The sequence below is a fragment of the Hirundo rustica genome, chromosome 2 (genome assembly GCF_015227805.2).
Source record: "Hirundo rustica isolate bHirRus1 chromosome 2, bHirRus1.pri.v3, whole genome shotgun sequence".
NCBI classification, from domain to species: domain Eukaryota; kingdom Metazoa; phylum Chordata; class Aves; order Passeriformes; family Hirundinidae; genus Hirundo; species Hirundo rustica.
In genome coordinates, this window is record NC_053451.1 from 3,539,643 (window position 1) to 3,683,821 (window position 144,179).

Below are 144,179 nucleotides of genomic sequence, written 5' to 3' on the forward strand. Positions count from 1 at the left end.
CATCATTACACCCCCATTTTTTGTGCAGTCTGAAATGGCAACATTAACTAAGCTTTCCCTCCTCTCCTACTCACTTTATAAACACAGCCCATTGATGACTTCGCTTTAGCTTGTTTTCACAGCACCAAATCAAGATCAGTCTAGATTTATTTTTTTTAAAACTCAGCTAATTATCACCTATGCAGTACTTAGCTCCAGACAGTTTTAAATCCCTGAGTTTCCCATGCCTCAAAAAAAAAAAAAAAAAAGGCTTATTACATCCACTTTTCAGATTCCTTTACAAAGGTTTGTGTTTATTAAACTCAGGCAGCTTTAAATCCCTTTTCCAAGCTTCCTTCATAAAAAGACTCTCAAGCCTTTCTTGCTACAGTTGACTAATGGCTATAATCACCTGAGGCAAAGTTCCCAGATCCTTTTAAAAATAAATAAATAAAGCATAGCCTCTATATTTTCTGTTTTGAGTTAAAAAAAAAAAATTCTAACAACAACAGAAAGTTTAAGGTACACTGAATGTACAACTACACATCTCATGACCCAGAACTGTCCAGAAGCAAGAAAACCCTTCCCCACACAGGATTTTTTGACACAAACCTTACCCCAGAACATGCAGAGCTTGCAGAGAGGTTGTGCCTGCAGGAGACATCGATGACCCCGTGCCAGGTAAAGATAATTTTGGCTGCATCACGTTTATCACTTCAGTTAGAAGAAGAGATGAGCTGTAAGTGTGAAGCAAAGCAGTGAAACAAAAATTGGCCTGAGCCATCCCTTGGAAAGCATCCATTTCCTGCTGCTTTCTCCTGCCCTGGGCCAGAAGTAGCCAGCAACCATTTGAGCCCTGGGAAAACTTTACCAGAAGCAAAGCATAGCCTGGAATATGGTATTGATAAAGATACTAGCATGGGTTTGGTTTAAAGTCACCTGGAATTGTGAGCAGCCATGTAAAACTCACATGGAAAGCAGGCTGCCGGCAGATTTAATCCAAAATGGCAGTATTTTCCATAAACTAAAAATAATTTCTGGCAGCCACTCTCTTGGGACATCATTGTATCTTGATTCTGCTTTTTGTTAGGCCAAGTATTTTCTACACTCCTGGCATGATATAGATATTTACCAAATGCCTTCATTACATCAAAAGTAACATTGCACTGGGTGCTTTTTCTAATCTTTTTTGTGGTTTTTTTTTTTTTTTTTTTTTAACTGATGAAACCCACTTCTAAAGCTGCTTTTTTCCCCTTCTTCATCTGTGGAAAATCTCAAGACACCATTAAAGGAGTTCACTAGAAATTAAGGATTTTAAATGAAAAAAAAAAAAAAAAAAAAAAAAAAAAAAAAAAAAAAAGGCAAAACAACAACAACAAAAAAAAACACCGCAAGGAGGAAAAAAAAATTTGGAAAGGAAAGAATAATAAGACCCACATTCTAGAGAAAACAGGTGCTGCCAGATAGAACAAAAACAGGTACAAACACCTCAGAAAAGAGCATGGATTAGAAATATATCTTGGTTAGAAACAGGGGGTCTTCAATAACTGTATCAGAACACTTGTATCAAAAGTACATTGAAAAGCTGCAAATATGTTTCTCTTTCAAAAGTTCGAGGCGCATTGATTTCTGAACCTCTGATACCTGCAGGGGGTATTAAAAGAACCCCAAAACCACCCAGCCTCCCCCAATAGATCTTAACATAGAGATAACTTCTGTAGAAACACGAGTCAGAGATGCACAGAGTTAGATAATAAACCTTGGGATCCATAGCCTTTCCTAGATAGGATAGATATTTCCTGTGCTGAAATACTCACTCAAACACTGCCCTTCAAAAAGTCTCTCACTGACACTAAAAACGGGCAGAAGTTGTTCCTCAGGATGTTTATATCCTACAAGAGAGAAAGTAATTAATGCAGATATTTTATTCTTTGGAGTAGAAATAAAACCTTTGCATTTTCAAGAATGTTTATTTTCAGTTGCCTTCACATCAAACACAGTCGCGACACCTTTTTCCTAAAGCAGCTATTCCCGCCCAGCTCTCTCCCTCTGAGCACCCCCAGAACCCACCAGTACAAGTACAAAGCACACACACCATCCACCCTCCTAGCAGTGGGTGAGGAAAGGCTGCAGGGCTCTCCAAAAAGGAGATATGAAGGAGAAAGTGCAGCACACAGATGGCTCTAGGCTTAAAATGAGACCACATTCCCTCAAGACTCAGGCTGTTCCGATGTTATCAGCTTGTCTATCCAAGGCCATCAAGTCCCTCTTTCTCTACCTTTATGAATCTTCACAGCTTTTTGGGGTTCTTCTCAGAAAGAGTTAAGAAAATTAATGGAAAGAAGTTTGTGGTTAAGATATTTATTTCCATCCAAGAAGTGGAACTGAGGAAATGGTGTCTGCGTAAAACCAAAATTCGTAGACTACATATGTCTTTCCTTCTAAGCATGTATCTCTCCTCCCGAGAGGACAGGAATATGTAAAGTGTCTTCACTAACAACACTGATATTATAAAATTCCAGTGCATAAAGAACAAATAGGGTTTTAATCTTTCCATACTAAAGAAGGCAAGCAAACTTATGAAAGCTTCCTGGACAAATCGGTGACACAGCTCTGTGGGGATGCTTGTTTGTTACACAAAAGACAAGGAACATTAATAAATTCCCTCCTGAAATTTCCTCTCTGTCTCTAAGGATGACTCATGGAAATGTACATGCTGACTTCCCCAAATCCTTTCCTCTAACTTCATGAATTCCACATGACTCCAAAAAACCAAAGATGCCATGCAATTTTTTCTGCCAATCACCCCCAAACTCTGTCAGCAGACTCATATGAATAGATACAGTGAATTACTGAATTTCCTGACCGTGTACATGAAATTACCTGCAATACAATTTCCTTAGACACCCCAATAAAGGTTCAAATGACTGCATTTTGGAAATGAACCCACAAATTTTTAGAACAGTGACAACAAAAAAGATTTTTGCTTTAAACATTAACTGTGACTGCAAGGTAATCTATTAACCCAAGGTATCACAAAACACGGCACTGCACTAGACTAGGGAAACACATGCCTAGACAAATACTTGCAAGAAAGATGGAATAAACTATAGCTTGAATTTGACAAACCAAACTCTATTTTGATGGAAGGTAAGCCTCTCGGGTGATACAGGTAATATTTAGTAACCTAAAAATGTAACAGACATTGTTACAAAAGAAAAAAAAAAAAAAAAAAAAAGATAATTGCTGATGATTAGCACCTTAAAGAGATGCACAGGACCTAGACTGTAATATTTCCACAGGTCAGGTGCATCACACAGGAGTTTAGACTCTCCATTTCACTTCTGAGTAGCACAAAAAGGCCTTTAACCTCCTGTTTGCCACTAGAGTGCTGAAAAAGCAACCCCCTGCCCTCCAAACTGATATTTATGAGAGGCCCAAAGAAAAAGCAGATGCAGAAGACAGATAAGTAACAAAGGGCTTCTCAGTGGAACTGCCTAGTACCTGCACCAAAGAGAAACAGATTAAAGGCAAAACTCAAGCAGGCAGCAAGAAAAAGGACTGGGAAAAGTGTTTCCCCCTCTTCCCCTCCTCCCATGACTTCCCTGAGGGAGAGCTTTGAACAAAAGTACTGAGGAGAAGAGAGTTTGGATTCCCATTTGATGGGGGCAGTGTTCAGGGGTGCTGTGAGAATTTTCTGCACATTCTCCACTGCTAAGGCTTTGTCCTTCCAAAGGATTTGCACTTCATGCATCCACGACAGAAAATGCCATGATGGCAACATTATGTTCTCCTAGCAAACAATTATTGGTGCCTGGTATTTCAAAATGCAGGCGGGGTTAATGCTGCAAGAGATCTTCACCGCTGGTCAAAATAGAAAAGCCACTCCACAAAGCACAGCATTTGAAAGCTGTGGTCTCCAAAATGGCACATCAGAGAATTTTGTATCCTTTTTACCCACTTAATTCCTTTTAAGAGTAATAGGAGCCAAGCGTGGCCCAAAGGATAACAAGATTCAAGATTTAACACAGATTTGCCACTACGGATACAGATACTACAGGAAGCAACAGTCAGCTCCCAGATTTGTTCCAGACTATAAATCTTTTCTGTTAGTATGCATAAGGCATAGCTAAATGTGTCTGCTCAAACAGAAAAGAACAGGCTTAATGAGAGAGAGTGAGGCTGTGTCTCATAAAATGCAGGGGAGCCTTTGTTTGGATTTTGCCAGCTATCTCAGACTCAAGATTTTTCTAAAACAGTCAGGATATAAGAATATTGTTGACAACACATGCAACCGTTATCACGTTATCTTTTCATTGATTTAAAATTAAATAATAGTCTTTGCTTTTATACTCACAGTACTTCTAAAAGATGATAACAGTCAGGACAGAAAACCAAATAAAAGTATCTTCTAACTAGTTTTGTTACACAGAAAAAGAATGTGGCAATATCCTCTCAAACACTAGAAAGGGTCAGGGATCATGGATGTGTTTTCAAAACTATTTTCAAAGCATCACAGTGATTCTGAAACCCTCAATAACCCAACACCTGTTTATTTCCCACATCCTTAATCCTTTGCTTTGGAGAATGAGTCTAAGTATGAGCAAAGGAAAGTGAGGCACAGCTTTGCTCCTCACAGGTCACACACATGTTGCTGTGCCCTCTCTTTGCCTGTGCTCATCTCCAGAGGTAAGCCCAGCCTATGGCTCTTGCTGGCTGAGACATTTTGGGAATTTTTGTTCAGCAGTTCAGGTTATACAAGATAAAACTTTTTCCTCACAGGGAGGTAATTCTTTACCTCTGAGAGGTCTATTACCTTGCCTGCACTCTGTTCATTAGTTCTGCTGTCTTATTTAGACATGGATTTATATCGTCATGCCTTAAAAGTATTTGGGTTTCATTTCCTTCTGTTGCTGGAGCCTCTTCCTCAATCTTACCTATGGCTCTGTGACTCTTCCAGATCCACTCAGGAAGTTTTTCTTTTAATCAAGTGCTGAGATCTAAATTTCACATAATTTCTTTGAGAGTAAATTATTTTTTTTCTTTGTGTGTAGCCTCTTTAGTAGCAATTGATTGCTAGATGCAGCAGTTTTAATCATCTAAAGACTTCAGTCTAAGTGGTCTCAAATTGCACCATACGAGTTAAGGAGATGGGCTCAAAGCCTCTAAAAGCAAGTTGGTGAATAAATGAAGAAATAGCTGGATTTTATTTCGAAGGAAATGTTTCTATCAAGGAAAGCTTTTAAAAATGCAAAAACATATTATAGAGGATGAGTAGAGATGGTGAACTGGGAACCAATGCCTACTATTTCTCACAATACAGTTTCAGGGAACATTTTATGAACGTTAAAAAGTTAAACCAGAGACTTTGATTTTCTCCTTTGCTCCTACCTGATGTAGCACATGTCCAACAATTGCTTGCTGATTGTATTATAATTAACCCATTAAAAACTTTCAGTAATCCATGTGGAAAAATAAAATTTCTTTAAATAGAAACTCATTACAAACTCAGACCAGCCTGAGTTACAAACATCAATCAGCCAGTGACCAAGCAGATTCATTTGGAAATTTAACTGAGTGCTCAGAAATGAGTGAAAGAAAAAAAACTAGTGTGAGGCTGATTCTCAAACCAATCTTTGTAAGAAATAATTAAAATACGAGCTAACAAGAGAACAGGTCTCAAAACATTCTCTAAGAAAACGAAGGGACAACACCACCATGACTTTACCAGGTGAGGAGCAACTCTGGATTCCCATCTGTACTGTCATTCAGTAAGAACTTGAAACATCAGACAATTAAAACAGGAGTTTGTTTTGGAGTCTTGATTTTATTCCAAACTGAAATAAAATCTGTGCATGGTAAGGATTTATTTGTGGCACAGCACTTACCTGCTAATTAACAAAGGCAACTAAGTTACAGGAAAGCCTTTTTGCCCTGTTATGAAGATTTGCCCATTTCAGTTAAACCTAAAATTGCCGTATTTTGCTATGCCATGTAATGACTGGAAAGCATCTGGAAGTCAGAACTGAGGGCAGGAATGGGGGCTCAGGGAAGGGAAAGACAATGGATCAGAAATATCACATCAGCATGTTGAACAACTTCAAGTAATGATCTTCATCACAGAGCTTGACCCACAAGGCATCTAACAGAGACAGTGAGCACATGACATGTACCCATCTATTTTTATTCCTTTTCCATCACCCTTCTATTTCACTGCCATTTTCAGGCAGAACTGTGGAATCCTTTTGTTCTCACGCTCCACTTTTCAGGACACCACCCATTAAAAAGTTTCTTTTCCATTTAATCCAAAGTTATTACTTTCTTGGCCACCTGAAAACACATACTAATAAGATTAAGGAACCTCAGAACAGCATCCAGTCGCTTGCAGGCTGTAAAACTTCCTCCCCAAGACATCTGCTTTGTGTACAGCAGTATGGCAGAGCTCAGTGGCCTGAGCGTCTCCAGGTGGATAGCGTGCCAGGAACCAAAGTTAAGAGCTGATGGAGAAGAAAGCTTGCTCCACAGAATTCCTAAGAGTCTGAAAAGCCAAAGTGCAGATGAAGGTTATCACAGAGGAGCAGTGTGCTGCAAGGACTAACAGCTATAAATAACGCACAAAAGAAACTGTTTTACATTTGTTTGGTTTTGAGAACACATAAGAGAGATGGATTAGAGCTTTTTTCTTGTGCAAAACATCAGATTAATTCAACAACCTCTTCGCCAAAGAATGCTCTTATGGGACTACGTGTTCCTCTCCTTCCAGGACTCTTGTTCCTTTTGTTTAAAATAAGACTATTTAACAAAAGTTTGACTTCTGAGATCACACCTTTTGCTTCTGACCCTTGCTAAGTCTCTAGATGCTCTCTGAATCTTTGTTCTCTCTCAAAATCAACCCAAACCTCTTTACTCTTTCTTCCTTCCCACCCCCTGTAGGGCTTCACTCAACAAGCCATTCCCTCTGGAGCACAACACACAGCAGCTTCTCTCCCCTTTACTTTTCTGTGCCCTTCCCTTGACATTTTTTTCAGCAGCTCTCTCCCCATGCTGTCCTCCAGAAAGAACAAGCAACCCTAAACCATCCCCGGAATTTTAGCTGCACAACACCAAGTGTAACAATTTCGAGTGCAAAGCCACAACTTCCATAGGAAAGCAAACCATTTAAAAGCAACCCACTAAAATTGAAGCCCTGGCTGAAGTGCAAAGAGATGGGGACCAAATCAGTGCCATTTTTCAGGGGGAGCAACAGCAGCAGCCTCCTTGCTGACTGTGCTGGACCTGCACCAGCCACGACTTCAACAAAACGTGTGACCACCAGAAACCTGGGACACTAAAACCCTGAAGTTTTCTCTCAAAACGACTCCATCCTCACACAAGCCAGCTCCATGTGCTCCTGCCTACTCAAACTGTTTAAAACAAGCAATATGCAAACAGCTTTCCTCTTCCTTGCATATTATTAGTTTAACATTTTAATAGTCTCTGACCAGCGAGGCCAGAAATTGATTCTGTTTCAGTTCCCCAGCAACCCCTACCTGTCTTGTGGCAACGTCCCGTTTTTAGTACAAACCTGGTGCTCTTATTTTCCAAGTAATAAAGCTCATCCATGGCAAAAAACTTCCCAGAGAAAAAGAACATCTATGAGTGAAATCTAATGGCAATGGATGCAGAATCCTGGCAGCGGGAACCAGCCATTTCTGCCAGTAATAGCAAAAGATCAGTCTGCATACTCTTGGCTGGAGCAGCTACAACCAAAATTTGTGCACAAGACGTACTGTGGGGGTTGTTATAAACTTCTGCTGAAAACACTACCAGGCTAAGCTCAAAACCATGTTAAAAAGTACCCACAATTTGTCCTTGTTTTTGAGATAACAGCTCTTACACTTGCAAATGTTAAGCTAGAATATGTTCCATCTCACAAACCAACAGCCTTATGACTGTTTGTCTTCTGTTAAAGGGGGGGAGGGGGGGAAAATCCCAACGTTTCCATATGCACGTTATTTTATCTGGCTATCTCGTTACCCCAGCTGCCTGCGAGAGGAGTGGCAATCCTGAGAGCCCCTCACCAGCACGTGTGGGTATCAGACATCCCTGATCAGAAATCTGCTGGGGTGCCAGCAGTAGCCAAGGGGCCTGTGTGATCTGCCCATATGCTCCCTCTTTACACAACAGATTGATGCCAAAGCAAAGCAGCTCAAATGTTTTCGGTGCTCCTTCATCACGGCCGGCAATCTGCAAACAATCTGAAACTGCTTCATTTAGTCACACTCTGCAAGTGCAGGTTTTAGCTCGAAACATAAGCTCCACATTCAGACATGAAATGGCTCCACAGAGCTGAAAATCTTCCCTGCTTTGAGGAAACCTGGATGGGAAACTGGGATGGAACTTTTCTACAACAGTTCAGCATTAAGGCTACAAAACAGGCAGAAGGAAAGTCATCTAAAAACAAATAAAACTGCTGATTAGTTCTTATTTAGAGAAGATATTAATTAAATATTGTGTTTGTAATGATGGCAGGAAAGGACTGAACGTGCTCTTGGGACTATAACTAGATTCTGGTACCAGTAAAACCCAGTAACATATGACATCTTGAGACTCCAGTTTTTGGTGTATATGCTGCAATGAAACACCAGGCACTAAGAAAATTTAAAAAGAATTCAGAAATCAAAGCCCATCTCTGAGTATAAAACTCTGGATAGAAATGCATACAATACTCAACAGCAGTAAAATGAAAAAAAATTGTAGCTGGAGAAGAAGAACAGCTCAACAAAGACTTCAAACTTCACAGCCTGACCTAACTTTCTTTGTCAGAGAACTATTCAAAACATTTCTCAGGCTAAGTAAAACTTCCTTAGTTCAAGATACAGCCTCCTTGCATTCAAATTCACTTTCAAAAGTTTCATCACATCAAATACATCTCATTTGGCTCTTTACCTCCAGCAGGCTGGATCTCAAACTTGCTCATGTTTGTAAAATCAGTTTTTTCTTCCAAACTGCAGGCAGGTAAGTGAAGATGGCCGGACTGCTTTGAAAATTGGAAAATCCACTCACTTACAATCAATCAATCATCAAACAATCAGTTTATGGCCTTTACCCCTACACTTTGACATCATTTATGAATGGGATCCTAATCTTATTCCAGTGTATGATAACAGTATTTTGGTGTCAGAAGTGAGAACATAACATAGCAATATAAGGAAATTTTAAATCACTGAAACATCCCCAATAGGAAAAATATTGCTGCCAGAAATAAGTGTGGTGATAGAAAGGACAATCTAATCACACTCAGTTATGAAGACTTTATACGTCCTTATGCCCTGTTTTGGCAATTTTCTGCTCAGCATGGAAGAAACCACTGATCTTTACCTACTTTTGGTTTTAAAAAAAATAGTTAAGAAATACTGTGCTCCTCACTTGTGGTTTCTGCAGTAACATTTTACTGTAGCTACATTTTGGGAATGACATTTTACATAACAGAGTTGTTTTTCTGGTTTAAAAACTTATTTATTATTGATAATTGACAATTGCTTCAGACTTCCCTAGGGCTGTATCACTTAGTGGGCACTCACAGAAAATGAAAGAAAAACCTAACAAAATTAAAGAAGCTGAGCTTAAAGCAAGAAAACTTCCACAGATTACAGAAATTGTCGATCCACATTGGAGGGACCATTTCTGTGAGAAATACTGACTGAGAAGTCCTTTTTAGTTTGATTTACAATAAGCTAGATGGCCTTACTTACATTTCTGTGGGTTACAGTATAAACAAAAATTATTCAAAACTACCAAAGCCGCAGTGATTTTATTTGCCCCCCAAATACAATAAAGAACTACGTTACAGAACATTTTTCCACAGCTGTTCTGGCAGCAACACTAATAAATCACAACCAGCAAATATAACTGATTGCAGAGATGAATGTATCAACTTCTATGGGATTTTTTCCATACAAGCCTTTCTAAAAACTTTTTGCTCCAAGAGACACGCTGTAATTAAAAAATCAGCAATGAAATCCCAAACAATATAAAGAATTATAGTAGCAATTAATTACGGTGCTTTCAAGCTGAAAAAAAGCAATTTGCTAATGAAAACCACGATTGCTTAACAGCAGCGTTAACAGCAAAAAAAAATTGTTGCAATAAATCACTCTTCATAAACATGGGCTTATATTGGAATTCTTCCTAATCCAAACGTGTTACTCTCAGCATATTAGCCAAGATGTTCACTCCTCCAGGATCCACTATCCATATATATATTAATAAAAAAAAAAAAAGGGTGACAAAAGCACAACAAATTGTCAAGGGTGGGAGATGCTCTGCAACAAAACCACGGCTGAGAGGGGACAGCGAGTACCTGAGGGCTCCCACTGGAGAGGAAAGGCCTGGGAGCACTGGTTAAACTGAGGATAATGGGATTACTGCAGAAAGTCACACCACAGGTCTTGGAGAGCAGAAGGAACAGCAGGTTTTCCAGAGGGGATGTGAAGCCTCCATTCCTGAAGATATTCGAGAACCACCTGGATTCACTCCTGAGTAGTGCCCTTGACAGGACCTGGCTCGGGCAGGAAGGTTCCAGTGGTTCTTTCCAACCTCACCTGTTCTGTGATTCCATGATCTATATTTGGGGATAAATGGATGAACAGACAAAGCCTTGAAACAGCAAAAGAACCCTTATCACATTTCACACATTAAAACAGCAACACAAGAAAAAGCAGTTTACTTCTCAGCAACTCTGTATAATGCAGACAGTGGTGGCAAAATATAGAGATATTCAGTTCCAGAAAATGCCAGACAAGTCACTGGAAGCATCAACGTTTGTACTTCATCATATGTATCTTCTGGACATTGGCTAAAGATGATATCCTAACTGGTCTAATATCCCATGGAGCAAAAAAACACACAAAGCAAATGAAATGTTATAAACAACACAAAGGAGCTGCAAGGAAAGAGATAAATCAATCACGTGATTTTGCTTAGTGGGAAATTATACAGCTGTGTTTTCCAAAATCTCACGGAAAAAGAAGATGTGTCTAGATGCCAAAGATTTATTTAAATAAATAAGTAAATAAAGTATAACACTTTTTTAACTGAAAGCTGCCTTGAAAGAGCCCTGAGGCACAAATTCAGTTTCCCTCACACAGAGGAGTTTCTGGGTTTGGCTTCAGTGAAGGGTTGAGGCAGTGTGTGTTCTGTGGAAAGAAATATGCATTTAACAAAATGTTCCGCTCCAGCTGCAGAACACTTCTGCAGTTCAGTCCTGATCTTGACCCTCTTTATTCAAGCATAAGCATACACTGCTTTTATTACTCGCATTTATCCCTTGTGCATTTATTTAAACTTGCCCCTTTTTTTGTCTTCTATTTCCAAAGCAAACTTAAAAATTTCTGGAGCAAAACCTGTTATTGTTCAGCCAGACACATTTTGCATACCTGCCTTCACGGAGTATTTTTCTATTCAAAGTTTCAGAAAATGGCTGAAGTTCCTGTTTCTTCAGCTTCATGAGGCTTTACTCAATTAAAAGTCAAAATCACTGCTGGCAAGTGTCACAGTGGTTTCACCAGCCATGGATTTTTCCTGCATTAAAAAATTAATCTGGTTGTCTTAAATGTTTATAATTCAAAAACACATGTTACAGGTCCCTGAGACAGGAATCATGATGCAGATTAGAACATATTGTTTACAGCCCATAAACACTTTTTATTACAGTTCCATCATAAGGTAATTCCATTCTGTGGGGTAAATTAACATATTTTCTGGGGCTCGTTAATCCTCATTTAATCACTCAGTGAACATGAACCAAACCCATTAAAAGGAAAATCAAGACATGAACTCTAATTTAAGCCACTATTTTACTAATTGCATTTATCTTTAGGAAAACCTTATATATAATTCTAAAACGAGTTTCCCCTTCTTTATATCTAGTGTACAAAAAGGCCTTGGGATATAAAACTTCCTCTAAAAGCCTTGTCCTCCCTGATCCTTGATTGCCACCGGTACCAGTGGATTTGTAGGAGTCAAAGCAGGATTGCTCTGTGTCCAGTTGTAAATTTACTCTCTTATGAAACATCCACAGGGCATGTGAAAAAGGATCTTTTTATGCATTCAAAATATCCAGGCTATAAACAGGGCTCCATTGTGTGGCTTTCTTGTGCTATTACAGACAAATCCCACTGAGAACTTCCAGGAGATCGAACGGACATCGAGCACGTGCAGAGGGATGCATGGGAAGCACCAGAAATGGACTCAGAGGTGGAGTCACCAGAGCAGCACAAACATGTCGCAGCCACTGACAAAACTTTGGGGCATCAAAAGAAAGGAGGTTTAAGAGGAGCAGAGACTGAGGGAGAGAAGGAGAAGGAATGGGAAGATGAACTGAAAAGTGACCAGCCCCTGAAGAGCTGAATTCCCTGACACTTTCCTCACTCTTGCTTTTTATATGGTCATTGGGACAAATTTGCAGCCATTTTGAGGCCATCTGCCCCCAAAAGCCGAACAAATACAATCCCCTCTGTAATTTAAAGAGAAAACAGAGCTGCTTGAGCATACCAGCTTGCCAGAGGCTCACACAACACCTTTCACAAGCTCTGCCCAATCTGCTTCTCTCACAATTCCACTTTAAAACTTTCTCCAGGCTTAAAGATGAAATCTTACAAGAAGCAATAAAGCAGTGAACAAGAATTACCTTAAAACCTGTACTGAGTAATACAAAAGAAATAGCAAATATACTGGGACAGAGGACCAAATTATTTCCAGGGTTTCCCAAGGTAAATAAACTGTTCCACTTTAGACCAGCAGGAGGAGAGCACAAGCGACCCAAGATTTTAATTTATTTCAGCTGTAAACACTTACTTACATCTAGAAAACCCAGGATGGAAATCAAAGATGTCCAACCAGATCCCTCTGACTCTTTCAGCTGTCCCACCCACTTCAAAAAAAACATCAGTTTAAAGTCTACGGATGACACTATCAACATTAAAAAAAAAAAAAAAAAAAAAAAAAAAAAAAGTGTATAAAGAAACACAAAGTGTTTCTTGCAGAAGGCTGCTTATTCTGATAATTCTGCAACACCTCAAACACACCAAAGTTGCATGGGTAAGTGGCTGGTTTCATTGTAGAACAAAAAGGAATCATTAGCATCCAGAAATTGGGGATGGCAGCTATCAGTTAAATATCTGCACCTCTGAAGTATTTCTACAGCTGCTAATTATAAATTAAAAAGAAAAAAAAAAATAAATAGAAGGAAAAGCCACAAGTTGCTTCTGGACAACTAAAAAGAAAGTAAATTAATTAGTTTTTCACACGCACTTAAAAAAAATTTCTAGTATTTAAGGTTTCTGTGCTATTAAGAGGCCAGTACACAATGCAGAATAAGAGAATTGATTCACTCTGTTCTAGCCAAAGGCAAATATAAATAACTACCAAATAATAAATTAAATGAGGTCTAAAACGGGATCTATAATTAATGACATTTCTGCTGACCGTTTCAGTGACAGTATTATTTTAATGGCTACTTTCACAGAATGTCGGCCTCTGAGATAAGATACATTAAGTATGAAGTTAATTGCATGAGTATATAAATCCACCAGCATTTCTTACCCACAGAAAAGAAGCACTGCCAGACAAAAAATACTGAAATGCCTTTGTTTTGTCAGTGTTGTTATTTCCCATGGGCGTAAGGAACCAATTGCAAGCACTGTTATACAAACCCAGCAGATTTTTAGTTTAGAGTTAGACCGCTCCCTGACAGCATTTTCAAGCAACATTTGTCTGCTATCTGTGGGAATTAAAGATCTCAAGGTGCTGACTGCCCTCAGCAAAAATGCATTTCCCCACCCAGAGAAATGAGTGTAAAATGTAACACTGAATATAACAGGCTACTAAACTCAAATCTGAAACGTGAATCATTCAACACTTCCACTGAAACAGTAATTGGTAAGTTCTTTGGGGAAGAGATCAGCTCGTGGTTCAATGTTTATATAACTTTCAATACACTGAACTTCTGGTCCAGAGCACTCTAATTTAAACAATACCAACCCCTTTAAAAAGGGGAAAAGTGCGGACTCAGTTTATTTATGATCTAAAAAGAATATATAGAAAAATGTCCACCTGAGGCTCATGTAAAACATTCTCTTCTGGTCTTTGGACTTGACACAAGCTATAATTTTTTTATATTTGGGTTGAATATCAGGTATCTCAAAAAGAAGATACAAAGTAAGCAAGAGCAATGGGGGTCAAGAAGGAATTTCTATTTTTACCATGCTGCTTTATTCAACTTAGAACAAATCTATAAGATAGCTGGATGACCTGATATTGCCTTTTGTTTTAATGAAGATCATTTTGGCCAAACAGTTCTGATTCACTTTGCTGTCAATGCATTTTCTGGACACACTGAAAATACCATTAACCTATGGTTTGAGAAAGTTTGGTTTTGTCTTATACAGTTCTCAATTTGGACAAAACAACACTCTTTTTCTAAAATGGGAATCTTATCCTTGGTACATCAAATATATCACCATGATGGATCAAGTACATAACCAGAAATGCCTGATGAGCACATGACAGAAAGGTTTTCACAAATTTACATCAACACCTTTCCATACCACTGGAATTCTGGCTGGGAAAGGGAGGTGCTGCCTTTTTTTCAGGATTCAAACCTTATTCTGTCAACAGCATGGAAATCAAGTAGAGGAAATTATCGGCCAGATGACCCTGCAAAAGAATGTTTTGGGTGAGTTTATTTTCTGCATGTTGCTTTGCTGAATTAGCACTCAGAGAACTCTTTTTCCTTTAGCAAAAGTGATCATCACAAAATAATTACTGGGGTAAAGATGTTAAAAAACATGAAATATTTTAGCTACAGAGGCAATGAAATGATAGCAACATAAATGTGGGTTTAGAGTGATCAAAACACATCTTTGACATGTAATGTGGTGCATTAACAGAGAAAAGGGGTAGCTGTCATCCTAAAGAGCAAAGGCAAGGCAAAAGCTGTTGGACACAGGGATTGTGTGCCCTGCTGTTTAAATGTGACCAGCTCCACATCAGGAGTTTATCTGTTATTCATTCATTACAGCTGCCTTTGAGAGAAACATTAAAGCTGTTAGGACACCCTCATCCGTCACTGTTCCCCCCAAAGTCTTCCCAGGAACACAAATCCAGCATCCACCGGGAAGTGTGAGGTGGAGCAGGAAGAATGAAAATCTGTGGATGATGTATTGATGACTAACAATGCCACGTCCTTGGAGCATAAAAGCCAAAATTAATACTTAATGTCGTGAATTATGGATGCTGCTGAAAAGCTGTGCTGGAAGAGAGGCTGGGAAACCACTGTGGGGTTCCATGTGCAGGAGGCAGTGACAAAGCCTTGGAGGACAGGGTTTTCTATCTATTTGGCCATTATATTAGTCATTATCGTGCCTATTTATTTTTAAATAAATAATTTCTCAAAGAAGCTGAACCAGTAAGAAACCTACGGATTTGGCAGTGAACGAACTTCTAAAACATCATGAATAAAAATAAATATTCAGCATTCTTATGCTTCACTGACAATAAGCAATACACTATTATTCCTTTTTTTTTTTTTTTTAGTTCACCTTGAGTACCTATTTTCATTTATCTTTTTTTTCCCAGATGTTTAGAGCCCCCTTCTATAATTCTGTGCTGCTAAATAGAGCTAGAAATGGATAACTCTGCCAGATTACTGTGAAGAGTTCCAGAAAACAAAACAGAATAAAAATACTGGCTTGGGATTCTGATGGAAATGCTGAAGGCTGAGATTGCTGCATCTTGGGTCTCTGACTTCTGATTAATGCAGCTCAAACTAGAACAAACCTTGAAAGAGAGAAAACCTGCAGATAAGAAACATTGCTTTCTGGACAGTGCGGTTGTTAAGTCGGCCATGTCTTTAAAAACTTTCCTGTGAGTTTATAAAGTTATAAGCTAAAAACACATGAAGAAGATAGAAAAAAGTCCAATCTGCAGATTTTGATGAACAGGCTCTCACTAATCCTTGAAGAATTAAACAATTCTGTTTTTTCAAAAACATCAGTATAACTTCTCATCCAACATATTTAGCAAAATTGTTATTATTATTGCTATTTTTTAACTTTACCTTACTCTACCAATTTTTCTTTGATTAAAAGATGAATTCACTATTTATGAAAAGTAAAATAATAGCAACATAAACTTCACACCTGAAAAGTCAATTATACCATGTTATTTCAACTTTCTTTTCTTCAATTCAGCAAAAATTAAATCAGAAAGGAGGGTTTTGTGGTTTTTTTATTGTCCAAATTTCAGAGTCTTTGAAGTATAAATTAATCAAGTTTAAACATTTATATCTTTTCTAAACATACACTCACATGTTGGATATGGATTTCCAAAGTACAAAACACTTTAAAAAACTGAATTTGTCTGTGTGATAGATGTCAGAAGTTATGATAGTGCTGAATAACTGGGCAGCAAAAGGAGGATGAAATCTAAAACAAAACAAAACAAAACAAAACAAAACAAAAAAAAAAAACACAAAAAAAAAAAAAAAACCAAACCAAACAAAACAAAAAAAAACCATCACAGAAATAAACACACTTCAGGAAAAAAAATAATCCTAATTTCACATGGAAAGTAATGGGCTGTACTGGACCATGCAGGTGGTAGAACTGTATATTTATGATATATGATTACATCCACAAAATATCACCTCAGTGCCCAGCAGTGACCAAAAAAATCACATGTAGGAAATAACTAGAAATGAAGCAGAGAGCCAAACAATTATTAACAGGTCAAGTGAATACCAAACTGGATTCAAGAGAGCCTGCACAAATACCTTTTGGAATTATATAAATATACATGTGCAGATTACAAGTGCCCATTGCAAGTGCACAAAAACCCTAAAATCTCAGCTGTTATTTACTAAAATACATTCAAAGTTTACTATGAGCAAAAAAAATTAAATATTTTGAAGACAAAATGGTTCCAAATATTTTCCCCACATCCCTGGCACAAAGGCCACCACCGCGCCTAGACCCACCTGCGCTGTCCAAGAATGTTACGGAACTTGTTAAAAAAATTGACAAGTTAATCCTTTGACATCCCAACAAAGCTGAAGTTTTCTTTTGCTTTGCTGAAAAGGAAAAAATACACAGAGAGCCAGGAATGAATCTAAATTTCTCACCCAAGCTTAAAGCTTCAGTTCATTGGTTAAAGCGCAGTAAAGGAAAAAGGCTCAAAAAGGATAAATGCACATCTTATACTGAGAAATACAACATGACTTTACTGATAGGAGCCAGTACCATAAATGCAGGCATGGTGTAAGAAAATTGAGCCAAAGAGCAACAGGTAAAACTTAAAAAGTGAATTTCATCTAATTAAAAATCTATTTGCATGCTCATTATGTCAGTCTTGTTCTGAAGGTGTTTTTCCTCAGACTGTTCCCCAGATCTCCAGCGCCGCACTGCACACATTGCCAGACCCAGATATCACAGCACGGCTTCACAGCACACCCCCAGACAGGCACACAAACACTTTCCTCCTAAAACATTCAGCCACCAGCACTGCTGTCTGTCTGTCCCACGCTGCAGTGTGCGTGGAAACAAAAGAATCCAGCCCTTCAGAAATTCCTGCCAACAGCACTATATGCTCCTTTTGCTCTGTGCCTGTAACTTCTGTTAGGGGCTAGATGAAAACTACAAACTCTGCATGACTCTGCTGGTTCAACCGCTGCTGTCACGTTCTTTTCATGCTCTCCAAAGTAATTATTTTATTTCAAAAAGCAGAACGCTACTGCTTATGATGAGAAAAACAGTTATTACTTAACTAAAAGCGAGCGTAGACAGTTCCTTGCAAATTTAAATTAAGAAATTACTTCACCATCTGCAAAGGACTTTGCCTATTTATATCGGTTGAAACCCTCTGCCTGGAAACTCTGAATTGGAAATAAATTAAAAGGAAAGGGAAAAAAAAAAAAAGAAAAATGCATTGGCAAAATGAGAACAATGAAGGACACCACCAAAACAGATAAAATTACTTAAAATAAATGAACCTCATTGTTTTCTGTCAACATTCAGCATTTTGAAATCATTTCGTCCCTATTCTGAAAGTACAAAAACCGAGCCATAATGATTCCTTTTCACTGCAGTGTAAAGAACACAATACCTCTATAATTGTCACAATTTAATTTTTTTGTTCTGTTTTAAATTACACATTGTAGAACAACTTCCAGAGTGAGAGATCAGTGCCACTTATATTTGAACCTTGTTAGAATATTGTTTCAAAAACAATGAGGCTGGAAAAGATTTCTAAAAGCAGAATCTCTCACCAGAGTCCCAATTCATCACTTGAATATTTGGCAAGCCACAACAGATTTAGGTTATTAACAGGATTTTTTTTATTGCTCCTACCTTGCCCACTCTTCATATTAGCTGCCACTTTGTGCTAAAAATGGGCTGTACACTTCTCCCACTACATTTAGGATAATTCCTGTCTATGCATTTCTCCATCTGCCCTAAACACCAGACAGTCTCTTCACCTTCTTTCAATAACACCAATTACATGTGTGCTCAAAGCATTTTCTGTATGACACAAAATTCACGTTTCACAGACACAGGCACAACATTTGAGAACAATAATTCTGCTTTAGTTACAAAGTATTTAATATGGGGTTGAGGAAAAAAAAAAACCATCAACAGCTTGGGTAAGGGAAATTTGTACTGATCAGAGATCTTGTAAAATTCACCTCACTGGTGTTTTGATAGGATATTTCTGTGGAACAATTTGACACTTTTGAATTATTATGGGCTCAGGCAGAACACCTCATTACTTTCTCCCTGTAGCTCATAAGTAAATGCTTTCAAATTTCATCTGCTTCTTCAGTTCACTGATCCTGCACCATCTTATCCTAATTTAGAACAGCAAATAAGTACAAACACGAGACCTGGGAGCCCAAATCCTGATTCACTGATGCTTTACTAGACTGAACTAAACTTAGGTGTGCGTGGAAAGGGAATTTGTGAATCAGAGCTTTAGACAGAAATTTCAGGCAGCTCTTGGGTCGCTCTGACATCAACCTGAACACAACCCTTGTGAATAACAGGTTTTCCAGGTTTTTTTAGCGCAATTCCCAGTGCTGTATCTGTGCTCTGGCCATTGCTAGACCTTCTTCAAGCAGGGACCACAAATCTAATCACACACTGCTCAGGCACCACTTTTCTGCTCCGCCTCTTTTCTATGTCCAGTCAGGACCCCAGAGAGTAAAGGCCCATAGAACAGCTAAAAATCAATTAAAGGTATTAAGAAAAGAATCTCCTTGAAGTTTTCCAGCAAGATACCACAAAGACATACTCAAAACACTTCACCCACATCCCCTGTGCCCTCCTGCACTGCCTATGCCCTCCTTTACCACTTAGGTACCGTGGAAACAGGCATTCACCAAAAATTAAATACCTGTATGCAGAAGAGCAGAATGCCTTCAGTACCAGACAAAAAAATTTAATGAATAATAGATGGAAATGTTCAAGTATTGAAAAAAACCACCAAAATTATTTAATAGCAACATATTCAGCCACGAGGATCTACTCTTCTTACATTTTAAAACAATAAAATATTGACAATTTCTACACAAAGGAAAAATAGAGGTGCACATCTGATGGTCTGAAACACACAACCCCCCACACACACTTTTTGGACTTTTTTTAATTCTAGTTCTAAACCTACCATGAAAATTTCTTTGTTTGATGACATACATATGCCGGTAGAGGATTGATTTACTGCTACACAGCAGGAGCTGTGATGCTAACTTCCAATTTTAAAATTTCCCTTAAACCTTCACTTCCAGTGGTGTGTCTGAAAGGTCGTGCATTTACTGCTGGCTCCCAAAAAGCAAAACATCCTTCTCCAGAGGCTCCCATGAAAGCCCACAGAAAGCACAGGCGCACTTCCAGGGGCCATTGGAAGTTCCTTGTACATCCACTGAAATATTTTGCACATCCAAAGCATGATGATGCAACCCAAAGTCAGTGGGGAAAAGGAGGATGGAAAGTGAGCAACTGAGACACTGCGCAGTGTCCTGTGCCTGAGCTCATGCCTGGGCTGGAGTTCTTGTTCTCTCATGTCCCCACATTACACCCCAAGGTCGGGTTCATGGAAAATGAGCATCTTAAACTTTAAGATGAACATATGCTGTCATTGACAAATATTTCCTCTTTGCATGGTTCCTTTAGTGGCTCCTGTGCCAACCCCAGGGAAATACACAAAACACTGCTCTTGGAAGTGCCTCTCCATAGCCACTTCTGCCAGCCTAGGGAGAGCTATTTTTAAATTTAAGTCAGATTTCACTGTCTTATTCTCTGTAATATGACTGCTCAATACATTTCCATTTATTATTTGATTTGGGACGCATCTGCAACAAAGAACTTCTATGATCTGAATAATATTTTGTACATTACTCTGGTGCAGAATAGTTTTTCTTGTAATCTGATTTCATTCTTTCCAACTTGTAAATTGAAAAAGAAAAATTGTCAGGGTAGATCAGAGCTGGCATGTCACTTTCGAAATATCATTTACATTTTTCTTTTTACATACATCTTTAATAGTCAATTTCCTTTTTTCTATACATATTTTAGTGTGAAAATGTTTGCCATCAATATTAAAATATGAATTATCTGCGTAGCCATGTACATAGCTTACAGAATTACCTCAAATCCCATCTATTACTTTCATATTTAATAGTCAATATCTCTTTTTGCTATCATATTTTAATATTAAGTGGCTTCCTAAGCTGTACACAGAAAGAAATCTTTCTCAGTGTCTTCATATATATATATCCTTCTAAAGAAGAAATTAAAAGAAATCTTTGTAATTTTTGGGATGTTTGAGTATTGACAAACCAAGACTCAAACCCACAGTCTAAATCATGAATAGGTAAATTTAGCTTTATTCTAAAATTGAATACCTTGTAAGGTATTTTAGAAATTCCCTTTAATGCTAAAAAAGGCACGCTTGGAAGTGGCCACCAAATACCTGTAATTCACTCCGTGCACATTTACAACTTCTCAGCTTGGCACTGCAGCAGAAAACCCATACAAAAGATCGTGTGTTGATCCAAGCTGCTGGTTGTGATTCCATATTCTCATGGATGAATTTGAGATGACACAGAACTACCACAGGTAAAAGAATTCAGCTTTACTGTCACCGAGACACACAAAGCAATCACACACAGACAAGAGATTTTCGCAGAGGTTCCTCTGATCCAGCTCCCAGCTGAAAGAGCGGAGAGAAGCGACCCTTTTGTTTATTCTTTTACTTTTATACATTTGTGGGTCTAGCAGAAGATTGGCTTTTTGGGGTTTCCACCCCTCAGCCTCAGTGGCCAGACAAATTGTCAGTTACGATTGTTTTCAGGTTAGAAATATGCAAACAAAGGACAAAGAATGAAAAACAAAGGATTTGTTTATATTACTTCTGTGGGAAAGGTAGAAAAACTGCTCTAATATTCTACAGTAACTAAAAGATCTGACTCCATTTATGAAAATGAAAAGGCTAATAAAGAAACTCAGAAAAACCAGGGTAACACTTTACCATCATGACCAAGCTGTGAGACATTGCCTTAATGAATTAATAAATGAATGACATCTGTTTGCCCTTAGTATCCTACCAGGCCATACACCAAAGAGTGTAACAAATCAGAAGACAAAAGCAATGAAATTATACTAAATTTTACATGCTAGGGACTAATGACACTTCATTTGTGTCTTCTCCCACACAGCCCAAAGTCAGAGTCAACATCTATAGCCTGGTTTGTAGACATGTGCCAGTCCCAGCAATTACTGTTCATGCAGAGACCCAGATCTAAAAAGAAATGTGAAAGACAGAGCACTGCTTCACTGTCTGACATTTTAAGCTAAAAGCGCTGTGCTGGTGGGTTCTACCAAATTCACAGATAAAGCCAGGCACCCAAAATGGGAGTGAGAGAGGTCACTACACCTGGCAGGTGGCTGCCTCAGCCAGCTTGAAGCCAAATGCTAAAAAATGTCTCTGTACACAATTACACCTTAAATTACTAACCTTTGAAGAACATCTTCCATTTAAGACACCCAAGCTGGAGCTTGTCCTAAAGATGGACAACACATCCTTTAAAAAGTAACTCAATGAAATGGTGCTGGTTGCATTTTCAAGCAGAGGTAGTGACAGTGCTGTTACTGCTTCTATCCTTGTTTGTTTTCGCTCAGCAGCTCACTGCTCAGATCAGGCTTAGGTCCCTTTCAAACCCCAAAGCAACCCCAGCCCACTGACTACAACTATTGCTGCATTCCACCCCTCAGATCAAAATTAAGAAGCCTTCTGGGATTCAGACTCTTGTTCCTTGCATGACATAGCGGATTTTTTAAAAGTGGGTGGTGTCTCCAGGAAGAGAGACAGTGAGAATTTCAACTTTCTGCACAGGGTAGTTAATTGGTGGATTTCAGTGTCTGGGTTAGAGGGAGGAAGAGCATCATGAGCATCCATCACCTGGGAAGAAACCCAAAGCACCAGACTGCAGGAAAAAGCAAAATGCACCCATGCTGCTCCTTCAGTCAGACAAGAATCGCTCTCATTGCTACGTCTGCCCTTCCCTGGGGACCTCCGAGTGGTGGGAAAGATGCAAATGTGGAGCCTTTGTCAGTGCTCTGGTTCCCTGGGTTCACAACAAACCCCAAAGTTTCAGTACTCAAGGAGCCTACAGTTCAGATGCTGACCCCTCACCCTGAAGCCTGCAAGGCTGTGAAAGAGTTTGTGAAGATTTCACATCTGGAAAAACCTACCTACATCTTCACTGTTTGGGAATTTTTGGAACATGGCAAGGTAATACAGGACAGAGTCACTTAAGGTCATCAATTCCAACCTCTAAAAATCCAAAATTGCACATAACAGATGCCAAGACCAATAAACTCAGCAGGAATAATCACTGCTGTCTGCAGGATTAAACATTTTCTCCCAAATTTTGAAGGAAATTTAACATCAGTAAAAGAGACCAAACCCCTCCGTACGAGTTAAATAGAGCCCTGGGAGAGAGCAGGACGAAACCAAAAGTACAAGTGTTCATTGTGATAAAAGTGCTAAAACAGTGAGCCACTTTTCACATTACTAAGTGATTCTCACTACATTTCTTACTTTTGAGAAACTTTCTTCCACTGGTGACATTTCCTCCAGGTCAGGTGCTTGCTTCAGGCAATTTTAGCTCAAACCTTTGCCCACTTCAGGACATGGAAGGCATCTGGTCCTAGGTTTTTTATGTGCTTGTTCATCCAAGGTATATTTTTCAGGTACAGGAATTCATCCAAGTAAAGAAGGAAGGGTCAAGAGTTTAAGGAACCAATGCTTATTATGAAGCCACATTTCAGTAGTTTTGCTGTGCACAAAGACCATTGTTAAGCATGGCTCTTGATAAAGATTTTAAGGGGATGCTTTCAAAACCCACAAAAGAGCCAGGATCTTAAAAAGGAGACTTGCAATCTTAATTCTGTTCAAAAGCTTTTGAAAAGCCTAATTATCCACAAACCAATCTGAGTATCAATACATGATTTAAAGGCCCAAAGTAAGACAATACAGAAAACATGTTAAAAAGTACATTATAAAGACTGAAGAAGTTGCAAATAGACAAAAAAACAAGAAAAAACACACAAGATGCAGCAAGGAGAGGAGGATGACACTGACCAAAAAAAATGTCAGGGGAGATATATATTCTTCATCCTTTATGCCTTTTCAGTGTTTAAACACACGGCTGAAAATGACTTACTAGGCTGGAACAGCTCCAGCTTCTCTGGTGGCATGGCACTCAAAACAGCAGGTGGTTTATGGTCCATCGAGCAGAGTGAGGGGCAATGCCCTCCTCCATTTCCCTGTATTCAGACTCTGCTTCCTGATTATGTGCACGTTCCGTCTTGGAGTAAAATTCCACACGCTCCATAAATCTTGAATTAGCTGTTGTACTGGAGGGGCTTTTTTATTACTGTTAGAAAGCTCCCAACAAAGCTGTCAACAATAGCAGGCCACCAAAATATTTCCTGTTATAAAAAAGGCAGGAGAAATCCAGAGGCATGACTGTCTGGTAATAATTTTGAGCTGTGGCTGTAAATTGCTCCATTCATTACACTGAGTTGAAAATTGCACCGGCTAGATGAGACCTCAAGAAGACTCCCATAGAACTTGCAGAGAAAAATGGCCCAAGGGAGTCTCATCAGTGACTACCCAGTAACTTCCACTGCAGGAGGAGTGGAGAGTTATGTTTGCATAGATATATACAGGAAAAAAAAAGAGAAAAAAAGTATAAACTCAGGCATATATGTGCATATTTTATAATCTTAAACTGCTGGGCTTTCACAAGGATCTTATTACAGCATAGATGGCTCTGCTGGACACATTCAGATGTCAGATTCACAGCTTACAACCTAAATTAATTCAACACAATTCACACCCTGTCATTCTGTATTTATTAATTAACCCAGAACAGTAAGAAAGAGTCTACTGAAATGTGGGAGAATAGTAATCTGTTCTGTGAAATATGAATGGTCATTTCCTATGAAATTTGCTTGTAAGCTTTTCCAATGAACTGCACACAGGCACACACAGATCCTCTTGATGCACAACTGAGAACTGACAAACCCAGGGCAAAGGATTCTGCAGCACCAAACACAGGAAAAAAAGCCCAGAAGCAGCAGAAACCAAAGCATTTAATCCACAAAGAGAGCAATAAAGTCAAAGACGGTGTCATGTTTATGCGGAAACAGAAAAGTCTGTTTCAAATTGGAAAAAATCCAAAATAAGACAGTTAACCTCATCTGATAGATTCAAGCAAAGGCAGAGAAAATTTCATTCCCTACTGGGTTTTGGGTGATTTACCAGTAGCACCTTCAAAAGCTGTGCACTGTCATTAAAAAAATAAAATCTTCACGGTTCATGTGCACTGTGCAAGGGTTCTGCTATAAAACAGCCTGCTATCCAAAAGGGAATGTCACTGGGAAAGCAGGGAAGAGGCAGTGCTACAATATTTAGCTTAAATGGCTGTGAACAAGCACTGAAGAGTCATGGGGAAGCACCAAGGACCCCAATAGTAGTCAGGGTTCAGAGAGTAGGTGCCAAATTCAGAGCCACGAAACCCCAAGGAAATGAAGTGCACTAAGTTGCTCTGACCAGCAGAAAGCTGAGCATGACACAGAGGCACGGAGGAATATCAGTGGTGGGGAACAGGACATGATCAGAGGTGAGCACACACTGTCAGTGGGCCAAAGGGAGAGCAGTGAACCCACCAGTTTTACCTGGGACATCCCTGCAATCCTGAAAGCAGCATGGGAAGATACAAGGAGCAGTCTGGGAAGCTTTTGTCACCAAAAGCTGTTCAACAGAGAAAAGGGAAGCAAAGCAATTTGCTGTGTTGAACTTGGAAGTGAATGCCGGAGGATGAGGGGCTGCAGAACACTGCATCTGCGTTCATTTTTCAAACATCCATGACACCCAGATTCTGGGGAGTTTACACGTAAAACTTCCCTTTATACAACGTTTAAAGCCATGCAAGGAGTTAAATAATTTATAAATTTTAAGTCACAAAACAGAGAAAGTAGGACAACGCTCTCCTTTGGTATTTTTTCCCTTGACTTTACTTTGTTCCCAATGGCACAACTCACTCACAAAAGGTGGGACACAGAGAAATTAATTTTCTGCTGAAATTCGCTTTTCCCCACATTCTGACTACAGAAAAAATATTTAAACTCAAATGTAAACAAGATTATTTACCAGTAAAGTCGCATTACCCATCATCACATACGGAATGCTAATCAGCCTTGGCTGCATCCTAGGGATTGCTTAAAAAGAGAAATCAAGACTTGAAACATTTTTAAGAATTTGCTGTGCATGCCATAAATACAAAAAATGTGATGAACAGTAGTCAGGCACAAAAGATGACACCTTGTTCCCTCATATTCCAGTAGTGACAAGTCACGAGGATCAGTGACAGTCTCAACTTTGTGGCCAGCTGAGTCCCTGCCCTAAAAGGCTTTGCATCTCAAAGGGCAAGACAAAGTGCAGCTGCTGAAAAGGAGATGATTCTGCCTTCATAGGTGATCAGCTGGGAGTGAGCTGTAGCATTTCAGACTAAAAGGGTTCACTGGGATTTCATTATCCAGTCTGCTGAGTAGTGTCTCAAAAATCCAGTAAGTTTTTCACACTCCATTTTACAAATAATTATGACCCTCACAAAGGGAAGGCAATGATCCTCTTAGTTTTACTTGGGGGATACCTGCAAATCTTGAAGTAGATTTAAGACACGCCATGATACCTCTAATAACAAATTTCTTTTAGCCAACTCAAAGCATGGCAACCTGAATACAGGAAACTATTAAAAATCCAAACCTCTAGGAAGGGGAAGACTTTGTCTTTTATACATGATCCCTAATTTAAGTTACTTGTCTTGGTTCACTAAGCCTGGATCACCATCAGGAAAAAAAAAAAAAAAAAACAAAAAAACCAATCTGGAACTCTTTAAACCATCACAGTTCAAAAGTTCTCTTCATAAAATCCAAGGCTTCAACATGGTTGGTCTGTGCCACCACAGAAATCTGACCCTACCATTTGCTTTCCAGCGCTGAAAAGTTCTTCAGGCAGCTTTGCCCAGGTTTATAAAGCAGTAGAAAAATTTTAATGAGTTGGTTTACCATCTACCATGTAGAAAATTCAGTGGAAAGCTTTACCAAAATCATTAAAATGTTCAAACATACAGGATTATGGTATAGGCCTTGTCCATTTTATAAAAAAGTCATTTTAAGGTGGTAGCTATACATTTATAAAAACCTTAAACACTTGAATTTTGACTCCATTGTCTGAGCATGAGCTCTCTAAAATCAAGACCAGCTCTCAAGATGAGAATCTTAGTTCTCCATGTTGTGCACAGCAATGGATTTAAAAAGAATAACAATTGGGACTTAATTTACTGCAGCCCAATTTTCTCCAGTTGTGCACTGTTCAGAGGCAAGTTTGGGCACTTCCTTCTTTCCATTTCCCGAATTACAGAGAATTACACCTTACGTAACTAACATTTCTCATCGCATGACTATAAACTCCTCATTAATCCTTCTTTATTTATTCTTTCCTTTTTTAAACACTCCATTTGCTTACACAGGAGTAAAAATTAGGATAAGGAGAACCTGGCAGCAGTTCAGGATGGAGACAGGAGGGGAAATGGAGAGGTGGACTGCTCGCACAGGAAATCGTCTGCCACCTGTATGAACTCAAATTCACAGGTTTAATTCCTGTGCTCAGCACAGGTACCATCACTGTGGGAGCAGAGAGGTAAAACTCTCTATATAAGGAGTCATTTGAGCTACTCTTCTCCAATTTTAGGTAGAGTGGAACTGCAAACACAATTAAAATCATATAAGCAATGGCAGTAAGGTCAGTTAATTTATGCAGTGTCCAAAAGCCTAGAATTTTCTTAGAACAGGAGAGAGGCCATAGGATCTGTAGTCACATCATCCTATTCCACAAACCAAGCTTTTGTTTTGGGAGTGACACATTCCTGTTGCACATGCTGCCAGTTTGCAAGTCTGGAAAATCAAAAAAGCAGATTTTTTTTTTTTAATTATTATTCTCTGCTATGCTTTTAATATAAAAAGAATTAAAATAAAAGATCCCTAACAAATGGAGTTTCCTTCCTCTGGAAATCACTGCTTCAAATTGAATCATTAAAAAGACTTTAACAGAAACCATTATCAGTCTCACTGTGGCAGAAATGTGCTTACCACTGGTTTTAGTTATGCAGATAAATGATGGGCACTGGCTCTGGAATTGAAAAGCTCATGACAAAATGGCCTTGGCTATAACAATATATAGGATGGTCATAAAAGTCTTAGAATAACCAGTGTTCCATCTAAATAAACGTGATGGATTGTTGCATTGCCCATGACAGTGTGGAAACAAGAAGAGTACACAACACAAGGCAGCTGCTACATCCTCAAACTCTTCAAGGTATCAGCAAATGCTTCCAACCCATCTTTGACGTAAAACTGTTCCGTTTTGGATACACACATACGCTATAATGAACCCCACCAGAATTTTCACAGTTAAATAGTTCTCTTTCCCCTTTATCAGACAGGTGCAGATTCATTCAAATGAAAAGGATGTGTGTTTAGTTCATTGACATTTCAACAATAAACTAAATCCCAAAGGGCTTCTGTGCATTTCCTCATAAACATGCGACCGAGAGGGGGTTTCAACCCAGTGACACCAGCTCAAAGGTCAGTAACGTTCTTGCAGAAATTAAGTGAAAGAATCCATATCCTCTACAAAATTGCTCCTACAAATGCTACCCCTACCACACCTTAAGAGTATATTTTTCTCCAAACCCTTGTTTTTCATGAAAAACCTCTATGAACGGGCACATACAAGAGACCCTACTGCTTAAGCCTGATGTTCTTGACATCCTTAGCTGGAAATGCATCATTTCTTCTGCCAGGGAAACCTCCCCATCTGCCTGGGAGTGATTTGCTTATGGAAATAAGTGTTCTCTTTTTATTGAGCTCCTTGTTCTTAGGCCCATGAATTCAAATCGTTAACAAGTCTGAGATGCTAATAATGAAGTGACACGAGATAAGAAAGTACAACACTGGAAAATCATCTCCTGCAGGAATCGGAGGCTTTAAACAAATATTGCTATTCATCTGGGCAATGGAGACAGCACCAACCACATTTTAATCATTGCTCACCAGCCTTCTTGTTCTCCATTACAATTACTTGTTAACCTAATATGAAATGGTGGGAGCTTAGTTATATTTGAGAAGGAAACTGCCTAAAAATACCTAGAAGCAAAGTAACAAGTGCTTGCACGATTTTCTCCTGCATTATTCAATTTTCCATTGCGCCAAAAGCAGGATGTAATATTTTTTCCTTCTGTAAACCTCACAGAATAAAATGTTGATATCTCCGAAGATCCACTGGCATTTCTTTTAATATCTTGGTATTCTACTATAAAATAACAGGACAGATTTATTTCTGAACTAGGGAACACTTTAGAGCTTCCTTCTTTGGTATGATACCACTCTTCTTTTTTCCCCTTCTGTGCCAGAGGTACCCAGAGTGAGCAGGACCAGGACACTGCAGAGCATCCCTTGGATCCAGGACAGGCGTCCCTGTAAATACATTGTGCCCAGCCCTGGATCATGACAGAAACCTGAACACACTCCAGAATATTTCCTATTACCTCCACACTTGTTTCTCCCTTCTAAAATAGAAGGGAAAAAAGCCAACCAACCAACCCTAAACAAAAACCCAAAACGCACAAACACACACCAAAAAACCACATATCTGATAAACAGAAAGGATACAAACAAATAGTCAGCAAAAATAAGTGTTTCACAGAGAGAGTCCTGTCAGGAAGCTTCAAATACAAGTCAAGAGCTGAGAAGTCAATTGACTGAAAATTCTTAATTATGATATTTATCCTCTTTGAGTAACAACATACTAATTCTTCGAGGTAAGAAAGGCAGAGGGAGGCACTCTCCCAACTCAAGTTTTCTGCAGCTGTAACTCTGCATTCCAATTAGATCAATGGAGACTCTTAATCAAGACACAGAGTAGAAAATTTTAATTACATACAGAAAACTCTAAAGAACATGGCTGTTTAAGCTATTATGTGGTACATTAAGAACATGAATATGTGAGTTGATCTATCAGGTGCCAAGATATGAACTCAATGAACCAAAGCAGTCTATACCGCATGCACACAATGCCATTTTCTGCTTGTCTCACACAAACACTTTCAGCTATTTTATATCAAATGTGCAGAGAGCAACACTTCTGCTGAAAGCAATATGCCAGTTTGAAGTTCAAAACTGTGGCATCCCCTGAGCACTGGACCTAAAGTAACAGAGCTGACACCCAGAAAGGTATTTTTACTAAGTGCTAATTTCACATACATGTATTCAGTTAACAGCATTACATTCCTGAATATATGTCACCCCCAATGCAAAAATCTACTTCTAAAACCAGAATATCCTTAAACTTAGCAGCACAAATGGTCCAGCTGAAGAGGAAAAGCCTCAGTGCAGTTCTCAGGTTTGTAACATGGTTGTTTGCAGAACCCTGAAATTCAAACTAGCAGGGTGAGCATTAGCAGCAGAAGGTCTGTCTACAATTTCACCTTTATTTTGTTTTGCAGATGTGCCAACTGACTGTAACAGGAAAACAGTAAAGTGAACGCTGGATATTTCCAACAAAAAACCCTGTCTGTCCTTGATTGCCAGCACCCCTTGCAGTGAGCTGATTAATGAACATAAAATTGTAAAACACAAAACACCAAATTATTCTCAAAATTGAAAACAACAACAAATTACAAGTAAAGAAAAATACATATAGCCCCTTGCATCTGTGATCAGCTAAGTAATAATTTAATCACAAAACCAAGATACCATTGTGAAAATTTACAGCAGCCCTACTTTAAGTCCAGATTTGCAGAACATATTCCAAGTCCAAATAAGTCCCCACGTTTTCTTAAGCCTGGTGACTCCCTGGAAAATTTCTTCTCAATTACTTTCATTAGACCCATTAATTGCATATCTGCAACATGGCAACAGGTTGCAGAGATAAAGTGTCATATGTTGTGTGATGTTAACAGGTGCTCATTGGCACAAAGCAACAGAAAAATAATAGGAAGTTAATTTTTCCAAGCTGAAGATAGTACTGTGTTACAAATAGTAATACCTACACAGATATCAAACTCTTGCCTTCTTAGGAGAGGTTATTTTTATTTTAGACTCAGAGTACCTGGTCCTTGATGTCAATCTGTTGAAGAGCTACAAATGCAAAATTATAATTTTACCTCAGGGGGAAAAAAAAAAACCTGCAAATGAAACAAGAAAGGAGGCTAAATATTCACACAGATCAGTCCCATAAGATGCTTTGAGAAAGCAAAATTTATGATAAAAAATAGTAACAACACAACAGTTGTTTTCTATTGAATGAGAGGAGAATGTCACCATGGACAATCCACAGCAGGGCATGCAGGAAGTCCAGGCAGTAAATTAATTATCTCAGGTTTAAGGGTTCCTAAAAGATTCTACTAGGAAACATTGCTGGAGGACAGATATTATTACTTAACAGAGCTGGAATAAAATTAGTAAGTGCAAATATTCCTTACTCAGCATTTAGGATAGATATAGCTATATACCTAAATATAAATTTATGTATGTCTATTCTCTTAAATAAGTACATCCAAATTTTGGAGTGGGGGAAAAGAAAACAAAACAAAAACTGAAACAAACAAAAAACCAAAACAAAAAACCACCCGAAACAAAACCCATAAAAGGACAAGGTCTCTTTCTTTCTTCTCTTAAACAACACTAATATGAGGTTGGCAGTCACAATGTGCAGAGAAGAACCCAGCAGATTTATAACCCATTCAAGTCTGGCTTTTCAGACAAACACTGAAGTAGAACTGGTATTTATTAAAACAAATGGACTATAAATACATTTACAAATGCTATCCTTAAGAAGAAATATCTGCAATTAATGTAATAGAACACAGGATGCTCGCTAATTTACAGCCCGCAAAGACATTTGATACCCACAACATACAGCAGCAATTTCTTGAGAATGCTAGAACAACAGTTTTTCATCAGAATCCCTGCATGGGAGGACTTGAGCATTGTCATTTACATTCTGCACCACTCAGAGAAGTTGCTACCATATTTCCATGGCAGGAAAACTTTAGCATGATGAAAGAAATGGGTGGTTAACTCAAATACTTTTCCATTTCAGCTCCATTTTGTCAAGACATAGAGTGGATTGCAAAAACACAACAGGCAGATGAGTAAGTATTGTGTTTAAAAACAGCTTTAAAATTATAAAAATTGTAAAATATTTGGGTTCTCTTTTAAGAGTTTTGATATAAAACTGCCATTGGGTTTTTTGTTTATGTTTGCTTTGCAAAAAAAAAAAAAAAACAAAAAAACACAAACCCAAATATTGCATATTAGTAAAACTTGGATTGTCTATCTCGTTTATGCAGCTGACCTAAAAATCTCAAGCTCTAGATGCAACTAAAAAACAAAATCAAAACCAGGCATCCATTTAAAGAGCACTCAAGCAGTTCCCCATCTGCTCTCCTCTCACAAGAACAAAATCCACACAGTTGATGAAAATACTATCATTACATTCATCTACAGTATTCTAATTTATTGATTATGCAAAGAAACTCATCATATCAATTCACTGAAATGCTTTATGGATGCCTTTTACTGCAACTGGAGGAAACACCAACACTTTCAAGAGTTCAGATTCTATTTTCACCCTGAAACACTGGCCAAATATTTAACACATTTAGCACAACTTAAACACTCCAAAGCACACCTCCTGAAATTCGGTGATAGGAACCATTCCCAAATAAACGAGAGTCCTTTGGTTCTCTGGAAAACCAAAAATTAAGCAGACCCAAAAACATCCTTACAAAAGAAAGGCACATTACTCTGTATTTTTTGGTAAAAGTCTCTGGCAGATCTGGATGTTTCTGCTGTGCTCCATACTAAAGATATTTTTGGGTCTGGCTGCAATAGGAAGTCCTTGCCTTGTTGGTGTTGGTCTTCTTAATTTTCAAGTTTACAGCATTAAAAGTATTTAAAAACTCTGGAGTGTGCGAAATATAATTATATATATAATTTTTTTTATATATATATATGAAGAATAAAACATATGATATATCCTGTAATATAAATCCAAATGCAGTTTAACACTCAGTCCTACAAGCTCACAGGTGCTTGATGGCTACAAAGCCAACAGATTAGTGACAGCAGTGAAAGACAACGTGAAAAATTCACAAGTGTACACTGGAACAAATGCAAGGATACACACACACACACACACACACTCTCCATTTTATTTCTTCAGGCATGCTTCTTTAGTTCTATGATCACACCCTTTATTCTTGGAGAATGCATTCAGCCCACCACTTGAATGTCAGGTAGCGGAAAAAATACAGGTAATTATAATTTTCATCATCACTCTTCAAGTGATTAACTTTTATTTGATGAAAGTATTTCTGAAAATCTCTTCCATGCTTTTAACTCAGTGCCTAATTTCAGCCAAAACCAAGGCAATCTCCTTGCAGAAAACATTCTGGTGATTTGTCTTTATCCCAACTTCATTTGCTTTAGGAAAAATACTGCTTTAAAATAAATTACTGGGAATGGAACAGAATGTACTTAAAGATCAATATAGAGGATGAATCCGTCTGTATTAGAGGAAAGCACCACCAGATAACAGTGTTCTGAATTTTCTTTGGGATCCCAGACATTGATAGGAGCCCCAGTCACTTCTGCCATTAATTTTGCTAAGCCCCAATAGCAGCCTGAAGCAGGAAGGGTGACCCAGGATGTTTTCCCCCGACTTAATTTTTACCATCTACCAATGGCTGCTCTGTGTAATTCTCCAAAATCAAAATAAGTCACCTACAACAACCACTACTCCTGAGATCACTTTTTTGTTTGTTTGTTTCGGGTCTATCTACCATTCTACCTTTCAGAAAAGAACCTTCAGTGTAGCTGTCCAAATAATGTGAGTAACTAGTGCTCATTTTCCATTATGCACAGAATTCCCACAGAGATGATTTAATATGAAAGAAATAGTTAATAAAAAGTCTTCAGTCCAAATTCAGTCAAATTAATACTTCAGTAACCCACACTCTCTCATCAAGTTACAACAGGACAACAACAACTTTTAAGTTCAAAGCAATTAATTGTATTAACCTGATAATTTCTTGTGTAGAGATGGAAAAATACACTGTGTTCTACTGGTCCCTAAGCAATATTTCACAATTAAATTAAACTCTGTATTGGCATGTTTTGGCAGATTGATTATTTCAACTGATTCTGACCTGGGCATGCTGACATTTAATCTAACTTATACAAATATATTACACAGTCAGAAAATATTAATTTGTAAAACCTGGCTAAACACACTTTCAAAGAAGCAGCACGAAGGTGAAGTTAGCACCTTTATGTCTCTACAGTCATGAAAATAATCCAAAAAATCAAATTTCTCTAGGCAGGAGACAACTCTTTGGGGTTTTTTTGACTGGTTTATTTCTCATCTAGCAGGCATCCATCCTTGAGACCCTTGAACAGCACATCACTTACTGCACCCCCCTGAATGCTGCCTGCTCCCAGGATTTGACCCAATGTCTGACAGGAAAGCAGCAGCTGCAGCAGGAAAGCTTCACTTCCACAGGAAAGGTGCCAGGGGCAGCTCCTCCAGAGCCTACAGGCACAAGGAAGATCTCTCAAGTTATTTCTGAATGAATTCTCTGCTTAAGACCTGTATTTGGAGCCTCGTGGACCTGATTCTGTTTTCACTTCAACTCCAGGAAGCTTCTGCCACTGTTTGGGGGCAGAGGAAATGACAAAGTAAATTAAACTGCTCCAAGCTAACACACAGCCCACATAAAAATGTCAGATGATTGCATTTAGTTTCACATATAATCTGCTGATTACTTCAAGGGTTTTAATGTGATTTGCTGTGATAACAGATTTTTCATAACATCTGAGCAGCATTGAGAGCACCTAAATACCAGGTTTACATAAAAAATTAAGTTTAGCCTATTCACCCACTCCAGTGCCCATGGTGAAATTGTGTGCTGCTACACAGCTCTACAGTGCATACCTACAGGGTGGTGTATCTATCTTGATTTTAATTGCTATCAGACTTTTACTCTGATTACTTATCTCAAACTCACCCAAAACCAAGGTTATTCAGTTGCACTTTAAATTAAGTGATTGAGATAAAGGATTAATTGCAATATAATTAGATACTTACAGTCAGTTAAATACTAATTGAAGGCCTTACTTGAGACTAAATGCTACTGATTTTTTTTCCTAATGAAAAGGCAAACAAAAGTTAAAAAAAAATGTATCGGGCTAGTCATTTTTTTCAAAGCAGCTACTCAGTACATTTCTCTGTGATCTTCTTTCTAAAAAGAACCTTTACTCGTATTTTCTCACCGAAAATTTCTAGTAAATGAGAACTGCTGATTTAAATAACAGGTATCTTCAACTTACAAAATGTGCCTCTAAGGAAAGTACTCACCCTGAAGAACTTTTAGCAAATTAGACAGTATTATGAGAATGAACTGGAAGAAGAAAAAAGTGCAGTCAAGGTCTTCCAAGAAATAACCATACACTACGTAATTTTTCTCAGTGAAGGGTAACTGCTTAACTTTCTTAACAAAGCAGATGCAAAGAAACAGGTGAATGACTTCAAACTGAAGGAATGAAGCTTTAGATTAGATATTACAAAGAAATTCTTCCTTGTGGGGTGGGGAGGCCCAGGCAGAGGGCGTCCAGAGGAGCTGTGGCTGCCCCTGGATCCCTGGAAACATCCAAGGCCAGGTTGGATGGAGCTCTGAGCAGTCTGGGAGAGTGGAAGGCATCCCTGCCCATGGCAGGTGGTGGGACTGGATGAGCCTTAAGGTCCCTTCCCACCAAGGCCATTCCACAATTCTGTGAAAGAAAGGCAAAATATATTTACTGTACTAAAGACTGAAGATTATTTCCCTTGGAATCCCTCATGAATTTACTCAAAACAATGAAGTTATGTACCAAGTGTACCTCTGGCAGCATTTGTCTTTTTCACGAGTCAAGAATAATATAAACCATGCCATTCTCTTTGGGTTTTATGCCTGTGTAGCAATAAATCATAAAGTTATTATACATGATCCATAAAAGACTTGTTTCAAACAGATATATCAATGTATTTTAAAACTACCTACAAAGATATTGCTACCATTTTTTTTTTACAGGGAAAATGAGAATTGAAGCAACTTAAATGTTATTCAATAGACTAAAGATACATTCATTGAGAACGAAATGATTCTGAGAATTAATCTAGCATATTATTCACTAATTTACTTAATCACATCTGAGTGAAAGGACACTCTAGATTTATTGGTTTATTGCAGTCCACAACCCAACAACATATTTACTCTCATAAGTCCTTGTTATTTCTCTTGTCTATTTTGGAATTGAAAGCACTTATTCACATTAAGCTTGCAGAATACAGATTGGTGCCAGAGCAGATCTCATCTGTGTCACGGTAATAAAGTCCACGGCTCTGCTACAGAGTTAATTGCCTGCTGCATCTGGTGTTTCTGATCTAAATCAAAAGCAATTCCAGGACCAAGGTGCCTAACAACCAGTTTGATCCTTTTCAGGAGCCTTAGCCTTTGATTTTGTGCACATTATCAAGGCAATACTTACTCCAGCAGAAGGCGCCTAGATTTGAGGGTGGGATTTCAGCTTCTTTCTGACCTGATATAAATCCATAAACTTTTAACAGAAAAGGCAGCACACGTCCATCAAATGGAGTAAGAGTCTGGAGGAACCAGGCATCAGTGGCTTGCTGGAGGCACCCAGCTGTGTGCCTGTCCCTGCCAGCAGTGTGCAGCGGGGTGTCAGAATTCCCAAAACCACAGCTTCATCATCACACGGAGAAAGGACAGGAAACCTACACTGTGCTGGCACCAGGGGCCACCTGCTATCAAGGCAGCACACAATCTGCTCATGTCAAGGATGAGGATGATCAAACTTGGAGGCAAGCACAGAGGACTTTGCAGGAAGAGCTGCTGGGCAATATTCAGTAACAGCCCGCGAGTCAGAAAAATCTCCAAATATCTTTGGCTCTCCAGAGGGGTGAGAAAGTGCACTATGATGTGATAGAGAACTTCAGAGGTTAGAAAGTTTTTTTATCAAAAATACCTCTCTACCCCTTTCCAGATAAATTTCAGCACCAGTCTGCAATTAAATTCTAAAGCCTTATTCTATTGCCCCACTCATAAAAGATGTAGGCATGTCATTTGTCTCAAAAAAATAAATAAATAAATAAATAATTCTTGTTCCACATCAGCAGTCTTCAAATTAAAAAAAAAAAAAATAATTTAAAAAATAATAATAATTAAAAAAACTGACTGCAAGGTAGTGAATTTTTTCCCAGATACGTCCAGTATCAAATTAATAGAATTTCTATTAGTATATTTTTACAGCACCTCCCCAACCATAGAAAGACAAGAGACAAAGCGTAATGGAGCAAACATAATGCAAAATTCTTCACAGCACATTACTTACAGGTTTTGAAAAGCAAAGAACAATGAAATTGGCTTTTGCCCTCTTCCCTCCCACAAAGAAATAACCAAAGTTATAATAACCAGAAATAACCAAAACCAGAGACACCTGAAAATTGTGTAAATCCAAATGGAGAGAGAAAACAAGCAAACACCGAAAAAAGCACATTGAAAATCTTCCGATTCTTGTCCTCCCAGAACTGCAGTTGTTGGGTGGGGTCTGGATACACCTTCAGCACCATTTAAAAATCAGTGCCAAGCAAAGCACTGCTGAAAACTGCTGCATAGCCTCCTCCATGCCCCTGACAAATGAACCCACAGGATAATTTTGTTCCATCTGCACACGCACACAGAAGTTCAAGCTGACTGAAAAACTTCGCTGGGAAGTCTCATGGTCAGTCCTGATTTTAATCAGTCCTTGTTCAATCAAGTTTTCAACAGCCTCTCAAAAATAAAGCTCAGCTCTTTAGCATCTGGTTCTGCCTGGTACCTAAATTTAAATCCTGAAGTCACCAGGATTCATCACAGTTACCTCAAGAGCCAGAAAAATTCTGCTTCATTCACATCTTGTCCCTGAATCTGGGGTTAGGGATCCCTGCAAAGAATTCAAAGGACTTTACTCTCTTTTTATTTTTACACTCAACAGGAAACAAACCTATGAAAATTAATCTCAGCTTTAAGTTGCCCTTTACTTTTCCTTCTTTCAAGGGGAATTTGGAGCAAAAATCCTGGTTTTGATATATCAAGATGCTTTGTTCCATTGAAGTTCTTTGCAAGTGCATGTGAATGTCTGCCTGTCTGCCCTCAAAATGGGGGAGAACCCAGAAGCAAAGCACCAGACAATTGAAGGTAGCTTAAAACTGTGCCAAGTGCTGCCAGCAGGGTACAAAATGGCCTTTAAAAACACAATGTAGTATTGGCATAATAAACCTCTTGCATTTGTGTAACTCAGTAACACTTTCATTTTCGGTATCTGTGAAGAATTTCCAAAGGAAATTATGAGTGTGATGTTTTCTCTAGATAATCATCATTTGTCATGGCTTACTGCACTCTCTCCTTTACACATATCTTTGCAATAAGTCCAGTTTTGGGGAAGGTAATAAAAGCAATGCTAAGGGACTCACTCTCATTCCCCTGGGGTAGTTCATCTCCCCAGATTATAGCACAAAGGGTTCAGAAGAATGCAGCACACTGCTCATTTTTATGTGGTGACTACTATCACAGTCATCTTAATGCAATCACATTATTTACCAGCTGTTCTTTGTTTAGTCAAAAGAGATTTTTCCACACAGTTCATTTGGACACTGGAGACAAATGGGCTATTTATTCCCATCAGTTCGAAGTCTCAGCTACCAGAATTTTAAAAAGAAAATCTTTTCTACCAGAAAATGTGTTCTCAGACATTCTCCAATGTAATACATCTCTGAATAATGGTACCTTGGTTTATTGACACCTTTTGAAATAGAAATTACTTAAGTGTTTTGCTGGTTTTTTAACATCTTAGATCATATACAAGAGCTTTAAAGTTGTTTAGCACTGCAATTCAAAATTAATTCTGATAAACAGCTTTTCCACACTGAAAATTTTCTTGGATTAGCTTGGATTTGAGAAGAGAAATTTTCCTTGCAACTAATTATAATCACATTAATTAGAATAAGGGCTCAGAGTACACTGCAAAAGAAGCTGCTATAGAAAGGTTTTATGCAGCATGTTTGAGATGTTTATGTGTAGAAAAAACCTGCATTTTGAATAAGGTGAGCACTGACATTTTTCAATTGAAATAAAATTTAAAACGTCAGTCAATGATTATGCAGTTGAGGGGGAACTTAAACCTGCCCAGCCCAAGAGATATTGAGAATACACTGAGTGTGATCAATTTTATTCAAGCCAAACCCAGTGTTGAGTAAACCAGAGCCCAGCAGATAACATATATGCATCTATTTCTTTACTATGACTTTGAAAGAGTCCTGCTTTCTATGAAGTGACTCAAGTGCTCACATACCCTGCAGTTTGCACCCTATTACCATTGCCCAATAGTTCTATAACATTAGATAAATGTCAAAAAAGGGATTTTTCTAAATCAGAGGCACCCTAGATGGCAGAGAACAGATTCTGAGAGTGAATTTTTGGGAAAATCTACAGAGACCTGCTACTTGGTCTTACATCAGTGATTCTATTTCTCTGTGCTATTTTATTGTTATTACAAAAAATGCAGGGACCATATAAATTTTTTTATTAATGAATCTCGTACCAAATCATTAAGAGCAATATTCAATCCAGATTTATTTTGAAATTCGGTCTGCTTGAGGTATTGTTTCCCTTGTTTGAGGTAATGTTGGAACTCCACTGGATAGACACTCATTTTCCTTCTAAGCCATTTAAGTTGTATTATTAGCACTATTAACAGGGATATTTAGCAATTACAGTATGAAAATTGTTTATTTTAAGAGAACTTCATTACAGAAGACAGGTGGTGGAGAGACAAAATTCCAGTTTCAGTTATGGCTTTCTTGCTCAGTTGCCTAAGTAAGTCCCACTAAATGTTAATTTTTTTGTTAAAATATTTATGCTAGATATTTAAAATTATGTTATTAAAGTGAGGTAAATTCAGGTGAAACATAAAATAATTATCATAAATTGTTCTCACACCTGTCTTTTAAACCCCAGACTTGGTGCACTGTCAATCTAGTGAAGTACCTAGGTCTAGAATTGCCCCTCCAGCTCACTGAGATCTGCTCCTTGCAGTTATTTACCTGAGAAAATCAAGCCAAACAACTTGTGTGCACTAAAATCCTCAAAAGACCTCGCTGAATGCTTGATATCGAGGGGCACACGCATAAAAAAGTAAATTGAGAAAAAAATCAGACATCACAGACTAATGTGAAAGAGATTAAGAGAATACCCTGTATCCTCTTCCCTTCATTTTGCAAGATAAAAACAAGAAGTTGCACAGGTGGCCACAATTTGCAGAAAAACTGAGTCCCAGGCCAAGAAATCAGACAGAATGTGACAACAGGGCAAGTGCAGCCCTTTGGTCTGGAGGTCATCTGGAGAGCTGAACCTTCTTCAGAATTTCAAAGGAGCTGAAAATAATCTCCAATATTTTTTCAAAGTGACCAACAAAAGTTGTCTCCTTAACCTTTGCAGGCTTTTAGGAGACATCTGAAGAAAGTGGTTCATTCAGTAGAGGTTAGATGAAACAGATAAAATGGGGAAATGGAAAAAGACAGCTGATTGATGATCTGAATTAAGTGGCACAATCAGCTTGCTGTGGCCAAACTATTTCAGAGCTGAGCAAATTACAAAAGGCTCCGACTTAACCACATTTTGAAGAGGCACAAAAAGGATCTAAAATATCTCACTTTTTTCCAATTAAATCAAGTAAGGAGCATCAGAGTGGGTGGTTTTGAAAATATCTTCCCCCTCAAGGTCTATCTTGAAGGAAATCTAAACTTGAAGGTTGCACTAAGTTAAGTGAACACGTTGAAGTTTCCTATTACCTTGAAAATCAGCAAGTTCATCTCAGCCTCTGTTTACACCTCTAGACTGAAATCTGGAGTTGCAAGAGGGGAGGATGACAGAAAAGAACAAACGCTGCTGCCTTTTTCCCGTTCCACTTGACCTAAGGGGTTGCAGGGGGATGGGGTGTGGAACAAACCAAAAACACCCAACAGGAGAATAATGGCATTTTCCTGAAAACTGAGTCAAAGCACTCATTGCTGGGCAAACACAGTAAAGGAGAGCCAAGGATGGAGAGAGTTAAAAACCAGAAAAATGTAATATGCATTTGTTAGAATTGAACTGAACCTCAAAATCCCACCACAGTCAGTGCTGTAGCAGTGATCAAGCTGACCAAAATGTTGATTAATAAACCACATGCTTCATCCTAGAATCCTTAAGGGAGGAACATTAAGCTATTATATCCATTTATTAATTAATGATTGAGGAAATTTAACTGTTCCTCATAAGAAGACAGGAATTGTGGGGGGGGATAAAAGCATTGTTGGTCCTTACATAGTACTGTGGACACTTCATGCGATTTAAGTTTCCTGCACTTGGCTAAAATCACAGGTTCATCCAGCCACATATGGAATAAATACTCATTTCAAGATTTCTAAAAGGAAAAACCTTGAAGCGAGGAATCAGCTTGGTCAATGACAATTTCCTCACGTGAAAAGGAGATCCACTACCAGCTACTCAGCTGTGCTCTTACAGGAAAAATACATCCATCTCTACAAAAAGGAATTAAAATTCACTGACAATAACCAGCTTTGAGGTGAGGACGAACAAAAAGAAATGTGATACCTTTTCCAGTTCAGCGTGACTTCAGAAACTGGCAAACGTTATGCTCTTGCTCCGTCCACCAAGACCATTTTAATATCTCACTGACATTTGCCTACCGAAACATTTTCTATAGCTGACATTTTCTCAAACACCACGGACCTTACCTTGGTGGAGACGCAGTTTCTGAGGCAGGATTGTAATAGGATGACACAGCTGTTGCCATTTACAGATACAAATACAATCGACTGTTATAAAAGAGTAGAAGATCTCCCGAGCATCCAGAAAGAAAAGTTTAAAAAAAAAGCCCAGTAATTCCTTTTCAGAGGAACTTTCAATTTCAAGCATTTGTCACACTCCTACTTCAAACACACAATGCAGAGCTAAGGCACAGTAAGAAAATAGCATCTAATCCTTCTATGACTTCCTCAGAAATGCAAATAGACTTAACAGGGGGGTTTAACAAAGTAAGAAAAGTGATTAAAATATATTTCTCAGTTCATGAACTTCAGTTTAAAAAAGCACATTAAAAACTGAGAAGCCAAATGGTTCACAAGTTAAAACGCTGCACTCCCTCAAGGGTTTTCTTCTCCAAGATCTTTCTGCAGCCCCAGAGGTTTGTGGACAGTCATAAAAGTCTCTGAAGCATATCAAAAGACCTCACAGACTTGTAACTATTCCAAAAAACTGCAGGCCCCGTGCAAGGGGAAACACTTCAGCGCTGGGCTCTGTGCATGGACACTTCACAGCGTACAGGGAACTTCACCCTAAGGAGCTTTAACACAGAGAAAGCAGGTAAAAGTCACCCAAAGAGAAGAGCTTTGAGATAAAGCTTGAGAGTCTTGCAGAAGGTTCCAGAGAAAGTTTCTGAAATTGATATCATAATCATGTGATTCCTTCCAATATTATAACTCTTGTAGCTGACAACATTGATCCCAAAATTTAGAATAGCTCTCACCCACTCCAGTACAAATTTTATTAATTTTCAGCTCAGATTTAAGGGAAAATTTCTGCAGAGGCTTTGCACAGCTACTGCAAAACCAAACTGGAGCCAGGCAGCAAATAAGGTGAAAATTAAAGCAAAGAGCAAGAATTTCAGTGAAATTAGAAATAATATATAATACCTAGATCTACATCTTGTGGTAATAGCTTCAGAAGTTGTGGAATTATTTTTTGATTCAACCAGAATTACCCATTGTTACCTCACATTCTGTCTTTTGCTTTTTTTTTCTTCTAGGGAAAAGGAAGCTAACAAAGTAATTTATACGGCAGTCTGGGGAAAAGAGACTCTCTTCAGTGAAGGTAACAACCACAGAAATGACATTTTCATAGATTTGAAGAAGGCATAAGCACCTACTTCCTCCTCAAAATCTGGACAGACCCTGCTCTTGAGGTGCGAAAGCTTAGCTCTTTCCCTAAGTTTTAGAGAGGCCTGTTAGTATCAAACACCTTTAATGTCAAAGAATATAAATTGTCAGGCTGAAAAAAATCCAGCAGATTCCTCCTCCTCTATTTCTTGTCCTCCTTGTCACTGTCAAGAAAGTCATGCAACCTCTGCCAGCGTCACAAGGGATATCTGATTCTGAGGCAGCAAATTTAGATCTTGGAGGATGTCACTGAAGAGAGGGATGTCCACAAAAGTGAGAGTATTTTTCTTTGTGCTCAGAGCAACTTCCAGGTCTTCGAGCTCAACACCCCAAAACCACACAATGTCAATTGTCTAGAAAGTTACATGCTAACCTCACTCCTAGGAGAAGAAAGGAAGGAAAAAATAAAGAGAAGCTCTTTTTTCAGGCAGAAACAATGACTGGTCAAGCAGAAAGATGGTGGAACAAGAGCAATTAAAGCCAAGTGAATCTTTAGAAATCTTCATAACAGGTATATTAAAATTTAAAATTTGAGAAGTAGCACATCTGGAAACCATTGATCATCTCTGTTATGTATCTATCATTAGATGCAGAAAACAGTTTATCTGATGACATTATAATACTAAAGACACCAGGAAAAAAAAAGGAACAAACGAACCAAATATATATTAAAAAGCCGAAATCTAAAATCCCTATTACCATTTGAAGTAATGTTGCTCATTTTCATGTGAAAAGGCACACACCAAGTAGCTCTGGCCTTTTTGTATTACAGAAAACATAAAATTCACACATTTTTAGCACATGAAGTAGAAAGAATATCTTATCATACAGCTATCAAAATTTATCACCTTTTTTAAAAAATAAAAATCCCAAACTCTCTTGTTCTATGTAATTCACTATTTAGAACAGCATTTTTAGAACTTATTCACCAAACTACTTATTCAGAGCAGAACTTACATGTACACACGTTTTCTCACTTCGCACCTAGTTTATGCAAAGCTTTTGTTCCCCAAAAATTGCAGAAAAAGATGAAAGGTGATATTTAACTTGCTAAAAATAAACCACACTGTTCCAAAGAACCCCTTTGCTGTGTGCATGTGCTCCAGCACAACGTCAAGCTTACATAAAACCCCCCAAATATAGTCTGGGCTTTGCACTGATCGCCGCCACCTCGTAAAGGGACACGAGTAGCCCAGCGCTGTGACCTGTTCTGCCTGCTGAGGCACCAATGCTTCTTTTTGGTGCTCAATTCCACAAGGATAACAATGCCCACATGACATTGGATCAGAAAGCAAGAAGAGAACACAGACACACATCAAATTAGTCTCACATTTTGAGAGAGGGGAGAGAAAAATCCAGAATGTGACAGGCACACTGTTGCTTTTATCTTCTTTTTCTGCCAGGGTTGGGATTAAATGTGCCAGACAGAATTTCTTGTTCACATTCAGATGTTTATTCATTCTTATCCATGTTACAGTCTCGCAAGCAGTGAGTTCTACAGCACTTCTAGTTAAGAAACTAAAATTGGCCCCTATCTCTCTCTCTCTATGAGGCTTTTAAGGATAAACTGTCCAATTAAAAAATGACACCTAAATTAATTTTACTTTAAACCCAATAACCAACCATCCATGGCCAAAAATGCAGATTTTTCTATCCAGTTACAAAATACCACCCAGATCCATGAAAAAGAAGGTGAAAAAGAAGGACTGGCCTCTGCCTTAAAACCTCAGTCTTGCTTTATATATGTTACTATATTCTAAAACTTTAAACTCCAAGTTTTGCACCCTGTGACATCACACACTTCTATTCAAACTACACACTCATAATCCCAGTGCTGTCACTCAATTTTGGAAGCCTTCTCCATGGCCTCAAGTTAAATGAAGGGTTTTCTTTGGGGTCAGTGCCTGTCAGCGCAAGAGTCTGAAATTCTCAGTGCCCAGGGCTCCGACAGCACACCTGCAAAGTTGCTCTAAAAATCATAGCAGAGCAACTAAAATGCTTCAGATAAATCTTTCTCAACCCTTTCACCCAGTGCTTCATTTCTGCCACCTCCTCATAATCAGTGTCTGTTGTGGTTCCAGCTAGTCCTTCACACTTCACTTGCTGTTTATAGACGCTGCAACTGGAGCTCCACATTTCAGTGAGCTGGCACCTCCATTATCAACTTATCCTCTTTTTTTTTTTGTTCACCTAATTGTACAGGGAGGAAACCATTCCAGACTGAAATCAGGAACACATGCACACAGTTATCCTTCCCAGTACTTGAAACATCCACATGTGATTAATCTTTGCTTGACAGCACTGTTTTTCTTGTCACACATCCTTGTTTCACAGCAAATTAAATGCAGCTCTGGAGTTCCAAGTCCCAAAAAAGTACCAAAAGTACCAAAAGATCAAAGCTGCACCCTCATGTGATAGGGTGATGCTCGCATTGCAGTGATCCTGTAACCACAACCCACATATTATTTCCCCGCCCCAATTTATTTCTTTTCCTTAGGGATAAATGATATTTCTTTCATTCCCTATATTTCCAAACTATTCTGCTGTGACAAAGCTACCTTTCTTGTGCTTGTTTCTGCAGTAAAACCCTGAGTTTAGTCAGTTTAAGATTGTGTAAAGCCTCATATCACTCAAAAAGCATATTGTAGAAATCACAGTATTTTAACAGTCCTACCAGAATCCAACCAGTGAATTCCCCAGCTTAGCGAAGAAACGCTTGCCAGACATAAATTTAAGTCATTTGCTGGAAAAATAGTGAAGACAAAAGAAAGGAGAAAAAAAATTTAAAAAAAAATTAATGAGCAGGTAGAAATTGTGGTATCAGAACCCCAGAATGGTAAGGAGGAGATAATTTTATTTAATCAAGAGAGCTTTTTGATGTGACACAGGATAGGGAGGACTTGTACACTGGCAGTAATTGTTTTTCCCTCATTTAATGTCAGGGTGAAAAAAAATGAAGTCATGGATGATCTAACACTACATCAGATATTTTATAAACCTGATAAGGTTCTAGACAGCATCCAGGCCTTTCATATTACATAACATTCTTACTGCTTCATGTACATTGAATGGATGTTAAAAAGTTCAATGTGTAGAAAATGGAGCAAAACACTACAAACACAGGAGAAGAGGCAAAGATATTCTTAAGTAATTACTTTCTTCAGCATACCAGAGATACTTGAAATTGAGCCTGCAAAAAAACCCCCAACTCAAATTATTGTGATAATGACAATTCAAAATTATTAGTGAATTTATAAAATGAGAAAAGAAATAACCTTTAAAAATAACAAAGTTTTAGCTCCTTTTCAATCTACCTTTCTCATAGCTCCCAACCCTCTCACACACCAAAGAAGATGAAATAGGAGCAGCAGCCGTAGCTTTCCTCCATTTACCTGCTGAATTCTGAAACATATTCTCCTCCCTGTGCCATGTCCTAATAATATTTCTACAAGTAACTAAGTTATGTGGAGAACAGTTACAGCCTTTCCCCTTTTGCCAAATGAGGTCCAGGTGGTGCAGCCCTGTGAGAAATCTTTGGAGCAAACCAGGATTTTCTTTTGTCTAATAAAAGAGTCACGAAACAATATGAGGGGTAGAAAGAAGATCTACAAGCACTTTGCTCATTAAAAAGGTGGAGGGAGGGAGGTGAGGGTGGAAGGAGAGAAGAAAAAAATTATAGAAAAGAGAATGAACTTATTTCCAGAACCAGAAATCCTTCCGTATGATGTACTCCTGCTATATTTTTAACCTTGACACTTTCATTAGTCTGTGACATATATTAACTAAGGATGAACAGCAAAGCACGACATGATTAAATACTTAGCAATGCAGTATTAAACTCATTAGGTTATACCTCCACTACCAGCAATACCACCCTCTGCAAGAACAACATTGACAGAAATTAATGACATTGACAGAAATGAACGTATTTTCACGCATTTCTCAATTCATCAGACCTGAGCTTTAGCCCACGTGTTCAACATCAACGGAGCAACATCACTACAGCAAGGGGAGGTGAGGCTATGAAGGTCTGCATGGTAAAAATGAAGATACATCCACGAAAAAGCCGTACGCAAACAATCTGAATTCTCCGTTACATTAACTACACCTTCTTATCATGGAGGCATAACGGGAATACTCATGGATTTATGAAACACTTGGCAGATGGGCACTGCTACCAGGGACACCACCACCATATGCCATCTTCATGCCATTCCTAATGTTTTCAAGCCAAGATTCTTCCACTCTTTTCTGTTGTATGAGGCGATAACAAATTTTCAAAGCCACAAAAAGGTGAAACCTAACATTTCCCGCTATAGCATCAAACCAGCTGTAACGCACATGTTTATGAATATCTATTGTCTCTTTGTTCGTCAGCCATCTTCTAATTCCTTTCACTTTCTTCTGGCTCTCGTATAAATAACATCCACCAAAGAGTCACTTTCAAAATAGTAAGAAGAAAAGTTAGCAAGGTTTTGTTTTTTTGGTGGGTTGTTTGTTTTGTTGGTTTTTTATTTTTTTGTTGGGGGGTGTGTTGGTGGGGTTTTTTTGTGTGGGTTTTTTGTTGTTGTTGTTTTTGTTTTGTTTTTAATTTGGATATTTCAAAAGGAACCCTTTTCTGGTTTCTCCAGAGTTCTCTTTTAAAATCCCCAATCCTGTCACTTCTGCTATTTCATAATTAAACTTGTCACTTAAGATCAGTAAAGTCATGCTGCTAAGTCCCTTGGTCACAGTAATAAAAACCCCAAGTTTTGTTTCCTTTTTTTAAGAGGGGTGTCAGAAGTGCAGAAGAGCAAAGGAAGGCTTTGGAGATATTTTATTGAATAAGAACCTTTTCTTGTTTTCAATCTATACTTCAGAAGTTGACTTGCAGAAGAAAACCATTTTACAATAACTGCATGCTTCGATTCTGACTGCACTCCTTCTTCTGGCACATAACGTCTTTCTAAAAGATGTGAGTAAAATCACTCTTTACCATAATATGCTTGCTTTATGTACGCCAGCTTCCTAATGAGGTGGCACATTAGTCAAATGCAATCAAGGTAATAGCCTAATTCAGGTTTAAAATATTATCAAGATGTTTTACAAATTGGCTCGGTATTTAGCTATTCAACATACATCTAGGAAGTACCTTTCATGATGAGAATTGCAAAGCATTGTACAAAGGGGAAAAAGAAAAAGGGAACCAGAAACAGAAGAAGAGACTCCACAGTTCTGCCAAACTGCCTGAAACACCTGACATTGGTTGTGTACTCATCTGGTTTTTCAACTCATCCACAGAACTGCTGATCCAGTACCCTGGGCAGAGAATTTCAAGCCCTAGGGAACAGTTGACAAGGGCTCCAACACCTGACATCTTCAATTTGCATTTGGAGATGATTAATAAATGATAATCTATTAAATACATGGCACGGGATAACGTGCGGAGGAAATGAAAGTTTAGCTCAGCAGGACTAAGGTCATGAAAGATCTTCGAGATTAGAAGTAATATGTGAAGTGAAAAATTAAGCAGAAAGCAATATATTTAGGCAGTGACTGGAATATACTCCTCAGCTGGGAATTAACCAGAAGCATTAATACGTTCAGACATCAAACTATTAAAAAACCTGCTCATTCCTAAGAGAAATCATTTATCCTTTCATGTACACTGAATAAATCCCCTCAACCTAGGAAACAGTGTAACCTAACTGCCTGTAAAATCAATTGTTGTCCCCTTCAGACTCCCAGGGCAAAGTGCATGAAGTGCAGCAAAGATCTACTGTTAAGATCATCAGCTGCCACTCTTAATTACTGAATTGCTGAAAGTGTATGGAGAAAAAAACCTCCTCTTTTCAGAAATGCCCCATGAGGTTGCATTTTAGGCACATTCAAAATAAAAATCAACCCTGTATTAAGAATCTGAATTTTATCCTGGAAAGTAACACTCCTTGTAAAGCCAGATCAGTTGCACAAATCCAGCCACTCTGACTCAACACCTCTGACACTTCATTTCAAGCAATGCCATCGGGGGTCAAGATAAACGTCCCCCATGTGTGACACTGGACAATGCTGGAAAGACACTCAAGTTTCACTGTGACACCAGAGCCAAGTTAAAGTCAGTATTATCCTCCTCAACACTTTCACTGCTGCGTTCTCTTCATGTCACAGGTACAATTTTCCACTTTATTTCTAACTGCAGGATGCAGTAGATACCAGACTGAAAAAAAAAATCTATTAAGTTTCTCTACTAATTTTCTCATCACTGGATTTGGTCAGGACTCTAACGTTGTCCCATCTCTTGTTTTAATCACAGAGACCATAGTTTAGAAACAAGATATTTAAGACAAGCAAACAATGTCAGAACTTCTGAAGACTGAATTTTATGTCTGCTAAGTACCTTATTGAGCAGAAAACCAAATGTTGCAGCATGCTGAGACAAATAATATAACTGCACACATGCCACTGGCATGAAGAGAAATAGTTACTCACTGCCATCATTGCAACCTCAAATCTCTCAGACGCCTTTCTTTTCATAGTGTTTTTCCAGGAGATTTTTATAATCTTTAATGAAGCCACAAAAAACTGGGCTTTTTTGATTTTAGGAGACCAAAACATTATTTTTACTTTTTTTTTTCCCTGTTCATCTATTTTTTACTCTGCTCCCTGTTTGATATAAAATGATTTTATCCTCTGACATTCACAAGCAATATAAATACTAAATTGAAAATATTCATGTTAAACTGTGAACATTTGGAAAGACATATGGCTGTCATAAAATAGCACTAAAATATCCAAGGATTGGGTCAATATCCATGAATCCCATCAAGGACTGCCATTGATCCCTGGATTCCTTTGGAGCAGAGATCCTCAGACTTTTTAAATTCCTGGTTTCATGCTAATGTTTCTCATAATGTGTATTTAGTATTAACATTGCCTCTGGGGGAGCTGCTCTTTGCAATGCCTTCCAACTCATGAAGCACTTTGAAGCTTCAATAAAAATTTTGGGTTTATAACAAAATAGTTAGTCATGATAACAAGCAGAGCATTGGAAAAACAGGAAAATAAAATTTAAACTTTTAAAGTCTTTTCTCCAGAAGTGTGGTTTAATAGAACAAATAATCCTCCTACTCAAGCAGGGAAAGTGACTACTATAGTTTTTATGGGGCCTTCCATAATAATGCTTCAACTGACTTTATTTTTGTTTTGTTACTAGTAAATATTATCTATATTAGAAAATGCAGAATACATCTGGCTAGTAAAAATCAGAGTATTGCCCTTTTTTTCACTTTTGTTTTAGAATTTTAGTGCTAAAAGGCAAAGCTTAAGCAAAAATAGGTTTGTATCTTTTTAGAGGGTTACAGGTGCAGAAAACTGTGTCCTTGTTAATTTTAAGATGTATCAACATTTTGATCTGGTTCTCTTTTGCTAATTTTTTTCTTCAAATCTAGTTCTAATGTAGAGAAAAATAAATTACGCCTGAATTTTTTTTTGTTTTGTTTTGGGGTTTTTTTTTAAGCAAGGAAAAGGATGGCAGGGGGCTGTGAGAAGGGGAAGAATACTTAAGAGACCTTTGAAAAATTTTAAGGCATTCCTTAAGAATACTTAAGGTACTCACATTAATATTACTTGTGCTGTGTTCATTTACTTTCAAGACCCTGTACTAAATCTTGGCTGTCAAAGGTCAACACTGACTTGAAACTTTGGGAAAACACTCCTCATTTCTGTAAAAACATGGGAATGTATTTGATAAAATTTACAATCATCATAGCTTATAAATACGAAAGGCTAAATTTTTCACAGAAACATCAATTAGCAATTAAGTTTAAAAGACCAAGATTCCTACAAGTGCCTAAATATTAGAAATTAGGCTCAAGCCCATGAGTTTGGAAGAATCCATTCTCAAGAGAAGATCTTGCATTCTTTTACTCCTGTTTTTAATTATGTGTTGGATCTGAATGCCCCTTGAAGACACTGGCTGAGTGTTGCTAAAACCCTCAAACTAAAGTCACTCATGGCCTTTGCACTGATGCTCTTAGGGAGCCCATGTGATCTCTAAGTCACGTACCAGATTAACAGTCCACTATTAACTGCAATATTTCAGCCCAGCAACAGCTGAATTTCATACACAGAATGTCTGGACTGTCCATGTGACTTAGAAAGCGCAATAAAATAACCTGCTTTAAACATTTAGTCACTCTTCAAGACTGTGGAGACTAATGTTCAAGAATTATCTGAAATCAGTCTGGACAATGAACGAAGTCTGAAGTTTTATATGTCCCATTATCACATCACTAAAGGGACATTTGCTAGGTGTACTCTAAACCCCCTTTTTTGTAAATAACAGTATTGTGGGCCTAGTAAGTACCTATTAAACCAATCTAAATTATCAGCTTGCTAATAATTATCAACTGCTCATCGTTGCTGTTCTGCTTACAGTTAATCATATTTGTTCCTTTCTCACACCTCATTCCTATATGAATAATGCATCACTCCAGCACATAAATCCATGTGACAGCCTTTTTGTCATTGCCATACCTGGGGGGGTTTTGTTTCAGTTTTTTGGTGGTGGTGGTGGTTGTTTTGGGGTGTAATTTTGGAGACAGGACTCATGGCCATCAGTAAATAGGAAACAAGCACCTCCACAGATACTCATAGGACTTCACATTCAGGAATGTAATGTGATATTGGTTTTCATTCCTCTTCGTTTTCCAGTGGCATTCACCCAACCCACGAAATATTACTTAAGTCAGTAAAACATTCGTATTTCTGGTTTTACTCAAATTTTTACCCCACATCTTCCAATGTATCTGCCAAAAAGAAACTCCTTTTGTCATATAGCATCTTCCTATCCATCTACCTGTGTGATCCAACATAATCCCTACTCAATGAACTGTGTATGCACCAGTTTTTTGTGAAGTGGAAGAAAAAAAAAAAACAACCCAGTTCATACTCTGTTCTAAACACTGGTTAATCTTGTGGCCCTCCAACAGCCACTAATTTTAATAGCTCTGCTCCCAAAAACTTCCAGTATTGCAAAGAGTTGCCTGAGAGAGGAGACTTTTCTCCACCTTTCCTGTCACAGAAGTTGGATCTGCTCTGGAGCCAAGAACCTGATTGGGACACACCAGGTTTGTTGCGAAACCTTGTTCCATTCCACCTTTTTAGGCTGTTTCTTTCAGGCTGTTTACTCCCTACACCTGTTTCTGAGAAACGTCCATGCCTGGCAAGACCAGGGATAAACCCACAGCTCCCAAGGAGCTCAGAGCTGAAATTCATCACTGTCTAAAACTCACTGACCCTAAGGGCACCCTACAGCATTTTGTGCACACTCAAACATAACAGGGCTGAGCCCAAGACAAATGTGTGTCCCCATTCAGCCTGCTGGCAGAGCAACTCGGGCAGCGTCAAAAAGCCTCCAGGATTCATGGATTACAACAGCCACCACAGACCCAGTTTCAGTGGATGACAATTCACAAATTCCAGAGGTCTTATTCATAGGAAAGGAACTCTTAAGAACAGCTGACACATCCTCAGCTGAAAGCAACACATCAGGGCTATGCCATTGTGCAGTACAACACTGAATTTTCTTCTGAGAGGCTGGGGGAACCTTGATCTCAAAACAGAAGATTAACAAGAAAAACCCAACACAGGAGGTTGTTTCGCCTTTATAAATAATGTGGGGGTTTTGTAAAAAAACCCTACACACAAAAAAGAACTGGAAAGTCTATTTTTCCAGCTGTGAATAGAGAGAAATAATGAAAAATGCCTCTATGTTTTACATCCATACCATGAAGGCTAACAAATTTTTAAAGCTGCAAACAAAACACCTACCTAGAACTGAAACTGCATGTATTTCTCAACAAATTCAAATTGCTGTGCAATCTGAGCTCAGGTGATTTTCAGAATGAATAATTTCATCACATAAATCATTCCCAAACTAAAAGTAAACAACAAAAAAGGCACTAATCCACCAAAACCCAAAGGAGTACACCAGGACTAGGCCACAATTACAGCTTTAAGAAAACTTGCCATGGAGCAGATTCAGAAGTTTGAATTAATTGTTAGGGCCCAATTGTGTTTGCTCTAAAACTTCCTGATCTCTCCTCTGTCCTATAGAAGAGTAGGAGGTAGAACTGGCAGCAGGGTGTTACAAGTAATATAATCTTAGAAAATATTTGTCAAGGGAAAAAAAGTGTTTGCTGGTGTAATACTAGAAAGAAAAGAAAGACCAAAGCAAACTTCTGGGTTTATAATGAAAGTCTTCCTTGATTCTTTTTTGTGTTGGAATTAATACATTAAAAATCCAGCATTTGAAAGACTAAGCCTCTGTCAGATCTTTTGGAGTTCAAAGGATTTCTTTATATTAATTTTGTTTTGGCGAAATTGATCAAAAGGGGGTAGAAAGTATGCAGCTATTTGATAATGCAAAGAAAATTCAAGGAAGGAGAAGAATATGTTAAGATGGGTGTATAAGCATTTTTATATTCGCAGCACTTCTTAGCATTGTTGTAAATAATTAGGTACAAATGAAAACACACTTTTATCTTTCATCATCGAGTCTTTCCAATCCTTACTCTCTCAAGCCAAACACTGATTCTGGGGAGAAAAAAGAAAGTCTAAAGTACACTGGAAGCATCCCATGCTCTGCTCTGCATTTGGTGCCCTCTGCCAGTTGTGCCAGCATCAGCCCCAAGGAAAACAACACCAAATGACACAGGACACAGTTTTTGTACCCTACAATGTTTTTAAGAAATAAATTTCTAAAAATTTTGGGGTTCATGTGCTGATTCTCTTTTTTTCCCCTTTGGATGTAAACAGGACATCACTTCCATCACTCCCTGCTGTTGTTAAACCACAAGTGCATTATATCAATCATGTCTCTTTGATTGAAAATTATAATTTTAGGGGTTTTTTTCCATTTAGATAAGCTAAAAATTCCCTGTGCTCAAACAGCTATGCAGTCACAAGGTAAGCATGCACACCAATCCACGATTCATGTGCCTCTCCTTAATGTTTTCAGAAGGATTTTACAGAAAATTTTCAATACCTCCTCTCATAAGTGAACTCTTTGATTCACCCTCACTTCTTCCAGTACAAAAAAGGAATACAAGGTAAAATATAATCAGGAATATCAGCAATCCATGTTCTTGCATTGACATCAACAAAAAAAATCTCTATTCAATAACTTATCCAACATAACACGACAGGCATCCAACATGAACCAACCATCACCACTGAGGGCTTAATAAGCTGCAATTGGTACCCACAGGGATTTTTTTTTTTTTTTTTCCCCAGAAAACACTTCCTTCATGATGCTTCAAATGTATTTACCAAGTTAGATGGTAATAATTAGCCTGTGCTATACAGAGTACACTGTGTCATTTATCTTTTCACGTCAGGAAAACAAGCAACTCCAAAAGGTTTGTGCCTGCAGGAAGAATTAATATATTCACAATATATAAAATACAGGAACACAGTTACCAAGCAAAAGTACATCATTAAGATTTTTGCATTTGGTTTACAGACAAGTCTGAGCAAGACAAAGCAAAATTCAATATTAATTATATCCTGAAAATCTCTGTCCACCTTATAACTGTGATTTCCATCTGTAAATGTGTGATTAATCTGCATATATAGTACATTAGAAAAACTCAAATACTATTTGCAGCTGCCTAATTTTTTCATTTATCAAGTAGTATCATCTCAGCATTTATTTTTTTTCCTGGGATTTAATCACATTATTGACATGCTTATTTTAAAGTACAAGAATCTGCTATTTTCTAATTCACATTAACATAACTGCCAATTTAATGGGTTATATCTGACTGAAGTGAATGGGACAACAACATACAAGCTGCTTCTTGTCTATAATGGAAATATCCAGTGGTTTATTGCAAAAAGAAATATCGCATTTGCAAAGCAGAACATAAAACCTGCCACAACTGGCCCCAATGCAACTACAAGACAAAGTGTAGTACCCAAAATAAATCAAGTATTTCAGGAAAAAAACATTGGTTCCCTTCTGTAACCATCTCCCAAACTTTGCACTCTTATTAGCTGTACAGAAGTTAATAAGAATGTATTTGTTCCCTCTCGTGTTTTCAAAGAAAAATTAATTTTGGTTGATATTCAAACTAAGAAATGATCTTTTGCCTGCCTGTTCAGAAGAGTAAAAGGAGTTCTTCACATCCACACACTGAATTCAGCCCAAGTTAGCACTGACTAATAGTTATTACCAAGTGCTGCTCAGAAAAAAAGAAAATCTTTTCTAAATCATTAACACTCTTTTTAGTACAAATCCCAAACAAAACCCCATTCCAGCCACTGGGAAGAAAATTAATTCTACCTCTGACCAGCACAGTCAGAGAGACAGATGAGTATAGATGGCTACACTTTTACCATTATTTCTGTGAATATATTGTGTCAGTGGCATCTATTTTTTTGTTATCTCTCACCACTGAAGAGACAGGACCTGGCAAATCCCTTCAGAAAAAGTGTCATTTGAGTTATCAGTGAAGAGATATTTATCCCAAAAGCCTAAACAAAATAGTTGACCTGAATTGTCCTGCAGAGGGATGTATTTCTGTTCCAGCCACTTAAATTCACCTCCAAGTATCAACTGGCTAAGCTGTAACTTTAGTAACTTGCTTTCCACAGAGACCCTTGCAAGTACTTGGGTTCTGATCCTTTGTTTTACATGCTGCAAATCACATTTATTTTGCCTATAAAATGATCTGCTCTCTAATCAAAGGCAGCTTTTTCATCTCAAACTTGGGAAACTTGGTTTAGCAACTTTTAAATAATATCAATCAAGTTCCGAAGGCCTCAGTGTGTAACTTAAAATTATCTGCTATTCAGACAACATTAACTATCATCACATTCAAAGTCATATGCATCATACCTGCCTGTAAATCTGCCAGACTACCCCTTTGTATATATAAACTTAATTTTTGTTGACAGGGCTAAATTGGAATTTAACTTGTAGCAGGAGAGCATTTAAATGTAAATTTACTCTTTTTTCCCAGCACCAGATTTGTCCAAACTTTGCACGAGAAACCTGAATTTACTCAAGTTATTTGCACACACAATTTCCTGTGAAAAACAGTCATGCAGGCAAATTTCACAAGCAAATTACTTCCATTTTGTTGCAAGTGTCAGTGCACATCCAACCTGCCTGGGTAAAGCTTTGCACATGCATACAGCCCAAGCAGGAAAACTGCATGGAAAACTGACCAAAAGATAAGGTTTCAAAAGATAAAGCTGTCTGAAAGATTAGAATACTAGAGAAAATAATAATTAAAGATATCAGCGTGTTTCTTAAATGCATCATTACACATTTATATCCAAATTCAAAAGCAAAAGCCACAGGACAAAAAGAGTAAGAATGAAGAGAGTGAGGGGGTTTTTTCCCCTTTGTTAAAGATATTATTGTAGTACTGTCAGTGTGGAAACTGGTATCAAAAAAGAGAAAGAAGCTACAGAGAAAGCAGCATTTTATGATTCAATGTCTCTTTATAAAGCCTGTTAGCAGAGGAGATAAAAACCTGTGCAGATACAAGTTATTTGCCATGAAAGTTCTAGTAACATATTTGTTTTCTAAACAAGTAATCTACTCTGAGTTTAAAATAAGGTTGTATTTCATACAGTGTTAATGATTGTGAGCAGCAAGAAAATCATCTGACAGAGATGTTAAGTGAGCAGAGCCAAATTTTGTTCCAGGGAATCACAGCAGCCCGTGCCTCACTTCACATCAACTTCCCAAAAAGAACTTGACAGGCCCGACAAAAGTTGCAGAGGAATGCAGATAAGCAGTGACAAAACTGTAATGGATCTTCAGATATTTAGACACATCAACTATTTCTCTCATTATCTCCTAAACAGGTGCTTACAAACAATGAAAATCATTAGCAACTAAAATGGAAATGAATAATGCTGTTAAGTTTGTTACCTCTGTGCAGCAGCCTCTGAGATTTACTTCCCAGGAAGATGATTTTCCTGGTAAATCGTTTACATCCTTTCTTTGCTTTCATTTCTATAAGAAGACTCCACCATAAATATTGAGTGGAATCCTCAGTGTCAAATCCTGAACTGAAGATGTGGTTGAGAGAGGATGCTAACATCACATCAGGGCCATAAAATTCATTTTACCACCTGAGTCTGTAGTTCAGAATAAACAAGTAGGTACTTCATTACTAAAATAATGCCAACATGAACCATTCCATACTCCCTGATGTAATTAAGGTTTTTTAAGGATTTGGCATACTTGAGGGGGAAGGGGTATATCATATTTTAGATATAAATTAAGATACCAAGAACTTGAGTTTTACCGCAGAGCAGCTCATCTCCATGCCTGCAGAGAGTGACCTTATAACATCTTTTCTCAGCCTTCTCCTTATATCAACTTTTTCAAGTCTAATGTACTGAATATCTTCTTTTCCTTTTTGATTTGGCTGCTGAGATATGGAAAGCCACTAAGTGTAAACTGTTACCAGTTTTATTTCTTTATAGCCTTTCCTTATCTCCTTCCCTTTAGAGCTTTTCAGATTTAAAACAAAAGATGTCCTAGATTAATAATCTTTTTCATTCCCAAGGGTAACCAGCAATGCCACTGATTCTGCTATAAAATTAGATCAACAACATGAGACACTCACGCAAGTCTGAAGTTTTCATGTTACTTTTACAGCACAACAGATGCTGTTTGCAAAAGAAAGTGAATCACCAGAGTGATTCTGTTTTGTTTCTTTCTTTTGGTACAGAAAATAACAATCCCCACATGACTTAAAACTTGACCAGTTTCTCCACCAACACCAGTTTCAGTTACTAAAACTGAGTAACTTTTCTCCTTCCATTGGCACACTCCCCACACCTCCAAGAGAATGAACAAAAGATGGGGGAAGTTCTTGAGATTCATGCTGCTCTGGAGGTCATAACACCCACAAAATTAGTGAAAAGCTGACTTCCCCAATGTAATACACTTGAACTAGGACAAAAGGTTGAAAGTTATTCATTTCTTTATAAGTAATGAGAACTTTCATGCAGGTAGAATGGCTGAGAATTCAATAGCAAAGGGTTCAGGATATTGAGCCATGTGCAGCTCTGACAACAGAGTGGCCAGAAACAGAACTGGTAGTAAATAATTTTGCAAGGAGGAAAAATAAAACAGTGAATATATGCAGACACAGGATGAAGATGTATTTGTTTAATCATGTTATGAACATGATTGTTTTATTACCACAGAAAGAGTAGTAGATTTAAAGCAGTAACATCATCCCTAACTGTACAATGGTACTAGAGATTTATTTATTACATTCCAACTATAGTCAGTGAGCAACAGAGCTCAAGCCCTTAAGCATAACTGTTAAACACATTCACCCAGCCATTACATACTCAAAAGAGAATTCGGAAGGAACTCAACATTTAGGACCTAGAATATACATAAATTGAATCAAGACAGATGTAGTATGATCTGCAGAAAAACTGCAAATTAGACAGCCACAGATCAATTACTCTTTGGAAGTAAATGTGAAAATATCAGGGCAGTGTACAGATCTCAAAGTTTTTTGACAAAATAATAGAACAGAATGAGGACAGAGAAGTGCTCTTTTTTTTGTGATTTTGACCTGAGTGTCCAAAATAATATGGTTCAATTCTTCCAAGAGGAGAGACACACGGAGGCAATAAAGCTCCAGTCCTGAATGATGGTGACAAGGACAGCACCTATTCTGAGTTGCAAACATCATTGAGAGGGTTAGGAAATTTTTCTTCCTTTAGGAAAAGCAAACAGAAAACCACCACAAACTTGTCAAGCACTCAAAAGCTTTAAAACTCAGTTTGTCTTGTGAACATTCACTGTCTCGCTTTGTGCATCCCTAATTAGAGCAAGGCAGGACAGCATCTGCACAAACTACAACAAAGAACAGATGACAACTGTATCTTACTGCACCTCAGGCTCCAAAATAACACCGGATATTTGGCACATAAATGGTGACTGGAAGCAATATCTTTGAGGAATATTGTAATTGTGAGTAATGCCTGTTTAGACAGCAGAGTACTAATGACTGAACACAAAAAACATCCAGTCACAGAGCAGAAAATTAATTAGATAGTGATCTCTTATTAGAGTGGCTAAAAAACAATTCACAGAAGTACTATCGGTTGACAAACACCCTGCTTTAAAACAATAAAGAACAATCTATTTATTGCAGGAGAGAGAGGAACGTGGTAAAACAACCACCTTAAAAGTGTAATGTAAAATTCTGTTTTAACAACAGCAATAGGAATTACATGTCAGTTATGTATTAGAATTGACCTGCACATCATTTCCTCCTCTGCATTAGTTTTCTCCTCACTGTTGATTTCTCTTTAAAACATTTCTCAGCTTTTTTTTTTTTTTTTTTTTTCCCCCCCCCGCTCCAGGCTGCTATTCTCGTTGTCTACTTCAGCATTCTATTCAACTCATGTAAAACTTTGAAATCCTGGACACAGGCAGTGCTTGTTCTCTTACCTCACAAATGGGCTGCTCTCTTTTCTAGGTCAGCATTATCTAAGGTATGACCCCTCCTTCACAGCAGTATTTACAACCCACATGTCCCATGGCAAAACAGGAACAGAACTCAAACTCCAGGGTCTGGGATGATGCTCTATCTCCAACACTTCTCTGGTCCTCCTGTGTTTTAATATTACTTGATCTTTTGGTTGTGATCATGTTTTCCAAATGAGGATGCATTTGCTCTGACTGCAGGCACCTGGAAGCCCAGGACATCTTGGGACGTGGTAAGCACATCTGATCCCCTGATTTAACTCCACATCACCTTTTTGTTCCCCAAAGATTTCTCGTGGGCTCACAGCTGAAAGACTTTGAGAACTGTGCATTTATTTTTCCCCTTACTGACAGACCTGAAGTAGGACTTCAAAAGGCACAGGCTCCTGCAATGAAAATGGTGAGGAGCTAACAGAAAATACGCATTTGTTACCAGACAATATAACATGATCTAGAACACTCCTACCCATACATTATAATGCAACTCATGGGTTGCTTAATATATAGGTATTAGATCTTGCACTAAAGGCCTGAGAGTAGATCTCTACTCGTTTATCTTTAATTTACCCCTGCAGGAAGGAAAAAACCAAAACTAGGGAAGAACGCAAAGCAGAAATCCCCAACACCCATAGGTAATGTACCAGGATAATGACAAAATTATTAGATCTTAATTACTAAGTTCTAAGAATAGCTGCTATTCACACAGCAGATTGGAACAGCCATTCAGATTTGCCCATCAATTCTAGGTTTCAACTCAACAGAAAAATATAAAGATATTTATACACATATAGATCCATATCCACACAAACACATATGGATAGATGGATATATATTTAATTTAGGACAGCATTCATTTCCTAAATCGAAAGAAAACTGCCCAAGTGTTCATTGCATTTTTTTAACTCCCTTTATTGCCTTTTTTCCTCCTGCTTTTTCTCCCTGTCTTAGAAACTACCTGAGACTTATGCCTGGCAGGCAAGACTGAAGTGTAAATGGCTGTAGCCTGGCAAAGATCCAAAGAGCTGAAAACAAGACTTTTACTCTTTCACTGCAGCAGGTGCTGAATGGATTTGTCTGCACTCAATGATTGTAATGCCACCAACAATAATCACGAAGATGTATTAAGGCTTCAGAAACAAATGGATGAACATTGAGGTGCACTGCTACAAAACAGCAGTACAAATGGCAGGGTGGAAGAGCTCTGTTTAAGTGCTGGCAATCATGTGAGTAACACAGTGGCACAGCATTAAATTTGGTATTAGCAACATCAAATTTAAGAGTAGTTTTGAAAGAAATGGCTTTTTGTAATAAACATGTATGCTACAGAATATTAACTTTTTCATAACTAGTTATTTATAACTTATACTTCAGCATTAAATAGTAAAAATATTTAAAGATTCCATTTCAAAGGGTCTTTTTTCTCTTCATATTATAGAGTTATGTAATGGGTTGTGCTGGAGGAGACTTTTAGAATCATCTTCCTGATCTCCCTGCCAGGGACAGGGACATCTTACAGTAGATCAGGTTGCTCAAAGTCCCATACAAACTGAGCTTGAACTCTTCCAATCACGAAGCACTACAAATTCTCAGGGCAAATTCTTCTAGTGTCCTGCACTACCACTGTAGTATTTTTGCCTTTATTTGTGATCTCAATCTATCCCTTTTTCAGTTGTTAAACAATGTAAGGGTGTAATTAATTATATTTAAATATACTTTTTAGATATACTATATTTAGATATATGTTTAGATAACTCAGCATTCTGGGAAAACAGAGATTTAATTTCTATACTTTAAGGATTATTTTTTGTGGTTTTGCTTATCCTGACGGAATCCTGGCAATAAGAGAAGGGTTAACTTATACTTTTCATTGTACTTACACATAAGTTTTCATGTTATTGCAGGAACTATTGTCATTACACAGTATTTAATTATATACTATTTTGATATCTATAGAAGGCATTTTTATGAAACACATGATCACAATGAGGTATTAATCAAAATTCAATGGTCCTCTTGATCTCTCAAGTCCCGTGCATGAAGGTTTTAGGTCCAGTGGTAATGAATAAGCACTTAACTACACTGCTTCACTTCACATGCTAGCTCCACTCTAATCAGGTTGATTGAAGCCAATATAACAACAATTACTTATTTTCTGTGTCCACAACTCTGCTTACATATACATTTCATATAAGTCTACTCATGCAGGTATGCGTTAATATCACTATTACAGATTTCCAGGTGATTCTTTCTTAATTTGTTCCTCTTCCAAAAGAGTTTATTCTGCGTCCTTGGAATTAGAGCCACTCTCCACTACTAAGAAGCACCATTAGCCTACAGCAAATGACCTTTCTTTCCTGGTAAGAATTCACAGGGGTAATTTTTGATGAAGAATTCCCTGCTGAACACCAGAGACGAAGTGTATCACCAGGCAGTAACATCAAACCTCACACTGTTACATCACAATCAAGATCTGGTTATTACTGTGTTAATCTTTTCTCAGTACACATTGTTTTCCATTTGAGATCCCTGCAAATAAATTCCTTTTGCTTGGCCCTTTTTAGATCTTAAAAGGCACCCTGCTTCCCAAACAGTGGGTACTTAGCCCTTTCCAAAAATTAAGCCATTTCAAGGCATTTCATTCATAACAAGTAGTGCTGCACAAAATAAATTCATATAAATTCAACAGCTTTTTCTGCTCTCAAGACTAAACATTACCATGAATCACCTTTTTTGTTGTTGTTGTTTTTTGGTTTTTTCCATCAAAAACAAAAAGACAGGGAAACTCTTTGTAGGGTTATTCTGTAAATTATACTTTAAATCTTTTGGGGTGGGCACCCTGGACACTGGGACACAGAATACACACAATTTTGAAAAGATACCTTTTTTTTCCCCCTTCCCAAAACCCAGTTGCCCAAAAATAAAGAAATGCATTAAATAGAGACACACTCTGGCCACATCTGCACTTAGTTCTTAATTAAATGCTTCTACCAGTATGCAAAAGATCTGATAGAGATTTGGAAAACTGTAGATGAGAAATCAACATACACAAATTCTAGTAGTAGTTTCTCAACCCAAACTTTTTTCTTGGGTTTTTAAATATCTTGTTTGGGTTTTTTTGTTTGTTTGTTTTTTAATGGTGACTAAATTTTTAGGGTAGATAGGAAAAACTTTCTTGCATGTTTTAGGACTATTCATAGAAAAAAACACATTCACTAAGAAAATCTGCCAAAGCTATTTGGAATGCTACTTTTTTTTCAGCTTACATTATTTTAATTGTGAAGCTGGCAAGAGGATCCAGTAATTTATGACCAAGAAGACAAATCACACAGGAGCATAAGCATAGAATAGCCGAAGAAAACAATTTATGAGGATGCCAAGTGTTTGTCATGCTATTTTTAATAATCAACAAATGCATTAAGCTGTAACAACAGATAATGTGCTATAAGGGAGAGTAGAAAGTACACTGAATAAATAGCTCACACAGTTTCACAGAAACTGAAGGAAATACCAAAGTCATTCATCCATCCAGGAGTAGTTCAGATCCCAGAAGACGCTTTGGGGGCTGGAGCCCCTCTCTTGTGAGGGCATCTCTCCAGCCTAAGAGAATTGGGTTTCTTGAGCCTGAAGAAAAGCCTTCTAGTAAGGAGGTCTACAACAGAGCTGGAGAAGACTTCAAGCAGCCTGGATTATTGGAAGGTGGGAGGCTGGAATTAAATGGCCTTTAAAAGTACCTTCCAAGTCAAGCCTTTCTATGCCTCTGTGACACACACAGCATTCCTGAAGAAACAAGCTGAAGGTGGAACAGACAAGCCAAAGAATATAATTTATGCATTTAAAACGTTCAGGTTTTAAAGATGCACAGGATACCAGCATGTCTCCATACCTCTCCAGATACATGGCATAAGGCTACACCTTTGGGGGAAACATTTCGCTTAAACACACTGGTCCGGCTTCATTAAAAAATATAAGCTATTGCATTCAGAGCCTAATATGACTGAGGCAGCTTTTCTGGGTACAAGACCACCGTGCTTGTTTGCATCTTACTGCTGATTTCCCCTCTTCTAAAGCAGAGTATTCACCATGATATCAATAAGGGATGGACATTTAGAGAAGCCCTGTACTGAGCTTTCTGGCAGTCCCAGTAAGTCTTTAGCCTGATTAGTCTGGAGGGCAGCAACTCCCAGCTTTATGTGATATACTGCTCAAGTCAGAAGGCATCAGAAAGAGCAGTAAGAAGTGAAAGGAGCCCCTTGTGAACACTATTTGCTGGTGTTCTTTTACGCTCGAGGACGCTTGTGTCAAAGGTTGTGATTAAAGACACCTCGCTGGCTTAGACAACATCATAAAAGAGATAAAAACAAACAAGTTGGGAATTCTATGGCAGCTCTATATTGCTTTTCATTGTTCCTAAGCGATCTACCTGAATAAAAAGGCATTGCATTGAAACTGCAACAGGAAAAAAAAAAAAAAAAAAAAAAAAAAAGGCAGAAAAAAACCAAAGAATAAATCTCCAAAGATAGATAGAGTGCATTGTCATAGTCTAGACAGGTTTGATCCAGCAAAGGCTGCTGAGTTATAATCCCTAAGAGGCGCTTGTTTAATATTCAAGACAAATAAGCAGGGTGACTAGAGAGTATTTTAAAAAAAAAAAAAAAAAAAGTCTTGAAAATGAGAATGCCTCCCTGGGGATAACTGCCAGGATTCATACATCTCTGAAATCTCTAAACGGTGAAGAATAAAAGAAATCTTCCATAAACTTCTTATGTCTAGGATGACACCTGTAGTTCATTTGGGTTTGTTTAATTAAAATATCAATTAGTTTTTGCAGTCCTATCAGCCTTCTGAAACACTTTAATCATAATGCAAGCCCTGCTGTGATCCAAATTGCTGTGTTTTATAAGATACATATTCCTTGGGTTTTCCTTTCCATATCCACTTTTTTTTAATACCCTGGCATTAATTCTAAAAGCATTTCACTTCCCAGCGTGCTCTACACAGAGAAAAAGTGACCTTTGGGTACTCTCAGAGAACTGCCCTTTAAAGCTAATCAGTTTGCTCTATCACTCACAGGACTGTCACCTGGAAACTCCATGAACTGAAAGTGGCACGACCGTGCCCCGGTCACCGGGGTTGTTTGCCAAAAACAAAGATACAGTGATATGCCAGGGGACCAGAGATTGTGAGAACAGAAGTTATCAGATAGCTGACAAGGAGACAAGATGGTTGAGTCTGAAAGAGGAAAAGTAAGTTATATCTCAAACTGAGAGACAGCGACAGCTTTGATACGCTTTTCATTTGCTTCAGAGAAAAGAAAAAAAAAATCCTACATTTTCATAGTAAGGGACTGAATTAGTAGGGAAACACGCTTGTCTGAGGAATTTTAATACTTGATACTCATCTCTCCCAATTTATGTAGGAATTAATCTTCGGCTTGTTGTCGCCTTTCCATCCTTCCAGAGCTCACTCTGGCCTGCCTGCTGTGACAGGGTTTCCTGGCAGGAAATACAAAGCTAACACACTGCAAATTATCACCACTGAGGAGTCACCCGCTACAGATACAGCTGGCCCAGGTTTCACATAGAACTGACAGGGCATCGTCCTGAAATTCCATTGCTGTACATGGAATTCCAAGGCCATGCAGGATGTAACCTGCAGCAGTTTGATTCATCTGCTGCCCCTACTCCATCCTTTCATCAAGTCTTCCAGCCTGGCTCCAACAATCATGGAATTACAGAATGGTTTGGGTTGGAAGAGGCCTTAGAGATCATCCAGTCCCAACACCACACCACCACTTCCAATCCCCTCTAGGGTGCCACCCACCAGATCAGGTTTCCCAGAGCTTCATCTAACCTGGCTTTGAGCACATCCGCAGCTTCTCTGGGCAGCCTGTTGCAGTGCCTCACCACCCTCTGAGTGAAGAATTTATTCCTAACCGCAAATCTAATTATCTCCTTTTTTAGCTTAAAACCATTCCCCTTTGTTCTATCATTATCTGACCATGTCAAAAGTCATTTTCCCTCACTTTTATAAACCTCAAGCATTTTATCCACTAGAACCACCAATTCTTTCTGCACAGGGCTTCTCTCAGTAAATTCTTCTCCAGGTCTGTTCTCATGTCTAGGATTGCTGCCAGCTGTGGGACAGTGGACTCTGTTTGCAGGGAATATTACTGTACTTGCTCAGATTCTATTCATTTTATCTCCCACCTTTTTCAGATTTCCAAGTGTTAAGAGAAATGTGGAAAATAAACAAAACAAAGGCAACAATAAAAACAGATTCACAGCCTGATCTGACAGAGAGAAGGAAAAACTATTTTCCCAGACGGAACTGGTATCTTCCCTCAGAAGCCCAGCTCTACTCCAAATCAAGGTGCTGAAGAGGACAGAGTACTCTCTTGCATCAAGCATCATCCTGGTTTAAAAATTTAAAAAATTTATAAGTGCACCACTGTCACAAACCCCTCAACAATAAACCAGAGTTTCATAAGACTTTTAAATGAAGTACACAGTCCCCATGGCTGACTCTACAAGGACAAAGAAGATAAGAGACTCAGCAAAGGCTCCCTGTTCCACACAAATATCTTTTGTGGAAACAGGATGAGTACAGCCAAGCTGTTCATGCAGGGGACTGTGCTTTTTATTCCTCAGCCAACTTATGTAACACAGTCTCAGCTGTTAGCAGCTCTTCTGCTTTTCTTTTTTGCACTTGTTGCTGGCACCTGTATGTAGAGCTTATGGAAACACCAGGGTACATCCACCTGCATCCTGTGTTCTGGAATTTGCCATACATTGCTTTTCAGATATTTTATGGCACCCAGACATCCCTACAGATGGTCTTAAAGTACTCCCAGAAGAAACAAATTCCAAAAGAAGTGGGAGGTTTCCAAGAGCACCCACCAGCATACCTGTGTGTAAACACATCATACTGAAATGTGCTAAACTGAAAGGACATGGAATATTTTTCAGGAAACAAATCTATTACTCTATGGAAGAAAGACCCTAGGTGTAGATAGTGATATGGGTCCACTTCAAATCCACATTTTTCTGAGGTATTTCACACCTTTCCTAATAAGCTTTGTAAAATATCGCTGGAAAATACATTTGTGTTCAGAAGACCTGCATCACTATAAAAGTCTTCAGTGAACCACATCTCTGTCTCTTCATTATGCGGTTCTCTCTTATTACAGCTGAAGTTTTCAACAAATAGAAGCTGTGCCCATTATCCAAATTTAATTTGAACATTCTGCACAGCTCTGTACATAACAGAAATGCAACATAATTTATTCAAGTGAGTATCTGATAAAAGAATGGGTTTGCCAAAAATGCAGGCCAACAAGTCTCCCATTCCCTGCGAATTTTCAGGAAAAGTGCACCACTCCACAACCTGACAAATTCTGAACTCAGTGTCAGTGTTAACTGCAGGCTCCGATGTTAACCAGGAGCAGCATCTGCCACTTAAGTGAAGAAGGTGCTGTAAGCTTAAGCACTGATCTATTTGTTACTTTATCCCCCAAATATTCACCTCCACGTAACTTCGGCCACAGTACTGCCATAGCATTACAACCCAAATACTCTTTCCATTCCTCAAGGGCAAAAGAATGAAAGGACTGACCTATAAAAGATACATCTTCTGAGATCCTTGTGGAATGTGAGTAGCAAAGCCGGACTGCTGCATGCCAATCTACAACGAGAGAACTACAGTTTCCATTCTGACAATCTTGTAAAGATTTTCCCTTTTTCTTCTTCTTAGTCTCACAAAGCAGCCCCAGCGAACTGGGGCAAGGCTACTGCGTAGTTCTCAGCTCACTTTTGTGAGTCCTGCTGTACAAAATATGCCACAGGATTTTAAATAAGAAAACCCCAATACTTGAAACTGCACTTTACATTGTAATGTACGATTAATTAACTTGTCCTCTTAGCAGCTTTTTGTACTGGGAATTCAAGCCTGGGTATATATCTGCTCAGCCTCTCACAAAGAAGGAAATGTAAACATACAGAGATCAACACTCTCCATTTTTCTTCTATATTAAACTTTCCATCACTGATTGTACCCTAATATTTGACTCATTTCCAAGCTCATTAATTTATCACTGGTAAAAAAATATTTGGGCAGAAAGGAAAATTTCCAGTAGCCTGAAGTTGCTGATTTAGGAGGGAAAAAAAATAATGGGAGCTCTGCTATTCCACTTTATCAGCTGTTCAATCTTTCACCCTTCTAAAACGCCACTTTATCAACACTTTCAATGTTAACTGTGTACAACTTTTCAACTCACCTTTTCTCTTCAAAGTTCCCTAAGCCTAGACTGTAAGCCAATGCTTTCTCTTGGAGCATTCTTGAAAAGCTCATGTTTTTACCATGTCAGGTTCCCCTCTCTTTCAAGATCAATGTGAGCTGCGCTTTCATTCTCTCAAAAGAAGCTCCTTTTATAGTGAAGAAGATCCAAGCCCTGCAGGTGCACCAAGTAATACTGTGGGCTTTAGCAGTAGCCCAGGGCTTAAAAGCCTCTGTCTCTCTCTGACCTACTTTTCACTCAACATGCAGTTTTCTGAGTCAGTAAGACCACAAAGACTTACCTGAGTGAAAAGGAAAAACCCGGTTACGATGGGTGAATTCACGCTAGGGACAAAGCCATGCACAAAACCTATGCTGTGCAAGGGGGGAAAAACCCCAAAAAGGCAACAAAATGGACAAACCCCAAGCCAAAACCACACACACACACACACACACACACTGCTCATCCAACAAGCAGCTGTCACACAGCATTCATTAGCCAGACGTGTGCCCAGCGAGTGACAGTGACACCGCTACCACAGGCCTGTCCTGTCACCAGGACATCACCACCACTCACCCTGTCCATCCTAACAGTCCCCTGTATTGCTTTTCCCCCCCCAATCAGCATAAAATCAGCACATTCCGGGTACTTGTTTAAAAACTCTCAACTCAGAAAAATAAGATTTGATTGATTTCCGAGCTGTGCAATGTGGGGTTGATAGGTGCACATTAAACAAAGTATAATGTTCCCAGATTCATTCAGCTCTGAAAAGTTAAAATAGTGCCAACTATAAATAGAACTGCATCATCCTGAGTTCTCTTTTGCATTTTGCTCCTTCTTTTGATATGAAAAACTGCTACAATTCATTACCTTGGCAGAAGGCATACTCTAAGGATGAAACAAGTTGTGATTTGATGTGAGCTAAATCAAGATGGAAATATTTTACAACAGGAGAGCTGCAAGGAGCAAAGGAAAGAGTAATTCTGCTATTAAAAAGTTATTGCCAAAAACAATAACCTTTATGGAGTCATCATGCCTTTGATTTAGCAGAGCACAGAACTGAGGCTTCAGTCTGAGATACCACTGCAATATTTAACAAAGACAAATGATGCTTTGGATGAGAAGAGGCATTTCTTATTACTTCACACATCAGCAATCTAAACTTTTTCCACTTACTTTGGTTTATTAATTTTAAAGATAATGACATTTAGGGGCCACAGTTCTCACAGGTGTAGGTATGTTTGCTGAATTCTGCAGACCTGGGGATTTAAAACAAAAGAAAGCAAATTCTTCCTGTTTGCCTAAAAAAAAGCCCGAATTCCTTTGAGAATGGCAGCTGAATTGTGCCAGTGCTGTGCCCTTATGTTCTGAGCATAAAATGCAAACATAATCTTATAATATTTGTAATGCATACAGCTAAGTGAATTAGCATCGCAGTGCTAGATTACTTTTTCTTGAATACAAGAAAAGGTCAGAAGAATTCTTCTTATTGTACTGCTTGATCTTTAATGAATAGATATTTTGTTCCTCTGAGGATCTAGCCCTAGGCTTTGACAAGAATGGAAACATGATGCACCATTTGCTGCCTGAGATAAATACTTCACATTTAATTGGTATTAATTGATATCATGCCAATAATAAGAAACAAAGTCACACTCTTCACTGAGAGAGCTGAGAATAGTCGGTGTGCTTTGAATTTGACCTCTATCTTTATAATTAGAAAGGATTATAACTGTGGAAACCGAAGTACCTTTTTTTTTTTTTTTTTTGCAACACTAACATACTGCTGGCTTTTCATTGCTGTCTGTTGCATTGCAGAAAGTCAGTTAAGAAGATATTAAATTATTTTCTCCATCATAATAACTCCTATCCCACTGCATTGCTTTCAGCCTTTAATAATTGCCACATTTGTGTGGGTTGTACCCCAGTGGACCTTGGGCAGCTCAGAGGAGCAGCAAGAAGAGGAAAGACCTGTTATGGTGAATATGAAGACTCTTAGAAATTCAGAAACAAAAAAGGGACCTGGATTTGTTAATTTATTTTAATCTTTAAAGCTACTGTCTCCTTCTTCAATCTTCATAGCCAAGAAAGAAAAACCAATTACTCACCATGCAATCACTCACAAATATGAGTAACATGAAAGAATTTTCCTTTATAATTCCCTATAACTATTTTTCCCAAACCCGTAGACCTCCTGGTACTTCTATACATTAAAAGACAGTCTCACTTTGAAATCTGTGATCTCCATTGGGGTTGCTGACATTTACAGGGTTACTACCACAAAAATCAAGGTACAAATTCCTGTCATTTTGGACAATGAGGAGGTACTCATCCACCATGTGCCAATCCTCATTTACAAAGCAGCTGGCAGTGAAGAGAGCGGCTAAAAGTGATTAATAGCTACCTGTCAGCAGTGTGCTCTGCCTACACTGGCTGCACCTCTGAGCTCTTAAATATTCCACAGAAACCCACGTTCGAACACCTTAGCTATTCTGCTATCACTGCATCAACCACACAGATGGTGAAAAGGATTCTGGAGCTGACTGCCAAGGGACTGGTGAAAGTGCCCCAACAGTGGTGGAAAAATCCTAATACCTCCACATGGACTGGCATGAGAAGTGCACCAGACTGACAACTTTGCAGACCTCTTCCACAAAACAGCGAGGGCAGCAGCTGTGCCATCTTCTCCATACTGCCCCATCAACCCTTTTCCACTGCTGACCTGGAGGGACCCTTAGCAAAAGCAAGGAAAGATCTCAGTTATTTTGGCATCTCTGATGAGGCTGCTAGCAAGGGTGCCAATTAGAGACAGGTTTCATCATATTTGTAAGGTGGAAATGTGTTAACTCAGAACTGGGCTGAGACTACCAGGTTAATTTTACATAGAGCACTCAGCCACCGGGTGGTAACAGCTTGCAACTGCTCGTGATTTGGCTGGCTTTCAGTCCTAGAGGTAAAATGGGAAAGGCTGCCTGTCCCACTGGCCCTTTGACATACCCTGACCTCCACTAAAATTCTGTAATGGGGAGGGAAAGTTGTACAGCTGTGTGGCACGCCAGGACATGAGGAAGATACCTCTTCTCATACTACATAATGTACCACTTTTAAAAGAACCACTATGAACATGCTGCAATCTCAGTGCTAATGTAAAATCCCTTGTTTGTGTAGACCACAAGGACAGCCTTCTGTCACTAATGATTTTTAGTGCTCTAAGATGCATTTTGCGCTGTTTCGGTACCAGGAAAATCTGCCGGACTAATGCTTCCTACCCAAGGCTGTGAGGGGTCCATTTTCTTTTATTAAGCAAGACAAATATCTCCAAATGTTTCCTTGCCACAAATGTGCAAATAGCACAGAGGCACATTTGAAAAAACTTTATCTTACGGTTGAGAGTTCTACCCAAATTTTAAGGGAACAAATACCACTACAACCACTCTTATACCTGGAGTACAAGTATCATGAATTTAAAAAAAAGAAGCATTCTAAAATCTGTCCATTAAAACCATGCCCAATTCCTTATTAAGCACTACAGTTGAGAGATTCTCTTTGGCTTCAAGAAAAGAATCTAATTTCTCTTAAATAACTTCAGCGATGCCGTATTTTGTAAACCTCTCAAACACTCAGCCTACAGAATTACCCGGTATTGTGTTTAACATCCTTTCTGGTCAGGTTTTCTTTGCAGCGAGCCTTTATGTGTGGGTTTTTTGTTTGTTTGTTCGTTTTCTGACAAGGAGGTTCAAACCACTTTTAAAATGACTGGGAACCAACTTCGGCTCACATTAGAAGAAGGATTAGTGTAGCAATTTGGCCAGCTGAAGTGTAATGAGCTACATTTTTGAGTCTGAAATTTGTAGACCTAATCCACATTAAAGTCTGAATTGTGAAGCTCCACAGGCAGATGCCATCCTCCAATTTTCACAAGGTTAAAAGAAAAAAGAGTCCTGTACTTCATTTCATCTACCCACCCTAAAACCTTGCAAACACACCTGAACTTTAGCTCAATAGCTTGGGCTAGGACATTATTTCCTTTACAGGCCCAGGTGAGGAGGGAAGGGAGCGAGAAGGGGATGCATCCCCGTCCTAAAATAAACTTACATGAGCTTGGCTTCCACAGATAAAGCCTATGAACACCACTATCATGGCAGGAAGGTGTGCTGGAGGAAAAAAGAAACAAGTTCACAAGGTCCAAATGTAATCTTCCAATTTGTTTCTCTTTCTCTTTCCCTGACTTATTAACTATCCTTAGCCTGACAATTTCCTAAATTATGCCCCATTCTGCCAAGAGGGATAAAGTAAGTCAGCAACTCAATGATGACCGGGGTCAAGCGAGCACAATCAACAATAACAGAAATTATTCTTTAAAGCAGTATCCGAAGTTCCATTGCAGTTATTTTCCTCCAATGAGTAAGGTTAAGGAGGAAATAAGGAAGCTGATATAGCGCAGACAGTGCTGAATTTAGAGTCCAATTTTAATAAAATGTATTATTCAAATTAATGAGATTTAAGACAGTCATTTAAATTCAAGAGCAGAAATTTAATAGCAGATGTTCAATGAACTCTGTTGTTGAAATGAGCTTGTGAGAAAGAGATGAGAGATAGAAGAGCAAAAGTGGGGAAAGTATTCTGTATCACAGAGGTAACCTCTGACCTATTCAGTAAGAAGGCAGAAATTTTGCACACATGTGGACATGGGTGAAAAATACACATATGCAGGCCTGCAGCTGTAATGAAGAGAAACATGCAGGAAATGTCTTATCCTTCCCACAGCACTAAAAACAAGCTCCTCGATTTGATATTTACAGAGAGAGAGCAAAATAGCAGGAGTTACAGAACAGGGTAACCACATTTTTGGGGAGGTCACACCTACAGGTTACAGTGGTTTCATACTGCCAGGGTAGTCATGGAACCACAGCTCTTGCAAGACCAGAGGTAGGCAGCAAAAGCCATCCATGGTGCACTGATGTTACCACTTCTAAAGCCTGAAAAAATACATTCAAACCTCTTTGGGGGAGGTTTATATTTGGAACTTTTGTGTGTTTATACTACACCAATCACTATTACTCAAGCCTTGGCTTTATTATCAAGCCTTCTGATCCCACAGGCCTCTAAAAACCCTAGAAATGAAGGTGGTCCTAATAGCCTTTATATTTCACCCCAATCAACAACATGAGGTAAAATGCCAGTAAAGCAAAAATGCCTTGCACTTGTGCTATGTCCTTGTTTTCTAAAAGGACTGTCTTTCAGATTATTAAGGATATTTTAATAGTAAGAAAATAAATAATGTGGGGGTGCTAGGATGGATTATCCCACTGCTAGTGATGAGCATACATTGAAGAGATGGAGATGATAAATTTTATGACAAGATTGTCTAGAACCCCAAACCAATTACGAAAACTGTGATTTCACTGAGAAATAAGTAAGGTAACTGGGTAAAGGAAAGGACCAATAAAAACAAAAAGACTACAAAACCCATTTAGTAGGAGAGGGTGTCACCAAAAAAGCAGAATTCATCCCAGTAAGAAACTGAAAAACTGAATTGCAGTACACACAATAACTCTTCCTTTTTTTTTCCCTAACTGCAAGCTATAAGGGGTTTTAATCAATAACTTAATTGAATCTTCTACAATAATATTACCACATTCCATGTTAATTTTGCAAGGCCACAACTATATCAAGGACTATGTGCAGTTATCAGTGCCATAATTTAAGTTTATCCAGCCTACAGCATTAATAATAGAGATAAACTTAACCAAGAGCCATAATTCCTTCACCCACTGCACTAAAGCAAATGGTGTTTACAGTTTGTCTGGAGCATTAATACAGTAAAAATGTCAAGTGCAGAGTCTTCTTCCAATCAAGCAGACAGGAAAAAAAATAAAAGCCTTCTGTTTTTAATTACTCTTTTGTATCTTTGATTTAAAAACAGAGCTGGAAATCCTTCTGAAAACAGCATCAGCCTAATAAAATAACCAAACACCCTTAAAAGCCATTGTTTTCAATCAGTCTCATCATATCCAAACCAGCCTCTCCACTATTTTTCACTTTTACTTTGAATAGCAGAATAGTCCACTGATGAAAGATTTTATCCAGTTATTATAAGCAAAGTAGCTCTAACTTCCTTTAGGTATCCACTAACAAGATATAAAATGACACTTCCCGGACACATCACCAGCACAATAGGGCCTTTATTGATTTTCATATCATGTTCTTTAGTCTGAGATGATTCTCCTGTGGATTCTGTTTCCCAGCAGGAAAAAAATTGCCTTTTCTATGTTTGAATTCAATCTATTAATGCATCCCTTGCTGTAGACAGTGTCTTTTTTCTTCTTTCCCTCTGTAGCTGATGTGTCTACACCTTGCTGGCGTGGGGTCCTAATGGATCCCAGGGTTAGAGGCCAAGATACAAAAAACCAAAAACGAAATTGCTCAGCTTGGGAATCAATAAAAAAAGAGACTCTTAATCTTTCTGAGGGTAAAATGTGCAACCAATGAGGCGTGATAAGAGTCTTCAACCTTGTACTAAAGCTATAAATAGAGCATCAAATCCAAAAGAAGTTACACACCTAAACTAAGAGTTAATATTATTGTTCAGCTTGCATTAATGCCATCAGGAAATTCACAGCTGGAGGAACAGACACTGCTCCTCTTCTCTGTCATTAGGAAGGTTCCTCAGGCGCAATGCTGACATCATCTCTTTGCCATACAATTTAAAAGGCTAAGAGACATTCATTCAAATTACTTCTGAGGTAAGTTTCAGCAATCAGGATAAATTAACTTTGGTCATATGTCTGCATTTACCTGTGATAACAAATTCAGTCTGGGGAAAAAGAAACAGCGATACAAATTCTCGGAGATGGCAGGAAGAAGTTCCCACAGCCTTCACGTGAATTTCAAAGTACAGCAAATTAGCTCTGTATTGTGCAGTCTACGGCTTGCAGGAAAGGATGAATTTGAAGAAACATTTGAAGTTCACAACATCAAAATAGCTGTATAAAAATACTACACCTGATATCCTGTACCACCCAGTACAGGGTAATGTGGTACTTAACAGCCAACAGTCACAGAGCTTAGATCACTGGAAGATGAAAAAGGAAACCTTTAAAAGACATAAAATAATTGCATGGCTCACTTTTTACCCATCAATCTTTGTAACAGACATAAAATGCAACCATGTGACAGTTCTGACAGGAAAAAACTCAGTTACAAAATGAGGGAGGCACTTGACAGCTAAAGAAGCACATTCTAATAGCAGACCCTACACACACGGAAAACAAAGCTCTCAGCCATGAACCCTCCGACATTCACCCATCCATAAATTCACTCCTCTCTGCAAGGGTGTAGGAGAACACCAACACCTGGGCCAGGAGGTTGCACTAATCTTCATTCCCTGTCAGGAACATCTGTCCTGTACTTTAAAGACATGGCACGCACACAGTCCACACGAGTCCATCTCTCTGGATTTTGTTGTGAAACACAGAGTTTGTTACAACAAAGTAACTTCACTTTGAATTTGCCTTCCTTATAAATGCGTGAATGTGGTGCACTGGTCTCTACATGGAATTCAGAGCCAGTGATTTGGAAGGGCTTTAGTTTCCTCAGCTCTCTACCTATCATTGTCAGAACTTTACCACTTGCCAAACCTTCTTCCATGGTGTAACCCCTGCAGGGTGTCTGTCTCTGGCTCTGGAAAGATAACTTTGACTTCTTCAAAGGTCTGCTTAGAGGAATCCTGTGCTTTAGGGCTCCAGTAGAGCAGGGGATCCAAGAGGACTGGTCCTGGCAACAGAAGACACGGAGAAGGTGGAATTTCCGCACGCCTTCTTTGCCCCAGGCTTTACTGCTGAGGGTGGCCCTCAGCAATCCCAGACTTAGGAGGTAAAAGAAGAAAGCTGGAGAACGGAGCCTTTTTACAAAGCCACATTTTCAATAACTCAGTTGACGTCTACTTTATTATTAACATCAAATTATTTATTAACCATATCCATACATTCTATATTATTGACACTTACTAGGACATCTATCCCCTACTGGAGGGGATATTTGCCATTCAGCACTGCCAGCAAAACACCTGCTGAGCAAAGACAATCCCGGTTTTGGCTGGGACGGGTGTACGGAATGTGCACACAGCAGGAACTCGGCAACAATGACTTGGTCAATTGATTCAATCTGAGCTGTGACCAGCAGGTGTCTTTTCAGCGTGCTTTGAGCAGCTTTCCGTGAAGCCCCGTGATTCACAGGAGCTGGATGCGCATCAGTTTGGTCAGACAGCGTGTCAGGATTCGCTAATGCAAGATGCAAGCATTTTAAGCTCTCAGAAGCAGCAGCTCCCCACATGCTTCAAATTCAGGTATCTCCTCAGGAGATGTCTCAAAAATTAACAAAATCAAAGGCAAGAGGAATGTACTCATTTGAGTTGGCTTTGATGAGGCAAATGAAACCCAGTTTGATTTGTGGATTTCCTCCCTGTTTAACAAGTGAAGGATCAGAGGAGTGCTGCCAGAGCAGCCAGCTCTTGTTGCAGACTGTCACTGGGCATCTGAAAAGCAGAGATTGGATTCTGTTGTGCCTTCAGAGAAGCAAACTACTGATATACTTCTCCCACATTCTTCTAACATGCAGTTTGTCAGATTTCCTGAAAGGTTCAGGGTAAATATCTGACTGTGAAAGTGGACTCATGGCATTTCACCTCGTTCCTGGAGTTTACCGAAGATTTTCTAGATCCAGGCGACGCAGACTTTCTATTCAAGACCATATAAAACCTTTCAGTAGCATTTAACATGCACCAGCACAGAAAACACAGTTCTTCAGTGAACTGCCAGGAAATTCCATTGAACAAATTTGTTGTTCATAGCAGTGCATTACAAAAAAACCCAGTAACTTTTAAGGCAACATGATTTTTAAAATACCAGCAATATACACAGCACTATCCGCATTAGAGTTTGGAATATCTGACTGAAATTACTGTGCATAAAGAGGAATTGGAATTGGCATTAAAAAAATAATGACACATTTAATCTCTTCGGCTTTATAATGACAACACTTTCAGTGAAAGGAGCCATGGTATTCTCAGTCCCAAAGCAATACCAAAATCCCAGCACCAAACCAGACTCACACTCTAACTCCAAAGTCCTTCACTTACACAGTTGTCTGTCCACATCTTAGTGTGATAAATTTGGTGCCTCTGTAAAGGCACCACTGAAAAATATTTGTTTTCTCTATATTAAAAAGACCTTGCATGTGATAAGCTTTGTAAATGGCAAAACTCAACACATAGTTTGAAACGGAAACAAGAACGTACAATTATTTCACAAGGTAACAACACACAGAAGAAATAACTCAACTATCCAGAGCCACAACTGATATTAAATATCACTTGTGGATGGATCAGTAAATGCCTCTTACATCTCATGACAAATTAATGCCTACTCATTAAAGATCCAAATGAGACATAACCGCAGAAGTAACTTTATTTCACATATTTCTGATTTTTTAAATTAATTTTCATAAACCTAATTCCACTAGCAAAAACAAGCACTGTGCTAAACTAAGTTTGACAGTTCAAATGCAAATCATTATGGTCTGGAGTTCAGTGACATCCTTGAAGGATGATGCAAATCAGATCAGAAAGTGTCTCCCACAAAAAGTGAGGAAGTTGTCCAGGAAGAATCGACAGTTCTGTCAGCAGCACTTTACGCCTTTGCACAATCACATGTTTGACCTTTTTTATTAAACCATCAAATGCTAGAGTACCTTCACAAGAGGAACATGGCACTGGAGCAAATTCCAACAGAAGGGATCTGCAGTGAGGTGAGAAGTTTTACTGATCAGATTAAACCTTCTGAAGGGTTAGCATCAAAATACTCCACGAGAGAGCAAGTATTGGCAGTATTTTATGAGCGAGGTGCCGCTGAACTTGTAACACTAATTTGCAGTACACACTTCTCTAAGCACAGCCATCATCTGTAGGCTCAACAAAGAATCCATTCCTCAGGATCAGCTCAAGGCTTCTAGAGGCAGCTGTATCCTTCTGAGGAAACTCCTCATCCTTGAGGAGCCAAGATTCAGCTTTGCCACAGAAAAAGGGGGAAAGCCAGAGGGGGCTGGCGACATTCAGGGGCCACCGAGGAACTGGAAGTAGCTGAAGGCAGCAGAAAGACTACAAGACCGGAAACAAAAGCTGAAAAATACGAGACTGCTGCTCAAGATAGGAAGGCCCTGGGGGTCTAGTGACCGCTGCTCCACGCAGCAGCAGTCCTAAGGACCAGACTGGCATTCCAGGCCCTGACATTGGCAAAGGTCATGCCAGAAGAAGATGCAGGGTTTATGTGCAACTCCTACTCTGCCCTTCCCCTTTTTATCCAGTAGGCATGTCCCTCCCCTCTTTCCCCAAGAGAGGATTATACCCAGGTGCATTTCAGATCTAAATTTTATGCAGCTCTTGAACACCACTTGGAGAAGAGAAATCAAGCCAAAAATCCTAACCTTGACAAGCAAGGGCTTGTAATCCTGCAAGTAATCATTTCTCCTTCCATCTCAGACCCCAAGCACAAGCAGCACTGAACCACAGACTCTGAAATGCACAAGCCTAAGGAAGCTGAGGGATTTGGGCACATATATTCCTCATGAAATTGTCATCTTCAAGTCTGGCTCTAACTCCAACCTCCAGTTTAAGATTTAGGCAGTCTCAGTACTCATTCAAAATACATCTGTGGCTTGATATGAGCCGCTGCCCAAAAAAACACTGAAAAGCACTATCTGGAGTATCGCTATAAATACAGCCAGAAGTATTTCCACCAACAGAAAAGGCTGAAAATATCCTTGAGGTTACAGTTTCCATAACTAACTGAATCACATCAGCAGTCTTATTTATAAGCTGGGAAAGGATTTAGAAACGCTCGACCTTCAGGAGTCAAAGAAAGATGCAGCTGTCCTTGTTACCACTTGAAACTTTACTGCCACTTGCTGAGGCAGATTCAATGCATCCTCCCAGCTTATCAGCAGAAATGGTAAATAGTCCACATTAATCAGAACACAACCATCTCATCTTTTTGGAGATGAAGGTTCATTAGGGAATCAAAAGCAGATAAAGCAGAACTTCAGTAACTTGAAGCCTCTATTCTGATTCTGCCTGAATTATCCTTGAGTTCCTCATAGAAAAAGGGTGGAGGAACTGATTTATTTTCTGAGATATTCCCATTAAGAGACAAGAGAAGCACAATAGATTCCCATTTTCTCATCCAATTTTTTAAAGCACATTAAGGGCAGGCAGATGCCAACAGAGCTGACAACTCAGTGTTTCCTGGATTTTCTGCAAGCAAACACTGTTCTATACTGCACTTTGAGATCAGAGTAGCTGAAGGTGCTTTTAGGTAAGATAAGAGGAAAAATAAACATCACCAGCTTTTACTCCATGTCCTTTTGAAATAATTTGACAACTGTTGTAATTCTCAATTCTCAAAATTAGCTGAAGTTTAGGACACTAGCAGCCTGAACACGGTACCCAAGCCATTATCAAAGTCGTAGTAATTCTTCACATGACAACTGGTGTGACTCTCAGAGACCTTGCACTGAGATCAGGGCAAACACTTATAAGGCAAACATATTACGGTGGGGTTTTTTCCTGATTATATGACTTTTGGCATAAATAAGATTTCATCAAGAAGCATCTTCCAAGAACTACATTGTTTCAACAAATTTGGTGCAGGCATAAAATATTGATTTAGACAGCCAGGAGACATCTGGAAATCTATGGATTTCAGTTCCTTGTATATCATAGGTTTTCATTCTCGAGGGGCTACAGAACACACCTTTCCACATTAAAAAAAATACCTTTAATATATATGTTGGCTTCTCTCCCTGCACCTGATAACATGCTGGAATTCTTACTAATATCCCTGCCATCTTACATAAGAAAAATCCAAGTAAGCTCAGCTGGAATCTATTAGGCTGAAATATTTTTAAGGCCCATAATGAAGCAGAAAAACATGGAAGAAGAAACCTTGAAAATAGAAAGACTAGATGTGTATATTTTGTGTAGAGCCACCCTCTTACTTCAGCCACCACTCACTGCTTCCCAGGTTCTCAGCAAACGGCAGAGCCAAATTCTAAAGAAAGTTTTATTCAGTGACTCTATGGAGCCACTCAGCATTCACAGCAGCAACATGTTAATTTCTTCCATGCAAGGAGATGTTATGAATGCTTGCAGTAAGAATCCAGATTTGCTTTCATTAAATCCAAATCAGTAAAGTTCTTTTCCACAGAGATTCATTACAACACATAGCGCAACCTTTGCAATGGTTCTTGAGAGGAACAAGATTATTTTGTGTCCTCTCTGAGAGGGAAAGAGCACTTCCTGAAAAAGGTAAGAGTGTAAGAAATTCTCCAAAAGGCCTAACAGCATGTAAGGCTGATTACCCAGCAGTTTGTAGGATTCTTCAAAAGTATCCAATACACCACTCTCAAAATGCTCCTTTATAAGCGATGTTTCTGAACAGCAAAGAGAACAGAGGTCTACATGGAAAATAAATAAAACATTCAACAAGTCACTGGTTCTCTCAGATTATATCTATTCTGAAGAGGCTGACATCATGAAAATTCATCCTGAAAGAGACACAGTAAAACCACATGAACTGACATTATGACCTTCTTATAAAATATTGTACATACGTATACACAGTACACGTTGAGAAAAAAATGTTTTCTGAATGACCTTCTCCTTACACAATCATGCTTTGCATAGAAAGATTTTGTGGAAAAGACAAATGCAAGTTCTGTCATTTATAAATCAGTGTTTTCCTAGGAAAAATTGCTGTTTCAATCTCCAGCTTGTAATGAGCAATTGCAATTTCTATAGGTAAACTCATCATGAAATGATAAACCTTCAGACTGATTAGACCTGAGGAAAGGACCTATCCAACACCAACAGCTCCACTCTACCATGCAGTGGGTCCAGATAAGAGAGGAAATCCTGAAGAACATGAGCCTGGGGGAAACAGCATTTGTGGGGCTGCATGCACAAGCAGCTGGCACACTGGAAGGAGGCAGCACGTAGGAGTGTGACAAATTTAGCCAGGTACATTCAGAAATTAAAACTGGTGCTCTTGGAAGAAAGCTAAGTTGCTTTCATAGTCAGCTTTGTGCATTTGTGGGGCTATTCCTTGGCCTTATCTGGCCACTGCTGGTGAAACAGGGCACACCGAATATAAAATTGGCTTGGTTTTACTCCTCTGTATTTGACAGCTCCAACACAGAGAGAAGTCTGTCAATAACCAAATGGACTGGGACAGAAGTGACTACTTTTCCTTCCCTCCTTCGAGCAGAGCTGCACAGCAGAACAGACAAGTGGGACAGGGCGAAAGCTGCATTTTCTTCCCCTTGGGAGGAATTCTGCCCCTCTACAGACACGGCCTCCAGAAGCATCCCCACACACAGTGCTTCTGTGCTCCTTGTGAGCTTTTTGCTGTAGAGCCACCATCACCAAGTCACCTGACAGATGAATACAGCCTAAAAAAATATTATTTATAGAAAGCAATTTATCCAACAAATAGTGATATTTAGTCAAAATTCCTTTCAGCAGTTCATTATTTTACCAGCTCCACAGACTGTCCACATCCAGCAAATAACTCTTTCAACAGTTTTTTCCACAGCACCTGAACACCTGCATAGGAATAATGATTTTTTTATTATTTGACAAGCACACCTGTCAAGGTGTATTTTGTCTCCACCTTCAGTGTAGTGGCACCACAAATGCAGAGGAAAGAGGGCACATGGCAGCATCTCTAGAGGAGATTCAGGAAGGGCTATAAACCTTGTAAGGTAAACACCAGAATCCCTGATGCAGAAGAGCTCTGGTTAAAAGGAAGATTGATGCGGCACCCAGTAACCCTCTGCCATCACTCACGCAGAGCAAAGGAACACAGTCACTAATTCTCCACTCAAAGATAACGCGCTGGCGCTGCAAACTTACAGCCTGCTCCCAGCCTGGAAGTGGATCGCACCACACACATCGACCTACAGGACTACCCAGGTCGTACAGACCTAGGGCCTGAAAATAGCATCCAGTCCATCCTTACCTCTGCTGGGAGGCACAGGATGAGCCTAATTCCACAGTCTGACCCTTTACGCCATCACTTATCACAGTGTGAGCAACATGCAGCCAACAAGACAGGACAGCTTTTTAAAACAGTCTTATAAGACCAAGCAATTTCAAAAGCAGCAGATGAACGCAGCATTTGCTCCACTATTTTAAACAGTGAAGTCTTCCTGGTGTCACAAGGAGGTGCTATGAGGGTGAACAAGAAGGACGGTTTCCACCATGGATACCCTTCCACCATGGATACCCAAGAGCAACTATCTATGCTGCAGAGAAAAAATTAAAAGTCTAAATACAAAAACCGAAAGGAGGCTCACTGGGTTGCATTGCTCTGTTCCTTCGGCCCTCCGCCTCCGCAATTTAAACATAAAGAATAACTGGAACTACAAAGAGACATTTTTCTGGGTTATTACTTCCTCTACCCCTCTCCTTGCAAGGAATCAGCAAAACAAACTGCTGCACCACCACACAAACTAAAGCACTCCTTTTCTTGTACTTTCAAGTTCAGCCCTTTTTGCCTGAGGAATTCTCTTGGCTCGCGGGTTTGATGTCAGCCCTTGATTGTGTTTTGATGTTCCCGCAGATCTGCGATTGAGTTCAATTCTCAGCAGCCAAAACAGACATTTGTCATCCTGTATTGCATCAAATTTCCTGTGGCACGCTGCCCACTTAATCATGCAGGCAAGGGGAGCTTTGACAAAGCAAGGGGCTGTCTGCAAGCCGCCGTGACCCAGCATGTGTGGAGTCACTTGTAATTACCATCGCTTAGAAGGATCACTCCGGGCTTCCCCGTGTTGCTGCGCACCAGTTCAACCACTCCAGAGTGTCTGAGTAAATATTTGCACGCAACGAGGAGCTGTTGAGAGGGTTTTGTCTGCAGCCACAGCCCCCAGTGCATGAAATATTCAGCACATTAAATGTCTCCACTGATGCAGAGTGGTGGGTTTTCACTCTGATTTGATTAGCAGTGATGATTCTTTCATGAGGTGTGAGTGTCCCTCTAGATTAGCATCAGCCCAGATTCCATGCAGCAGTCACGGAAAAAAGGAAAAAGAGGAGCCTGACACGTTACAATGGTTACTGTGCAGAGTCTCTATCAGGTCAGAGATTCCTTGCTTAAAAGAAAATGCTCGAGCCTAAATCCTAATTTCATAAAAAAAGCACTGCAAACTCCAAATTTAAACACAAATGTGAAGCTCAAATGTCAAAATTAGTAGGAATTCACTAGGGGAAAAGAAAAAAAAAAAAAAAAAAAAAAAAAAAAAAAAAAAAAAAAAAAAAAAACCAAACAAAAAAACACCACAACCCTAAAACAACACAGATTTAACAGAAGGGGTGTCTGAACAAATAAGATCTCCATTCTTTATCCATAAAAAGCTGGAAGCATTTCACTGGAAGACATGCTTCCATACTAAGCATAATAATCATGTCCTAATGAACACTGTAGAACTTACTACTTATACTGATTTAAAATGCAGCTGCATCACTCCTAAAAAGTTTTCACCTAAACACATCTCTTCACTACCCAAGCATTTGGTAATTTTCAATAATGATGATGTGACATTGGTTGCATACTTTAAATATCTATCTATTTTAAACTATTCCCTTATGGTAGCATTCCCATATTATTTCCATACCATAGCAGTGAAGTGAATCTAATGGAAGCAAGCAAATTCTGCAGGAAAAAGCAGCTTTTTGGACTGAGTAATGTAGCTGGAACAGAGATTTAAAAAGAGCTGGTACTCACAAAAGCTACTTTTGTTTGCCAATCTGATCAGCTGCCTTGACCAACAGCGGTTTGGACACAGCTCTGACTCAGACAAATTGGATTTTGAAAATATTTGAAACTCTGCAGCAAGCATTCTGCCTTAATATGAAAGGCTGACTATGCACCCACTTAAAAAGCAGAGCACTAAGCTCCCTAGTTAAATCTTGGTATGTATGCCAATACTGGCTGCACTGGGGACAAATGAAAAGTCTCTACACAAATTCACAAACACAGCAAAGAGAAATTCCAGGGTCTATCAGCAGCAGAATTTTCATAGTACATCAGCAGCAGTTATTTAGCACAAGAGGATTCTGTAATTGTTGCTGAATGGGAAAATTCAGAGTAGCCAATGAGCTTCTGTTCTCTGTGCAGGCTTGTGCTAAAAAAACCCAGAGAAGCACATCAGTTTCTGGAGATGAGCTGTCTTCCACATAAAACTGGTTTAGAAAGAGGATGTCTCACAATCTGCTTCAAACCATTAGGAAAGCTTTAAAACTATCAGAGGCCAGTGTTGAGCTTGGAAGGCTTCGATCCCCACGAGCAAATTCATCAGTGTGGTACCAAAAAAGGAGAGCAAGGAGTAGGAGCCCACCATGTCAGTTTTCCATTTAGCTCCTTTTTAAACCAAGGTGACAGGATCCTGCAAGTTACACACAAGAGATACTCTAACTTCCTAGGAGTCCAACCAGCAATTTCATTTTCCTAATTAGACCAATAAGGATGATGGGGGAAGCTGAACTGCACAGGGCTAAATTAAGAAGACACCAGCAGACATCCAATGCTCTGCTTAAAAGCATTTTAAAACACTATCACTGGTGCACAGGAAACTCCAAGATGAAGAAACCATAGTATTCCTTGCACTTTCCTAACTTCCAGTATTATGGATTGTAGTTCCAGTATATGGATTATACTGATGAGAATCCTATTATGCCCCCAAAAGCGGAAATAAAGTTATGTGCACTTGCTGCCAGCCACATGCAGATTTCTCTACACTCCACAAAGTCCCATTTAGTGCTCTCTGTATTTTCAGCCAATACTTTCAGGTAAGAAAAAGAACTAGGAGCCCTTATTCACCCTTTCCTCAATCTTCAAAAAACAGTGGAAATTGGCATAGGTGTACACTTTGCTGAGCACACCAGGTGAGGATTTGCTTGCCACAGTGGCAGAGTTCATGGAAACCTTAAACTTTCTGTGCCAGGACAGGATCTTGACCCTTAACTACCTGAAGCATGATTTGAAGGGCTACTATAGCAAATTTTCTCTTTTATAGGTAAGGTAAAATTCAGGTAAGAAGAGTTAAAATTAAAACTGTGAATCAAATGTGTCTGTCAAGATTGAAACCCCTGTTTATAAACTTCCCTTTCCTCTAAACTGGCACCTGCAACCTGCGGTATTTGCGGAACAATTGGTTAAGCCATTCTCAGGGTCAGCAATTTACCTTGGAACAAATAAAATCCACAGCGACTCTGGACAAACCAACACTTAGATACATCATCATTCACACAAGCAGCTTCCCGAATCACATAACAGCACTAGGTCTGCTCTGTAGAAACAGCTACAGAAACATCAGGAATCACTAATGATGACAAATGGCAGGCCTGGAAATTCTACAAGATGCCAGTTTTTCATGAACTGCTGAAATCTCTGCTTTTTGCTAAGTGTGGCCCCCTTGTCCCATGTTGTGTCTCCAAAAAGCAACAGTCAAAGAAGAAGGTACTTATAATTGCTGGAGTAGGAAACAGAGAACATAGAAGCAGCAACACAAAAATGATATCTGGCCAAATGAATCAGGAAATGCAAATAAATGGAGTGAATCCCTCAGGAAAAACTTCCCAAAGATTTCATGCACTGAAACAGACCAGTCACTCTAATATATTGTGTGACTATTATTGACTTTTTGGTGAAAACTGCACCAATATTTATAAGAGTTTTGTGAACAATTTCCACCAAATTTGTACGAGTTTTCTCAGCTTTGTTAGAAAGGATGGAGTATCTGCAGAAACCTCTCATAACCCTCTTATTTCTTATGGTGCTTTGAAAATTCATTTATAGCTGATAGGCTGAATTTTCAATTTCTGCTGAGGCCAAAACCTTCCCTTAGAGGGCTGTTTAATAAAAATGCAACACTCCAGTGATAAAATGCTACTAAATAATTTGCATTCCAACATTATGCAAGCTTCAACACAGGGTTACATTTTATACAGATTGAATAGGGTGAGCCTGTAGATTACAGAAGACTCAATATACCAGCACATTAATTCTCCACATAAGCAGGGGTACACACATGAGCTCAACAGCATTAAAAGCCACAAGAGACAAAAGTGTATTTCCTGGAAAGCAGTGTCCAGAGGCTGAAGTACTTTAAAAAAAACCACAAAAACTAAAACAAAACAAAACAAAACAAAACAAAACAAACACAAAAAAAAAAAAAAAAAAAAAAAAAAAACACCAAAACCACAATAACAAAATGAACAGCATCTGGTAAAGATCAAATTCTACCTCGGTTTTGACCAAGTTGCTGTTGCTATTTTGTCAAGTCAAAAATTCCAACTAAATAATAATAATAATCAAATTATAATCAAATTAATGGGATATATCAGTTGTCCCTGACACAGTTTGATTTTGAGACTTGGTGTTTCAAATGGCAAAGACAAACAAGCTCATCTCTATTCTCAGGCTCTCTGCCAAGTTTGAGAATCTGACAGTCTCTTGTGTTTCTTTGTGAAATTTCTAATGTAAATATTAGAAATTAATTATGTTGGTGTCATAAGAAAATTACATGAACAGATTTAAAACTAATTTTTTAAAAAAACTTTAAAATATTTCAAACTAACTCTTTATAAACATCATCACTAGCTTCATAATATATAGACATAAAAAAGTGTTTTGAGTTAACTGGCATAAAGCTAAGAAGTAGAAACACCAGCATTAGGGATGAAAGAACCAAAATTCAAAAACAGGATTAAAAACTGAGAGGAACCAAATAAAACACACCAAAAATAAAACCCCAAAGCCACAAACAAACCAACCACCAGTCACCAAATCCCAAAGCAACCAATCCAAGCTCCGGTTCTATCATACAGCAAAAACCTCTCTGTTGGGGCAGCCCAACTTCTGAGGTTTTCTAAACCTTCATCATTAAAACAGGCCTGGGAGAAAAATTTTACTTGATTTTGCACTGAGCCTTCACAGAGAAACTTAGCAAGCGGAGAAGTATGAATGCAGTTAAAAAAAAAAAAAAAAAAAAAAAAAAAAAAAAGATTTGGGTCTAAATCTTATGGAAAACAAAGGCTGAAAACTCAGATAATTCTTGAAACCCTCTGAACATGAAAGGTTTGATGTTTGCAAGACACCAGGCACCACGGGGCTGGCCTATTTCTCCGGCAATCTACAGCAAATTTAACCCTAATCAGTATTCAGGACCAACCCTAACAAGGAGAAGAAAAATGTCATAGCAGTAGAAGAGGAGGAGATAAAAGGGAAGCGGCGAGGAAGAAAAGCACATCACGTCTTAATTGAACTGAGGGTGAGATGGGGAGGGCTGATCCGGCCCGGAGCGGTGGGAAAACACTTCTGACGGAGCACGGCCAGGCGGGATGGAGACTCCCGGTAGCTGTCGCTTTCCCGGGACAGCTCCGGCAGCGCGCAAAGCACGGCAGCCGCCGGCTGCTTGTTAGAGCTGAATGCATAATTTGCCACAAACAATACGTTCTGACAAACTCCTTTCATCGTGTTCCTAGAGTGCTGTGAATGGAACTGCATTATCCAGACGTAGCCGAGTTTCTCCGCGGCGTTCCCCCGGCGTGGGGCTCAGCTGCCGGTATTCAGAGGGTTGCTGAGCTGCGCTCAAAAGAGACAATCTGGGATTTCTCCCTTTCCTGACTGCATGAACAAATGTAACCTACTTCTGCAAACAGACCTGCACAGGTATTTAAAAATTGATTTCCACGAGTAACTGGCCACGTGACACATTCAGTGAGGGGAAAAAAGTGGATTTAGCGAACGCGAGTAGGACTCCCTTGCACACCGATAGTTAAGTTTACCATACAAATTTAACTACACCAAAACCAACACACGTTACCCTATGCTGAAGGCAGAGCTTTCTCATAAAACCCGAATTTTCTGGCTGTTCATGAAATCCAAAAATTAATAAAAGTTGAAGCAATTACATTTAAATATTTAAGTTAAGAGTTAAGGCCGTTTACATCCATTTCATTTTACAGTACTAACCCAGATCCCACTAGCATCATTAAATTGTGTTATCTTTCTTGGTAAAACACTGAGTCATTTATAACCACCTAAAAAAAAAAAAAAAAAAAAAAGACAAAACCACAACTTCTATCTCACTGTCCCCAGGATCTGCTTCTCACACGGCACAGCAATGAGAGCACAATTACTGAAATGAAGATGTTGGCAGCCATCCAGGTGCCAGTAAGGACACAACGGATATTACTCACCAGTTCCTTGTGTGCTGTAATCTGCCACTTCTAAAAACAGAAAATTCCCAGCAGTGCTTGTTCCCTCCTTTTGATGCCAGATTCTTTTGCAAAATGCTGTCAATCTTAGCTTAGCAGGGGCATTATTTATTTTTTAATTCTTTGTTGGTATTTATTTTTCCTGTTCTCTAAGGTGGACCTTTGAGATGGCTGCCTTACCCCAAGAGCCTAAAATACAGTAAATGAGCACCTAAAATTGCTGCCACCTGGAATTTATCTGAGTGCAAACAGGGCCTAAGAGCCAATCTTTGGCATTTCTTGACCTCTGGGTGATGTGGAAGCCTTTCAAAGCCAAATCTTTGCAATAATTTCAGAGAAAAACATTCTAGGCATTAGAATCTTATAACTTTGGATGATGATTTGACTGCAGATATCACTTTTGCACTCCCCAGGCTCAGAACAGCGAGGCAAAATGCAGAGGGGGGTTTTGGAGAAGCTGACAGGCATCAGCCAAAGGTAAATCAGTCAGGGAAAGGCAAAGGGAATAAGCGTTCTGGGTTTAACTTCAGGAGCCTGGGTAATTTCCTGTTCAATTCTTGAACACTTGGTCACCCTTAGCAGAAACACTTTTATTCCTTTCTAGCCTCTCTTCTGTAAGGGTGTGCTTGGTCATCTGCCATAAACATTGTGAATTTCAAAGCTATCTTGGAATAACACTAGTTGGTACCAGCAAGAAACTTTTAGGTGACCTTGCAAAAAGCTGTGCTGGCAAAACCAGGCCATTTTTAGTGCTGGATGTTGTCCTTCCTAGAGCACCAAGATCATCTGTTTGAAATACCAAACCTGGGAAAAAAGGAGTCATATGAGGAACAGGGTTTTCTGCACCCACAGTTTCATCTGCAAGATCACTCCTCTGGTTTCTTAAATTACTGAGTCCACGAGGCTGGCAATACTGCAGCTCTGAAGCTGCAGTAACATGTCTGCACTCTCAGTAATTTTCTGCTTATCTGCACATAGATATATATTCAGAAATTGCCTCTTTAAAAAGCTGTCATTTTGCAACAATGTGAAATATATTTAAAGTATTATTTGCTCCTTTCCCTTGGCTGTGTAAGGAATACAGTGAGAAAGTGACCACACTTAATGCATGGTCTCTTTAGAGGCACCAGATCCTCCCTCTAATCCCACATCATTTTCAATTCCATGTATTTATAAACACAGCTAATTCCTTAATTTTCAGATTACACATTAACTTTCAAATCATCAGAAACTTTAGTAAAATAGTTTTTTTAATAGCACAACATGCAAAAAACCCCTGACACTAGATAAATACTCTTAAAAAAACTAGCAATAAAGTGCCTTTTGTTGTGGTAACTCCTTGTCCTCCAGAACTTCTACAAATATTTACTCCAGTGTATTGCATGTCTTCAATAAATACATTGTACACAATTAAAACATAAGTGAGGTTATGCTATGGCCATGAACTTCACATTAAAGAGAGCTCAGTACAAACTCCAGGAATTCTGGAGGGACGTGCCCTGTAAATCACATCACCTGATCAGCTGCAGACTCAAATATATTTCCTTTTTGTATTTTTTTAATAAAGGTACACTTTTCACTAGTGTTCCAGTGCTGACCACGAAAGTGAAGAAAGACCAGATCAAGAACTTGGGGTGAAATGTCAGAGACCTGGCAGAGCCCCTCAGCAAAGCTCACCTCCTCACCCTACTGATTCTTAGAACCATGGAATCAGTGAGACTGGGAAAAGCCTCTGAGATCACTGAGACCAACCTGTGACTGAACACTGCCATGGCACTGAGTGCCACCTTAAATACCTCAAGGGACAGTGACTCCAACACCTCCCTGAGCACCCCATTCCAATGTCTCATCACTCTTCCTGTGAAGAAATTCCTGCTGATGTCCAACTCGAACCCAGCCAGGGTGCCCATGCCCTCATGGGAGCGTGGCGGGGGGATGGACAGGGAGCTCAGCACCAAGTCTGGGATACCAGCTCAGTGTGAACATCGAAAAAATGAGTCCCTTATGCTGAGAAAATTGGTCTGGATGCTGGGCTCATTTTTTTGGCTTGTCCCCGTTATGTAAAAATCATCTGCATGATTAACATGCATGCTACAACCTTGAGCTGGGGAAATCCAGCGTGCCTTGCTGTAATATTTTAATGGGTTTGGATCTGGATCCAAGGAAACAGGCTGGCATAGCAGCTATACAGCACAGCCATCCACAGACTGATGTGTGCTGCTGCTAGTAAAATCCCAGCGGGTGTAATGATAACACAGTTGTGGCCGTAACCCCGGCGACTGACAATGGTTCACGGAGATACGGTTCCCAACCAAATTTCTGGTGTGTCATAATAAGTCTGATCGTAGCCTACTGATTGCATGTGAGTCTGAACTCCTTCCTTGGGAGGATGTTAACAGATAGGCGCTGAGCCTTGCAGCTCCCACATGGCTCTGCAAACATCACCTTTTTCATCCCGAAGTCGCTAAGCAGGCTGGATAATGTTACTTAATTTTATATTCAACAGCTACAGCAAGCAGATTTGGGGGAAAAAAAAAAAGGTCTGTTATTATGCCTAAAACTCAGGAAAGACTTGCAGAGCTGGTGCAAATCTCTGTATTTTCTGACAACAACCTGTGTTGTCTTTTAAGGTAAATTCTGACTCACTAAACAGAGTTGCCTCAAGTACTTAATGGCATTCAGCTTTGCAATGTGTTGACATTAGTCTGAGATATGGCAAGGTAAAAAAAAATTTTTTTTTAAAAAAGGCTGTATCACTTTAGACTGCAAGTTATTGCAGCAAGTTCAAAGTCCATCAAAAACACCACAAAGCTTGTTCCTTTTTACATTTGTTTTTACAAAAATAAACCAGAAATAATCCATTCAATAAAAAACTAAGTTGCTCTTATATTAAAAAACTTCAAGAGAACAAGGTGTTTGTCAAGTAAAATTGAGAAGTTTTCAATCGAAACAATTCAGTCAGCTCTACTCCAATACACCTTCATCCACATATCTCAAGATATTGTTTTCTTTTAGAGGAGAAGACCATAAAAATCTCTTATCTTCTTAAATATAAGGTGGAAAGACTGGCCTAAGCCTCTCTCTGAGATAAAAAAGCAGAAGCATTGGCTCTTGAGACGGAAGCAAAATCTGACTAATAACTATTCAGTGCAAAAATTACTTATCTGGAGTGCAGCATGATTTTCCATTCTTCAGTCAAGATCAAGTTCCTAGTTATCACATGCACAATTAACTTCTTGCAGCTGTGAGTGAGCTTTTCTCCTAAATTTTCCTTGCTACATTGGAATAGTGGAGGAAAGTAAGATAACTGATCTTTTGAACTGAATATAAAGACATTTTAAGCGTATAATGCACCCTGAAGCTGAGGAGGACAGAACTTAAGCAGACTGTCGGAGAATAGAAATTGTGCATGAAATTGTGAGAGGTTTCTGCTCATTCTTTAAGAGAATTACATCTAGAAAGGACCTGGCCACTTCTGACTTGTCTTCAGAGTAGGAATTGATCCATCTACAGTCTTTAGGCCCAACTTTGGCTTTTTTATCCAACAATCAGAAGCCCTACAGACTTCACTATTCACAAAGATCATTTCCCAAATAACATAGTTTTTAGCCATAAATCAGAATTTTGATAAATGGAAATGTTGTGTCCCCTTTTTTTCCCCCGTTAATTTTTCATGATTTAGTTGAAATTCCCAAGTTGCAATGAAACTATTGAAAGTAATAGATAACTAAAAGCTTTATTGGTTTCCAGGGGTTGGATTAACACACAAAATAGACTGTACCCTGAAAGAGTTTTTTCTGTGCATCAGTCCTGTACAGAAGGATTGTGATCCAGTTTTCCAGGCAACATTCCAAGATAGCTTCCTTCTTTCGACCACAGTAGGTTTTAAATAAGCCATGTAATGAAAGACACTGGGCATTCACAGGGATGTGGGTTTAGATGTGAGTTTTTTCAAATGATAATTTTGTATTTCGAAGGAGGGAGTGGTGGGGTTACTGAAAAGAAGGTGGATGACAAATGGTTTGGTTTACAATTTTTTTAGAAGACCACATTCTTCTCTTTGGAAGACCAGAAAATACTGAACATTGAGCGAATAATGTAAGTGTAGGGATAAATTGATAGGCATTATTTAAATCATGGAGAAATAGCATGAAAATATTTGCAGGAAATCTCCATCAATTGCAGCTCATTTTGTTCTATATTAAAAATCACAGCATGGAGCAATAAGGAAGAGCTCAAGTTTGTTATTCTGACAAGAGGAGGTTTTTTGTTTTTTTTTTTTCTGGAAAAACATCAAACTGACTGTGTGCATATGGTCAAAACCCTACAAGATAGATCATTAGTGCTTCTATAGAATATTTAGCCTCGGGATCTTGAAGTGTTTTGCAAACTTTAATTAATTCTTACATTATTTTGGCAAGAGAGGAAATAAAACGCTACCTCCAGATTGCCACCTCATCAGTAACTAGAGTATCTCTTCCAAGGCTGCACACCAAGCCAGTTCCCAAGTGAGGAGCTGAACCCAGGCTCTCTGAGACCCTGCTCTAACAACTGCTGAGCTCTCACAGCCACAACAAAGCAAAGTCAAAAGTCCTGCAGGTTTTTGGTTGCTCTTTATCAAAATAGAGCACAGAACCTACAAAAACCAGAATACAAACAAATTGCTGTCAAGGCCACCGGCTTCTACGTTTGTAAATTCTACTCCAGACTCTCTTTATCTAACATTGTAAAGCATTTTAAAACTCCCAGCTTTGATTTGGAATTCCTCTGTATAATACATAAACCTCCTTATTTTGTGGGGCGACAATAAAGAAGACTGAATTGTTTTCACTGTCAGCTACTAAGAACACTCTAAGCTGAGAGATCAGGCTAAAAATTGTGGGGGTTATTTTCTATAAATGTTTTCAGACCTCAAAGAGAACCGAGGAAACCCCTGTTAGTATAACAGTTTCCATTTCTATCACCCACTGCTCCCTTTCAAATCATCATGGAACCAGGCTTAAGAGAGGATTTCCCTTTTAGATTTATTTTTCTGATTAGCATTGACATATTCATTATATTTTAAGGCTGAGTTCCGACAGTAGGTGCACTTGCTGAAATTATGGGCTGTGCTCTAACGAAGGATTGACTCCAGCTGCAGTGTGTATGAAATATTCCCAGTTCCTTGCTCAGCTTTGACAGGACTGTGTTTCATGGGGCTCAGATGTGGTCTTTACTACACCAGGACCTATATAGCAAAGCAGTCATGGTGGGGGCCCATATATTTCAGAGAAAGGTGCCAAAATCTATTCCCTTTCCTTCACAGAAATCCCTGTGCTAATGTTAACCAGCGTAAGAAACAATGAAACCGGTAATTTGACATTTTAATACAGTAAGTAGTATTTTATAACTTTTTCTTTGCCCTTATTCACACTATTTTTTTTCTTTTTAAGATATAATTTTACACATTTTTTCCCTTATATACTTACTGACACAGTAGTGTGGAAACTTTTTCAATTGATCTGAATCTGATGGAACCTGGAAAGAAGCCCTGGAGTGCAACAGTGTTTTGGGCAATAATTAACAACATTTTAGCTCATAAATCACAGTCAAATTAACTATTTTTGGCCTGAAGATCTTTCACTGTCTCACCCCACTTCATCCCCTTCCATCATTATTTTCTAGAATAATGGCTACAAATATAACCAACTAAAACCCAAGGAATTGACTCTTGCTCCTCTCTCACCCTGCACAAATGTAGATGGGAGTAGAACTTAGAGAAAGGAGCAGAGGAAGGCCAAATGTCCTCTCTGCATTAAGTGTCTTCCTTATGAGTTAAAACCTTCTGTATTGTTTGAAAAATTGTGGAACAAAAAGGGGGTTAGCTTCTATTTCCATAAAGCTCTGCTGCAGCACCATGGAGTAATTTTGTGTCTTTTGACAAAACTCACGGTCTCCATTAAAAATGTCACTTCATTTCTCTCCCAAGAAGGGGTTACTGTCAAATGCAGCTGGTGTTAGTCTGCAGTTAAAACCATACTTTTTTTGCAAAAAAAAAATGTGTAGTCAGTAGAATTCAGACCTTTGTGAATGCTCAGGTAAAAGAATCTGGCAGCACCCGATCTCTTGCAAATCCCACAGCCACTCTCTCTTTAGGTTGACACACTTTGCAAAGAACTTGGGAAGCGTTTAGAACATTGCTTCCATGCATAGGCAACTGATATTGACTGCTTATACAAAATACATCAAACAGAGAGGTAAATTTTTAAATATTCTACATGAGTTTTTCTTAATCCCCTGTTCTAAACCATGAGTTCACTCAGGGAAGTTGTCATTTTCTTGATTCTAGCAGACACCATGATGTATGTGAGACATTGTCTCAGTTCTACCCTCAGCTTGTCAGTGCTTGATCATTAATTCTCTGATATCATTTAAGTGGAAGGTCCCCTGGTGTGTCAGCAATGTTTTCTCATATTAGTGACATCTGCTGTCTCTCTTACTTGTATTTGTGTAACCTGTGGTGTATTTTCACCTATTTATTTCCATTAATGCAATCTTATTAGCTATGCTGCTTTAGGCAGAACACTTAATAATGTGGAGGATGTGCCAGTGGGTTGACAGAATCAGGTGTTTTCACGATGTTATTTTTATGTTAATCTGAAGTTTGACAAATATTCTATTTATATTCAGCAGTGCCTCTGTGTAATAAAATGTGTCTGTACATATGTGCATTTTTTTTTGTTAAGCAGAATACAGAATAAAAGTATGATTTATGGATGGTGCCATATTTCTTTCATGTGACATACAATAATCTATAACTAACATTAATATATATAATTAATTATATATATTATATAAAATTTTATATATATATTATATTATAATATAATTAATATAATTGCATTATAATGCATTCACCCCTAAATAATCTACCAGAGAGAGAAGCAGGTACATAGATGTGTATTAGATTATAGAGACACCCCCTTGTCTCCTCTTTTTCAAGCTGAAAATACAAACCAGCCCCCAAATTGCTGGCATGCAGGCCCACAGCCATTGCTGCACCAAGTCAGAGAATTAAATTACTTTTTTTAATGTACGTAGGTGGCTGCAGATGCTGGGAGACAGGTACTAACTCTCACAAAGAACAAATTGCCCTGTTACACAATGCTGAGAATTGGGAAAGAGCAGACTTTTAGTCAGAAATAACTCCCCTAACTAAAGAGCAAAAGTCCCTCTGCGCCTGTAGTAATTTTCATTGTTCAACCTTGGACCTGTGTCTACTTATAGTTTTTATAAGGAGGATAAATGAAGAGAATATTTGGGATGAGACTACCATTAATACGACACAGTTTTATCATTATTATTATCATCATCATCATCATCATCATTGAATTTGTTCTTTAGTGGTTTCCAGGCAGATAAAAGTACAATGGGATGTTGTACTCTACAAACTGAGCCTCTGTAAAAATCCAGGTTAAAAGCAAAAATTTAAAACTGCTGTTCACTTTTTTTTTTTTTTTTTTTTTTTTTTTTTTTTTTTTTAAATTACAAACATTTCCGCAGTTTGACTCACCCTGAAATCCCACAAGCTCATGGATGGGAAAAAGAACTGGAGCGACTGGCTGGAAGAAGCTGTAGGAGGTGGAACAGTATGTGGAAGGAACACCAAGGGAAGGCAGTTATTAAGCTGAAGAAACACTGAAAACCCCTGCAAACGAGGTTAATTTCTGATAAAAGTTTTCATGAAACTAAATTATTCATCTGGCTCTGAGAATGTCAGAGTGATGCTTGATTTTTTCATTAACATCAGTTAAAGAAACACATTTCTGTGTATGAGGTGAGGGAGAAAAAGGGAAAGCATCTTGGAACAGGCAGATGGGGCCAGAATTCCTTCCATTTGGGAAATGCCTGTTCCTTAAGGCTCTTGGGAATGGGAACTTTCCTTCCCTGTGCCAGAGTACATTGGCCGTAACCCCAAATCAATCTTCATCCACTTCACGGATGCTCCGGCTTAGCTGCCACTTTCTTCTAGCAGTCCATACCCAGGAGCCCCAGGTTTTAGGCATCTCCGGACCATCATTCCCAAGAGATGTAGAGTTTATTTGCCCTGCTGCAACCGGGGACCACAACTCAATGCCTCCTCAAGGCTGGTGCGGGTGATGGTCCCAGCCTCCAGATCTGTCACCTCCATCGTTTGTCAAACGCTGTCAGCACTTCCAGTTGTCGTTGGATCATCTCTTTCAGTAGATCCAGCATCATCTTTGGTCTTTTGAGCAAAGTCGGTGCATTACGAATCTCCTTTGATGAATGTTTTCATTGAGATTCTTCCAGCAAGAGACAGGGTTTTTCTCCTCTCCTCTCTGGTCTCAGAAGGCTCTCTGCCCTCTCAGTGGTGGTCAGGGCGCTGCTTTCTGCATGCATAACGAGAACAATTCCCTGAAAGAGGCATTTTTGAACATAAATCCAAGTGTTGAAGATACCTCATCTATAAAAATACATTTCTAAAGAAGGTTTTATTGTTCTTTTTTTCTTCAAAAATACCCCAATGCTTTTATAACATAGGCAAAGAAATCCTGGTCTCTCTGATCATATTTCCAAGCTGTTCAAAAAGGGAATGAGGAAAGGAATGGAATAAAAGATGAAAAGAGGTTTGAGTGTGCAAGGAGAAGGAAGTGCAATGGCTAATGTGCAGTTAGGCATAGGTAAGGAAAGGCTGTAGCAAGGAGTCAGGTCATTGTCACAGGGGAGAGACATTCCAATCTAAAAAAGCCAGAATTTTCCCTCTGTGAGAGGGAAAATACATTAAAAATTGATGCTAGTGCCCAGCTTCAGTTCCTGGATGATTTTTCTCTACCATCTTTGGTAAAGACATTAGGAAACAGTCCCTTGTACAGATCTGCCCTGATTTTGGCATTGCTTTTGTACCTCCTAAATTGGCAGTCGTGCATCTGGTTCCTTCCAGTTTTGATCCAGAGACAGCACACTCCTTAAATTAGGCTTCCATTTATCTTAGTTATCTTGATTTATGCAGCGTTCTGTGGACCATTCATCATACAGCTAATCTTGAGTAACCTTGAGTAATATATTTTAATCTTGCTGCCCCTAATTTTACCCTTTCTTTCTCAGCATTAGCCTTGAAGACTGCTCTTTCTGCCTTGAAAAAAACACCTGTGAAATCTTAGCAGAGATCTGATACTTTCCTGCTAAATTTTTTCTCCCAAAGTCTTTCCTGCTTCTCAGATGGTCTTGATTACATTGATTTGTCTTGTTTAAGTGATTAAAAATGGTGAAAAGTCTGAGGTGTTTAAAGGGGCACCTCACCAGGTGTGATACTGACTGCCTACAAAATCTTCTGGCAGATTTCACAACATGAAGTGTTTAAAACTTTGGTTCTTGCCAGTTCTTAGAATCTGGGTTATTTAATTTGGGGCTACAGAGGTATTTTTGTTAGGAGTTTTTGCTTCTCTAGAATCTTGAGGATGTTTAAAACGTTGTTAAATTGTTCCATCAACCTTCTGTGTCTCTGGACCAAATTGCTGCCTGAGGCATTAAACAATACCTTCTATTTCAGAGTCCATTCTTCAGGAACTAGACCTTATTTATTTCAAGTTTAATACTTTTTAAACCTCAGTCATGTCCTCTGTTTTCATTCTTCCACACTCCCATGATCAGTGAGTTCTGAAGGCATGTCTTTAGCCCAGCTTCTTCCCAGCCAGATCCCCTCTAGGCTGCATTCTGCAGCCTGTCCTTCCCTTCAGACCCAGATATGATAAATTAGGATATTTCCATACCTAGGCTCTCTGGAAAGAGCTCTGCAGTGATCCTTGGCAGCAGAAATAAGTCTTTTTTCATGGTGATCTCAAGACTTCTGGTCTGGGCTCACCTAAGCCTAAAACCAAGCCTGCCTCCCTCAGAAAGGGTCACTCCACTCAACCTCACTGATTTGCAAAGAGAGAACTCTGAAATCCATCCAAAAGTTTGCACTCCTTCCTGTGTTTCCTTTCTCCTCTCTGTACACATTTATTTTTACTTGGGGAAAAAAAATGGAACAATAAAGGGAATCATTCCATATTTTGTTAGCAAGATTATGCAACTGTAGCATGAAAAATTTAGAGGCCATGATAAAAATTTATTCTGTAGCTCAATGTAAAGTGTGAGGATCTAAAAGCTCTCCAAAGAGCAAGTAATTTCTCAAAGTGTACTCTATACACAGTAATTCAGAGTATACTAAGGACAGAATTGCAGCCTAAATGAGTTTTCTGCCTTGATTTCTGCATAGTTTAGTGCTTTAATCTGAAAGATTTGCCACAGACATCCAAATTGTGCAGCTCTTACATCTCTGTGAAGCCATTTGATGAGAGTTTAGAACCAGACTTGTTGTCTTTGCTTTCTCTAGAGCTCAATTCAGAGCACAAAATGAATCCAACTTGGGCACAGCGAAGGCGCAGCTCCGCTGCCTCTCCACATTGATGGGTTCCTGCACCTCCTTCTGCTGAAAACAAAAGGGGCTGGAAAGTTTTTCTTGAGAGATTTCCCACAGGAGTGTGTTTTCTGGGCTGGGATTTTTTTGCCAGCGGTACAATACACAACAAATAACACTCTTTGGTGGAAGGCCTGAATATGAGTAGGTTGGATGGGCCCCTGAGCAACCTGGTTTAGGGGAAGGTGCCCCTGTCCATGGTAGTGGGGTTGGAACTGGATGAATTCTAAGGCCCCTCCCTGTTGGAAACCTGGAGGCTGAAAATTTTAGGCTTTCTGTGTTAAACAGGCACTGACTCTCAGGGAGGCACTGCGCTTGACCTCAGGCCACGGAACAGGCTTCCAAAATTGAGTGACAGCACTGGGATTGTGGGTGTGGAGTTTGAGTAGAATTGTGTGATATCACAGAGTGGAAAACTTGGAGTTTGGGATTTTAGTATATAGTAATGTATATGGGGCAAGATGGAGGATTTAGGTCTAGGTCCTTCTTTACCTTCTTCATGGTTTTGGGTGTTTTTTCCTTATTGGGTGAAAGAGTCCACATTGTGGACCTTGAGTGGTCAGTTACTGGGTTAAAAGTATAAATAATATAGGTGTCATCTCATTATTGGATAGTTTATGCTTAAAAGACCTTGGAAAGAGTTAGAGACAAAGCCATTTTCTACCTTGTTAGCTAGAACTCACAACTCATGAGACTGTGCTATAGGTAAGAATTAATAAACATCTGAGTCCAAACATGAAACTGCATCTCCTCTGCATTAATCCTGACTCTGACAGGAAGAAAAGAAGGAAAAAACACCCAAGTCTCCCAACCCAAACCATTCTTTGATTCTATGATTTAAGAAGTTCTCCTTAGCAGGAACAGCTCCAAAGTCTTGTTGCTATAAAATCAAGTCACAGCATTCAATTTCCCTCCACCTGATAGCATGGGAATGCTTGGAATTCCTTGCTTCCCATTGCATTAGGTAGTCTGAAATGTCCATTCTTAAGTCTCAAATCAAAGTGGAAACAGGAGATTTCAGGAATTTTCAAGTGTGTGCTGAAGGACACTCAAATTTTTTCACTTTCCCCCCTCATTTACCAAATACTTTTCAAAAAAAAGCATTCTGGAGATCCCGAGTTTCCCTTTTTATCTCCTGTTGGAGAAGGAAGCAAAGAAGATGAACACACAAATAGAAAAACTCCCTCACAAATACCGCTTGTGTTCCTCCTGGGATAAAGCAAGCAAACAACTTTTTTGTGGACCAAAATTTTAGCATATTTTTAATAAGAGAATTTCTATCTGGGAAAGGTTAAGAAATTATTTATTTGTATAAGAAATGTGCAGGTTTGGTCAAACACTGTTTTGAACAACAATGTTTTGTCATTTTTTGGGAGAAGATCCTCCTTTCATAACAGGTAGTTCAGAAACAGTATTAAATATTAAGAGAATTTAAGTTCCTTTTTAGCAAACACAAACCTGGAGTAGAAAACATTACCAACCTTATAAATTGGATCAGTTTGAACAAGAAAAAAATAGATTAATATTCTTTGCAGAAGAAATGAAAGATATTTGAACTGTCCATCAATAATTAAAGTAGCATATGATTATCATGAATATGATAATACTTTGCTATCTCACTGTGTGGTAGATAGTTGGATAAATCCACCTTATTTTCATTTCCTTTTCACCCAACAACTGTTCTGCCAGAAAATACTGCCACTTCCAAGCATCTCTGAATTACTGGAGAATTATTCAGGCCGTGTCACAATGCCAATAGCGTGACACCTCACTAAAATCTGTTGAACCTAAATTAATGTATTCATTTACTGTAAACACAAAAAAATTAGGTTTACTTTGAGACTCATCTTCAGCCTAAACGACTTTTCCATAAAAAGTGAAATCTTACAAGTGAAAATATAAATGCATAGTTCGAAAACGCAGCAAATTCTATACTCCTAAGGAGATTTTCTTGTGGAGATGCTGAGCGCTGCTCATATGCAGTGAGTCAGGGAGACTGAGATTCCCTCCTGGCAGCTTCTGTCAGCTGTGAAAGGATGTGTTGGATGCAATGAAAGGACGTCTTGGTTGGGTGTCATGTGGGGACGGCCCTACTGAAACAGTTCCTGCTTCAGCTCCATTGATTTTGGCAGGGATCTCCCTGACTCGGAGCTGGATACTGAAGGATGATGACCTCCCTTATTACCCCGGGAGATGGGGTCTCCAGAGCTTCACTGGAGACTATTTCTTATTGATTTTAAGTCTGCTTGTTGTGACATGGATCACATTAATCTTGCAGGATGAAGGCAGCAGAGCAGCACCACAGAGGCAATGGCCTGGGCTGGCTGCGTTTGGGGTACAATCCATTTGCAGCAGCTGGCTGCAATCCAGGTGGGAAATGTTTATGGCAAATGACCCAAACAATCAGCAATTTTCAAAAGCTTTGCTGAGGTTTAGCAGGTGCAGAGGGGGTGGGCACCCATCACCACCAGAGGCTACAGGCTGGGGTTTGAGTCAAATAAGAAAGAAGGCTGATAAGAAGCTGACCCTGTGCAGGTGGGATAGTGCTGTTGCCTGGAATAAAACACAAAACTTTTTTCCAAACAGCGTTAAAATGACAATATATAAGCAAATCTTTATTTGAAAGCCTTCCAGGTTCACAATATGGTGATATGCGCACGTGATACTGTATTTCTACAATTTTATAAGGTTAGTTGATTAGTATATCTATAAAATTTTGTCCAATTAGAAGAGCAGTTGGTGAGCTGATTTTCCCATTGGAGCCCTCTCCCTCCAATCTTTTAGTCCTAAAAGACACTTTACATCACTTTATTGTGTCTATGACGTATAGAGCAAAATAAAGTGTCCTTGCCAGGCTAAAGCCAAGACTAAACAAAATTTCAGGATTTATTAACATTTATGAACTTTGTGTTTGATGGGCTTCCCCCACCCCAGATGGATCAAGGTGGGCTCATCAACCAAAGGACATCAAAATTAGAATTATCAAGTCCTATATCTAATTCCATGCATGGTGATATCTTTCTATTTTTATCCTTTCTTTATCTTTCTTTTTCTTATACATTTTCTTCAGAGCTATTTTTATGCTTTTTTATTGCTGTATTTCTAGAGATGAGAACTCAAATGGCTACAAACCTCCTTTCCATTGCAACCAAATTGTCCTAAAATAAACCCACATATGTGTGTGTGTATATATATATATATATATATACACACACACATAGTATGGAGAATAATTGAGCATGAAAAAGATTGAGGATTCCTAACTCTAAACAGACTGCTGCTCTTCTGTGAAGAAACTGAAAAGTCTCAATGACTCCAGGATGTTTCCATGGGAAGTAAAGTTTTGTATCTTCATATCACATTCTATGTCTTTACAAAGCATTTTTAAGGTACCAAAACCTGAAAATGAATCCTGAAACCAATTGCTAAAATTCAAATAGCAACTTGGAACAACCTATGGTTTGGAGAAAGCCATAGATACATGTAACATAAAATGTATTTTTGGTTTATATACTTGCACACAACACTCCCATCAAGCCAATCTTCTTTTGCACAAGTTAGGTGTTTCTGTGCGTATAACCCTCATAGAACAAGATAAGTATTCACTAAATAAAGTCTTGCTATATTTACGCAGCCAAAGATTAATTTCTATCATTTTCATTCTGTGATTACTTAACTATCCCAAGATATTTTTTTTTATATCAGAATTTTATGTTCCTCACTACAACAAGTTATCTGCCACACTCACAAAGAAACACGTCTGCCTTTGTGGCCATGTATCAGTGCTACTCTAACTCTTTAAAGTTGGTTTAGATCCCCAGATGGTTTTTAAATGTTCCATTAATTTGGGTTTCTAATGCAGTTTCTTGTAAGCATTTCAAGGGGGAAAAAGAAGAGAGGGAGAAAAAAAAGAGAGAAAAATTAATTAAATTAATTCCATTACAGCCTCCTCTGTTCTTTCAACGCTCATGCATGGTAAAATTGTTTGGAAGACAAAACCTAAAAGAAGCTGGCATTGTGGTACTGCCAGGCAGAGACATGGGGTGAGGAAATGCAAGATGCAATGGGGAGGTGCTCATCCACCCCACAACGCTGCCCTTATCTTTGTCCTGCCACAGCCAAAAAAAGAAAAAAAAGAAAAAAAGAAAAAAAAATCAGATATTCTCAAATGGGTATTAAAAGAAAACAATGTGCAAATAAAAAGAAATAAAAATATTGGTATAATAAAAATTAAAATAACAACTGCACATTTCTTCCTCGTAAAGTTTCAGCCACAGTGGCTTTTCTGATGAATATTAAGTTATGTATCCACTGCAAAGTTTAGAAAACCTTCCTAAACCTCAGTTTAAAAAAAATATATATTTCCTTTGTCAAAAAGGAAAGAAAACAAGCTGACCAAAAATACACAGAGTAACATTTGGGAAACAAGAATGATTAAAACCCACAGAGTAAAATATGTGACTGGATAACCATGAAGCAAAGGAGGTATTTGGAGGGACAACTCTGAACCTCTCCTACTGACACTGTTTTGCTGCGTGAGAATGACTATTAATTAGAGCAAGGAGTGAACACTGAGTGAGCAACAGTTGGATCAAACTTTCCCCCCTCAGTGGGGAGGAGCAGTGGTTGGGACACTCACCTGGGGCATTCTCCAGCGGAGACCAAAGTCTGGCAGCAGGGACAAGGAGAGCTGCTCCTCAGAATGACCTCACCATGGGGGCATTCCACAGGAGAGAGGAGAAGCAAATTCAAAGAATTGACAGAATTGGGACGGCCTGCACCTTGGGGAACACCCCCACTCCTAAGCTCTTGAGCAAAAAGCTGAGCCCAGTGATGCCATCTCCTAACTCTACATTTAATTAGCTCCAACCACCCAAAATCTTTGAGTTATCTCCCTGAATGTTTTAGGGGCAACTAAGCCCACAGAGCTTGGCTAACTATCGTGGGCCAAAATTATCAATCCATTTCACAGGTCTAATTGCCATAAGTTATTCCTGCTGGGTGTCTGGGGGATTGGATGCGTGCCACTTCCTCTTGAAGGTTGTTTACTGATTTGATGTGTTAGAACCTTTTATCATATTAATTATTTATGCCATCAGTTGGAGGAAAAAATAATTGTAAGTAAATGCTTGCTGACTACTGAGACAGTTAAAAAAAAAAAAATCTCAATAAGCTTGGATCCAGACAAAAAAAAAACCACGATCTATCTTCAAAGTCTTCTACACTTATTAGTGCGCTCAGAAAATTATTTTGTACAAACTGCTGGTGCGTTTCTTTAATTAGATAAAGATACGTGTCACCAGGAGCTTGCACCCTCCCAACTCCTTAATTCTGCTTATAGAGAACAAAACAACAAATCCATCTGGAATGCTCTTCCCATCACTAATAACATAAACTGTGTTTGTTAGCTGACTTAAATAAGGAAATAAAAAGCAGATCTTGCACACAAACACAGCCTTGTGTAAACTCCTGCCTGTAAGCAGAACAGCCGTGGGAATGTTTGAAAAAAAAACACTACCTACTTTACTCTAATTAATATGTGATAAATTGAAAACTAAAGTCAGAGACTTTAACAAAAAAGGGAAAACTCTAATAAACATTAAAAAAATTAGAGCTTCATGGCCTTTTATGACTTAAATTATTGACTGAGAAGAGAATTTTCAAACCTGTTCATTACTTCTGAGGAAGTTTTTTCATGTTTCTTATGCCCATCAAATTATTTTTCAGGTGTTTTTTATTTTGGGAAAATCAGATGGTCGGAGATGCTTAAATGCAGATTTGCCTAGCCAGATAAAAACTGTAAGTCAAAAGAGAGCATCAATCTTTAGTGTTTTGACAGACAAAATATAGTTTCAAATAAAAGATGAATGGCACAAATAACTTTTTGGTGGAGTGTTTGGAAAATAGGAGAAAAAGTCTTTCCAATTAAACACAGTGAAACCCAGCAGCTGAATAACAATGTCACTGGAAATACAGAGATTGCATCTCATTTCATGCAAATTCAAACTTGAAGAGGAACATTCAAACCAGCCAAGTGTTCATTTCTTCTTTCCTATGACAAAAATTCCACCAAAATACTCTGGACTCTAATTTTGTAGATAAGATTTCAAACAAAGCATTCCTACTCCCCGGGGGAGGGACAATTTTGGGGGGATGTCCTGTGCAGGGCCAGGAGTTGGACTTGACCCTGTGGATCCCTTCCAACACAGGATATTCCATGATTCTGTGATTCTGTGAACATGAGCACGGACTAAAACAGTGCAGAAGAATGGTTAATTTGAAAATTAAATTCCCACATTCAAAATAAGCAAAACTATTTATTTCCCTGCAGAAGTACAGAAGTACCTGGACACAAATTCCAGTTTTGGAAGTAGATGAGAATAATGCATGAGAGAGGTGCCTTGATACCAAGCTTCCAGCTAAGAGGGAACGTCATTGCACAGCCAACTGTGACAGCTTCTTTTGTACAGAACAGCAAAAATCTTTTGGTATAGGACATCAGCAGTTTTCTCCTCTTAGTTAAGAATGCTTTAGATGATGAGACAATTTGTTTCTTCAAATAAATTTTCGACTTCATATGATCTAAGTAGAAATTCTATTTTGTCTGTAAGTGAATAATAACTTCATAAAAATCAACTAAGCAATACAAACCCACTCACATCTCAGCTAGGAGAAAAGGATGTATACAAAGTTTGAAGCTTTTTAAAACTCATTTTAATTATATTGTTAAGTCTAAACCCCCTTGTTGCCAAGGAATCTATAATTTTTCCTCTCTGAGTCTACAGCAACAAACAAGTTTGTCTCTTACTGATATGAATTAGTTATGCTATTGCACATTAATGCTGCAGAAAAATGAAGCTGTTGACAATCAAAAGCTGACAGTGTTGACAACTTAAAAACTGCAGGGTTAATTTCAGATTAGTGCAAAACAAATCCTATTTACCAAATAAAAACTTAAGACTTTTAAACGAAATAATATGGGCTTGAGGTTTTGTTTGTTTTTTCTCTGTTTTGTTTGGGATTGTTTATCTCAAAGAGCAAACAATAATAGTCTGAGTAAGAAATGTTCTAAGTAATGCTTAAATAAATATTCAGACTGAAAACTTTCTTCAGCACTGCAGTAAAAAACTGTATGAAACAAAGCAACTGAAGAGAAAATGGGGATATTTCTGCTCTTTGGTGTTTGCTTTTGCACTATTTCTCCACAGATTTTCAGGGTAGGTTTAAACCTTGGTGAACAAAATGATAATCCAGACAAAGAATATAATTTTTAACGCTGTTGAGTTATTCTGTGGAACAGTGCTGAGTGCAGTATCTAACATCTCTTAGAATCTTGGCCTTCAAACAAGACACTATCAGGGTTCACTAGTTTTTGTTTGTTTCCATAATAGTGTTTTCTGAAGGAAAATGCACAAACTATTGGTATTTGCTGTCCCTAAGTGCATGGTCGGGATGAACTGTTAAGGAATGGTCAGGATGAGCTCTTAAGGAATGGTCCTTGCATAGGACCTCATCCTTGCTCCCTACTTTCATTTTCTCCAGGTGAGCATGGCCTTGATCCCTTGAGAGCACAGTGGAATTTGATTTCTCCTCCAGCCATTGACTGGATTGGAGCCTTGCTTGGATTCCCTGCCAGGCCACCCAGTCCCAGAACAGGGAATTATGCACCAGGCCATGCTTGTTGGGCTGTTTAGGGTCCCTTTGCTGCACCCTGGATCTGGCAGCAGCCTTGGGCTGACAGGAACTCTGCCGGGAGTTTCTCTGCCTGGGGATCTCCGGAGGGTTTGAAACGACAGGGTAGAGCCACTGCTGTGGTGCCCTTTGTGACAGGCTAGAGTGGCTCTTAAGAAGTACCCAGCTCCTATTAAGGAGTTTCACCCTGTATTTCCAAAACCTGACCCTCGGCCAAGGTGGGAATGACTTTAACCAACTGCTTCACTCAGTCAGAAATTTTCCGTGACACCAGCTCAGTGCAGGCTGTCGGAAGCCTGAATGGCAAAGGTGCTTAACCTGAGGGCACATTAAAAACCACTCAGAAAGCAAATTCTCCAAGGCTCATAATATCACTCTCAGGCTATCACAGCTCGGAGGATTCGGCACTCAGGATTTTATAAAGAGATTTTTTTTCCCCCGTACAAGCCCACACTAGATTTTCCTCTACTGAGGTCCTTTGGGAACATCTAGTACAAAGAAGTTAGTCCTCCTGAAAGATATGAAGGTTAATCCAAGCACTCCCATGTTCTGTGGGAGGCTGTTTCAGGCACCAGCCCACTGAGGCAGCTTCTCCCTGCCTCTGCAGATCCCAGTTTAAATACCAAGAAAAAGGCTAAGCAAGGTGGCTCTCAGGTGATGGCCGGCTCACAGTGCCCAAGAACAACATGAAGCCAGAAAAAGGACTCTCCAGATGTGCAAAGAGTAATTTCTACAGCCTGTCGATTGCTGTGTTCTTCCTAACATCCTGTCAGCGCCGTATTCCCCAGGTTTGGGTTTTGTCTGTCTGTGGAGAAAGCACGCTCCCAGGTTCTACACAAAAACCATGTGTATTTTCTGCGCCCTCTCTCGCTGACCGTGATCTAAGGCTGGCTCTTTATCCTCAACACACAGCCAGGCAGCTGTAATTATTGCTTTATGTGCCGGATGCATTTCATCTGAGATAACGCATTTCAGCTGGAGCTGATTTGACAAAGGGAACCCGGAAAAACAGATTTGTTTACACTGTCGGGTTGGCAGCGTGTGGACTGCTTGACTTTTGTTCCAAAAAAAAAACAACAACAGAAAAAAACCTCACTCTCTGAAGTGGTTTCCAAATACTGCTATCAAGATTCAGAAAGTTAGTCTTTTTCACCATTGAAAAACGTGGCATTTATAGCTCAGTTGCTGAATTTTTATTTATTTTTCCTTGTGTATGAGAAGCTCTCAGCACACTGTAAAAGGAAAACTTGAAGCATCCATTAAAAATAATTGAAGCTGGGGGAAAAATATGTGAACAGATAAAATTACTAGGTTTTCTCTTCCATAGGAAAAGGCCAAGAAGGACACTGCATAACAAAAGCCAAAGGAAAATTTTTAAACATAAAACTTCTTGAGAATTTAGGGCAAGTGTCCTGCAGTTCAGCAGATAACTAGATGGCATGCACAAACACCTTTCATTTGGAGCAACTACAGTGAGGTTCTGTGGTTCTGTGCTCCAAGTCAGTTTTTCCTTGGGATTTTCTTGCTGATCTATATACCAATGAAATGGATAATATTGAATATTGTGAGTTCAACTGCACTGCTGACTCTCTGCCTTAAGATTTTTTTACTTCAGTTTTTTTCCTGCATCTGTAAATTTAATTACCAAACAATAAACTCTTCTGCATCACTTCTTTGTCCTTTGCATACAGTGCTGGGTCATGTACAATCCTTGTTTCATGCACATAATCTCACTCCTCCCTTTAAAGGCCGGTGTTGTGTTTTTGTCAATTTACTACTCAGAGCAGCTGCGACAAGATCTGTAGGACAAGAGTGGCCTTAAAATACAGCAGGTTCAGCTCAGGAAAACTTCATGGAGATATGGCCAGCAAAGCCCTGGGGGAGACTCTCCAAGAAGGCTCAGTTGGAGAGTTCAGGGACAGATCAAAAAGGCTCTGTGATGAGAGAGGATCCCCTCTGGGACCTCCTGGTGCTTGTTCTGTTCTTGTTCAGTGATTTCTTAGGAAAAGTGACCTGTTTAAGGGTGGAGTACGGAGTTGTCTCAGGACTGACACAAGTGTGACATCCTCACATTGCTCCTCCCGTCCCAAAGAATGAGAACTTCCTCCTCCACTTCCCATGACTGATAGTCTGAGCCCCAAACACTGACTCCTCCCCATCCCTGCCACTACAGAACAACCCTTTTCCATCCATCCCTTCCTCCAGGCACATCTGCCCCTGTCTCTGGCAGCCTCTGACTGTTCTTTCTCCTCAGCTCCATAAACCCCCTCTTAAATGCTCCCTCACGGCTTTTCTAGACTTTACTTTGCTACTTACTTCAAGACAAATACCCACAAATGTATCTTGCTCTTAGGAAATGTGTGTGTTAATAAATAGATAGATATAGATAGATAGATAGATATACTATAAATATAAAATAAAACCTACACCTTCTGCTACTCCAGTGAGAATACATTCTAAAAATAGTTACATTTCCAAAAATGTGTTCTGCAGTAAAAATTCACAGGAGAAATAGGAAACGCCAGTTGAGTTGTTTGCTAGGTGCTTTAGGCAGCAAATGCAGTCAAGAGTCAGATGTGCTCACAAGTATTTCTGTTTGCCTTCCCTCTCTCAGTTCATCTGTTTCACAAATGAAAAATTGCCTTTTAGTGTATTTTGAGGGGCTTAGGAAAGCTTGGAAAGAGAAATTAGCCTGAGGACTACTAAAGACATATTTTGATTTATTTTGTATTTAGCAAATTAGAAAAGAAAAAAGAGAATTAAGCATACTACTGAGGTTTAGGAAGAGGAAAGAAGCCACACTGAAGGAAAGAAATTACAAATATGAGACAGAGAAGCTAAAATGAGAAGAATCCTCATCAGGGTGAATTCAGTCATTAATTCAGTTCAGTTCAAACACCAGTCTTTATAACTCTACTATGATGGCACCTCAGACTGTCTTGATCATCAAAGGATGCAAAAACTGCCCCAGCACCACTGTAACACAGAGGGAGAGCACTGTCAGAGAGGGGTAGTGCTTGTCAGAGAGCACTGTCAGGAAAAAAATTCATCTTTAATCCTTGGCAGCCCACTCCCTTCTGATGATGCTCTGGGAAGGGAGGCTCCAAACAAAACCACTGTGTCTTGCCATGACACCCACATCACCCAAGCACCTCCTGTCCTGTCCAGCTCTCCACACTCTCACGGTGTTTAATCTCCTGACAGGCTGCACCAGAGCAGAGAGATTTCAAACTGCAGCTCAAGCAGGATTTTGTGGTGGTCAGAGCACGGCCTCCCACCTGACAGTGTCCTTTAGCTGGTTTGTTTGCTCTGGGAAACCTCTTGTGCCCAGCTGCCACTTCAGAGCCCGTTGTTCATTGGGAGCGACAAAATGCTGTGACGCTGCCGGCTTCCCTTGGGAGTTTGGTTCCTGGGAAAGCTCCTGCTCAACAAGTAGCAGTTTGGACACAAACCTCTGCAGCTGAAGCACTGATCTGGCAGGACCTGTTGCAAGCTCAGGAGCGCAGTCTCAAGCTGTCACAAACATGAGCCCCTTGCATTTCCTTCTGCTGGTCACAAGGTTTATTCGACAATGTGAAAATGCACTCCTCCGTGCTACTGAAAAGCACTGCTTCATTATCCCACATAAACTGGCATAAAATAGATTAATCTTTTACGGTTGTTATTGCTAACATTGTGTCACAGTGAAACCTGTGTTTGGCTGAGAAATGTAAATACAAGGAAAAGCTGCACGACGCTGATAGATCCAGCTGGTGGGAATCTCTTGGCAGTGGTCAATAACGCTCCTGAGAAACAGGGTGTTGAATTTCTGATAAGAGCCAGGCGTGTTATGGCTAGGTTTTTATTTCTTAAGGGTCTAAGGGGTTCTGTGGTGCCATAAGGAGGTAAAGGTCTCCCTCTCAGAGGTGCCCTTTACCAGAGAGCAGAGCAGATTCTCCGTGCGTGTGACTTGCTGCAAGCTGCCGGAGCTTGTGATGTGCTCTGCTGCACATCACCTGTCATTAGCACTTAACAGGAGTTCATTAACAGGGTAATTTCACTGTGATGCTGCAACAGCCACTGCTGAAGCATGTGCCAGAAACATAACTGTTTATCCATAAATACCCATTTTCTTTTATTTTGGTAATAGAGCAATATGGGGTTTCTTCAAAAGCAGCTGGATGGTTTGTTTGGCCCGTGCATGGCTTACGACTGAACTGAAGTGGAAAGTGCTTGCTAGTTACTGGAAATATAAGTCATCTTTAGCATCTGCTGCCAATCTGACCTTCCTGGGAAGGTGCATTCTGTAGGAAATTAGAAGCAGAAGTGGCACGGAGTGAAACGAAGTAAACACAATCAGTCAAGCAAAAAAAGGCAGATGCTGCACAAGTTCCTGTCTTCTGGGGTGATGTGTGCAAGTGCCATGGATGTAGGGAGGGTTTCTACAGGCTAGAAAGAATCAGCACAAGCTAATATAACATATAATATAACATAATCATATAATTAATATAATGTAATGATATAGCCTAACACAAACCATTGCCTTCCAGTACTGAGAGACCTACTTCAAAGTATTTTGCTAAATTAGTATTTTCTCCTCTAAATGAACTGACAACAAATCTGAACTTCAGCAAGCAGTTTGGGGGACTTAAATGTTGGATGGGGAGTCAGGAGTTCTGCCAACAGAAGTGCTCCTTGAGCAAGTGGTTCCTCCTTGTCTGACTTTTGTTCCCTTGGGCATTCACACTGACAGTCCTTAGGGACAGGGGCTGTCTTTTATCATGTAATATAAAGACAGATTTAGCAAAACAATTCCTCCCCTGCCACCCTCTCCCCGTCCTGTAATCCTACCGGTCTTCAGATATTATTTCTATCAATATTTCTGTTTCCAGGGGTTTTAGGCTCAGGTTATCGCAGTGCCTCTTCCTCAGCTCAGCTGAAGGAAACAAAGACTCAAATGTAAATTACTGAAAAAAAACCCAGGCAAGCATCTTTACCAAGATGTATTTGTGTGGATTTGTGCTGGCAAAAGGATGCACCTGAAAGAGTGCTAATAGGAATTTGGCTCACAGGATGGAAAGAAACCCAGAGGAAGTTTGTTTTCGCAGTGAATAATTCACCCTGTTGTAAGGCTGCAATCTGTGTGAGGGTGTATACATATACATATATTCATATATACATGTATACATGCATACATGTATACATATACACATATACACATATATACATATATACACATATACAGACACACACACATATATATATTTATCACTCTTTTTTATGCACTTGCATAAAGATGCCATTCTAGCAGCTGTTTCAAATAAAAAAGCCTCTATAACTGGCATGTTGGTAAAGATCATTTGTAAAGAAAAAATCTTACTACCCTGTGTCTTATGCAGAATGCTTGTTTTAGTTACAGCACTTCTGGATTGCAAGGTACAGAAAACAAAGTATCACAATATGTTTTTTTAAGTTTTTGTTTGCTTGCTTTTTTGTTTTGGGTGGGTTTTGATTGTCTGTGGTTTTTTGGAAGAATTGAGCCAAATTGTTAAGAGCTAAATAAAAGAATTCTGAAAACTGGAGCCTTCCATCAGAAACTCTTGATGCTGAAAGCAGAACAGGCTAGGGTGTAGATCCTGGATGTGGACTTGAATTTACATATTTTCTCATCAGAAGTGGAATTTTAGCTCAGAGGCAGGCCAAAAAACAATGGCAAAGCTTCACTGAAATTTCATAAAATCATTTTCTAAGCCTTCTTGGACCTCAAAGTCAGTAAAATTTAATTTGCTTCAAGCCACTAACCATATTTCTTAATGTGTTTTGGTGGGCGGCCAACAGTTCACATTTGACAAGGCTTTTGTTCTGTGTGCATTTTCTGAGCTTCTGGCACTCTCTGGGGGGAGCCTTTTTCCTTTCTTCCAGATTATTTGAAAGAGATGCAAACTCCTTCAACACTGTTGAAGTTCCAAGAGAACAGAAGCTCCTCCCTGCTGACACAGAAATGGTGAAAGGGGACTTTCACCAGGAAAGGAAAAGGTGAAAGCCTCATTCTGCAGTGGAGCTGGTGACATCTTCAGCCTCCCTGAGCTGAAGACATCCACAGCCTTTGGACTTTGAATCCATGAATTGGGAAAATCATGCTGATTTGAGTATTTATTTTCCAAAGGCTGTGACAATGAATATTATTTAACAAAACAAGCAGGATGTTTTTCATAATCTGCTTTAAAAAGCATCTGGCAGAAGGCAATTCCTGTCCAAGCTGTATCAAGTGTGGCTGCACTGAGATTAAAAAGAGAGGCTTTTTCTCTTTGTATCACAAAATGTGAAATACAAGAAATCCACTGTTACAGCACTGCAAAGAATTTCAACTGAGTTACTCTAGAGTTACCCTGGTTTAACTCAAAGCAGAAATGGGAACAGAAGTTGACTTCCAATTATTGTCAGAAAATTCATGATGACTGAAATACGCAGAAAAATCCCACATAGATGTGATGAGCAAAAATCCTGCCAACTTGTGCAGCATCTAGAAGTGTAAACATGTCATGGCAGAGAGACAAAACTGCTTTGATTAGCACAGGTCACCGCTCATTTATTCCAAATAATTTCATTTTCCAGAATCCCGTTGTGCACATTCAACCCACTTTTCTACTTCTGTGGGAGCAGAGACAGATTCCGCAGCTCTGCAAGAATTTGTTTCTTTTTCAAAACTCTGGGTGTGGGTTGAGGTGCTGTCTTCAAGTTTGTCGGCAGGCTATTCTGAAAAGGATGGATTTGATAAAGCAGGCTCTGATTCCAGGGACGTGTTTTGAGATGCAATGCATGGAGGGAATGAGGGACTGACTAAAAATCTTGGAGAGTAGGGGGAAAAGAGGACATGGGGAAAACACTTAATTGTTCAAGCTATTTCAAAAGATGTTTGTCACAATTTTGGAGGTCTATCACACACAGCAGGTGCGGATTTATTGCACAGATGTGCCCTTCATTGACTCAGAGTGCAGGCCTTGTGTCTGTGTCGTTCTACACACTCGCAAAGTTTTACATCTTCACTGATTTCTGCACTCCAGCTTGGGCGGCTTAGAAAGCAGGAAACAAGCCCCCAGTGAATATAACTAATAATTTACCCAAAGATTAAAAAAAAAGTGGGTGAGAGAGAGAAATATCATGGCTTTGGGGTTACAATCTAAGCTGTTCTCATTTTTTCTCTGAGATGCAGATGTGTTCATCTAAGTCCTCATTTATTTTCTGACAAGTATTACAAATCTTGTAGCAAACAGCAATGTATGAGTCCACAAGATGTGAATATTTCAGTAAGGACTGGTAGAAGCTGAGATGTGATCATTGTCTTGAAATTGTCTTCCTTTTGACCAAGAAGAGCCAGTTCCTGTTCACTCTGTTCTGAGCAGTGATAATCCAGTAAAATCCAAACAATCTGTTTCCAAAGTCCACTGAAACCAGAGAAAAGAACTGTTGATTTCAGCGAGTTGTGGGCCAAGCACTTCTGTTCTCAGACAGGAAGAGGGATGATCAGAAAGGAATTTCTATCAAAGTTTGCCATTAGGACAGAATCTTAGAATAACATCACTTGAAATTATAAAGAAAGTGATTTTACTGAAGACAATAAAATTACAAAAGTGTGGAAAATAGTGGTATGAATAGACATAGACCTCTTTTCCTAGAATTCGTTCCATGATATTTTCCTGGCTACAATGAATTTCTGGATGCAAATAAGACGCGGTTTTGTTCCCATGGGAGTTAAATTATGTTTTAGAGGGAAGCTTCTTTCTATTTTCTCACTGCTGCCTGATGATAAAACAAGCTGGATAATTTGTAAGGAATGGGGCATGTTGAAGAGAATACAATGAAATACAAAAAAAACCCAAACCAAACCAACCAACCAAACAAAAACACCAAAACGAACAAAAGAAAACTCAAAAGAAAGAAAGAAAAACTTAAGAGACTGCATCAGCTACTGCTGTGAAGTGTAACACTGTCCTCTTGGTGCTTTATCTCCACAAGCTGGCCAGCTATCATTGTGTTTTTAGTTGGTCGGGTGACATTCCAGGCAGCCTCCCTAAACCCTGGGGCAGGCTGAAAGTGAGCAAATTGACAGTTCATAAATGCATATTTGTACCTGTCTATAAATATGTTTGGTATTTGCAGTGGTCACGGACTTTAAAGCAATGCTGCTCTATTAGCACAACAAGTTTAAAATAAGAATCGCTTTTGAGCCACAGTAAAGGGCATATTATCATTTCCCCCAGAAATACTTCCAATGGCTGATTGTACAAGCATTTTCATTAACATAAGACCTTTAATAAACCTCTCTTAATAACAAGAAAACATGCACGCCATGTGGAAGGCTTTTCTCTGGGTCTCTAACCCAAACATTTTCCCTCCTTTTGTCTCCTCCTTTCCCAGAGGTGTCAGCAGCACGGTGAGGGCCACGTCTGCTTTAGAACAACAAGAAATCTTGACTAGAAGATCTTCCCAGAGGCAGATCTCAACACTGCTGTCTTCTCTCTGAAATATGTGGCAATTCTCTTTAAAAGCTGTCAGAAGAGTTGACAAAGCTGGAGAATTAAATCTAAAACATCATTTACCAGCTTTCTAACCGTATAATCAGCAGCACATCTGCCTGCACCCTCGTGCTGGCTTCCAGCAGAGGACCAGCCCCTGGTCAGGTTCACAACTCCTGGTTGTGAAAAAGCTTCTTTTCTGTCAAACTACCAGAAGGGAATCACAGCAATTCTTCTCCCATTTGAATACAGCAAAGGAAACTCTCTGACTCAAAAACATTCAAACCTCTCTTCGCAGAAGCTGTCGCGCTATTTAGAAGTCTGGAGAAATTAAAAACCAATGATGGTGGAATAAAAAAAGCAGGTAACTCAAGTCTGGTGCTGCTGAGTGGTGCTGCAGGTTTGCAGACATCTCTGGCTTTAGCTTTCCCTTCATGTCTGCTCTTAGTTTCCTCTTTCAATGCAGGAGCAAAACTGCTCTTCTCTTCCTGTTTCCTGCCACAGATCCCATAATATCTGACTTACAGTGCGTGCAAAATTTAGATAAAGCAGAATCTAGGGAAAGGATGCGAAATACATGGAAATAATGAGAATTTAGATGAAAAGGGTTAAGAGTTTAATGAAGGGCTATTTAAAATGCAGGATGAGAGCAATTCTTAGAGAAATGATGGCTGCTGCCTGAATTCCAGTTTTTCCAATTCTCCTGAGAGACATGAGAAACCTCCAGAAGATGGAAGACCAAAATAAAATCAAAATTTTAAAAGAGGAACCATGACTTCATCCTCAAAACAAATTTATTTTCCTTGGAGCAGATGATAAATACTGTTTGAGCCTTTCTTAGCTGTTCCCATGAAAATTCAGTATTTCCCTGCAGGATTCTGAATTTATATTCAGTTATAGCATCTAGATCTTCAAGGGTAGAAAGGGAGACTACCAAACTTGCCTCCAGGCTGTGTTTTTCACCAAAGTGCATTGCCTGGCTCTATTCATCACCACTTAGATGCTTAGGGCTACAAAACCCATTCCCAGCATCACAATTCCTGCTTTCCACTGCTAAAACCCTACCCCCATTGCCTTTTTTTTTTCCTGCACTTTTTCCAGTCCTTATTTGAATTGTCATCATTTTAACTTTGTGATCACTTCCTCCTTGTATACCAGAGCCAGGGAAGCTTCAGCTCATGTCCTCAGACTCACTGGGAGCGTTTTATTTCAAGTTCCAGTTTCTATTATTTTATCTATGTTTATTTCAAGTTGGTGGCTCCTTGACCTTTGTGTAATTTATATTCTGTAGTTAGAGGGGAAGAGAAAGAAACTGGACTTACCCGCAACAAAGTTCACTATTTTCAACAAGGAATGAAAAGGACAATTTTGGTCTCCTGGACTGCAAATTCAAGGATTTTTATTATTATTATTTTTTCCCAAAAGACTTTGTAAATTTCTGCAAGTTATTTTAATTTTTTTTTCTTTATTCTCTCTCTCTCTCTCTCTTTTTTTTTTTTTTTTCCCCTATCCAGGAAAATAATCCCAACCAGGTGTAATGTCTTAGTCTGCATTCTTTTTCTAACTGGTCTAGTTAGCAATGAAGATTTGTGTGGTAAGGTTTTATTTTGGGTTTTGATGGGAGGGGATGGGGTTGTTGCTGTTCACATAGACTTTAAATAAAGTTAAATGAGGTCATAATTTTAGCTGGGCTAAATTACAAACAGCTCCTACAACTGGTATGGTTAAATCTCCTAGGCAAGTCCATTTTCTTTTGAGAGTCTTGCCTACTTTAGACAGTGAAGAACACCTCTGAGCAACTTTTCCAGAAAGAGAAACCATAACAAAATGAGAGCATGCAATGTTTTTTTGACTGTCACTAATCCCAAGGATGTTTCTGCAAATTTGAAAAGCTACCAGTCTGAAATGCAGAAAATTATCAGTCAGATCCAAACTGGTGAGCTAAAAATTATGTTGGCTAAAGCTGAATGGGTTAGCAAGGCCAAGCTTCCTTGAAACTGGTAAAGAATAACGAAGAAAACTGGGAGATGGAAATGAGAACTACTTTAAAAATATGTGATTTAATGGCAGGCAGCAAAGCCTGGTGATTACATGGGGCGTGCCTTTCATCGGTAAATAATTGCAAATATGGAAAAAAAAACTGCTTATCAAGGAAAGCATAAAACTTTGTACTAGAGTAGCAAAAATGTTAATATTGTACGTTCCCTAACCTTGGATAATCTCCAAAATACCCAGGGACTGCTGATGCAAATTAAGGCCTTGAATTGGTGGTACCTTGGTTTAAACATTAAGGTTCTTCTGCTAAAGACTTGAGTAAATAGCAATCAATTTAGGCTGTGATTTTCAGTGTCTATATTCCATGGGGACTGGGTACTGCTGGTCTCAGAGCAGATCTATTATCTCATACCCAAGATGATTTTTCATTAGTGCTTTTATTAATTTAAATCAGATATGTGCAGTGGAGGAAGCTTTTATAATCCCCCTGCTCTCATAAAGCTGGTTATATTACAATCTAAAGAGAGTGCTCAGTTTACAGCCTTGTTAACATGCTAACAAGCAAGACTTTACATTCTACAAGCGCCTTAATAAAGTGATAAATTAATTAGCTTGCCTGGACAATAAAGGTCTGAGACCATCAGCTAATACGAATTTAATTTGGCTTGTGTTTCAAACGTGGGCACTCACATTCCCATGACAAAGCTTTCAAGGTCAGGTCAGCGAGTGTCAGGACTGGGTTTCTACTTGGCCTCTCCTCAGAAAAGTGGGATTTCTCCTGTGTCCCCTTGCTCTGACAATCACAAGCAGAAACCACAGCCACCACTGGAGTCCTTCTTTGCTGCTATTAACCCAACAGGAAGTCATATTTTTTTCTGTGCAAAGGAGGTTTCTATAAGCTAGAGGCTTCCTATACTGGCTCGCAGTACTCAGTGACTTTATTGGTCTTTTTTTTCTACTTACACATGCTACTTTTTTGCCTCAGTGGAGAGAAAGTTGCCCACCTCTAATTAATGAAATGCAGGATTGATCTCTATTTCCGTTTGGAATTTGATAAGTTTATCCTTGTTTTTGCCTCACCCATACCTATTACTAGAATTTCTTGGCATCATCTGAAGTAAAATACTGTTTGCCTCGCTCTTCTGGCTCTACCCTCACACCTCTTTTCCTACCCTTCCTCACCCAGTCTTTTATTTCTTTGTCTCTTATTTTGGTTTTTAAAATCTTTTGTTAAGAACGTAAAACTCAGAGCTCAGCCTGAATCTTGCACTTGCAAACGAAGTCTGTTCATTTTCTTCCTGGAAAGCAATATTTGGTAGGGATGCAGGGAAACCAAGCAGTCACGCAGCCCAAGCTGGGAATGGGACACAGCTGGATTATTGGCAATTGACAAAGAGAGAAGCAAAGGATTGCAGAGGTTCAATCTATTCTGTGTGAAATAGAGGCATGAAATATTATAGCCTTTTAGCATTAGCAGCAGCCATAAAGCTGAGAAAACTTACTGGAATACTGCTTGTTTAAAATTTAATGGTGTTTTCCTGCACTGCAGCTATTGTATGGCCAGGTCGTAGTTAAACACATTATAGGATTCTGAACTGTAGACATTAGTGGAAACAGACATTAAAATCCAGAAGGGGGTATCATTTTCTAAGTGAGAGTAAGAGGTGATCAATAAATGTCTTTCAAAAATCTCATTATAAAGTCTAAATACTTTATGGATAAGAGATTGAGATGATTCCCAAGCTGTTTAGCAGCTGGAAACATACCTCAGGTGATAGCTTTACTAATGGGTTTTCAGTGGCAAACAGTACAATTGTGGCTCCGAGGTTCTGGAACTAATTTTTTTTGTTTGTTTATTCAATGTTTGTTTCTTCAAGAAAAGAAATAGCAGAGCAAGGTTTTGTTTGCTGTTTGAGGTTTTTGGTTTGTTGGATTTTTGGTTTGTTTGTTTGTCTTTTTTTTTGTTTTCCCTGGAGATCTTAAGGTGACACGTGAAAATTTCTTCATCTTAGAGGCGGCAAATTAATAATAAGATTTTAGAAACACGAAGCCTGTAATATCTTTGCTAAGATTACCATGGATATCTAAGAACTGTCTGTCCAGAAGGATCTGCAGTGAGCAACCTCTCTTTGGTTGACGCAGAATTCTCACAGATCTCTGCAGTGTCAGAAGCAGGGAAGGAGTCCCATAAATCAGAGGAGCAGACACCAGTGAAGGCTGAGTTTTAAACTTTTTGTTTAAAAAAACTTCTCATTATTCTTAAATGCTTTCCAAAACTTAATTAAATAATCAGTGAAGACATAAGAACTACGCTGAAAAGCAAAAATGCAATCAAATGTTCAAATAGCTGCCATGTTGCATCTGAATGAGAAAGATTTTTTGTTGAGAGCTCTATTTCTTAGACAAGGTTCAAAAATAATTTTTTTTGCTATATAAGAGGGAGAAAATTGTAGATTGAGGGGGTGGTAATGGATAAGCTTGGAGGAGTTTGGTTTGTATAAGGAAATAAACACATTTTAACCTTGAATTATGAAAAGAAAGAGGGCAAGAGCATGTGATTGAAAGATAGCACTTGTTCAACAAATAATTTAGGGGCAGGCTGCAAAAGGTTGGGAGAATATATCAACATGATTGCAACTGTGACATTAGGAAAAGAGGCTTAAGATTAGAATTATCTTTTAAGAAAAGAAATGTCCTGCTTTTAAAGGAGGCATTAGCAATGAGACACTGTACAAGGGAAAAACTCAGAAACCACGGTCACGTCAAATTCTTACGCTCAGTGCATGTTAACAAAGAAAGCCATTCATACACATTTTTCAAATCCATCCTTTTTTGTCCTTCGGTGTCAAATTAACTACTTGTGGTGAGAATGGCAAGAGGTAAAACCCAGTGTGTCAACAGAGCTTGGGTGCACTGTGTTGTGTGATCGGGGAGAGCATCGGTTTCTTTACGATGCTGTACACGTCTCCTGACACCACTTTGGTGATACACAACCCCCTAAGGTTCAGGAGGCCGTTTCTGCACAAGTGTGTATTCAACCTGTGATCTCCAGCAGAGCTGGACTTCCGTATTTCACTGGCACGGGCATCTGTCCACCAGGGATTGGTGTGGGCATTGTAGGTCGCTGACAGAGAGTGTGGTGGGCAGGAAGGGGAGGAGGGAACAGCTGCTGTCACAGCACAATTTGTAAGTGATCTGAACGGGTCTTTGCTCATTTCATTTGAGAAACGCTTTCTTTCATCAACAACAGTAAGGTGTATTTTTTAAAATCTTTGCTTTATTGCCAATCTTCCCAGCGACATTTTTCAATGCCTAATCAGTCCAAACCAGACCAAATTGTTTTTCTTTAAGATTTCTAGTGAGCTCTAAGTTCCCACACTAGGGGGGGTTGATTAAAACCCTAGAGTAGCTGTCAAGAACCGAGCATCCATTTCCCCCAAAGAAGTGCCAGGCTCCTGTTACCTTTGGCCCAGGCCCCTCTGGTGCTGCAGGGGGACCCAGTGAGGACAGATACTTGGGCAAAAGCTCTGGCCTTGGCTCTGAATTTGGGGAATGCTTGCCAAGAATGAGGGGCAAAAATTCCAAATCAAGTGTTCTGGGGTTGGAGAACTGATGGCTTTCCATAAACAGAACTACCAAGTGTGCAAAAGCATAAGGGCAAAAGGAACTGCAACTACTTCAGAAGAAATGCAGGATTCTAACCCTGCTTCAATACATTATAGGTATGTTCTGAAAAATCATATCAACCTATCCCAGGAAGTCAGCTTATTGTACTCAAGGAGAAATAACCACCAAGACAAATGTAATTGCCTTAATTGCAGTACTACAGAAATGATTCACAAACTATACTATAGCTAATACTGCCACGCTGCTGGCAAAAGGGGAAAAAAAAGCCATCCTGGAAAATATAACCCGGCTAAATACGACACAGACCAATTCCCTGTCCTGCCCAGAAATATGGGATCTTTAAACAAACAATGGCCACTTCATATTCAAAAGACAGAAGCGAATATGAAACATGAATAGAAAACATGATCTGTGTCCAGAAGGATCTGCAGTGAGCAGCCTCTGTTTGGCTTTGTTTAGTTAAAAGAAGAGACAGGAGTAGGCTGGGTCTTCTCTTGGGGTGCACAAACAGCTGCTGCTGAGTAAACACGCAGGGAAAACACTCAGTTTATATTTGAGCTAGATTTGAGCTAGGTAGAGGGAAGAGAACCCAGTGACAAGATAGACTGAAGGAGATGTCACAAACTTTTCACTGCAGGAGCTAAAAAAAAAAAAAAAAAAAAAAAAAAGTGCTGGGCAAGAATCTGTTAGGAATTAGTATTTCTCGCCACTCCCTGGAAGTGAGCTAAACAGTTCCTGCCATTTTGTGCCTCATCTTTCCCAGCCTCTGATGCCCAACCAGCTCTCTGTGTAAGAGAAACACATTTATTCAGGACTTCTGCAGAAAATATGATTGCCCTTGATGAGAAGAGCCAGCTAAGTCATCATCAGTGTCACAAAGGACAACCCAAGAGAAAGGAAAAGGCAGGAGAGCTCTGTGAAGCCCAGCTGGCTGAGGAACCCTTCCTGCTTGTGCTGAGTAACCCAGAGAAGTTTATTTGCCTCCCTGTCTTCCCCCTCCCCTTGTCTAAAAAGCAGTCCAGACACTGAGATTTAGATTTTCTGGAAAAATATTTGTTCCATTTTTATCAGCGTACAGTAAGGTAAGAAGATTTAATGTACTAAAATAGAAAAAGTAATTGATGTTTTATCTAGGGATAATTATCTGTCTTTCACATTGCTTTTTCCCACACGGAAGCTCAGCTAAAACATTCTTTTACTTTTCAATTATATTTTTTCTGAAAGATCTTTTGCTTGCTAAAGCTTTTGGAAATGTGGAACAGGATCTACATAAAAAGAGGCTCTATTAATCATAATCATAAATTGTGATCAAGTCCACTACAGGTATAATTTCTCTCTCTCAAAATATGATAAAAGATCAGATCAATCATCTAATATGCTAGTCACGGCAGTATTTTTCTTTTAGACACATTCTAGATATGCTGAGTATCACAAAAAAAAAAAAAAAAAAAAAAAAAAAAAAAAAAAAACTGACAGAAAAAATAAAAATATAATACTTATTTGATGGAAATTTCTGTAATGAAATCTGGCAATTCTGTTTTCTCCTTAACTTATATCCCAATTTAGCCTTATGCTAGAAAAGTCATAACCTCCAAATCTGCCTCTTGAAGTTCCCAAGTTACAGATGCTGAGATCATAGAAGGAGATCCTTAATAAAATATCAAATGTGTTCATCTACAAATGTCCTGGTAAAAATAAATCAAAATCAGGGTTTTCTGAAAAGTTTTTGTCTCTCTAAGACATGAGATAAAAGTTCAAGATACACTGTAGATTTTTTAAACTGTGGATAAAGCTCAGCAGTTTTGTAGAGTCCTCATTAAACTCTAATTTTATATCCATGATTGGCAAGACTCTTGTAAAGGCACCCAGATTTCTGCCTGATTGGACAGTCTGGAAGATGAACATGGTGGTATCAGTATTTCATCTGTGCTGTAAAAATTTGCTATTAAAAGTGTGAATGACAACTTGTCCTTTTTAAAATAAAACCCAACAGGCTAAATAATCTAATTTATATCTCCACTGAACTCCATCATTAGGGTATTCTGTGATCTTGTTAACTTCTGCATCAGCAGTTTTGCTGGCCCCAAGACCTTCGAGCTTCCTTTAAATAGAAACTTAACAATTTGCACTGATGACTTAGAGAATAAAGTGAAAAAATTCCTGGATTTGGAAGAAGAATCTAACAGCAAATCTATGCGGATGTTCAATGGAAGTTCTTAATTTAGAAATCCTTATGGTGACGAAAAAAGAACAAAGACAAAGGGATCACTCACTTCTGTGCAGCATTTAAGTAACACCAGGAATATTTTTCTCAGTTTTGATCTTCCCAGGTTTGATGAAGACATCGGAAAAATTGCCAATATAACGTCCTTGAGAGATTTCATAAGATTCTCAAGGGGAAAAAATCCTCATCCTTATTTATCCTATTTATAATTGACAATAGGTGTCTATTGGCATCTATCAGTAGGTACCTACCTGTCCAGGCTCCTGTCTTGTTAAAAGAGTAGCATGAATATTTCCAATTTAATTTCTGATTTTAAAGCTAAGCGCTTTTATTTTTTTTAGGAGGATTGTTGCCTCAGTCAAAATTCAAAAATTTCAAGTTTTCTGCCTGTGTTCCAACTCTTCTAGAGGTAAGTTAAATGAAGCAGCCAAAAAAAACCCTCTAGATACTTTCTCTTTTTAAGAATTCAGGCCTAGAAATGTATGAACTTATCAAGATGAATTCATATAATTTCATACCTGACTCTCTATACAACAGCCTAGACACTGTAGATTTTTTTCCACCTGGATGATTTTTTTTTGTACCAAGTGTCATTTTGTCCTCTGCTATTTTATGTCTACTTCACACAAAAATTGTCACACAAATGTGAGTGAATGTTTAAATCTGCAATCTCTGTACCCTGTTACATGTGAATTCTATTTTTACATATTTGTGCTGATAGACAGAATTCTAAAGACTCCATCACTTATAGAACTCTTTGCTATTGGAGATGAAAATGTGAATTTTTTGTCTTCCTTTTAGTTAAAGGAAGTTAAACATAGACGAGTTCAGTTCAATCCTGTTTTTTCACACATCTGGGTTATTATGTAAGATGTCTGATAACATCTTGATCTGAAGATGCTGAGAAAAATCATTTTATCATTGTGAATTTGATTAATTTCAAAGAGCTGATAATTAAAAAGGCAGAAGAAAATTGTGTAGCATTATTTTGTTCAGTTAATCAAAGACGAGAGCTGACGGCAGCTTCATAGGGTTCAAACAAAAAAAAGTCTCTTGTTGAACCAGCTCCTTGGATAAGGTTGATACTACAGAATTTTCCTTCTTGCCTCTTGTAAAATGTCCAGGCACAGTGAGAAGACATGGGTTGAAATTAGGTATAATAATAAAGCAATTATTAGACACTTACGGTCTTTTTTCAGGATTTGGAGGTTCTTTTTTCATCATTGGTATGTACAAACCACCAAATTTGTCAAACAGTATAACAGATGAAAGCCATGCCTTTCTTACATTGCCCTTCTGGAACTGCTCCCTGACAGATGGCCTTACTGTCAGCATTAAAGCTGATTTTTATTTTTCGTTTTAGGCATGCTGATGAATATTAAGGCTTTTTAAAAAGAATGAGCATGTAGGTAAAATCCTCTACTGATTGTCTTAATTGCCTGAAAGCCTTGTTTAAAAATTTAGGATTTTTAAAGAATGGTCATTGCTCCACATTAAAAGGGGCAGGAGCAACATTCTAGGCATCATTCCATAGTATTTCATTCAGCCATTAGATCTTCGGCTGCACAATAATTTATTTTGCAACTGGAAAATTATTATATACCTAAGAAAAAGCTCCTGAGTTTCAGCACAAACATAAAGAAAAGGGAGAAGCAGGAGTTGCAATTACCTTCCCAAAACCTTTCACTATGAATTCCATAGTTGGTTTTGGGAAGGCTTTTTAATTTTCTTTTTCTTCTTTTTTTTCTCTGTTATTTAAGCAAATAGTTATGAAATTTCTGAACAAATTGCAAAACAGGCTCCAAGTTAAATTTAACCTCAATATATCTGAGAATTTGCGAAGGCAAGTCAAGCACAGGCAGCCTTCCAAAAAAAAAAAAGCTCAAAAATACCTCAGTCCAGCTCTTCCAGGGTCAACAGCCAGCATGAAGCCTCAGGCTCTGACTTTATCAGGAGAGGAGATAGCTACAAAGGAAAAGCAGCATTTTCCCTCAAGTAATGTGATTGTTTTTATCCTTCCTCCACCAAAGGTGCCAGATGACATCTTTGCACACGGAGAAATAGAATTTCTTTCTTAATAGCCCTACAACTGAAACGGGAAAAATTGACTGTTATCCCCAGTTTGTAGCTGGGTACGGATGCAGAGAAAAGTCGAAGGGTGTGGCCTGAGGTAGAATCCCAGCAGAGTCATCTGAATGGGCAGCAGAGTCCAGTCCCCTCTGCTTCAGTGAGCCCATCAACAGGACAACACTGCAGGTTTTAGATCTACACACTCCTCTAGGCTGCCCTTGCTGCTGCTGACTCCAGCACAGCCAGGAAATCTGTCCCTGCCCCTTACCTGACTCTCCCATCCATATGGGGACCTAGAAAAGTGATGTGTGATGATTATAAATGCTACCTCACCAAATTCCATCCAAGCAGCCACACAAGGAAGGACCTTCAAAGTATTGTCTTCTCTTCCAACAGGATTCCCTGGCCTGTTCATGTAAAGAGTCTTGGTGGGAGCTCTCCACACTCTTTCCCCATAGAAATCAAAATTTAGAGTACTTAACATGACACAGTTCTTCTGGCTTCAAAAGTGGCGTCATTGATTTTTGAGCAGAGTGCAGCTACACCATTCCTTATGAAATCAATGCTTAGAGTGTCACCCATCGTGGGTTTGTTCAAAAAACACCTCTTAGAAATTCCTTAACCTGTACCCTACTCAGTAATTCATTTTCTGGATGACAAAAGCATAGATAACTTTGACACTTTTCTTCTATTTTGACCTTTTTTTGCCAGTGTTCCACTAGTGCTTGTGGGAATATAGGGAATCTCTCCCAAGTCAATAAATCCTATCAAAATATGGGGGAAAAAAACTCTTAATTTATTCACTGTCCTGGATATGCAGAAATAATCCACAGAGCTAATGAGATCACCAGGTCAGAAACCTTAAATGTAAAAGGCAGATAAAAAATCTGTCATTTGGGATCAGAGATATAATTCCTTTTTCTCTCTTACTCAAGCCATTCTTCAACACAGACAGATTTATTCTCAGGCTCTGAGCTCTCATCTGCTCCAGTAAGGCAATAAATGCCTCTTCATGAATGAATCCACTAAAATTTAACTAAATAAAAGAAATTACACTCAACAGAGTGGCCAGAACCTGTTGTGTTATATGTGTGGTTATAATTGTCCACATAGGATTTTCATCATGGTTGATGAAAATGAACAATAAAGATTAATGCTTGCACCCTAAAGACATTCTGTTTCATGCATATGTGAGTTCTTATAAAGTTTCATTATGCTTTTATCCAGACAGAAGTCCAATGAATTATTCTTTTATGCAGCTTCACCTTCCTTTCCCCAGCCTCCCCTCTCTGTGCATGATACAGTCACAGGCAACACTGCAAGGTCAGATAAGATAAAATGAATATATGTAAAAACCTATTAAATATAGAACATGAGTTAAATATTTGCTCAACATCTGTCAGGGCAGGTTGAGCACTTTCTGTAGGCAATCTGCAGTAAAACCCTGAGTAGATGAACCTTTCTGAAGCTTTCCAAAATCTTGCTCACCTGGTCCCCAGCTTTGTCAGCACTGCAGTTGTCCTGTCAAAACTACACGGTGGTCCCATGACATTGACACTCAGCTCATTCTTATTTACAGCCACATCAGCCAGAAATCCCCTCCTGACAATGGTTCTCACTCAAAAGCAATGCACTGAGATCCAGAAAATCAGGTTTTTAGAAACCACAATTGTTCCTCTGCTCAAGTCTTCCTCAAACTTCAGACACTCTGTGAACTATAGGTGCACCTCATGGGATCTGGCTGTACAGAAATTATAGCTCTTAATATTTTTGAAACGCATTTCCTGCCTGGTTTTCTCTCGGAAATTCTAGTTTACCACTCGGTGACATTAGAGGAGGGTCTACAAAGAGACTGTCAGGGTACTTTGGAGATGGTGAAATATGATGGACAACATGATGATGGAAATTAACAACACCTTGGGAACATCAGTAAGGTAAGAGTTTCTCTTTAAGAAAAAAATCTTTGCAAAAGCAAGCTTAAAATACTTTTAAAACCTTCCTGCACTGGAAATATTAAACCTGACATTACATAAAAGCTCAGAGGAAATGTCAGTGTCTTTAGACATTACTGGAAACAGGGTTATTCATTAAGTCTAATTACCCACTTCTAGTTCAGAAAAGCTATTTCATTTGTGGGCTAACCCCCTCTCTCTGATATTTCAGGGGAACTTTCAGCTTCATGGGATCCTGCCCCTGAATTACCCTTAACAGCTTTTAACAATTTGGTATTTAATTTTTCTCGAGGTGGTGACACTAGAAGTTGCATCTACAAAAAAAAAAAACCAAACCTTGGGGTTTCCTGACAGAGGGGAGATTTCAGGGGTGGTGATGAGTATCTCTCTGCTGTTATCCATTCTTACATTTACCTTCGAAATTTTCCTACTGCCGGTCTGCAGATCCTTACAGGGCCACCTAAAATTAAATGTGTGCCCATCAGACCATTTCTACTTAGGACTAAAAGAAACCTAACAGCTCATACACTCAAAAACTCAGCACACAAATGAAATGCCTTGTTGGATATTCAGGCAAGAGGGCTTCAGGAAGCTCATGGAAGGCAGTGTTGATGAAAACATCAGGGAATTGAGTGACAAGTGTAAGTTAGTTCTTAACGGCAGGAGAGAATCAGACATCGATATATCTCTGTTGCAAATTACTGACTGTCAGTATTTGTTTTGCAATTGTGATGTTTCAGTTGCTGTTGACAACTGCTTGTTGCTCAAAATTGCAGAGAAGTCTTCACACAAAATATGATATAGCAATTTTTTCAAATCATCCTTTCTTTCTCTAATAATAAATTTATTCAAAGTTATATAGAGATCGCTCTATTTTCATTGACAATATAAGAAGCCCAATTTAGCATTGACCTGTTTGCCCCTTTTAGCTATTTTTCCCTCTTTTAGGAGGAGTTTAGGATTAGCAGAATAATCCTAAAAGAGAATATTAAACTATAAAGTATTTTCCCTTTTGCTTTTCCTGTCAAATGTTTCCTGAAGAATCAACATCTTCTGAACTGGCTGAACAATTAGATCTCTATGTAATACAACACAAGACCTGATCAGCAGGGTCTATTTTTGAATTTGCTTCCCTCTTTATGTTTTCTGTCCTGTAAGCTGCACAGTGTGGGCTGTGAGGAACTCCTCATCTTCCATGTGAGCAGGAAGCAGCAGGAGCAGCACCCCCATGCCCTGACAGATGGAAAGAATTTGGCGACAGCAGCGCCTCGAAATCAAACAGTAGCTATCAAGGAAAACAGGTGGGGTTTTTTTGAACAGCTGCTCCCGTGCCCTGCCTCGCCTGCAGTCACTGCAGGAGGTCAGGGTGCAGAGCAGCTGCTTTTGTCATGTTTGGATATCTACATGAGAGAGCTGTGATCATCAGCAAGTTCAACAGCACAGAAGTAAAAGGAGAATGGAAGGGGTGAGCCCTCCTACCACACAACGTGGCACCTGGTACGAGTGTGATGTAAGGTGTTGGTGGCTGTCTCGCTCCCAGGTAATTTATAATAGCCTCAAGTTCCAGTGTGAGAAGCACATAGCTGCAGGGATACACGTCAGCTTGCCTTACACTGGCTGTCATCCCCTTGGAAACATAATAATTAAGATGTCTGCTGTAACTGCTTCTGTCAGAAATATTTTTAGATTTCAACCCATTTCAAGAAACTCAGAATATAAAGGGGGAAATTACTGTACGCTGAATGACAAACTGAGGAAAATCTTGCTACTGTCAGGAGAAACGTTTGAACAAATACAGAGGCAAAATTCCTCGTCAATAATGTGAAAACTGTCTTTCCCAGAAAATATGTAAATGACAAAAAAAAAAAAAAAAGGCAAATAACAATGGCAAAGATGAGCATTCGTTTGACAAGGCGCAAGGGCGGCTACAACAGAAGTGAAATGGTTGTTAGCGATGTGAGAGATCTCCATCTGGTTAGATATTGAGTTTCCCAAGTTTTCCAGGTCTGGAGGTGCTGGTGTGAGGCAGCAGCTGCCCCTGCAGGGCTCTGGATGGATGTGAGATGCTGGAGCTGAGCAGCAGCTCAGCTCTCACAGCTGGGCACTCAGAGGCTCTCACCTGCCTGAGAACAGCACACAGGAGATGAAACAAATGCAGTGAGACAGGGCCACGATACTGAGGGTGCTGCTGGGCTGTCAGAAACAGTTAACTCTCATTTAGCATTAATCGACGAAATAAGATTCAATTAAACAAGTTGCAACCAGGATTAAGTGACATTAATTTGCCAGTTAGGAGAGGAAGATTTTTCTGCCCCGTTACACACTTTTCATGTAAGTTTCCATCTGTGGAGCTATTTAAAGGGAGATAAGTCTGCTTGTGTTGTGTTCCCAGGCTTTTCTCTGTAAATATTGCCACTGGAAGGCCACTCAATTATTAAAGTTTATATTCTAACATAATTCTAAAGGCCAGGGAAGAGCTCTGACTGCTCAGTGAGGAGGAGAGACCCCTTGGCTGCAAGTGCTCCAACATCACCTGCTTCTGAAGCTGACCAAGCAAGGATCAGGCAGGAATCACAATTCTGTGATTTTGGGAATTGCTCTGTGCTGTCGGGGCCAAGGAAACAAGCATGGCCACGATTAAATGGTACCAGGGACATAAAATAACAAAAGTTGGAGAACAAAAGGTTAAGAAAGAAGGAAAGAGAGGAAAACTGGCTTTCAGCTGGAACAGCCCCAATTCCACATCTTTCCAGGAAGGTGGGCACTGAACTCCAGCTGAGGCTGAGGATGCAGAAATAAGTGAAGCAAAAGGATTCATTTTCATGCCTTACATAGGTGGGCCCAGTTACGTATATCATTACATTGTCTGCTGTTCTTGCAAGAACACAGTGCTGTTAACGTGTGTTCACCTGAAAATTGTGCACTTTTCTCCTGCAAAATTGGCATTTTCCAGTATATTTTCAGAGGTAATGCTTCCCGAGGATTTCTACCTTGCTCTTATTGTACTGTGCTCTTTTGGTGCCTTCCTCCACCTCACCAAAGCAATCCTGAATCCGAATTGTGTTCTCCACTGGGTTTGAAGCATCCCCAGTCACATGTCACCTACAAATTCCATGTTCCATATTCTCCTACCCAAGTCACTCTTGCGAATTTTAAGCCATCATGAGATCTGTTGAACCTCACTTAGGGCATGCCTCTGTTTTGACAGCAAACCTCAATAATTATCTCCTTCTGGAATTCTAAATACATTCAGACAAAACTTGTGTTTTTCCTGTTTTATTTATGTTTCCCCATGCTGTGGATAAGAATGTCACCTGAGAAAATGCCAAAAACTTTATCAGGTTTCTGACATCTATTTCTTCTCCCTTTTCCAATGAGTTATGAGTCTGTCTTAGAATGAAATTAAGTAAGTCTCGAGTCACTTTTTTTCCTTGATAGATGAATACCGTTTCTTATCTTCTCCTTGTCTTCTTGATGCAAACAAATATTTTGTTGAACCATGAATTTCAGCATATTTCCAGGAAAGATAGGTCAATCAAGTTAACCTTTATGCTGTAACTTATTCTTCTTCTCCCTTATGAAAAATAGCTGCCTTTTTTCGTGTCTTGCACTTTTTAGTGCAAGAATTACCCGTACAACTGCAAACTGTCCATATTTTTTACATAATTATTTCAGTAGATACGCTAAATTGCCAGTAATTTATTTGCATTGAGTGCCATAAACAATTTTTCCATGAAGAAATATTTATTTTTCAATGAAAATTACAGATCTGGGTGATGATAAAAGTAGCATAAAATTCTCTATATTAATTGTAAAAACTTCATCTTAAAGACATGAATTTTACTTTTCCAAGCATGGTGAATCATTGATTATCAAAGTTTGGGGTTTTTTAATGAGTTTTTCTCTGTTAAAGATTCACGAGATCGGTAATTTTCTATATTAAGGACCCAAACTTTTTTTTTTCCCACTACATCAGAGGAAAACATTGCAGAAAAGAGTGATTTACATTCGCAGACTTCTGAAAAATGTCCTGGCTCAAAGACCTGAAGCTTGACCCTGAAGTTTGGATCAGGGTTGTAGACACCCATGGAATTACAACTGGACACACACACACACAGAAGTCCTTAAGAGAAATAACCTGAAATGTTTCTAAGGATTTGAGACCTTTGAATGAGATTGCAAAGTGCTCTCCCTCTTGCAAAACAGAAGAAGAAATAATTTCATTAAGTAGATACCAAATTTTATCAGATTAGTACAATATTATTTACCTTCTCCAGTCATGGATCTCCATAATTAAAACATCCTTTTCAAGGGGCTGATGCATTCAATTTATTTTTGTCCTCAATGACTCCATCTAGAAAATTTTTTTTTTTATTTAACCTTCTGTACTCCCATCTGCCTTCATATGATCATTCCAACTACAAAATTCAATTCCCCAAACTGTCCATAAATAAATATTTTGTTGGCTCTATTTTTCAGCTGCCAAAAGATACTGAACAACAGAGATTAACCTTGTAGATGTATTAATTCCATCTCCAACTATCTTTCAATTAATTTGTTCAGTTTAAACTACTGAAAGGTATTCCCCAAACTTTGCAATTTAAAACAAAACATGCACTAAATTGTATTTATCTACAACTTTATTTCATCCATATATTCTGACACTTTTCATGCAGCTCTCAAGGTTACTCAGTTTGTTGGTGATTTGACCTTGTCACTTGAAGTTCATGTCCAAAATTGGAGTAATTCCAACAGTATCTGCCATTTTTTTCCCCTATGAATCATCCTGGCTACCTCACAGATTCCCAGTCCTCTGAATAATGAATGAATAATTTAAGATTCAATTTCTTAATCTGTTGCATTCATTCATTTTGCAATGACTTTGATGAGAAATGAAGGCACTAACCATCTTGCAGGAATGAACATATCACGTGATTTTTTTTTTTTTTTTTTTTAAGGCTGGTTCTCAGAAAATAAAGTAAAAAAAAAAAAAAAAAAAAAAATAGAATCTGAAGGAGTAATTGAAAGTGAAAGCCATGGGCATACAGACATTAATTAACCCCCCTTTCTTCCTAACCCCAACAGATGAAGCCTCTAGTTGCAGTTTAATGGATAAATTTCACTTTCACCACCTCAACAGTCCGACACTGCGGTGTGCAAGGACGACGCCAGCCATGTAAACAATTCTCCACTCATTTCTACTCCTTGAGGAAATGAATATATTGCCAAAAGATATTTTTTAAATCTCTTATATATGTCTCTTAGAATTCTCCAGATTTATTTGAAACAAACACCTGTATAATATCTTCAACTACAGAGGCACTTCTTTGTTCTGCTGTCTTGATGATTAAAGTAATTTTAATAGAAAGCATAGGAATTTTAATATGTCATTAATAATTAATATTTCAAGGATAAAATCTCTTAGAAGTTCTTGTTTTAATTCTGCTCTTTGGAGTTTCACAGGAAACCTAAAAGAAGACAATTTAGGGTAGTTAATATACATAAATGCTGGAAGTGAGACTCACTGGAATCCAACTTTTTTGAACTCTTTAATTAAAATACTGTTTATTAACAAGTTTATTTTATTTCCTACTTTTGTCTATACAGGCTTGAGTTTAAGTAAGGGAAGTTAGAGCAAAGGAGTAGTGATGGAAATAAAAAGATAAGCAAAATAAATGTGAAACAGAAAGGAGTGGTTGATTTTAACCCATGAGGTGCTTGCAAGTGATGGGAGCTGAAGGAAGGACCGGTCTCTGCTGGGAAAAAAACGAAAAGCAGTTTTTAGGGTACCCAAACAATTCTTATCAACAAGACATTTCACAGCTGGCGTTGGTTTTGTTAATGTCTCTCATTTATGTGCCCTCCTGAGGGCCAGCGCGTCTCAAATGTCCCTTGCTTTGACACACAAATGATGTAATCGGCAATGATTGTGGAGACTGAACCAGGTGCTAAGCGCTGCCACACAGGGAAATTGCATTTTATTAGTTAGAGGAGGGTCTTCTTCTTTCTGGAGTGCTGACTCCTAGAGAGAGAAAGAGGCAAGCACAAAGCGAGCATGGAGCTGAACACTGTTACTGGCAATGAAGCTGCTCCCTGGCACAGAAAATGAAAGGGAGCACTGAGAGCCCCTGCAGACGGGGTGATGAGGACAAAACCCCTGATTTATCAGTGGTGACTGTCATTAGCTCCCCTGAACCTGACCTGGGCTTGGAAAATACGTCTGGTGTGTTCATCTGCTTAATGAGGCTGTGGCACCCCTTCACAGTCTCATCCTGCGTATATTGAGCTTCCACCGACCAAAACAGCATCTCATTTCTTTGTCTTTTCCTTTCCCATTTCCTCTTCGCTACACATAAACATTATCCAAAGGTGGCTGGCTCTTGGCTGGGGGCTTTTGGGTAGACGTGAAGGGCTGAACTAGGAAAACCAAGGGAACTCGGAAAACAAGGGTGCTGTGGGACTGTTCCCTCAATTCCTGCTGACGTTTTGGATACCCCAGCAGGTGCTGAGCCCTGATGTGTGCCGGGAGCAGCAGCATTGCATCAAAGCAGGGCTCGGCAGGCAGGGCAGGAGGCCAGCAAGGGCTGAAGGGCATTCATGCAGCCACGGTCACCTGCAAATCCCTGTCTCCTGTCACGTTTGTTGATTTTTAATTCTTAATGAGCTCATGAAATAAAGTTGAAGTCAGAGCACAGGTTGTCCTGCCCATTTGAGGGCTCTGAGTGGCCCTTGAGGACGTGCTGCCAGATTTAAATTCCTTAAGTAGCGTTCCTTACAGGAACTGCAAAAAGACAAAAAATGAAGGAACCTGATCTGAAGAAAATTGAATGCAGCTGCTCTGATCTGTACTCTTTCTACAAGCAGCAAATCTGCAGCTTTGTTGAACAAAGCTCTGAGCGGTTTTCTTGTCACAGTGTTTAGAGAGAGCAAACATTCATTGTTACACTGGTTTCACCTAATTAACCTAACACACATACTATGCTCTGTACCAGCCTTCCAAAAAATTAAAAGGTTTCCAATGTAGTCGTGGCATTTGTGTCCAAATAAGAACCATTCTCTTCATGACATTTCCTTAAAATATAAGAAAGGTGTTGTTTTGTTTTTTTTTTTTTTACCCAAGCTCCAGGGACTTAACTCCTTCGCTCATCAAGAAAAATGCTATATTAACAGGTGTATTTGTACACCTGACAGCCCAGAGTTCTCCAGAACTGTTTTAAAACTTAACCTTAGGGGGAAAAAAACACCAAAAACCACATTTTAAGAACACGTGATGATTATATGATTATTTACTCACTGGGCTTAACCAGTACGTTTTTCACTGCACTACGTACAGTAGGGGGTTTTTTTGGTTGTGGGTTTTTGTTTTTTTTTGTTTTGTTTTGGTTTTTTTTTTTTTGTTTTTGTGTTTGTTTGTTTGTTTGTTTGGGGTTTTTTTGTTTTTTGTTTTTCTTTGTTTTTTTAGTATTGCAAAAAATGCCTCAGATTTTAAGTGGCATAATTGATGTTTCTGGTGTGTGGAATCAGGTGCTTGAGAGTACAAAGAGATTGAGCTCAGTGTGGCTTTTCCAGACTTTAGATACTCAAAAAATACACTTCTTGTTAAGAAGAAAAGACATATTTGATTCATTTGCAACAAATTCCTCTTGAATCTTGCCCACTTTGCAAAAGAAAACATCAGCAATGTGCAAAAAAAAAAAGAGCAAATAACAAAGGTTTTGCTGAATTGAACATGCAATTTCTGCTAGGATGTAAAGCATCAAAGCCAGATGCAAATCAGCAAAGAGATTCCTTTCAGGCTCATCATCATTTCCTTGAAAATTCTCAGATCTGCCCAACTGTCGCAAATCTGCTTTCAAGAGACCCATTGCATGAAATTATTTTTAACATTTCTCACGGCCCGCTACACCGCATCACCTCACACATCATCAGCTCATCTTCTCTCTCTGATACAATTTTGCCGATTCTTCAGCAATCCTTTCACTGACCTGGACTACCACAGCCTGAGAGAATCCACATCTTACTCTCCTGCCTGCAGCTGATCTTTGTTAAATCACAAATGATCTCTTTGCTTTAGTAAGACTGTGCCTCTCATTCTCACCTAAAATAAAGCACCTGAAAGCAACACAGTGCCATGTTTCAAAAATCTTAGCCTAAACTTTAAAAGCGTTTGGGAGGAAAAAATCCTTGAAGGGCGTTTATTCCCAACATCCGTGTCCTTCTCAATATTAACCACTCCGACAGCAAAATAAATTAATGACTGTCAGTGGGGCGCAAGCTATTGCACCCAGCAAAAAGAACACAAAATCTCTACTTGTACCTAATCCAAACATATGCTCAAGGCAGAAAAGACACCAAATTTTGCAGAGACAGAGTTGCACCACTTTACCTCTTTTAATGTCTATTTCTCCTTAAAAATTAATAGGTGTTATAGATTTCAGACCAAGGAATTGTCTCACATAAATCACTTTGCAGAAGAAAAATGAAAATATTGAACTTGTTTGAACTCTTGAATTAAATATTTTTTCATATATGTATTTAAAAGCAAGAAGGGAAAGATTTTCTATAAGGCTAATGACACAAGTTTTTATTGACTTAATTTTATATTTTTCAGTTGCTAGAATAAAAAACAACCTTGAAGGTTTATTCTAACAAGTTCTGCTTCTGTAACTTCAGGCTTTGCAATCATCCCATACTCTAGCTTTCCATGGTATGCAAATTTGTATTTGCTCAGCTAATGCTCGGTTACAGAAAGCACAGACAATTATTTGCACTTCAGACCTAATAAAAAATCGTGACGTTCCAATTTTAATCAATTTAACTTGGTCTCCATGGTAATCCTGGAGGAAATGTGAGGGGAAACAGGGTGTTTTGTTCCTATAAAAAAATAGCTGATTGATTGATTGATTGATAAATCGATGGTGTGTCACTCACAAAAGAAGATCAGAAGCCTCCACCACAATGAGAATACCATTGATGGCAACAGTTCTAGAAGAGAGATGAAATACTGTGAAAAGCAGGTGCATTGTCAGTATACCTCCAGAAGTGCTCTGAGCAGTTTTTCCCTCAGTGTTTCCCACTGTCCTGCTTGCACTGATGCCCCCACCTGCAGAATTCTCTTGCTGATAGATTTTATTACTTGATTCAACATTGGGGTGTAACAATTTCTCTGTTTTGAGCAGATGGATTTGCAGCTTGGCAGTAAATAGAAACACTGAAAAAGCAAGTGCCAGGCACTATGTTGGTTTTGCATAATGAATTTTTGCCTTTATTTTTCTGGGGAGTTTGGAAAAGGAATACAAGCACTCTCAAATCCAAGGAAAGAGCTGGAATAAACCTACCAACTCAGAACTAATTGGCATTCAAATGCATAATTACTGGCTTTGTCAAACAGATCTATTCTGATTATTTTCATTTATTAGGTCTGTCACTCCTCCTAAATTCAAACACTGTGTTTACATCAACCTGTCTTTAACAATTTACCAGCGCTACACATTTGCACAGGTAGCAATTAGAGCGGCCTGGGCATCAAAAGCAGCTCCCAATAGAACTGTGGATGAGTACATTAATTCATTAGGTGATTATCGCTGACAACATAAAGACAAATGGACACATTAATTAAGGGATTTCTTTTCTGGATAATGATCAGTACGTTCAAAAATGTGTAAGGAGATATTTCCACTATGTCTTCTTCAGTAGGAGAAAGATCTATATGGAAATAATAGTTAAGTCACTTATAAATCTGACAGATTTTCTAATATTCCTGTGAATTATTTAGACAACATACATTCAGCTGTGTACACAGCACATGACTTTTCCCCCATTATGTGTGATTTTACCTTTTCAATATGATATCTAACTTCCCTGCCTAAATTATACATAGAAGCAGGGACTTTCAAGTTCTTGTCTTCCACAAATATTCCTGAAACCCCTGGTGCAGCACAGATTAATATATGGCAGATGTGTGGGGCCAAGCAAACAAAAAGACTTAGCTTGGTTGCAGACAGTGACAGAGCTCTCAGCTCTGCTCTTGTCCTGCCTCAGTTTCCCCCTCCCAGCCCTCCGAGGGGGAACAACAACAGGCACAGGTTCCTCCTGTGGTGAAAGCATCCTTCATGCAGTCCACAGCCCACTCTGCCTGGCTGGCAAGGGGCTGCAGATGTGTGACAAGGGCATGGCTATGAAACAATTTGGTTTTCAGAAGCATGCTACAAACCCAGATCTCATCAACAGCTGTGAAAACGTTCCCCACGCTCATCTGCCCAGAGGCACCACAACAAGATGTGCCCCATTTTCCCTCCTGATTGTTTTCTTCAGGAGTAATGTTTTGGCATAAATTCAGCAGTCCCTCTGGAAAACTCCTCCCAGGGATATTCAAGCACTCCCTGGGTTTTGTGGCTTATTTCCAGCCATATTGTGGACACATGCAAGGAAGACGACTGCACTCTTGGAGCTCTCTAGAAGACTTTTTTGAAGATATAGGCAAGTCCCTAAGCATGAACACTAAAAGCCTCTTGGGCTTTAGGCCTTACAAGAGAATTCATATTCTTGACTCAGACGCAGCCTGAGCTCCTCTGATTATATGTGCCAGGAGTTGGACAGATTCCCGTGTGAGCTGGTTGCTGTTAATCCCTTTGATAATTTATTTACAGTGTCTTCCAGAATGGCATGCACATGACTTACTTCTGTGACTTGGCAAGGATTTTTGCTGACTCCTTGAATCAGCAACTCCCACAAGTGCTCAAGCAGAACAGCACAGGTTAACATGCAGGATTCCCAACGCCAAACACATCTCCTGCTTCCCTGGAATTCACCCAGGACAAATGCTGAAGCAGAGGTGCTGTAAGAGAAGTATCCAATGTAGGGTTTGGATGTGAACTGGATGCCAAACTGCTCAGCCCTATGAACGTAAAAGTGATTTCAGGTGACATGAAGATCCTTGCAGGACGAGACCAGTGATTTTCTCTCCCCGGATTTTGCACTCAGCTTGGGCCCAGCAGAAAGGTGGAGCTGCACATTTGGAACAGTTTTCTTTGTAACACAGACAGATTGCAGCTGAACAACATCTTTTCTTTATCCCTGGAATTAGCAATACTTGCGAAGTTACACCTCTGAGCTTAGAAACCCAAAGTAACGCTCCCTACACAAAACCCACCTTCAGACACAGAAGATGAGGTCTATCAAACCCCGAGACAAGTGAAACCTATTCCCATTTGCACAATTTAGACATATTCTGTAGTTTGTTTTACAATATTAGCTTGATTTAAAATAACCAGCCACTCCTACATGAGAAAAGAAGGCTGGCATTATATAGAAAATCCATAGAATTTCCATGTTGATAGATCAATAATTACTGAGCAGAAAGAAGTGCAAAAGACAAAATGATATGACGGGTTCATTTGTAGAAAAAGCATGGTGTTTTGTATTAATAAAAAACAATCTCACTCTAAGGCTAGTATTAATGAGAAATGTATTGATTCATTCAAACTTCTTTAGTTTTTCTCTAATCCATATTGAGCTGAATTTAAAACTCACTGAGTTGTCTATAAATATTTTGCATAGGAACAGCAATGTGCTGATCTGTGAAATATGTGGGCTTTTCTGCATAAAATGTTGCTTTTTATTTTGCTTGGGTGTAGAATGTATGGGTGTACATATCTTTTAAATGACTTTGTTTTTATAAATGCTCGGATCTGTAATAGCTTAACTTTTTTAAGTGCTGGCCATTTCACAGAGGATATAATTCTACAATTCATCGATAACAATTAAACAACAACAACAAGCCCCAACCAACCAAAAAAACACCCACACCAATATATTTAAGATCACCTAACAGAGAAGCACTTCTTCAGCTCAATGCCAGCTGCACTACTGGTGACAATCCAGTGGAGACAGAAAAATGAGGATATGTTGGAAAAGGATGTATCCAAAATAGGTGAACAATTTTTTGTTTGTTTGTTTTGATCACTTTTATTGTGGGGTTTGGGGGGAGGTTTTTTATTTGTTAGCTTGGTGTTTTGTTTTTGGCATTTGGGGGGGGGGTTGTATTTTTTGTTTTGTTTTTTCTGTTTGTTTTGTTTTTAATGAAAACACAAATCCAGACCACTGGCCAGAGTACTGGGAATTTAATACGTGTTAGGTCACCAAAAACTCAGTGGCATGATTTATATTAGCAAAATGCACCACTTAAAAGTTGCAAACATATGGAAAAATGTCCTCCTAAAAAATGAAACCCCTCAAGTTCACGCTAAATCTGATGCCAGCACACAACCCGTGTGTTCCCCAGCACCAAAGCAATCTGGTTTTGTGGCTGTGTGCAAGAACAGGGCACCTACATGCCACGCTTGTGAATCAGTACATGCCATAAATAGGCGAGTGGCTTCACTTCATGATTTTCCTCCCCACTCCTCCACCACTGTCGTCCAGAAAAAAAATCGGAATACTTGTGGGCACGAGGCCACAAAAGAGTTTCAGTTCAGGAATTTATTTCTGCAAACAGAGTGAGAGTGTGCATCTCTATTTTCCTTCAATTTCTGCTTTGCTGTTAGAACTAAATCAGTCTTCAGTTATATCCACGGTCATTGAGGTCTGCACACTCGTGCAGAGACAAAACTGAATATTATTTGTGATTTGCTCCCTCAGGGTTATATTGTTACTTGCTTACCTGTAAATACAGATTTTTAGGTGTTGTTTTGTCTCCCAACCACACTTTCTTTCTTGCAGGCCACTTCAACCCCAATATACTGTAAAATGCACCACCACTACTTTTAAGTACACAAAGAAATGTACTGAATACAGATCTTCACTGCACTTCTCCACGTTGCTACTCTGAGGGAATAAAAATGAATATTCACAAAAAAGCTTAATTTTTTTTCAGATTATTCCAGGACTAGTACTAATAGCTACATCATCTGAGCACCCAGGAGAAACGTTTTAAGAGGGAGAAATATAGAAGAGTTCACACTTCTCTGATTTTCACAATTCCTGGCTGTAGCCAAGTGTCTGACTCTGTTCTGGTCCAAATAATATCCAATTTGGGCACTTCATGGGGCCAGGTGTGGTGAGTGGAAGATTTCCTCCCAAAGCCCACTTCTGATCTGAAACACAGCGTTAAAGTATGTTTATTTTACGCTACTAAATTAACCAACAAAATCTCAGCTTCTGAACATCTGTATCCACAGTACACCCCAACAGCAATAGCAACACAAGTTTTGGGAGTTTCTGGAAGTTCATCAGTGAACAAACACCTCTGGAAAGCTAAGGCAGCTTTGTGAGAAGCAGGGCCTGTTTTTCCTCTTCTGCTGCTCACCCAACAAGTTCTGTCTTGCAGTGGAATCAGCAAATTCAGCACGAACCCTTTCCACAGCCACACTGGCAGCTGCTCAGCTTGAGTCAGCAGGCAGCACACTGAGCCTGTAACATCCCTAGATCAGGAAGATAATACACAAGCAATGCAAATTAGTTACTATCAAGCCCTCTGTTCACATAATGAGCAACTGATCAAAATTTTCTGCTCAAAAAAAGAGTCAGCAGAGTAAAGCAGTAAATTTCTTTAGCATCTGTTGTGATGGAGATGGAGTAACGGTTCACAGGCAGGAGCTGGAGCTCTCAATCAGCTTGGTGCAGTTATGGGAATAATCACTGTGGACAGGAGTGTTTCAGGGAAAATAGAGTCCTGGATTAACAAATTGGCTGTGAATCATTAAGGGGTAGGGCATGAAATGATATTAAGCAGTGGCAACAAAGGACTTCCAATTATTTATGAAAAAAGTCAACCGAGACAAACTGCTGTAGCATTCATTAAACTAATGAGGGGAAGCACCATGGACTGCAGTTTGAGGATAATACCTTGAGGTCAGAATGCAATTTGATGCAACTCTGGTTTGATCTCTCTGCTGAGAACTATGACACTGTTTAAAAATTAAATTTTATAAAGATCTGAAGAAGTAGATATGGCTGCCCCTCCTCCAGAGAACAAAAGAGAGAAAAAAACATGTGAAAAGTGCCCCTATGTAGTAAGAATGTTGGGACCTGAAGGACTGCATTTGGGTTTGATATTAATATTCTTGAGGAACAAAAGCTGGAAAAAGGATGAAGTGGCAGAACTGGCCTGGGTTTGCATCTGTCCCTCAGCACAAGCGCAGCACAGTACCCGCAGACTTCCACCATACCCTGTCTAAACTCTGGCATGAGCAGGACTTCCAAAGTCCACAGGACAACGTGTTAGTCACAATTCCATCTTATTGCTAAGTTTAAAGAGCGAAATATCAGGTGAGAGCCCTAAATATACACTTGGGTTGTGCACGCTCTGGCATGAAGTATTCAAAAGCTTTAGTTCCATACACCCTGCGTGAGCAATGACAAGCCTGGAAGCCCTGCTTCACATTCTGTGTTTTATCCAAGAGATGAGCACTTAGGAAACTTCCTCACTGCCTACAGCTGCTTACCCAAGAAGTGATTTTCTAATACCAGAAACTTGTCATGAGGGACATAACCAGATGCAACAACAAGGTCAGCTATTGCTCTAGGCAAAATTAGACAAAAACTTGGGAGAAATTTTACCCAGTGCTAAGACTAGAAGCATCAGAATGCAAATGGTAAGAGGGAGACAGGCTTGGAAAAGAAAAGGTACATTTTCCAGGGATTACTTTCATTCTGAAAAACAAACAGAAACAAAGTTGAAAAAAGCACGTTTAAGTTCCAAACAAAATGACGTTGCCGTTATCGAAATCAGGAGCTCCTGTTTTAAAGGTTGTGCCACCCAGGAGATCAGACCAGGCAAATCTCAGTAACCCAGACTGGATTTTAAAATCTTTGCACACATAGGACACGAAAATTATTGTAACAGCTGGGCAAGCCTAGAGCAGGACTTTGCTGAGACATTATGGATGTCAGCTCTGAAGGCAGCCAGGCTTGCTGTCTAACAATCAGCTGCAGAACCGGCAGCCCAGACAAGATTTCATTCAGCCCCACCTTGCAATCACTTTCGATTTTCTAAAAGTAACAAAGCTGTTATTACTTCAAAGAAGAGAGAAGGAGACAAAATAATTAAGTTTTAAAACTCCTGAAGAAGAAAATCAGCCCTCCTGGATTCAGGGGGAATGATTTCATTCGAACACCGAGCCATTGCATCTCTCAAACTTCTGTTGAGCCATGGAAGTGGAATCACTTTAACAGAAGTTTGAAATGGATGTATGTGCTTGATCTGTTTTAGGTACAACACATTCTTATTTGAATTTAAATTAAACATTGCAAATAACATTTATTAACGGGACAAGAACCGCATAAGTAATATTTCTACAAAGAAAAAGCCATCACAAACAATTAAAGGCTTCTGAGGCTGTAAGCAACTATAAATAGCTGTAAATACAGAATATATAAGAATAAAGAAGGAATAAAGACAAAATGGGATTTCCACAATGGTTCAGAACACTCATTACTCAAGTCTGGTGTCCTGTCTCTGTCCTCTACCATACAACTCAAAAAATGTAAGTCCTTCAACACACCTGCTAAGCTGCAGAAAAAAAAAGTATTCCCCTCAGCTGCTCAAAATAAGAAATCAGCCTTGACAAATGAGATTTGATTACTTCTGTTTCAGCCTGAAAAATAATAAAATGTCATCACAAGATTATCCACACACACTGTCAATTCAGAAATCATATTTGGACCAATTTTCACTACTGATGTACGTTTTATTATCTCCACATGTTATGGTAGTTTTAAATCAGAATTGAGTTTGTCCCTTAAACCTTTAATTTTCTCCTTCATGAGCTCACAATAATAATCTGGCCATGCTTTAAATTATTCAGTTATAATTCGCAAGAAAGTCGCGTTTTCTGTGCATCCGCTGGTATCAGTGAAAGATTAAAATAAAGTGTGTTGTGCTGCAGCTGAAATGTGCTGCAGTGTGCTTTGACAGAGTTGTTTGAAAGAGCAAAAAATAATATTGAAAACGAATATAACTGCTTGTTATTGATTGACAGGATCAACACTGCAGAAAAAACATACAGAATTGGATCATCCTCCAAAGAGAAATGAAGGGAAGGAACCAAAACTTTCCAAACAAGGACGAACTGAGAGCAAAAGGAAATAGGCTTCTGCTTTCCAGAAATCATGATTTTTTTACCAACACCGAGAAGTAAAGCAAAACAAAACCCGCAGCAGAATTCTTCGACTGTTTCCCTTTAAATGCCCAAGGTACTGCTACAACTTGGATTATGAGCTCGACTATTCCTGCTGGAGCAGGTGTCCTTCACATTCTGGGCCCACAGTCCTTAATCATTCATCGAAGGGGAGAGCTGCTGAAAATGCAGGGAGGCCATTGGAAATCGGGGCACTGGATACATTTTTTATTTCTTTGCATTTTCAGCAGTTGAAAAAGAAAACCCCTCATCCATCACTTTGATAAAAGTCCACAGGGCATCCATTTATCCTCTTCCAACATGATCCGATGAGTTTGGATCCTTATTTATGTCCTTTCAATGCTCAGATGTTGCATTTTCTTGGCCATTATCTGAGCATTACTATTTATTATTAGTCCACAATGGAGATCCTATTGTAATGAACTGTGATGCACTGACATATTTCATGTTTGCTGGTTATACCAGATTTATTGCAATTACTCTTGAAAGGGATGGAGTAATTTACTGAAATCTCATTGTGGGAAAAGGAACTCCTGCAGGAGGTTCTCACTGAATTTTCTATGAAGCTGTGCTAAGATCTTCTGTTCTAAGAGTCTGAATGGTTGCCAGCCAGCCTAAGACTCATGCTTTACAGAATAAAAGTTTTAATTAAAAATGAGCAATAAGTTCACGATAGATTTGTTTCATATCAATAGCAGGAGCACACATTTCCAGTTTTTTTGTTTTTTTTTTTTTTTTAAAGATAAGCCATGTGTTACAATGAAATTCCAAGCAAGATAATGAGGAAAGGGCTTTAAAATAAAACCTTTCTTATGAAATCAGGCTGTGTGTGGAGATGCTTGGTTTTGAGAGGTTCACTGCTTATTGGATATCCCCAGGATTTTCTCACTTCTGCCCTTAATGTGCACCCATGAACTGAGCCCTGCCCCTTCCTGAGGTCACCAAGATGTGTGTGACATAAATTTGCTGACACAGATTTTCAGTAGATTGGCCCTTTTTCCAGGCTGAGCTTTTTGGATGAATATTGCAAGAGTTCATGTAATTAAGAAACGTGCTTGAAAATGAAAAAAATGTTTTCAATCAAAACGATCAGACGGACATCTTGCATTGATGCCGGCAGTTTTCTTCATTCATTACTCTTACATTATTGATTTTGTTGATGTTGCACTTGGGATGAATTTGGCTGCTTCTTCCTGAAAAAGAACACAAACATTTGAAGTCTTATTGATAGTAACCAAGTGAGCATCTCATTATATTATCCCCTAGATTCTTAACAATAGGAGGGAATAACCACCAGGGGAGGAGGAAAAGGCTAATCCATAAATTTCTCATTAGCTGAAAGAGAGAGAAACATTTGCTTGAATAATGGAATATGTTTAGCATCACAGCCCGCAGTTAATCATGTTTACTTGCCCTTACTTTTCCAATATTCACAGAATGAGACTGCATGGATTTTAGCACAAAATCATCAGCCATCAATATGTAAACTGACTGTTCAAAAGTACATCTAAAGATGCACATTTTTAAAGCAATGAGACAATACCTGTTTCAGAGTGAAAATAAAACAAATTATATTTGCATATTGCACCATTACTCTACTTCAGCACCAATAATAAGCAAAACTTAGAAATCAAGCTAAAGTGAATAATTCACAGCAAATAA

At 39.0% G+C, this 144,179-nt stretch overlaps 1 long non-coding RNA gene across 1 annotated transcript; it reads right to left on the bottom strand.

Moving 5' to 3' along the window:
- Positions 1-9,515: 9,515 nt before the first annotated feature.
- LOC120749152 (uncharacterized) lies at positions 9,516-88,054 on the bottom strand. The gene is made up of 3 exons (XR_005699558.2): positions 87,847-88,054; positions 11,397-11,541; positions 9,516-10,582 (listed from the first exon to the last, which is right to left on the bottom strand). It is a non-coding gene; the product is annotated as an uncharacterized LOC120749152 (long non-coding RNA).
- Positions 88,055-144,179: the final 56,125 nt, after the last annotated feature.